This window comes from Macrotis lagotis, chromosome 2, assembly GCF_037893015.1.
Source record: "Macrotis lagotis isolate mMagLag1 chromosome 2, bilby.v1.9.chrom.fasta, whole genome shotgun sequence".
NCBI lineage: Eukaryota > Metazoa > Chordata > Mammalia > Peramelemorphia > Peramelidae > Macrotis > Macrotis lagotis.
The window spans coordinates 10071207-10215385 of NC_133659.1; the positions used below are offsets into that span (position 1 = coordinate 10071207).

Consider the following 144179-nt stretch of genomic DNA (forward strand, 5'->3'; position numbering starts at 1 on the left):
ACAGTATTGTTTATAACTAGTGACAATCCCCAAGTATTTTTGTCAATTTTAAAACACCCATTGTGTGTGGTTGGAAAAAGTTTGAAAGTTAGTTATATTCACTGCTATTTTGAAATGTCATATTAACAGCTTCAAAGTCCTGTAGCAATTAGAGGTCTGCCCAGTGTATCCTATTAGATTCTTTAAAATTAGTTAATTTCATACATTTCTATATAATAGTATAGTCTCTTTGCATTTTTAGTGATGTTCCCTGCATTTTTTTCTTATACAGTCCTTGAATACTTTTTTCTTTTAAAGATTTTATTTATTTTGAGTTTTACAATTTTCCCCCTAATCTCACTTCCCTCCGCCCACCCCACCCCCCACAGAAGGTAGTCTGTCAGTCTTTCCTTGTTTCCATGGTATACAATGATCCAAATTGAATGTGATGAGAGAGAAATAATATCCTTAAGGAAGAAACATAAAGTATAAGAGATGGCAAGATTAAACAATAAGATATCAGGGTGGTTTTTTTTCTAAATTAAATGTAATTAGTCTTTGGTCTTTATTCAAACTACAATTCTTTCTCTGGCTACAGATGGTATTCTCCATCGCAGACAGCCCCAAATTGTCCCTGATTGTTGCACTGATGGGATGAGCAAGTCCCATCAGGGCTGATCATCACCCCCACATTGCTGTTAGGGTGGACAGTGTTTTTCTGGTTCTGTTCATCTTGCTCAGTATCAGTTCATTCAAATCCCTTCTCTGAATTCCCCTCCCTCCTGATTTTGAATAAGACAATAGTGTTCCATGACATACATACACCACAGTTTGCTAAGCCATTCCCCAATTGAAGGACATTCATTTAATTTCCAATTCTTTGCTACCACACACAGGGCTGCTATGAATATTTTTGTCCCTTTTTCATCATCTCTTCAGGGTACAGACCCAGTAGTGGTATTGCTGGATCAAAGGGTATGCACATCTTTGTTGCCCTTTGGGCATAATTCCAAATTGTTCTCCAGAAAGGTTGGATGAGTTCACAGCTCCACCAACAATATAATAGTGTCCCAGATTTCCCACAACCCTTCCAACAATGATCATCCTTGAATACTTTTGAAAAATTAGAAGACTGCCATATCTTCTAGGTCTTTTGGTTTAGGATCCTGTAATTTTGATAAAACCAGAGCAATAAAATGAAGAGGAAAGGGATAACAGAATTCTTGTCCAATCTAACCCACCCCCAGACCCTCTTAAAACAGCTGATCCCCAATGATTATCCAGCCTTTAGTAAAGGTGAATATCTATTTTGGTAGAGCTCACATTCCTTGTTCTGAACAGACCAAATCTTGTCAATCTTCCACATTAAGGCCTCTGGAATATTTGAAGAGAAGCATCCTACATCCTGCATCCTATGGTCCTTCTTCACCTATTAGGGTTTCCAATTCTCTCATTGCTCTGTTCACCCTCCACTGTGTCTCATTGTTTTTAAAGCATCTAGAACTAAATTAAGCTTTATACATTCATAACAACATACAAGAGAAATAACCCATATTGTGTACAATCCTCTATATCTTAGAGCTATCCCAAGGGTCTCCAAATAACTTTATTAGTAATTATTCATTTGATTAATGTAGGTAGGGTGTTTTTTTTTAATTTTCTTTAAATTAGAAGATAAGAATTGTCCATCTTGGGGAACATCATTTTTCAATAGGAGTCATTTCTTTGTGTAAGTTTACACCAAATGCAATGTAGAAATAAGCCACAGTGAATTGTGGTTTTGTTGTGAATATGTATTTGCTGTACCATCCCCAGAGTCTCTCCCTACTACAGACCAGGCTGGGAGCGTCCTTTGCTGCTCTCCTGATCAGTTCCCTTCTAGGCCAGCCTTGGTTGGGGAGTACCACTTAAGGTCACTGTTCATGGAAGTTCCTCTGCTACTTCTCTAAGTTCTATGTAGTCATTATCCAGAAGGCTCTAAGGGCAAAAATAGGGGCAACATTCCCTAATTGTGTGTGTGAGGTGGACCAGAGGGAGAATCTCTCTTTGTTGACAGTTCTAGGCTGCCTTACCAAGGGCTGCTCTGGATATTTGCCTCTGTAGCTTTCCCAGCACAGATGGGGAGATCCCAAAGCAGGAACATTTGAGTTCATTCAATCTAGAATGACTGAACCCTTTCTCAGCCCACCAGCTGTGTGTTCATGTATTCATTCACATAGTCCCTCTGACCCCTAGGATCTTTTGAAAGACCATCAGTTTTACAAGGAAGGAGTCCTCATGCATCTTGACACCTGCAGAATCTGACACCAGTATCTACTACCTCACAGTTCTTGGATTTCTGCAGCATTCTCTGCAGGTTCTCCCCATCTGGCTACTCTTCAGTTTGCCATCCCCCAACCATGAGTTCATGTACCTCTTTCCTGGACCCTCTTTCATGCTTTTTTGTGACTCCAACCTCTCTCATCTCTGCAGGTCCTCCCAGGTCTATCCCTGAAGCCCTGGTCCCAACTCAATGTGTTAGTAGCTCAGCACCTTAAATCACCCCCCTTCCTTGCCTCTGGAGAAAGCCACCCCCATTCTGCCAGTCATTCTAGAAATTCATCACCTAGAAATTATCGAGAATTCTTCATCCTTCCTAGTCTGCCACCTTCAGTACTAATGAGAGCATATATGCAGCATCTTCACAACCCTGGGGCTCCCATTTTACAGTTGAGAAAATAGAGGCAGTTGACTTGCCCAAAGTCACAGTGAGTAATTGTCAGGCCAGATTTGAACTCAGTGCTTCCTGACTCTAGGTGCAGACCGTCCACTGCACCACCAACTATTCTATTCCCTCTTCCTTAGGATGGCCTTTCAAATGTTTAAAGATGGTCTTTGTATCTTACTGTTTTCAAGTCAGCAAACATTAAGCATATACATCCCCAGCCCAGATGTGTTTGTGTCCTGACCTTGAGCAGAATACACTTCTAAATGCAGTCTAAGTTCACTTTTTTGACTGCTGCCTCTCACCATTATGGGCTAATCGTGATCTTGGGAGTCCACTAAAATCCCCAGCTCTTTTTCAAATAAACTATCCAAAGTCACATTTTATATCTTCCAAATTGATATTTTTTTGGACCCAGGTAAAAGACTTTACATTTATCCCTATTAAATTTCACCTAATCCATTAGTCCTATTGTTCTATCCTGTCCAGATTCTATTTTTCCTGGATCTGCCACGAAATGTTAACCATCCTTACAGCATTGTGTCATCTACATATTTGGTACAATTTCACAACAGTAAATAGAAAAATCAAATGGACACTAATGAGATCTCCAAAATCCATCCCTTAAATTCTTAACTTTCTGGAAGCCACAAAATGTTAGGCATTGCTTATAGAATGTGAAGGCTCTGGTGTAGATCTGAAGAGTGGACTGTCTCTGGGCCTGCTTTCGCAACTGGCACTCAGAATGCCTTCCTATTCTGCCATGAACAAACAGATAAATGTCCTTTCTAAAAATAATTCATTTCAAACACACCCCCGCATTGATTCTCAGAATTTAAACAACCAGCCTGAAGTGACGGACTCCTTGGGTTCTGTTTCTCCATACCTACTTGCTATCAGGATGATGCGGATTTTTTAAAATAAGCTCCCAGCAGGATGCTCTCTCTGCAGCATCCTGCACTAGAAGAAGAGTGATTCTGAGTCAGGGGAAGGTCTGCAGTGGAGAGGACCCATGAATACCAATTGAGCTGTGGGAGGGTTGAGGCTGAGCTTTGAGATGATGCAGCCTCAAGGATCATGAAAGAGGGTGGGGAGCGAGATTTCATAAATCATGAAGCCGATGAAAAGCCCATCACAAAATGAGCTCTGTTGGATGAGCCCTGTTTGTGCAATGCATTACAAGAGGTGATGTGGCCTATTACTAGAGTATATATACAGTGGGAATGCTTCCTGAATCTGTAAGCAGGCATCTTGTCCTTGGCATCCAAACCTTGCTGCCCTTCTCTGCATGCTTATGACTAGTCCCTCATGCTAACCAGAGAGTTACATGACTGAAGAGCGAGCCATCATTTTCTCTTTAGTATTCGTTATTCAGACATCTGTCACAAATTTCCTGATAGTCCTTTTACAGTGTCATTTATGTTTCCTTGCTTTCAGTTTTATTTCTATTAATGGTAATGATCACAAAGAAATGGGAGCTGATCAGGAAAGTCCATGATCCATTTGAGATGACACGGTGTGTGCTGGAAGAGGTTCCCGCTGGTGGAGCCAGGCGTGTAACCCCTCATTAAGGGGTTTTTCTGCTCCACTTGCCTCCACAAAAATCAGTGGGTCAGTGGTAAAAGTCACTTTGCTGTCCAGATGCCAGGCATCCATGCATTTTTCTCTGATGGTTCATCCTGCTTGGAATTGCCTTTCCCCTTACCACTGCCTCTTGGCTTCCCTGAGCCCCTTCAAGTCCTAGCTAAAATCCCCTCTTCTGCAAACATTCTATCCTGATCCCCCTTAGTCCTGGTGCCTTCATTCTGAATGTCTCCATTTTATTCTGTTTACATCTCTTTTGTACATAGCTGTTTGTACGTCGTAGAATAAGAGTAAGAATAAGTGAGAACAGAATAAAAGTAAGAATAAGGGGAGGGCAGGATCAATTATTTGCCCAAGATAACATTGCAGCATTATTCACCACAGGATACACCAAAACATGGAAGAGTCCAAGTGGCTTCATGACTGCAAAAGGATTGAACAAAGTGAACAAAAGAGTAGACTGCTTGATTTGTTGTTTTTTAGTGACAAAGAGACTGGAGTGGTTTGCCATTGCCTTCTCCATTTTGGTGAGGAAATTGAGGCAAACAAGCTTATCCAGGGTCATGTAGCTAGTAAATGTATAAGACCTGGCACTGCCCACAGTGGCAGCCACCAGCTTCTGAATAATTTAAGAAATGACAAACATGAAGATTTACAAGAGGATGTCACAATGTAGGAGAAAGCAAAGTAAGTATAATGTCTACCATCACTACACATGTGTTTAGGTTTTTCCCAAAGAATCCATGATGTTGGAGCCAGCTGGGTCCATGGTGCCAAGGTCTAGCAGGCTCCACCCAACTGACAAGCCTCCAAGTCCTGTCTCAGTGCCAGGCTACAGCTGCTTTCTTGGAGGCAGTCCACCACCTTCTGGAGAGGTTCAGCCCCCACAGGCCAGCCACTGAGGCTTGAATTCTTTGACCCTAAAGGACAAGAGGAAAGGCTAAAGGCAGCATTTTTACTTCCTGCCCTCAGGAAAAAAAAAACACTTTGCAGTATGTAAAACTCTAGGACAAAGAAAATAGGAGATGGTTTTGATAATCCTTTAAATGCATTTAATTAATGTAAAATTTAAACATTATTAGTAATAATATACCAGTCCTCAAAAAATGCACAAGAAATAAAAAGAATTCAGAAGGGAAGCTGAAAGCGAATGAGATTTTTTTTATTATCTTGTTAAAGGTCACACACTACATCCCCCCCCCCCCATAATAGCCTTCACTCTTGGGTATTCAATCTGAAAGAGCCCTTATTAGAATCATGTTTTTTAAATGCATAAAATAAAATGCAGAGGATTACAAAGAAAACCAATTATCCTGAAGTACAGTTATCAAAATAAAAAAACCCAAAATGTTCATTAAGCCTAAATTAAGAATGTCTGTTTATGCTTTCATGTGCAATCATTTTTCGCTTTTGTATCTTCCATGATTATATGCCTGTTTAAAGCTCCTTCCTTCCCTCCTCCTCATCCTGTCATCTCTTATCCCACCTCCCATCCACACAGAGAGGAAGCAGAGAGGAGGGAAGAGCAGTTTGGGGGAAGGTTTCAGTGACTCAGAAATTGTTAGGAAACAAAGAGAGGGAAGGAAGGAGGGAGGGATGGAAGGAAGGAAGGAAAGTAGGAAGGAAGGAAGGAAGGAAGGAAGGAAGGAAGGAAGGAAGGAAGGAAGGAAGGAAGGAAGGAAGGAGGGAGGGAGGGAGGGAGGGAGGAAGGGAAAAAGGAAGGGAGGGGAAGGGAAGGAAAGAAGGAGGGAGAGAGGGAAGAAGGAAGGAAGAGAGGGAGGAAGAAAAGGAGGGAGTAGGGAGGGAAAAGAAAGGAAGGGAAAGAAAAACAACTTTTGACTTCCTTGGTCATCCTATAGCCAGACCTAAAGTCATCAAATGTTTCCTAGACTCAGATTCCAGAAATGAATGACATTATCTTAGACCCAGATTCCTTATCTTCAAAGCAAGCTTAAGTCACTCAGAACATTTCTGAATAGTAAATCACCAGAACCACAGTAACCAACTTTGGGGCTTTAAGACTTACAGAGTGCTTGGTGTGAATCAGTTCCTGCATCATCATCCTTCTACTGTAAATAAGGAAACTGGTTCCGAGAGGGTGTGTTGCTCAGAAACAAACAGCTAGTGGGTTTTGAATTCAAATCTTCCACGTCCAAGTTCAGTGTTTGATCAACTAATCCGCATTGCTTTGTAGGGAAGGTACACTACCACTGAAGCACAGAATGGAATGTTAAATTGAAACCACAATCTGGATAATTGAGGATGGAGACTCATGCTGTTCCAGTGGCCAGAATCTTCAAGGGGGAGTGAAAATTGTTGAGGATGGTGTAGTTGATGGTCTCCTTTGTCTGCCTTGGACATCCAGGAACTTCTGAGCCAAAATTGACAAGGGATTTAAACATATCCACCAACCAGAAGGAAAGGCAATTTCTGTATTTACAAGGGACTAAGTATCATTTTCATAAGCTGTTTCACAGCTTTAATATAATTTAAAAAATTTTGTTGCAAATGAATCTACTAGTCTAGAAATTCTGGGTATTAGAAACCCCCAATCTGTTTTTTTCCCTCAACTTTTTTTTTAGCACTGCAAGATAAGCAGATTCTGAGATTGCCCAAGTCATTCACTAGCCTGGCTTCAGGTCCCCATGAGGCTTCATTAGCTGCCATTTGCTTTCCCTTAACTTCACCTGGAATATTTCCAAATGTCTTCCTCAGATTTGCATCCCAGAAGCTCACTTCTAAAATCATGACTTACATTGCCACCAGGTAATGCCACCATTGCCACCATCTCTTTGTGGATGTCATTTCCTTCCATGCTTGGGACTTGGTCTTGCTCTTTAGAGGGAAATCTTCTAGGCTACATATTCCTGAAGACTATGGCTTCCATGGCTCTGTGATAATATCATTGGGTACATTCTAAGATTCAGTGAAAAAGCTGAGCGTGGGAGGTTTAACAAATACTGTGAGAATCTCTCAGGATAATCCAGTTGTAGGAAGTGATGGCATCCTCAGAAAAAGATGTGGAGGAAGACATGGGCTTCATGGACTTGGCCATGATGCCAGGAAACATTGTTTTCTGTTCCTTTGGGGATCAGTATTCCCTAGATCGGGGTATCAAACAGATAAAAAACTGATTCCTGAGAGCTCCTAGTGACATAGAAACCCACAAATTAATAGTATATGTGTCCTATTGTATTTTTATTTTGCTAAAAATATTCCTTATGTTTTTATCTGATTCTAGAATCACTGGAATGTGTTGGTCTTCACCTCTATTCAAGATTGCCATGACTGACAAATCAACAAACATTTTTGAAGCTTCTATCATGTGTTAAGAACTGGACATTGAAAGAAAGGCAAAAGGCAGTCTGTGCTCCTGGGCAGCTTCCAGGCTAAAGAGGGAGACACATGCATATAACTGAATACAAGCAATATACATAGACTGAATGGAACCTGTCAAAGGAAGGAAGGAATTGGTTAAGGCTTCTTGTAGAAGGAAACCAGGGAAGGTGGGAGGCAGAGGTGACGTAGGGGAGAGGGTGTTTCAGACAAGGGGACAACCCAAGACCCATCGTGGAGGCAGGGGATGAGTTATATTGTTCTAAGAACATCAAAGGGGCCAGTGTCACTGGATCACAGAGTATATGAAGGGAAGTAAAGTCTAAGAATACTGGAGAGGAGATGGTATTGGGGGGGTAAAGAGAATTGAGTAGAATTTGAATAGTGGATTGGAATTGAAGTTTCTCCAAAATGTTGTACCACACCAAGGAAGCAGACAAGATTCCAGAGCCAGCTAACCCAGAGGTACATTCATGGGACACTTTGTGATTATGAAGCACTTCTTTCTTTACAATAGGTAGGAAACCCATTTTATAAATGAGGAAATGATGGTTCAGAGAGATTAGCAGCTCTACTGCTATATGGCCACCATTTTTATTTAAACTGAGGTCAACAATTGTCCAACCTGTTGGGCTTTCCATGACTCCTATGACCTACACAATGCAGAACTGCAACAGTAAGAGTTTTATTACCACCTTCCTCATGTACCTTTGCCCTCCCCACAAAAAACTTTAGAAAATGTTATTAATGTAGATTATTCTTAAGTATGCTACATGTCCTTTTTTTAACTGAAGTTAGTAGCTAAACATATGTCACCCCACACCCAGCTTTTATTATTATGAACTGAGAAAGCATCAACAAATATTCTATATAAAAAGAGCAAAAAGGAGGCAGCTAGGTGGTGCAGTAGATAGAGCAGTGGCCCTGGAGTCGGGAGGACCTGAGTTCAAATCCAGCCTCAGACACTTAATAATTACCTAGCTGTGTGACCTTGGGTAAGTCACTTAACCCCATTGCCTTAAATAAATTTTTTAAAAATTTTAAAATAAAAAGAGCAAAGAAAAGAGGATTGTATATGAATCTGAATCTCTGTTATTCAAATAGAATTAGTAATCCTCTAGATGATAAAATGGTTGAAGCACTAGACCTGGAATCTGGAAGACCTGTGTTCAAATATGTTTTGCATATTGATTAGCTATATGACCCTAGGCAAGGCATTTAACCTATATGTCTCAGTTTCCTCATCTGTAAAATGGAAATAATACCACCTACCTCTAATTATTATGAGAATGAGATAATTTTTGTAAAATGCTTTACAAATCTTAAACCGCTGTAAAAATGTTAACCATTATTATTTTTAAGTAAGTAAATTCTACATGTTAGTTTCTTGTCTAAGAGACTTTTTTTGAATTTCTTCCCATTTTATTCTGGAAATTTGTGAAATATTACCATGACATTCTTTCTTTTTAGTTTTTTGGGGGGAGGCATCACCAGTCTCCCCTTGCCCTTAGAACTGCACACTGCCCTGCACACAAGAGTTCATTTCTGAAAACATTTATCTCCTTTTATCACTCTGTTATTTTTTTCCTATTTATGTGATGGACTGCCAGTTACCCCTCCTTAAGAAAGTTGGCGCTGTGATTATCATTGTTCTCTTGAAATCTCTACTATTATGGTTGATTATTCCACTGATCAAAGTTTTTTAATTTGTCAAGTTATTTCCTTTGTAATGTTGTTGACATTATACAAATTGTTCTCCTGATGCTGCCCTGTATCAGTTCATCCAAATCTTCCCAGTTTTCTCTGAATGCATCACATTGTTTATCCTACCATAATATTCCATTACTTTTGCGTAGCATAATCTGTTCAGTCATTTCCAAACTGTTTCCCTTTAGTTTCCAGTTTTTCACCACTACAAAAAAGAATAATTAGAAATATTTTTCTTTATATTGCTCTTTTCCCTCTTTTTTTTTGAACTCTGTGGAGTAAAGGCCTACAAGTGGCACTGACTTAAAGATGTGCCCAGTTTAGTAGCTTTCTGATTATCATTACAACTGACTTTCCATAATGGCTGGACTGCTTCACAATCCCACCAGCAGTGCCTTAGTGGACCTGTCCCTAGACAATGCCATTTTCCTTTATAAAGTCATCTTTGCCAGGCAGTTGGTGTGAAGTAAAAAGAAAAAAAAATTGAGCTGCTTTAATCTATATTTCTTTCATTACTAGTGATTGAGTATTTTTCAATCAATTAATGTTCTGCTCAATCAAAAGACTGTTGAGAGCTTGTCTGGGTTCTTATCAGATCTCTTTATTCAGAATCATTGAAAATCTTGGTCCTTTTCGGGCTTCAAATTAAGTAACTTATTCCTGGAATGTTCCTTTTTCCTCATGTTGACCTCTCATTTGACTGACCTAGTTTGAATTCAAAGTATTAATCTACATCATGAGATTAATGAGACCACTTTAGCCTGAAAGAAAATATTATGCAAATGTGATATAAATAGTGTAAGTTGTGCATTCTTTTTTTCTAAAACAGGAAAGTAAAGAGTATTTAAGGAAAAAAATATATAAATAAGAAATAAACTCACTAAATGAATGAATGAATGGAAAATCATTTGTTAAATACTGTGTTCCAAGTCCTTAGGGACAAAACAAATTTCCATGTTGGTCTGCTCCCCAAAATGGCAGCTTTCCCTTAATCTACTCTCCTTCTAGTTCCCCTTTTGCACTTTTACCCTTTCCCTCTTATTTTCCTGCTGAGTGGAATCTATGAAATATATTTCTAAACCAAAGTCTAAATGTATTTTTCCTTCCTTTGACAAATTCTGGTGAGAATGAGGCTCAGTTGTTTCTCCCACTCTTTGATGTTTTTATAGACTTCTACCCCTGTTAGGTGCACTCCTATAATGTGAGATAATTTCTCCAAAATTTCCTCCCTGTCCCCTTTCCTTATCTTGTCTTCCTCTTCCCAGCCCTTGGCATAAGACCTAACACATAGTAGGCTCTTAATAAATGTTGATTGATTGATTGAGACCTGATGTCAGCAAAACTTAAGCTATGAGTTATCTTAAAACTCCCTTTCAGAAGTAATGAGCCCCACCCCCTTCACTGAAGGTTATCAGACTGAGTATGAATAGTCAATATATCAAGTGGGTTATGGAGGGGATTCAGACATTTGGTTGCATATGAAGTTCTTTCTAGTTAAAGAATTGTGAGATTTTTAAAAGCAGAATTCATATAATCTGCACATTGAAAATAAGTATTCCGCCTGAGAATCAATGTAGGAAAAAACATAAAGGCTGAGCACAGTAACTGGGACATGGGAACCATTTAACAAATACTTAAGCATTCATTATGCTTAAATCCCAAAGACCCAATGAAAATATTTTGAAGCCTTTATATAGTTCATTGTCTGTGGTTTCTCCTAAAAAGAATGAACAGGGAGGTCCCTCTTAGAAATAATCTCAATATATGTTTTTGTACTCTTTATCTCTATTCTCTTTATAGCAGAGCAGATTAAGTAAGGGACAACTATTTATTTCCTCCACTCTAAAAGAAATATTTAAAACATAAAGACTTCTCAACAAACTGGAAATCACTCGAAACAATTCCTATTTTACGCCACTGGGAGGTTAGCATGGGCAATATTGAGGCACTAAACATGGCAGACTTGCTGGACCAATTGACTAAGCTCTAGACTGTCTGAGCAGTTCTTTCAAAGTCCTTATAGCCATCCAGACATACATGAGCTCATCATCTCCAAGATGTCACAGAGATCACCTGTGGCTGTATCATCAGCACCTGGACCCAGGAGCTCCTGACCTCTTGAACGAATGAGGTTTTCCTCACCAAGGCTAGAGAACTACATCTCTGTATTGCTATTGTGCTATGGGAAAGGGGAAACGTAACAGGAAAAGAGACAGTTACAATCTAGGGGTCCATTTTCAAGTTAACCTCAACCAGCAGCCCATATTCTTGCTCCCATGTGCTCCCAGTGCCTAACTGCTGAGGAGAGAGAACCCCTTGCTCTCTTTCTGGAAGTCTGAAATGAGACCTTGAAGAGTCCTCCTGGGATAGGGGGAATATTCATTACTATTCAAGTTTGCAAAATGGGTCTCCCTCCCTGGTCACCTCCATTGCCCATGAGGACAACCGAAGGACAATTAGAAGATTCTAATGACACACATGTCCTCTATCAGGAGACTAGAATATAACATGTAGCCACATCACAAAGCCTACTGTCCATGATCAGGGGGCAGATTCAGCTCCACATGTGTCCACAATATGGTAGATTAGAAGAACTGCTCCAATTCGCTCTCAGAGAATATCTCCTCAGTTAAATCTCCGTTGGCCTAAGCAAATTGCATGAAGCTATGTCCACACCCCAATTCTAGAAATGCTTCCAGGCAACTTCACATAGTATCTTTTTAGTTGTACCTCAGCTACAACTTAGAGTCAATTGTTCTAAATTACTAATAGTGAAGTGCATGTTATTCAAGTACCAAATCCCACCTATTGGATGGCAGAAAAGGAAAATGACAAAAACCTGGAAGGATGTAAAATAGAAAATCTGCCATTGGGCGGCTAGATGGCGTAGTGGATAAAGCACCAGCCTTGGAGTCAGAAGTACCTGGGTTCAAATCCGGTCTCAGACATTTAATAATTACCTAGCCGTGTGGCCTTGGGCAAGCCACTTAACCCCATTTGCTTTGCAAAAACCTAAAAAAAAAATCTGCCATTGAAGGAGTTCTGACTGAGAACCATTTGGAACAAAGGGCTCTAAAACGAGCATTAGCTCAGCAATACCACTCCTAAGTCCAGACCCCAAGGAAACCAAAACAAAAGGATCTGGATAATCATGTGTAGCAGCTTTTTTTTTTTTGGATGTCAAAGACTTGGAAATTGATGGGATATTCATTAATCGAGGAACAGCTGAACAAGCTGTGATATATGATTGCTATGGAATATTATCGTGCTATAGGAAATGATGAAGGGGATGGTTTCAGAGAAACCTGGGGTGACATGTTCTCTACCTTCAGAATGTTTAGGGAGAGAAGACTTGGAAAGGACATGAGGGCTGCCTTGAAGTATAAAATGAAATATTAGAGTTCTCCTATAAACTAAAGAGATTTGAATGATTCTGTCAGTCAGTAAAGGTGAAGATGGCTTCTGGGTAGAAAGATGGAGCAGGGTCAGACTTGATCCAGGATCCAGTAGCCCTATTGTGCAGTAAGAATGCCAACTGAGACTCTTCCTTGACCAAATCTTGAGGAGAGCCCAGGAAGTGGGGGTGATAACTGGTGCTGGGGAAATCACTGTTCCTTCAGTGTGAATCTGTATCTTGCCTCACCTCCACCCTCTGATTTCTTTGTCACCCACCTCTCCCTGGAAAGGATTGAGGTCTCTGGAATACAGTCAAAGATCTCTCCCATGGGAACAACAGAATCTAAAATCTTGAGAGCATTAGAAGGACTTGAGGGTTGAATGCAGCCTCTGTTCACCCTCCTCCTATGACTGGTTGAGAGGTTTTCTCAAAAGCTCTAACTCTTCAGAAGGTCTTAACAGTCACATAAATAGCACAGCCTGAAACCTGGCATCTCCACTGTGCCTCTGCTGCCACCCTGTGCCATCCACCCATCTGGAGAACATGTCTAGCCGGTAAGTAGCTGCAGGAGGTTTTGTTTTAGCCTCCGGAGTGGAATCTAGGGACTGGCATTTGGGCAGCAGCAGGGTATTTTGTTCAGGAGTCTTCAGGGAGAGTCTTTTTCCGGTACTATGAAGTGGAACAGACTTTACAGGATTCTGTACTGAAGGCACAAGGGTTTATGTGCATCTTAGGACAAGAACAAGAGAAGGAAACCCCTTCCCTACTGGTCAAGGAATGTACCCTGGGCCCAGGGAGGAGGCTGCCCAGGGCAAGGGAATAGAGGATCATTCCACTCAAAATAAATTCCTGAATTTTAAAGCAAAATTGAACCTTGACTGTGGCTGCTGCTGCTGCTGCTATAGCTTCTAAAATACAGATAGTATTTTAGATGAGGATAGTAGCAGTGGAAAAAAATCAGAGGATTCAAACCTAGAATGCTGTATGATCTTGACCAGACTTCTGAGGCTTCAGAGCTCTGAGGCTCCTTCCTGCTCTAGGGCAAAGAGCCTTATAATAAAAGAGAATATTTCTATAAGGCTGGAGAGTGAAAGTTATTTAATTTGATCTTCAAAGCAACCCAATGAAGTAAATGATGCAGATAGTTAAATAGAAATATATATATAAATGATAAATATAACAATATATTTATATAATGTATTAGTATAATATAACATTTATGTAATATAGTATTATAACATAACATTTATATAAATAAATGATACAGATAGCTAAATAGAAATACATACATTATATATACATATATATATAGATATATAGATACATAGATATACACAAATTGCTGGGCCTAGAATCAAAAAGACTTAGGTTTCTAAGTTCAAATCTGACCTCAGACACTTCCTAGCTATGTGACTCTGGGTAAGTCACTTCATCATGCTTGCCTCAGTTTCCTCATCTGTAAACTGAGCTGGAGAAGGGAATGACAAACCATATCAGTATTTTTGCCAAGAATACCCCTAAGGGGGTCACAAGAGTTGAACATGACTGCAAAATGACTGAACAACTGAACATATTTATAGAATCCATACATATACATGAAAATATGTACAAATGTTTATATTTCTACAGTGTTATACATATAGAAATGAATGTTTATAGACACATATATGTGTCTATGTGTGTATATATATATATATATGTATGTATAAATATAAATAAACATGGATATACAGAGCTAGATGACAAAGCAGATAGAATGTGGGACCAAGAGTCAAGAATTCAAATTTTGCCTTGGATATTTACCAGCTTTGTGACGCTGGGCAAGTTGCTTAATCTCTGTCTGCCTCAGTTTCCTCACTTGTATAATGCTTATTCCAATAGCATCTCTCTCCAGGGTTGTAGTGAGGACCAAAGGAGATCATATTTTTCAGGTGAGGAGGCAGTATCAAAGTAATCCTTGCACCTGCTGAATTCATGCTCCTAGGAGAACACCAGGGACCAGGGGAGCAGTTCATAGGGGAAAGAGCAATGAACCTGGAGGCAAATGACTGGACTTCAAAACCCACTTGTTCCTTTACTAGCTTAGGGACAAGTCACCTGACCTTTCAGATCCTAATGTCATCAACCTTGAGCTGGAAAGGACCTTAGAGGTTGCCTAGATAGGAATGTTGGGGGGGGGGGTCAAATTTGGGGCCTGTACACAGGTCCATAATACTCCTGAGTTAGCAGAACCAGATTTAAATGTAACTAGAAAATAGTAACAAAATAAATTTATAAAAATACAACATAGGTAATGTTAATTTATGGTTTTCCAAGTCAAAATGCAGCTATAGTGTCTGCTTCTGTTTAAATCTGATATCACTGATCTAAACTGATCCTGCCATTTTACAGATAGAGAAACTGAAACCAAGAGCAGGGAAGTGATTTACCCAAGGTCATCCAAGTTGTAACTGGGAGAGAATGTATTTGTATCTAGGTCCTCTGACCAAAAATCCAATCTGCCTTCCTGTAAATGACATCCAACCACAGAAAGAGTTGTTAAGCTGAGGTCCTTAATTCCTTAGGATTACATGGGTAGATTTGGGGTCGAGGGGTCTTTGAGCTTGGATGAGAAAAGGAAAAAAATCTTTATTTTCCACCAGCCTCGAAGGGACACAGAGATTTTCCCTTAATTATTTAAGAACATGATTTGAGGAGGGGATGGCCCAGGAAGGGGCTGTCCTTCCAGGGCATCTAGACCAATCACCTCATTTGACAGAGGAGGAAACTGACTCCCAGAGTTGAATTGTGAGTTATTATGGCCATGGCCATATGGAAGGACTTTGAAGATCTTTTCCACTGGCACCAAAGGAGCCTCTCTATATTTCCAGGCAGTTAATAGCTCAGTGACTTATTCACCTGAATACTGACCATCCTCTTCCCTCCCTTGGAGGCTCCCTAACCTGAGTTGGTGCTGAATACAGAGCTTTGGTAAAATCACAGGATGGGCTCCTGGCCTCCCCAACCCTCCTTTCCATGACTGACTTCTTTCTCTGGGATTTCTTTGGGAGTCAACTTTGACATAGTCCTGACTCTTGACCCATTTCAGAGTTGAACACCCAGCTGGAGGCTACAGAAAACTTTTCGAAACAGTGGAAGAGCTGTCATCACCACTCCCAGCTCACGTCCAAGGTGGGTCCCTCAAATTCTACCTTCCCCTATTGACTGTCATGTCTCCCACATGCAAAGACATGCAAGAAGGAATAAAGGAATCTGGACATTTTTAGGAGGGGCTCATTGCATCTGCCCTGGACTCCTCATCCCTAGTCTAGAAAATGAAGGAAGACCTCTTGGTATTGAAGCAATCACAAAGGGACATCATAATTGGATTAATAGATTCTCTGGAGAAACACTTAAGATTTAGAGGCAGGACCATGGGATTGAAGATTGAGAGGGAACTTAAATGTTATCCAGAACAAACTTATCTTTTTTTTATAAAAAAGTAAACTGAGATCAGGGGAGGTAAGGAACTATCCCCAAAGACAGTGAATTGGATAATTACAAATTTTTATTCTCATCAAGCTCCATGTCCATCTGAAGAAGGTATGTACCAGATGTTAAGTGGAATTTCAAGCATCAGTCAAATTTCAAATGGTAGGCCCTGGGGGTGTAGCCATGGGAGGTGGGAGGTATGGCCATGTAGTGCAGTGGGAAGAGCAGTGGCCTTCAGGAAGTCCAGTCTCATCTACTTAATAGTTGAGTGATCCTGTACCAATCACCTCATGTCTTCAGGCTCAGTTTCCTGTTGGGTAAAGTGAGGTTGATCAATCTGGCATATTTGCCACTGAACTGGTGAGAAAATCACTGTATGAATATTGGCTCTGTTAGTGTCTCAGTTCTCAGTATTTTATCTTCCATGGACTTGTTTTTCTTTTTTTGTTTGTTTGTTTTTTGCAAGGCAATGGGGTTAAGTGGCTTCCCCAAGGCCACACAGCTAAGTAATTATTAAGTGTCTGAGGTCAAATTTGAACTCAGGTACTCCTGACTCCAGGGCCAGTGCTCTATCCACTGTGCCACTAGCTGCCCCTTACGCCACCTAGCCACCCCTGGTTTTCTTAATTATGCATTTATATATGCAGATATGATAAAAATACCCATTTCACAAATCATTCTGGAAAACAGGTTGTTGAATTTTTAGACAAAGGATCTAAATTCAAATCTTGGCTTGTGTGTGACTTTGGTCAAATCTCATAACCTGGTTGGGTCTCTGCATCCTCATCTGGAAAAGAACGTTGGGTAAGCAACAAATGCCTTGTGATTTTGTCCTCAGTGAAAGGAAGGAAGGAAGGAAGGAAAGGAGGAAAGGAAGGGAAGAAAATGAAAATAGTATACCATCTGTTATTTCTCTGGAAGCAGATAATATTTTTAATCATGAGTCCTTTGGAATCACTGTGTCACCAAGAATAGTTAGATCATTCATAGTTCATCATGGAAAATTTTTGTACTCTGTACCACATTCTCCTGGTCCTGCTCAGTTCACTTTGTATCAGTTCATATTAGTCTTTCCAACTTTTTCTGAAGTCATCCCTCTCATTTCTTGCCAATCTGATAGGTGTGAGGTGGTCAAAGCTGCTTTAATTTGAATTTAATTTTCAAATTTAAATTAATTTTAATTTCCATTGTTCTAAACAATAGTGATTTAGAGCTTGTTTTTATATGACCATAGATAGATTTGATTTCTTCATCTGAAAATTGTCTGTTCATATCCTTTGACCATTTATCAATTGGAAAATGAATTGTATTCTCAAAAATTTGACTCTGTTCTCTACATATCTGAGTAATCATGAAAGATTCTTGTTGCCAAGTTTTCCACCAGTTTTCTGTTTTCCTTCTAATTTGTATTGCATTGGTTTCGTTTGTATGAAAACTTTTTTGATTTTATACAGTCAAAATTACTATTTTATATTTCATAATTCTCTCTTCATCTTGTCTGGTTTCAGATTCTTCCCTTATCCGTAGATCTGACAGGTAAACTATTCTATGCTTTTCCAATTTGCTTATGATATCACCATTTATATGGAAATCATGTACCCAGTTTGATTTTAACTTGGTATATGATATTAGATGTTGTTCTTAACCTAGTTTCCATTATGCTGTTTTCCATTTCTCCCAGAAGTTTTAGTCAAACAATGAGTTTTCATCCCTAAAATCTGAATCTGAGTTCATCATAAACTAGATTACTATGGTCAGTTACTATAATGTGATTTGTAGCTAATCTGTTCCACTGAGTCACATTCTTTTCCTTATCCAGTACCAGATTTTTTTTTATAATAACTGTTTGAGATCTGGTTTGTCTAGATTACTTTCATACACATTTTTCCCTTGATTCCTGTCATACCTTTGACCTTTTATTCTTCCAGATGAATTTTGTTATTTTTTTTTAATTCTATAAAATAAATTTTGGTCATCTGATTGGTCAATGAGAGATTAATTTAGGAGGAATCATAATTTTATTCTATATATGACATATGCTTGGCCTATCCATGAACAATTAATATTTTTCTAGTTGTTTAGATCTGACTTTATTTGTGTGCATTGTTTTGTAGTTGTATTCATATAGGTCTTGAACTTGCTTTGGCAACACATTTCATTTGAATATCAATTTTCTCAGTTGCCCAATGGAATCGAGCACCTTCTGAAAGAGTGGTACAACCAGACTTAGTACTGTGTCTCCGCAGGAAACTTTTAACGAGAAAATTAGTGCTACCGATATAGGCCATGAGCACACCTGCTCTGAAGATGAAAACCTTCAAGAGCTGCTGGCTCGCAAAGCCAAATTTTGTGACTGCAGTAAGACCTGAATCCAGATCAGCCTGAGTGTTAGGCCATCACTCTATTTACTTCCCTCTGCCCCTTCAGGAATGAGAACTTCCCCAATAGGGTTGTCTTGAGACTGAAATAAGACAAGGCACATAAAGGGTTTTGCACATATTGTAATATTGAAAAAAAGATCTGGGTTTGAATTTCACATTTGACATTTGCTACAAGTCAAATACAATTCCTAAAGCCTCAGTTTCCTCTTCTATCAAATGAGAGACTTGGACCAGGCAGCCCTCTGAGGTCCTATCCAATTCTATCTCTTCTTTAAAGCAAAGATGGGGTCTACATTCCCCTTTGAAATATCAGAGGCCATATCACATCAACATTGTCCCTGTGGCCCTGTCCTTCATCTGGAGGGTAGATTCATACCCTAACTGAGGGCCACATCTTTGCCCAGACTATGGCAAGAGGTTACTAAAATGTCAGGTCTTATCGATCAGCTCTTATTTTCAGGACCCATAATTCTCACCCTGAGATCCCAAGTGCCCCCAAAAGCAGGCCAAGGGATTGAATCTCAAGAGACAAGGTTATTGGTTTATACTTTCGCCACCTCTCCACCTTCCCTTCCATCCTTTTCTCCATCTCTTTGTTCTGTTTCCCTTTTGTCCTTAAGGAGCTCACACTCATCTTGGACAGACAAGACTGGCAGTGACTTGAGCTGCGACTCACTAGAGCATGTTCTTGTCCCTTTCCTCATAGGCAGAATCCCGCCATGGCTCACCGGCAGCCTCCTTCGATGTGGGCCGGGTCTGTTTGAAGTTGGAAGTGAACCGTTTTACCATCTGTTTGATGGTCAGGCCCTTCTCCATAAGTTTGACTTTAAGGAAGGCCAAGTCACGTATCATAGAAGGTGAGTGAGTGGGAAAGACTGAGACACCAGTCTCAGAGCATCACAGACAGATTGAGGGCTGGGGAGGAGGGATACAGGATGACCCGGGCCTGGAGTCAGGAAGGAAGGCCCAAGTTCAAATTCAGCCTCAGATATTGAGTAGCTGTGTGACTCTGATCAGGTCATTTAGCCTCTGTCTGCCTCCATCTGCCTCCGTTTCCTCAATGAAAATACTCGGGATAATAGTCAGATATCCTTGTTACAACTATAATAAGGATTAAATGAGATAAAATTGTAAGGGCTTTGTACTTAATAGATGCCATATAAATGCATATTCTCTTCCTTTCCCCTCATAAATTTAGAACTTTAAGTAACTTTAGAGACCATAGAACCTGATTCTCTCATTTTACAGATAGGGAAACTGAGTCACATAGAAAGTGACTTATTTGCCCTGGATTACCCAGCTACTGCAGTGTCTGGAATAAGATCTGAACCCATTCCAAATCCAGTACCCCTCCACTCTGTATCATTGATTCTCACATATGGGTGGCAATCACCATTCCATTTTGCTTCTCTTCTCGGCAACTGTGCCCTGGGCAAGAATCTGGAAATCCACCTGACCAGAATACACCTAAGGGTGAAATGGTGACCTTCATAGGATACATATCTACCTAGAAAGCAGAAACTCAAAGCTTTGGTTTTCCCCTTTGAATTCTTTTTTCCATTACTTATATCATTACTTATAAGAACAGGGAACATTTATATGATACATTAAGCATCATTTGATACTCACAATACTGAGGCAGTTAAAGGTCTAGAAACTTGCCTAGGGACACACAACTAGTGTCTGTTTAAGGACAGATTTGAACTCAGATCTTTCTAACTGTAGGCCTAATGCTCTATCTACTGAGCCACCTAAATCATTTTAATTTTAATAGTCACAAAGTGAACATTCAGGAAGCGTTCATTAGTCTCTGGGACCTGTAGAACATGAGGGTGTCATTGTCTCTCTGCTGGTCAGTCTCATGAAAGGCCACCTTTACTAAAAAGTCATATGTTAGCATTGTGTGGGGGATGTTGGTTGTTTATTTATTCTGACCTGGACCTACAATTCATCTCAGCTGCAAGTGATAACCCCAGACAGTTATCTATAGCTTCGAGCAGTTAAGAAACTTGTCCAAGGTCACTCAACTTGTTCATCAGAGACAGGACTAGAATCTCAGACTTCCTAATTCCCAGAACAACCTTCTCTAAGCTACCTCCCCCTTTCAACCCTCTTCACCAAAGAAAATGATTACACAATAATTCAAAACTAAAGCACACGTACAGGAAACAAATGAAGAGCCTGGGATTGTGAGCAGCACAAAAGGCAAGAAGGAACCCACAGGCTCTTTTATATCCCTGGGGAAAGCCCCCCCCAAAAAAATAGTTTTTCTCCAGAGATGAGAGTTAAAAACTAAGGAAGCACTGATGGAAAAGAACAAACCAAAAGACCTTGGATCAAAGAGAAGGAATGAGAGGCCTGAAGGTCCCTGGCACATTGGAGTAGAGCCTGGAGGGGAGGCAGGGACAGAGGTCCAGCTAGGCCAGGAGAGATGCAGGAAGAGCATGAATATGGTGGCAGGGTGGCCTCTTCCTTCCCAGTGTCCCTCAGGATGACCCAGGATAAAATATTCCAAAAGCATTTACAAGTTCCTGCTTTGTGTCAAACATTAGAGATACTAACCAAAGTTCAAAATCACCCCTGCCCTCAAGAAGCTTCCATTCTAGTGATGCAAGTGTTCTGGGGGATATTGGGGGTCCCCACTACAACTGCTGCCCTGGGGCAAAAATGAACCAGTTCCTTTCCTATTGAAAAAGGTAATCCATAAGCAGGTAAGCATAGACACGATCATTGGAGGAGAGGGACCACTACCAACCAGATCAGACAGGACTTCCCACAGGAAATGGCTCATCATCTGAGTTAGGAAGGAAGTCACAGATTATACAAGGTAAGGGAAAGAGAAAGTATGTTCCAGTCATTGGGGTCTGCCTGTGAGAATATTGGATGATGAAAGAGTGAGGATGTTGGGGGTGAGAGGGGAGGAGATAAAAGCCAATAGAAGAATTTGACCAAATCATACCACCATATAAACTAAGCCTAGAAATGGTCCAGAACCAGACTCTTCAAGAATTTCAAAAGGGTTTTATCCTGGAGGGAATAAGAAACAGTGAAGGACCGTGGGCAGGATGTGCTAGGTTCCAGTTTGTGCAGTTAGGTAGATCTGTGAGGAGGATGAAGTGAAAGGGAGGCCAAATAGGAGGCTGAGTCAATGCTCCAGATGCAGGAAGGGGAGGATGTGAGCTAAGAGCAGAAAGGACAGGACAGATGTTGGGAAAGGCAGAACCACCAAGACTCAGTGACTGACTGACTATGGACACTGGGACAGAGGGAAGGCAAGGTGGTGCTATAGTATCCCAAAGGAAAACACTATCCAGAGAAAGGGGCCTTTGGGAGCTTTTGTTTGGAAGTGGTTGAGTTTGAGACTTATGGGGCAAGCCTGCCTGTACATTTATAATAATAGTACCCCATTTGCATAACTCCTAAAAGTTTGCAGAGTACTTCATGTTTGTTATCCCAAGCTTCAACATAACTCTATGAGTGAATATGTAATATCTCCATTCTACTGTTGAGGAAACTGAAGCTAGGAGGGGTGTAGGATTAAGAATAGTTTAATATTTTGCTACCACAAAACAAGATGCCAAACACTTGCTTAGAGAACTGCTTAATAACAAAAAAATCAAATACAGAAACAAGGAATGCTTTCTTAAATGTACAACCAAAACAGAAGAACAATACTAATATAATAAGTAAAATGATTAATGTAACTATCCATATACTAGAAAAAAGATAAAGAAAACATCACCAGTTCGGGGAAGCACCAACTCGATAATCAGTGGTCGGGGAGTCCCGAGTGTCGGCTCTTGGGTCCTGAACAGAAAAGTAGCCCCAAGCAAAGCATCCTTTCCATGGGTGAGATTCCCAAGAGGGGAGTTTAGCTGAGGATTTTTGTAGGGTCTTAGACAAAGAAGGCATTCCACCAGGGAACCGGGATATGGTTCAATTAATTGACATGAATTATTAAGGATGTGTTCTCAGGAATTTAGCATGAGACATCACTATCTGGAGCAAAACATCCTTGTTTTGAAATAGGCTCTGAGCAGATAGCCAGTCCCTCAGAGTCTAACATGGTCCAAGAATGGCTAGTTCCTGGAGTTCAAGAGCTAACACAGATGGTGAGGTTCATGTAAAGGACAAATCAGTTCATACGGTGCATGGGCCTTCATGATATCATCCCTTAAAAGGATATTAATTTATCCTTCAAAGTTAATGTGATTTACCCAAGGACCCATAGATAATAAATGACTAAGGTAAGATTTGAACACAGATCTTTTTGATTCCAAGTCTAGTTCTCTGTCTAGCCTGTCTCAATAACTCTCTAATTCATCCCCTGTAAAAAAAACTGATCCAGTGTGGGCATTACCCTGCCACCAAGTGTCTCTTAAATTCTGAGTGCCTCAGTGTCCTGATTGGTAAAATGACGAGATTGGATGAGAGGACCTTCAGAGTCTTTTCCACTTAGGAATCTAGGATTCTATAATACTACTTGGGTGACCTTGGACAAGATGTAAACCCTCTGGGCCTCAGTTTCTCATCTGACCTTCCAAGTCCTGTTCAGCTCTAAATCTTTGATCCTCTGGCCTCTGCTAACAAGGGGTTCACTCCCTTGAAAAACAGCCCCTTCCATTTTGACTCAGTGACCGTAGGAGGAGGTAGTTATCATTCTACATGAAACTCTTGGACCCATATCTATCTGTTGGATCTAATTCCAACTGCTGGGCCTCATTCATCCTTCTCTTTCCAGCTCATAGGAGATCACAAATGAGGCGTCTCAGGGTCATGCAGGGCCCCCTCATTACTGTCCCTGCATATCAGGTGATGTGTTTCTTGCTCTTCTTTAGGTTCATCCGCACGGATGCCTATGTAAGAGCCATGACAGAGAAAAGGATTGTCCTGACAGAATTTGGCACCTGTGCCTTCCCTGATCCCTGCAAAAACATCTTCTCCAGGTGACTGAGGCAGAGCCTTCTCTTCTTCTGTTCTGGCTTAGCTTGGCTGGTCTTGTTTATGAGAGAGTTTCAAGTCTCAGCCTTCACTTGCTCCTGCAGGTTTTTTTCTTACTTTCGAGGTGTGGAGGTCACTGATAATGCCCTTGTTAACATCTATCCTGTGGGAGAAGATTACTATGCCTGCACAGAGACAAACTTCATAACCAAGATCAACCCCGAGACTCTGGAGACAATTAAGCAGGTAAAAAGTTGTGCTTTCTGTTAAATTCATTTATTTGTTTCTAGACTGTGATATCATCTGCATGGACAACTCTCAATGGGAAAATTCCCTCTACTCATGCAGATTGGCAGTTCTTAAGGAGCTTTCAGTTGTAGAGAGATTTAAAGAGCTGTCCAAGGTACCTCATCAAGTAGGGTTCAGAGGTAGGATTTGAATTCATGTCTTAATGCTTGGGGAAAATTGTTAGTTCAATAACAAAGATTTAAGTTCTACAAAAAAAGGAAAGATTTTATTCTTCACAAAATCCTAAAAAACACAAACTCTTTATATACTCTTCCTTGTAAATAGGATGAAATTAGGGAATCTCTCCTAGACTCAGACGAGGCTGAATTCATTGAAATCAGGCCAGGCAGTGTTCCAGTTCTAAACCAACAGAATCACATAGGATCTAATTACTGACTTAAAAATGGAAATACCCTCAGAGACCATCTAGTTCAAGACCCTCATTTTGGAAATGAAAAAACTTGACAGGGAAAATTGTAAGTGATATGTGTGAGGTCACACAAGTACTAAGTATCAGAGATTAGATTTGAATTCAAGGTTCACATTTCATCATAAAAATTACAATTTAGGATTCAGAATGAATTGGGCAGATCTGAAAGACTTAACAACTCATTTGTGAAGTGGGTCCAGCTACTGTACTGTGCCAGAAAAAACGTTTTAGGAGGATTAAATCAATAAGGCAGAATTACATGGAAAATGATAATAATAGCTGATAGCTACATGTGATCCTTCACAAATACCCCATGGTTTCATCAATGGACAACTATTCTGCTTCCAATTCTTTGCTTTCATACTTTCATGCAGCTGTGACTGCTTTGATATAAATGAGATCCTTCTATCTTTGATTTCTTTGGTCAAAGGATCTCTGGATCAAAGGGTATGGTCATTTTGTCACTATTTTTACTATAATTCCAAACTACTTTTAAAAAATGTTTGAGGGCAGCTAGGTGGCACAGTGGATAGAGCACCAGCCTTGGAGTCAGGAGTACCTGAGTTCAAATCTGGCCTCAGACACTTAACAATTACCTAGCTGTGTGGCCTTGGGCAAGCCACTCAACCCCATTGCCTTGCAAAAACCTAAAAAAAAATGTTTGGGTCAATCCATACCTCCATCAACTTAGTTTTAACATTTCTGCTTTTCCACAGTCCCTCCAACACTGACACTTTATATATTTGGGAACTAGTTTTTCACATTTTTTGACTAGTTCCTTACTGGAGTAGAACTCCTATCTTATATAATTGCTTTTGTTCCTTGTATATCTTGAATATCAGACACTAATCAGAAGTACCTGCTCCTTTTATCTGAGCAATAGTGATATTCTTCACACAAGAATTTCAATTTCATGTAAACAAAAAGGACCTATTTGGGGAGAGGAGTGCATCTTTTATGCCTTCTCCCCCTAGTCAAAGTTAGGAAAGAAATCTGATTTTAATCTCTTCTCATTTTTTCATGGTACAACTTTATATTCAGGTCACACCCATTTTGACCATTGTACTATGTCAGGAAAACAGTCTTAGAAGGATTCCATCAATAATACAGAATTACATGCTGAAGGGTCATAATAGCTAATAGTTACACATGATCCTCACAAAACCCCATGTTATCATCAATGGACAACTAGTCTGCTTCCAATTCTTCGCTGGTGTGTGTGGTGTAATGTGTCAGTCTAAGCCTAATTTCCGCCAAACTCTCTTCCAGTTTTCCAAAAAACTTTTGTGAGTCAGCAAATTCTTTCCTAAGTACTTTGTCTTCTAAGACTTCTCTTAAATCTCTGTTATTGTAGTTCTGGTTCTTGCTTATCTAGGAGCAAAAGAAAATAGGATCACAAATTTAGACAACAGGGGGCACAGAGAGCTCATGGACAATCTACCCATTTTGCAGATAAGGAAACTGAAGCTAAGAGAAATCCAATGATTTTCCCAACACTTCTTGGATAAAATATATCAGAGGAAGAATTTGATATTAGATTCCCCCACCTCTAAATATAAGATTCTGTCCCATAACGTGGGTTGATTTTTGTGTTGACAATTGCTTCTTTATAACATAATATGAAATGAATTCCTTCCCTTTCATTAAACTTTTCTCTTTTAATTATTCCCCTGGAGGTTCTACACCTGCTATTCCTCTAAATTAATTCTGTTATTATCTTGTCAAGCTCTGCAATGCAGGGCTTGATTGGCGTTGGCATAGTAACCTATAGCATTTCCTCTCTTGTAGGTTGACCTTTGCAACTACGTCTCAGTCAATGGTGCCTCAGCTCACCCCCACATTGAAAATGATGGAACTGTTTATAACATTGGCAACTGCTTTGGAAAAAACTTTTCTATTGCTTATAATATTGTCAGGATCCCTCCCCTCCAAGCAGGTATACCCACCAGCTGGACCTTTTCTTAAGCAAACTTCCCCAGGTGTGAGGAAAGGACCATGGCAGGATGGACCTCTTTGGGTCTGTCTTGAGGTTGGAGCTGGGCACTTTTTGGAATCTCAAGGCCCCTTTGATTCCCTGTAGATTCAATAATTTCACTGGAAATTTGTGAACTGCCCAATTCAATTTAATCATGGTTTATTAAGGCTTAACTAAGCGCTGAGACTGTTTAAGAAAAAAGCTCCTCCCCTTAAGGAGTTTACATTCTACTGCATTCCTGAAGACAAAAACAAGGTAATTCAAAGTAATTTCTGGAGAAGAAGCTGGTGGGATCCAGGGCAGGTTCCCATAGAAGGAGGCTCCTGAGCAGGAATCCTATGCAGTAGAGTGGACGCTCATGAATGCTTCTTTTCATGGTGCCTCATCAGCACAGATAGAAGAGTGTTCTGGGAAACAGCTTTGGGATGATATGGCTGGACTGGAGAATGAATAGAGAAAAGTCATGTGAATAAGGCTGGAAAAATCAGGGAAAGTCAACCTTTGGGAGGGAGGGATTTGATGCTACACTTACTAGGGAGCCATTGAAGACTTTTGAGTGGAGTAGAGGGAAGGGAGGAAATCATGTCAGATCTCTATTTTAGGGATGTCAGCTTTCCAGTTATGTGAAAAATGTGCTGGAAAAGGAAGAGACTGAAGACAGGGAAACCAACAAGAGGATGGTTATTATAGTTCCAATGGAGATGAGTCAGGCTTTAAGATGGTCTGAGGAGAGAGAGGAAAACAGATGTGAGGAAGGCTAAGATTAAATTTCCTAATAAACAACCAGTTTGTTGACCCAGAATGAGCTCTGCAAAACACAATATACTTTTCTTGCACACAAGATTGTGTCTTTCACATGAGCTTCTGCAATAGCCCTATGCAAATTGACTTTATTTTAGACAAAGAAGACCCAATAAACAAGACTGAGGTGGTCGTTCAGTTTCCTTGCAGTGATCGATTAAAGCCGTCTTATGTCCACAGGTAAACTCAAAGGTCCTCTTCAGTATCCAAGAGACAAAAAGGAAATAGTCTTATTGTCTCACCCATCTTTGATCAAATCCAAATGTAGTATTTCCCTGCAGTCAATCACATTTAAATGGCTGTGTCCTGGCTAGGCTCTTGGTCTACAAGTCAACCCTATGTCTGTATCTGCCCATGAGCGGCTGCCCTCCTGCCTCATACATCCCACTGTAATTTTCCACAGTTTTGGGCTGACTCCAAATTACATCGTTTTCGTGGAAACTCCTGTCAAAATTAATCTGCTCAAATTTCTTTCCTCCTGGACCCTTTGGGGAGCCAACTACATGGACTGCTTTGAGTCCAACGAAACCATGGGGGTAAGCAGCAACCTCACTAAGCTGAGGACTTGGGGGTTGTTGCAGAGGCACCTTCTAACTCTCTTCCCACTTTCCAAGGTGTGGCTTCATGTAGCTGATAAAAAACAAGGCAAGTATCTCAACATCAAATACAGAACATCCTCTTTTAACCTCTTCCATCACATTAACACATATGAAGAGGGCAACTTCCTGATCGTGGACCTCTGCTGCTGGAAAGGGTATGGATAGAAAAACATCAGGGGCATTATCCCCATGCTTTGGTCCCATGTCAGTCCCAGGGTACCCCTTGTGGGCATCCGTTTCACCAAAACGTGGGATTTTCTCTCTCTAGAGTTGAAATCTACTCAATGGCCACAGGCACTCTCTCCTGAAGCCCCCGAATTTATTTTAAACTTGATTTGGATAATCATATTTTAATACAGTTGGTTCCTTTTATTATCCTATATACTTTATTTTATACATTTGCAAACACAATCTGAGGAAGGCTCTATGGACTTCCCCAGACTTTTACCCAAGAAGTGTAAGACACACTTGATCTTCTTCAGCCCCCTCATTTGACAGATGAGGAAACTGAGGCTCAAGGAGGTTAAGTGTTTTAGGAATTCCATAGGGTCACCAAACTGGACAAAGTCTGAGGAGCCATCTTGTCCAACAGTTTCATTTTACAAATAAGGGAACTGAATTCTAGGAACCACAATTCACCTTCCAGTAACTCAAAGTGAAGGTTAAATCATATGTTCAAGTAGATAGAACTGTTTTCCTAGAGACATCCCCCAAAGAAATGATATGTGTGGCTTGTTCAGTAAGAATCTGAATTAGCTAGGTGGATACTGAGTAGAGGACTGAGCCCCTAATTTCAAGTACTACCTCAGAGACTGATGTGCTACGTGAAACCTGGCAAGTTCCTTAGTTGCTCTCAGCCTCAGTTTCCTCTTCTATTAGATGAAAATAATAATAATTGTACATACTTTATAGGGTTGGTGTGAGGATCAAATGAGATATCCTATGTAAAGAACTTTCAAACCTTCAAATGCTAGGGAATCTTAAGCTGTTATAATTCTTAGAATGGTTTTCTCTCTGGTTTTTTCCCAGTCAGCTCATTTTAGAGCATGGAGGTAAGGGGGGAAGGGAAAAGGGCCATAACAGGCCTAGTTCAGACCTGGCAGGGGGTTGCATACCTTTTATCCAAAAAAGAAACCTGGATAAATTTGGAGCCATTAGCTGGCAGGAGGCTGGTCACAAAAAATTGCTTTGACCACAGCAGCTCATGAAGGATGACTTGGCATTAGATCTTGGAGGAAATGAGAAGTGGGCTCTTCAAGGGGGCATCCTTCTTATGTCCTCAATCAGATCCATGTTGTAGAATATAAATCTCACTCTGCATCTAAAAGTCAGGGACCACCTCAAACACAGCCTATCATTTCTTCCAAGACAATCAGGTGATCAATGATTAAAAGGTTGGATTTGTGGCTAAGAAGACTTGAGCTCCCCTTTGGCCTCTGCCTTAGTTTTGCTTCTGTAAAAGAGCAGCACCTACTTCCCAGAGCTATTGGGAGGTTGGACAAGATTTGAACTTACTGTTATACTGCTCATGGTGGAATTTTTTTCCTTGACAGATTTGAATTCGTTTATAATTACTTGTATCTAGCCAATTTGCGGGAGAACTGGGAGGAGGTCAAAAGAAATGCCACCAAGGCTCCCCAACCTGAAGTTCGGAGATATGTGCTTCCCTTGACTATTAACAAGGTAATTTCACCAAAGAGGTTTGAAAACTGGTTGGTGACCTTCCCTTCCCCAGAGTAGGTCCAAACCCACCCCCTTGATGTTTCTGACCATCAAGGTTCCAGGCAAGGTCACAGTAGAAGAAGTCCCAGGGCCTAGGAATCCAATGCTATCTCAGACACTCATGACCCTGGGAAAGTCACTGGACTTAGTACTTACCTACAAAGTCCTCTGTCTTGGGGGAGGGCCAGATTTGCTTTTCTTTGTTCTTTGTCCCATTTGGGAATGGCCTCCTGTCTATTCACACACAACTCTTTTCATTTTTTTCCTGATGCTTGTCTGGTGCTAGCCAAGCCCAGTTCCTTCCTATTCCACTGGTGGAGAAAGCATCCATGAGGTCTAGAGGTGAACCATCTCTCTCTGTCCTTTCTTCTATTGCCTATTTTCCAGCATATTGGAGTAGGTTGTCTCCACCACCCATTCCCTTGTAGTCACCAAGCATTAAAGTATATTTAGAATTAATTTGGAAATCACACACCTGTGAAATCACAAAACCAGGAAGCTACATTTAATTGGGAATGAGGGAAAGGGTGTTAAAATTACATTTCTTTTTAAGTTCAATTTTCTCAGTGTCTTCTCTCCTTGAACCCAGAGAAAATAAAAATAGACTTTTAGAATGAACTTGAAACTGAATTTCCTCAGCTCCCTTGGCTCTAATGCAACATAATTCCAATTGTGGGATGGAGGGTGATTGTCCAAAGTTTCCAGTGGCCCTTCCTAACAGTCTGGAGGTAGGCCTATGATTAGCCACTCTGGGAAAATCAAACTACGAAAAGGAACCATTGACTGCGAAGTCATATGGATCAAAGACAGTCTTCCAAATCTGCTTTCAAATCAGATTGTAAAATTTCTCTCAAATGAATTCTAGGATTTAGAAACATATCTCTAAGTTACTGTGTAGACAGGTCTTATATCCAGTACATTTATGTTGGTGAATTTTGTTTTTGCAAGACAATGGGGTTAAGCGACTTGACCAAGATCACACAACTAAGTATTAAGTGTCTGATTTCAAGTCCCCCTGACTCCAGGGCTGGTCCTCTGTCCATTGTGCCACCTATCTACCCCTATAACAGTATGTTTATTAGGCATTTAATAGATTACAAAATACTCTACATATGTAATCTCATTTGAGCTTCAAAAATAACCCTCTGAGGCAGGAACATCACAACTTCTCCTTGCCCATTTTTCTCATAAACAAACCAAGGTCCAAGAAAGTAGACTGACAGCTGGTAGCACAGTGAGTTGAGTATTAAACCTGGAGTCAGTGAGAAGTGTTTAGATTCTGCCTGTGTCCCTGGGCAAGTCATTTAATTCTCTGAGACTCAGTTTCTTCATCTGTAAAATGAGGGGATTGGACTTGGTCTCTAAGGCCCTTCTATCCTGTTTTCTTCTATGATCATATGGCATGCCCTTGGTCACATAGTTAAGAAATGTCAGAGATAAGATAAAAACAAGATTTTCTTATTTCCAAATCCAGCACCTTACCCTCTCAGTCTCTTTCTGGCTCTCTCTCCACACACATGGCAGAGTAGAGATACGATACTTATATATGGACAATACAGTACAAATATATATGTATAATTAGGGTTCTCTCAAATAGATTCTGGATCCAGTCCCCAAGAAAATTCTCATGGAAACTACTTTTATAAAACACATTTCTCTAGAATCCAAGACCTTGGGGGCTTAGAGAACTTTTGAGGCAGCAAAGTGACAAAAATTTAATGTCAATCCTGGAATCAGGAAGACCTGAGTTTGAAACCTGCCTCAGACACTTGGTGACTATGTAACTTTGGGCAAGTCACTTTGCCTCTGTGCCCCTCAGTTTCCTCATGTGCAAAATAGGAATAATAACCACATCTTCCTCAGAGGATTGTTGTGAGATCAAATGGGTTAATATTTGTAAGATGCTCTGAAGTACCTAGATAAATGCTGGCTCTTATTCTGAGGTCATTTAATCTAACCTCACCACCTTCCCTTCCCATGCCTCCCACCCCATGCCTTACGTAGCCCCCAATCTGGATCACTATACTTGAGAGTCAGCATCCCTGGTTCCAGTCATGCTTTGGACACATCACAAAACTGTGATCATGAACAGGTCACATAATATCTCAGAGCCTTGACTTCCTCACTAGTAGAAGAGGGATAAATATAACATATACACTCCATTCGGCCTCCCAAAGCTGTGATGAGGACAACATTTAGCAAACCTTAGGAGTGAATATTATCAAAACTTGAGCATATCAGTAAAAGGTAACAATGGCATAAGGAGGCAAAGGAGTCAACCCAAACACACCCCACCATTTTGCTTTTTCTCTCTCAGTGACTTTTGTTGTCTCTCTCTCCTAGGCCGACACAGGTAAGAATTTGGTCAGTCTGCCCAACACCACAGCTGCCGCCATTCTCTGTAGTGATGAGACCATCTGGCTGGAGCCAGAAGTCCTCTTCTCTGGACCCCGCCAAGGTAAGATCAATCATACAGGACATACCCAGGCAATCCATCTCAACCAACATTTAATTCTATAAGCCAGATCTGGGAATGCAAAGACGAAAAGGAAATCTCTTTCCCTTAGATGACTTTCAGTCTGCCGGTCACATCCCCTGATGTGTGCAACTGGTTTGCATCTCATTGAAGTCAAGTCTTGGTCATTTGCTAACTCTTGGACTTTGATTAAGCCTTGTCATCTCTCAGTTTCATCTGCAAAATTAACATAATATTTAACCTCCCTTGGAAAGATGGTGCCTTATTAATATGCATCATGGCTAGACAGTCTTAGAGAGATCAGGCTTGAAGCCATTGGGTCCAAACCCCTCATTTTACAATTGGAAACATTCTGTCAGGTAACAAGTTTCAGGTTCAAGTTTTGAACCTAGTCTTCTGACCCCAATCACAGCTCCTTCTATAAGACCACATGTAGATTTTGCTTTTACTTCTACAAGCAGCATTTTAGATTTACAATCAGATGACCTGAGTTTAGATCTCAGCTCTGCCACTGAGTGACCCTGGACAAGTTATTTCCACTTTTATGAGCTTCATTTCCCCAACTGCAAAATAAAGAGGTTGAAATCATGCTTGTCATTATTGATGTAGGGGAATCATTTTATAATATGCGGCACTCTCTTGGATTTGTTCTCCTCTTTCCAAAGTCTAAGTAATTGGAATTTTCTCAGTGCTCTCTATATAAATGGTTACTATATTTACTGGATGAAACAAGTAAATAGGACCCTCCTGGGAAAAGATGAGCTGATTACAATTCTAAATTTAGTTGAGAATTCTCATTTGGCTTACCCTTTTATTATGAAGCCCAATTTCTACACAGAATTCAACTTTACAGGCACAACTGAAGCCACTTTCAAATCCAGTTGCCTTCCAAGTACCCCTCCCTTTCACTTTCTAGCAAGATCCCGTTGGAACAGCATCTCCTTGAGGGCAGAGGCAGGTTGACCTTCATCTCTTTGTATCCCCACTATCTAGCACAATGCCTGGATAGTAAGTGATTAAGGAATTCCTTTTCATTATTTTCATTCTTTCTTGTGCCTTCTTTTGCAGCTTTTGAGTTTCCCCAAATCAATTACCAGAAGTATGGTGGGAAACCCTACATGTATGCCTATGGACTTGGCTTGAACCATTTTGTTCCCGACCGGGTAAACTGTGGTGCTTATATTGGGGAAGTCACTGGACAGCTCTTTTATTCAAGAAAAACAAAACCTTTTCATCATGTGTTTCTTGTCTTCTCTGATTGTGCAGCTCTGTAAACTGAATGTCAAAACTAAAGAAACTTGGCTATGGCAAGAGCCAGACTCCTACCCATCAGAGCCTATCTTCGTGGCCCACCCAGATGCCCAGGAAGAAGATGATGGTAATGGAGACAAGAAATATCTCCAGCTAGTGGTCCTTGCCTGTGTTCTCATTTTCAGGTCAACAACTAAGGGAACTGGTCACACAACCCTTTGTGGTCAGAATATAGACACAAGGTTGGGTTTCCAGTTGGGAGAAGGGTCCATTGTATGAAGAACATTGAAGAGTGGGCAAGCATCCAGAGGAGGGCATTGAGGACCTGGAAACCCCAGTGCTCAAAGTAGCTGTAGATTTCAACCTCTTCACTTTGAAGATGGGGAAATGAAGCCCATAGAAGTGGAAATGACTTGTCCAGGGTTACTCAGACAGTCAGTGGCAGAGCTGAGATCTAAACTCAAGTCATCTGATTGTAAATCTAAAATGCTGTTTGTAGAAGTAAAGGCAAAATCTACACGTGGTCTTATGGAAGGAGCCCAGACTGGAGTCAGAGGACTAGGTTCAAAACCTGGACCTGAAACTTGTTACCGTTTTCCTAGAGAAGAGATTTAGGGGGAATGCTTCATAGCAGGGGAAGGAGCTGAACCAAAAAGACCCAGGGCCTCCAGCCACTCCCATTTCTACCAATGTGGAAGGACACAGAATCCTTTGCTACCCAGACTCATCAACCTTAGCAGCTAGACTCCATAGAAGTAGTCATGGGCTTTCCTAGGAGTATCACAGAGCATTGGACCTGAAATCAGGAAAACATGAGTTCAAATCCAGCTGTATTCACTTGTCTGCCTCAATTTCCTCACTTGTAAAACAAACATTATCCTAGTCTCCAGTTTCTAGGATCAAAGGAGAGAATTGTAAAAAGCTTAGTCTAACATTATAGTAAAACTTTATAAATGTTTAGTACTAGTCAAGCCTTAGCATAGTTACTCACTGGCTATCTGAGCATGGGCAAGTCATTTTAACTAGTTGAACCTGAATTCCCCCATCTTTAAAATGTTAATTAAAAACACATTTCAGGGCAGCTAGGTGGCATAGTGGATAGAGCACCGGCCCTGGAGTCAGGAGTACCTGAGTTCAAATCCGGCCTCAGACACCTAATAGTTCCCTATCTGTGTGGCCTTGGGCAAGCCACTTAACCCCACTGCCTTGCAAAAAAAAAAACACACACATTTCACCAGCAAATTGTGAGGATCAGATAGGTTCATGTAGGTAAGGAATAACAATGGCTAATGCCCGAGATTCTCAAAGTGCTTTCCAAATAGTACCTCATTGGAACTGTACAGCAATCTTGTGAGATAAGGACTATAATCTCCATTTTACAGTTGAGGAAATTGAGGCAGAGGCAAAGTGATTTGCCCAGGGTGACACAAATAGTATCTGGGCTGGATTTGAACTCAGACTATTGCCCTTGACAGGTAATTAGGGTTGACCTGAGAGTTCCCTGCCCTATGGAAGTGCCTGCCCAGGGTCATATGGTCATTAGATGTCAGAGACAGGACTAATCTGGGTTGTTCCTGTTTCTGCAGCTCCCCTCAATGTAAGCAAAGAGTGATCATGATCTTTAACCTTGACCCTAACTCAGTGTTCCTGCTGTTTGCCTTTGATTTCCAGGAGTGGTTCTAAGCATTGTGGTGAGCCCTGGGATGGGACAGAAGCCTGCTTACCTCCTGGTCCTCAATGCCAAGGACATGACTGAAGTGGCCCGGGCTGAAGTAGAAATCAACATCCCTGTCACCTTCCATGGGTTGTTCAAAAAATCCTGACCCTGGGTCGTTCTTAATCACCATCAACAGTCAACCCAACCTTCTTATCCCCATGGGCCAGGCCCAAGCTTCCTCCTTCCCATAGTCCTGCCCAGCTAAGTCGAGGACACCTGATCTTGTCTTCACCACAAACTCTTAGACTGTTTCAAAATTTTCCAGACTATGTCAGGGCTCTCCTACCAGACCAGGAGCTTTACTGCCCCCAAAAAGACTATCAGTGGGAATTCCCAAGAAGATTCCCTTGTACATTTGACTATATTGGGCATGCTTGGATGGTATGAGTGTGGGCATCATTAAAAGTGTGTGTTCAACAAATCTCTGTGTTATCTCTTCTTTTTGTTGGTCTGAGACCTGCGTTCTGATTTATGTGTAGTTGTAATGAGTCCCAGATCTGTGATGGGGAGGTAGGGATTGAGGGAGTCCCAGGTGAAGAGAACTCAAGATTTGAAGTCTTGGGTGCTGGATTCAAATCCTTCCTTTTCCACTGTCACATATCTGACTTTGGGCAAGTTACTTTCTTCTTTGGGCCTCCATTTCCATATTTGTAAATATTAAGGGATTAAATGAGCTATTATCTCAGGTCACCTCCTTCTCTGATCTATGACCCTCAGATAACTGATCTTTCATGGGTTCACTCTGGCTAAGAGACAGCCTAAGGAAGTGGAAAGAGTCTGGTTTGGGTCTGAACAGTGAAATTAAACAATATTTATCAAATACTTTCTATATGTAAAGTGCTTGGGATGTAATAGAAGTATGAGACAAGCCATTCTCCCAAGGAGCTCCCACTCTAATATAGGAGTCATACCCATGGGAGTGATCAGCTGCAGGGTAGGAGCAAGGGTGGAGGTCCGGGGGTTCAGTAACAAGGAAGGTGGCCAGGCACAGCTATTAAGTTGCATCTAGATGGTCAATGGGAAGACCCAGGAGTCTAAAGAACATTCACAATAAAGGACCAAGGCAAGGTGATGGGGAGGCAAGGAGCTCACTTTTAACCTCAAGTTAAAAAAAAATTTTCCCTGGCATAGCAGCAAGGGTATTAGATGAGGAATCCTCTGCCCCAAAGTACCACCACTGCTGCCATCTTGAAGTCTCAGATCCCACTTGACACCTGAGTGACTGAGGTCAAATTATACCTCTCTCCAGACTTCCTGCTCATCTTTTGTACAGTCAGGGGTTCAACTCAATAGTCTGTAAGCTTCCTTCCAGTTCCAAATCTAAGACCCTGTGATTGTATTACCTTTTTCCTTCTTTTCCTCAGATGGCATCTGACTGCACAGGTTTTCCATGTTTCCAACAAGAAACCTGAGCTCAATCACTCTTATACTTGCTGTCCAGTCCTTAGTCTGTGGTCCTCAGTATCACTTCCATGTTGGTTTATGAGTTAAACACGGAGTTCTAAAGCTCAGTGTCCATTGCACTTGGTTCTCCAAGTTGGGTCCCCAGACCATAGGTCTTACTTCTCCCCTCGGGGTCCTAGGGATGACCTAGAGGGTTGGAAGGATTCTTCTAACACTACTTACTGCTCCTGAGCCCCAATCTGGTATGTGTCCCCCGATATCAATCACCAATAAATACTTTCCCAATTTAATCAGTTAGCTTTTACAAAGGAATATTTACTGAGAAGGTAGAGGAAAAATAATGACAACAAACTCCCAAAACTGAAAAAGATTCCCTCTGCCTCCTTGATTCCCAAAATTGGAAACAGTAGTTACCAATACCCCCCACCACCAAAGTCATCTCTGTGATACAGCTGATAGATTAGTCACTCTGTTTTTATATTTGTATTCTTTGTTTATTTTTTAGTTAACAAAAATTGATTTTTCCCTCCTTCCAACCTCCTCATTTTTTATGAAAAGAGAGATTAAAAACAAAAACTTTGTAAAAAATATGGATAGTAAAGCAAATTCCTGAACTGGCTATGTCAAAGATATAAGTCTCATTCTGGCTGCTCCCATTTAAGAAGGAGACAGCATTCTTCATCACTGGTTCCTCCAAAATCATGGTTGGGCAATGGGGAGTCACTCCCTTGCTTAGAGGACATGGTATTGCAACCTATTGACCCACTGACTGCTAGGTTAGCTTAAGCAGTTTTGAGCCTCAGGGCAGGGCTGACTCCTCATTTTCCTCAGCAGCTGCCATTTCTGGTAGAATCTGGAATAATTGTAGCTTCTGGTCCTCTTGGAACTCTTTCTTTTGAAGATCAAAGATCATCACCTGTTCTCTTCTCTCTCTGATATTCATTCACTTAAGACCAAGAAGAAAGAAATGCATTGACTAGAAATGTGTTCAGTGGGGAGAAGTGGGGGCCAATGATGGGGAGCAGGCTGCTCCTGCTTCTGCCTTGGCTCTCACCCCACTTCCACCTACCCTGTGGAGGGTTTACAGCAGCCCCTAGGGGTCTTGCCTCATCCATGTTCTGTTATATCCTTTGCATACATGCTGAATTCTGACTCAGCACCCAGTGAAATGTGTTTCTGTGACCATCTAACAAGAAGATAAGAAATAGAGGGTGCCTTGAATCATGGAGGGAGATGGCCCTTCTATCACATATTTCTAGAGGTAGTCTCACCAAACCATATTGCACATATTCTAAAGACTAGGACCTCATTGATCAATCAACAGATGATGAAATCCCTAAAAAACTGAAAGATTCAAGAGGGTCACACAGTAAGTGTAGGAGTCAGGCATCAAACCCAGGTCCTTGGGCTCTAAGCTCAACCCTTTCTCCACTAAAATTCTCTTCCCTTTGCTAAGAAACCACAAAGTAAGCCTATGTCTCTTACAGATGTGAGAAAACTGAGGCTCTTGCAGGTTAATGATTTAGCATTCTTAGGAAACTTCTCTTTCTGAGTTTTGTTCAATTTGTTCAGTTTCCGTAAATCAATACCAATCCAATCTCATGGTTGCAAAAATCAAAAAAGTCACTCGAAGCCATTGTTTGCACAGCATTTTATACATGTAACAGTCACTTCTAATTACATTCGGAGAATGGGCTGCTGCTGACAGATGAAAGTTTGGTGGTCCTTCTGTTTGATGATCTCTAAGCATTTTGCAATCACCTAGACATAAAGGAAATGCAAGAAATCCAAATTGGGAATGAATTAAGTACATACATGCAGCATGATGGTCTTCTGTTCTTCTATGCAACATATGAAAGCTATGTTGAAGAGTTAGAACAGAGTTCAATCTACACATATCAGCACAATGTGGTGAAGACAAAGTTGTCCTCTGGGATACCCAGGTTCAAGTTCTGCTTCTGACATATTTTGACTGTTTGATCCTACACTATCCCAAATACTGGGGCTACAAAGAGAGAAATATAGTCCCTACCCTCAGATAGATTACAGTCTATTGTGAGAAGACTATACTCAAAAAGGAAGCTGAAATAGAGGGAGCAGGGGGAAGGGTAGGTATTCATCTCAAGTTCATAATGGCAAATCCCAGAGAAATGAAACCTGGTAGAAAATGAAGAGATGACTGTCCTGGATGCCTCCTTTCAATGGGAGTTCTGAAAAACTCTCCATTCTTCACCTGAAGGAAAGGAGGGACTATAGGATCAGAGGGCTTTCATAAGGTATAAGTTCTAGGTTCCCGAGGCATGATAATGATATCCATCGGAGCATTACTCCAAAGAGGAATTGGCTAATTTGGAGCATAATGGGCTTCCCATCATTGAAAGCCTTCAAAGAAAACTTGGATGGCCATTTGTTTGAATGTGTCATAGGGGTGTAGGTTAGACAAGATGACTTTGGAGATCTCTAACATCACAATTGTGATTTTGTGATTCTAGTATCATAAGGATGTGGAAATGGAGGAAGGTGGCAAGTCTATTTCTTAATAAATACTGCTTGACTCAATGACTTTTCTTCAACCAAGGACAGAATAACAGCATGACAGCTGTTTGTCCTTTTTATAATAATCACCAGAAAGGGAACTTCTTGGCAGTGCATTGCAATGCTACACAATTCATACATCCAAAATAGTCTTAATATTTAAAATGAATCCCTAAAGCAGTCATTTAGCCTCTACCAGGGCAAAAAGACATAACACTGTCTATGTTGGTGTAGTGAAAAAAATTACTGATCATGAAATTGAGAAGAATGTTTGTCTGACTCTGCCTACAACTGACAAAGCAAATGTATTCTAATCTATGATTTCTTCACCTCTGAAAATCAAGGTTGTAGAACAAGATGATTTTTGGGGATCCTTCTGGACCTTAAAGATTCTTTTTTCTTTTCTTTCTTTTTTTTGGGGGGATGGGGTTCAAGGCAATGGGTTTGAGTAACTTGCCCAAGGTCACATAGCTAGGTAATTATTAAGTGTCTGAGGCCATATTTGAACTCAAGTCTTCCTGATTCCAGGGTCCATGTTCTATTCATTATGCCACCTATCTGCCCCCACCCCGGACCTTAAAGAGTCTATGGTTTTAGGAAACTTGCTGAGTTCTCTACAAATTTTTAGCAATGATCTCTCATAAAATCTCTTCCCTAATTTTCATCATCATTTTTCTACCTTTAGAATGTTCCTAGGGGAGGCTAGGTGGTGTAGTAGATAAAGTACCAGCCTTGGAGTTAGGAGTACCTGGGTTCAAATCTGGTCTCAGACACTTAATAATTACCTAGCTGTGTGGCCTTGGGCAAGCCACTCATTTGCCTTGCAAAAAAACTTAAAAAAAAAAAAAAAGAATGTTCCTAAAAGCACCTAATAGCAAAATGGTTCAGAACATGGACCATAAAATAAAGATGATCTGAATTCAAATCCTGATTCAGATACTTCCTAGTTGTATAACCCTGGATAGTCACTTAAACTCTGTCTGCTCTAGCTTCCTCATCTTCATAAATGGAGATAATAATGAACCATCCCCAGAGCTATTGTAAAGATCAAACTAGGGGGGCCGCTAGGTGGCGTAGTGGATAGAGCACTGGCCCTGGAGTCAGGAGTACCTGAGTTCAAATGTGGCCTCAGACACTTAATAATGACCTAGCTGTGTGGCCTTGGGCAAGCTACTTAACCTCACTGCCTAGCAAAAACCTTAAAAAAAAAAAAAAGATCAAACTAGAGAATACATGGAAAGTGCTCTGCCAACCGAAAACCTCCATATAAAGGCTGAATACTTTAATTTAAATTTTCCACCTTTTCTCACTCTGGGATGTGGCATCTTTTTTTAGCTGAAGAATGCTCAACAGAGGTGAGGAAGAGAGAGAATTCACACCAAAAAGGTAAATTTCATTGATTGTTTCATACTTAGATTTTTTTCCTGTCTAGAATTATAGACACTAAGTCTCTCTACAACTAATAAATGCTAAAGACTTTATCTTGAAAACTCCAGGGCAATGATCAAAAGAACATATTCCATTTTTCTTTCATTTCAACAATCATTTGTTTGACTGAATCAAACCCATTTATATACTTTTGACCTCTCAACTCTCTTTAATAAGTCAAGGGAAAGAAAAAAACAAAACTTGGAAGATTCATCTTATTGCACCAAATAAGAAATAATTAGCAACTCACTGGACCAGTTATTATGCCAGACTAACCTGCCAGAATCTCTTGTCCTTAAAGTTGCCATCTAGAACCCAAACCCAAACTGACAGAGCCCAAAAAGCGACCCACCTCTCTGGAATTCTGGGGCAGTATCACTCCATCATCCCACAGTCTGGCTGAGGAATAAAGTGCCGTGCTTTCAGTCTCTAGTCTGATAAAGAGCAGCAAAGTTGATGTTTACAAACAGTTTATTCAGTTTGAGCAAAACATCAAATATATTCTGAACACAATGATAAGAGCTGGGAATAAAAACAAAATTAAAGGATACCCTGCCCTCAGTGATCTTGTGGTCTACAGACATGTATGAAATAAAACACAGCTGCAGATGAAATGGCATATTACAGTAGAACCAGTATGAAGAAGAGTGGGGACTGTGAAGGAAAGAACCCAAAGGCAGCATGTTAGAAAAGATCTGAATTTAAATCCTACTTCTTGTGATGTGGAACTGAAACTCAGAAGAAAAAGGATAGGTGAATATATACAAGCTAGCAGACAGACAGAGATAGATAGATGATAGATAGATAGATAGATAGAGAGAGAGAGAGAGAGAGAGAGAGAGAGAGAGAGAGAGATGGACAGATGAATAGATAGATGGATGGACGGACAGACAGACAGAGACAGACAGGCAGACAGATAGATAGATGATGGACAGATGGATGGATAGATGGATGGATGGATGGGCAGACGGACGGATAGATGAACAGGCAGACAGACAGACAGATAGATGGATAGATGGATAGACAGACAGACAGACAGACAGACAGACAGATAGATAGATAGATCAATAGACTGATAGATAGATAGATGGATAAATAGATGGATGGACGGATGGACAGACAGATAGACAGACAGATAGATAGATAGATGATGGACAGATGGACAGACAGATGGATGGACAGATGGATGGGCGGGTGGACGGATGGACGGATGAACAGGCAGACAGACAGACAGACAGCCAGATAGATAGATCGATAGATAGATAGATAGATAGACAGATGGATAGATACATACATAGATACATAGATAGATAGATAGATAGATAGATAGATAGATAGATAGATAGATAGATAGATAGATAGAAGGATAGAGATAAGACACATATAGACATAGATGGTTAATATATAGGCACAGATAGATTGATAGCATTTATCAAGTGCAAGTTGGGATAGGCATTATAAAGCTGAGCTGAGGCCATCTGAAAGGAGATGATAAGGTGATCTGGAGGAGCTGATGAGGGCACCAGGTTAGAGAAGTGAGAAGAAAAAGGAGGGCTCAGGACAGTACCTTAGGGTACTCTCACAATTAGGGGCACAGGCTATGGATGATAATCCAACAAAGGAGACAAAAGGAGTGATTGGGTAGATAGGACAACCAAGAGAAATGAGGGTCCTAAAAACCCAGAGAAAAGGAAATATCCCAGAGCAAAATTTGGTAATCAGGGAGGTCAAGAAGGTGGAGAATGTAATTGATGTAACATTTGGATTCTGTTCTATTCTATTTTCTAACCCATTCTGGGTCCAAGTTTTAAAGTTTTTCGTTGCCTCCCCATGTGTTGTGGGGCTCAAAGATGTGCAAGAATTTTGCAAACTATAAGATGATAACCAAATCTAAGTCACTACTCTTTGTTAAATGTCCAGTTAATATTAACTAAGAAGCTATTTGGTAGATGAGCATATCTTAATTTAAAAGTATTCAGTTTCACAATCTGCAAACTTTTTTTAAAGCTTACTCTCAGAAAGAGTTCATAGAATTTAGAAAGGGAGAAACCCTGGTGATCATCTGTCCCCAAGAGCCTTCACTTTTTTAGAATTAGGAACTTAACAATAACCAATAAAATGAGCACTTATATTTATTTTACGATTATACAGGAAATTATGAACCTCAAATATATACTCACTTTCCTTTTTTAAGTATATAATAAATTCAAAATTAACTTTGTTTAGGTTTTTTTTTGCAACGCAAATGGGGTTAAGTGGCTTGCCCAAGGACACTCAGCTAGGTCATTAGTAAGTATCTGAGGCCGGAGTTGAACTCAGGTACTCCTGACTCCAGGGCCAGTGCTCTATCTCCTGTGCCACCTAGCTGCCCCCAAAATTGACTTTCAAAGTTGTCCTGCTGGTCTTTGGCTCTTTCCAGTTTTCCTTCCATTACATTCTTTGGAGGGGTGGAGGTTGGGATAGGGTAGGTGAAGAATCTTATTCTTAACCTTCCAATTCCAAACCACCTCCCAAATGGGAAAAATGCAAATAAAACCCTTTTGATAAATAGGTATTTTCAAACAAAAGAAATTCCCAAATTGGTCATGTATGAAAATCTTTAAATTATTACCTACTACTCTTGGTAGGACATGGGTAGGACATTGTATCATGAACCCACTGGAATCCTAGTTGGTCATTTAATTGATCAATTATTAAATCTTTCAAAACAGTTTTTCATTATTATGTTTTTTATTGTCCAATTTGCATCAATTCATACAAGTCTTCTTGGGTTTATCTGGTTGCATCCCTCATGGATAATATGGTATGATGTTATGTTATTACATTCATATGCTAACTGCTTCAGCCATTCTTTAACTGGAAAACTTTACCCTTTGTTCCCATGTCTTTGCTTCAATTAAAACAGCTGCTACAGTTTTGTACAGAACAACCATTTTCTTCCTTTTTTGCTAACTCCTTCATTTTATGGAAAAGATCAATGAAGCCCAAATTGGTGAGATGACCTCCCAAGGACACAGAGCTTAGTAAACAGAACCAAGATTCCAACTAGCCCCCCTAGCCATCAAATATCCATGTCTTCTGAACCTGCATCTAGTGTTCAATTCAACAAGTGATTGGAAAATTCCTGATCTGTCTTCCCAACAGAGCTGGGTATAGAAAGTCTAACAACAAAAATATTCCCTGCACCATGGCTATGAGTTAATGATCTTTAATTGAAGATATTAGGAAAGAAGCTAAGAGGAAAATTAAGAAAGCTACAAATCTGAATTCTCTCTCCTAAGTCTGGCATTATTCCTGTTTTAATGATCTTTGGCTAATTATCAGTAAAAAGTCAGCAAAGTAGGCACCTCAACACTTACTTTTTCTCCAGATGTTTTAATGTGGATTTGTCCATAGAGAGATATTCATCTCCTTCCAGAAAGTCAGCAAATGGAGATCTACAATCAACAAGACCAATTCTTGCATTGGGCCAAAGGAACAAGAAATTAGGGTTGAATGATCTTCCACACTAAAAAAACAAGTGATCCATCAGAGTCATTTATAAAAATAAGAATAAACTGCCATTAGGGTACATCATGCTGATAATGACAAAACCATAGATCTGGAGAGGGAAGAGACCTTTAAAGTTATCACAGTCAAAAGCTTCCTTGTGTTATAGGTATGGAAACTAAGGCACAGAGGGGTTGCCAAGTAAGTTCCTGAATCAGAATTGTGTCTCTAGTGTCCCCTGAACAAAATCCACCACTCTACATTGCATCCTCAAATGTCAGAAGTCACTTACCTGAAAGAAGACATATTGAAACTCAGATTTTCAATCCACAATGGGAGAGACAATATGGTAGAGTGCATAGCATATTGATCTTTTGAATTGAAAAAACTGCGATCTGATTCCTTCCTCTGATTCTTATTACCTTTGGGATCAGTCACTTCCTTTTTCTGAACTTTGTGCCCAATCCTCCCACAGACTCTGTACATATTTGTGGAAGGGGCTGTCTCACATTTGGATAAAGGTAAAGGAAAATGCCCTTGTACCAACAACTGGTTTTTAGACACTTTCTTAGTAAATACCTTTGCTAAAATCTCTTGACACCATGTTAACAGGAGAGTCATGGTGATACAATATGATATGATATAATGTGATACAATATATGATATAAAATAACATGTTGCATTGCATCAAGATAACACCCGATTAATATACATAATATAACAGAATTGCTCCTAGAACTCTGAGGCTTGTAATATGTAAATGACTTCTAATAACCTATGCAAACCAAGGGAGGGGTAATTGGGACAACAGCTTCAGAAAAAGTGCTACATTTGGTTTGGGAAAACTTTAGGAAGGCCACGAATATGAGGGATTATGTAACCCAATAAGCAATATTCCTGTACCATGGCATAGCTGTCATTTCCAAAATAGCCACCAATGACCAGAGTTATCTTGGGGACTTCTGCACAAGCAATGGTGGCCATCATACAGGCCTGGGCCTTGAATTTTCTGCCTAGATCTTCTGCCTGAAATGAAAGTGGAAAGTGGTTATGTCATAAGGACTATTGCAAAAAGTCATTTTTCCTCTAAAAAACAAGATTGGTATAATGGAGAAAGCTGTGGTTTTAGAGTCTAGATGGACCCAACTTGATCTTGGACCTTGACCTTCTCCAGGGTTCAGTTTTCTCCTATCTAAAATGGTGATCTGGATTAAATACTATAATGTCTTTTCTTGCTTTTTGTATCTAGGATTCTGTTTTATCATTTCTTCCTCCCCAGCTGAGAGTGCATAAAAGAGGTCACACTTCAGTGGAAAATTAATAGAGCAATTTAACCTACGTTTACTGTCCAGTATGTTTAAGACATTGAAAAAAAAATGGGCCTTGGTTTTCTTTCCAGTTCTTCCAAGAACCTGCTGTGAGACATTCTGAGACCACCTAAATGCCAGTCTTCTCAGAGGCCCATTATCTAACCTGGGGCATTCTGTAAAACAGTCTATGATTCTATGAAAGCTGAACTCATTTTTTTATTAAACAATTTTGTTTCAGGAAGTTTAGTAGTGTGGAGATATGACAGAACTTGGGTTCAGTAGACATCTTAATTTCAAACCTTAGTTCTGATAATTGCTAGTTGTATGACCATGGGCAAATGCCTTTAATTGTCAGAATTTTAATTTTCTGATCTGTAAAATGAGAGCAACTGTTCTTGTTATATCTACCTCAGAGGGACGGTTTCTAGTGCACCAATGGGGAGGAAGAAGCCAGCAAGGCCAAAAAGAGAAGAGTGGAGGAGGGAAAATGGGAGAAAGGTGAGATGAGTCACACACTAGATGCAAAGAGACAGGAGTGATGTATAGAACACCTGGCAGGAGAAGATACCAGACACTGAGGTCCATTCTTGAGCTAAGCTGCCTAGCATTCCAACATTATACAGAGAGGGCAGCTACAATGGGCTGGACATGACATTAGAATGCCAGATGTCCACTTGCCAAAAGAAAAACCATTTTAGGGGTGGCTAGGTGGTGTAGTGGATACAGCACCGGCCCTGGAGTCAGGCACACCTGGGTTCAAATCCGGTCTCAGACACTTAATAATGACCTAGCTGTGTGACCTTGGGCAAGCCACTTAACCCCATTTGCCTTGCAAACCCCCCCCAAAAAATTATGGAGAACTCCCACAGGACAAGTGCTCACAAGGGATCAGAAGAAGCCATACCAAGACACTCTGAAGGTTTCATTGAAGAACTTTGAAACTGACTGTACAGCATGGGAGACGCTGGCACGGGACCACCCAGTATGGCATGCCCTCCTCAGTGAGGGGGGCTACACTCTATGAGGAAGGCAGAATAGAATAGCTCAAAGGAAATATGACATATATAAGTTTAGAGAACCTATCCCAGGCATTCTCATGGACTTATTTGTGCCCAACCTGTGATAGAGCATTCTGAGCTCATATTGGTCCAATCAGCCATAGTTGGACACACTATCATTTGTCTCAGACGCAGTGATGTCATTTTGGTCTTCTTCGATAATGAAGGACAAGAACCAACCAACCAACATAGATCATGAAGTTTAAGATCAAAAGGACTTAAGATATTTTCCTGGTCTGACAACCCCCCCCTGACCTTACACACACACACACACACACACACACACACAACACACATCCCATTTCACTGACCCAACTTGATCTTGGACCTTGACCTTCTCCAGGGTTTTCTCTTCTGTAAAATGGTGATCTGGATTAAATACTCAAAGGTCTTTTCTTGCTTTTAGCATCCAGTATTCCATTATAGCATTTTTTCCTCCCCAGCTAAGAGTGCATAAGATAGGTTACATTTAAGTGGAAAATTAATAGAGCAATAGATACCTGAAATAAAAATATTGACACTCTTCAATAGAAATCTAAGGAGAAAACTGAGCCCCAGGAAGAGGTCAAGGGCCTTGCCCAGGATCATGCTGCATAGTCCCCTGCTTCCAAATCCTATCAATCTTTCCATCAGACTAAACCATCAATAAAGAGGTCATTTGTGACACCCAAGTTTGGGTAGCTAGGGAACAATGGGTAACAACATTGGGCTCAGAATCAGTAAGAACTGAGTTCGAATCTTGTCTCAACCACACCATTTGATTATGTGACCTTGGGCAAATTCCTTAAACCTCTCTCAGTCTCACTTTCCTCATTTATTAAATGGAGATAAAAATACACTAACCTATCAGGTTTATTGTGAGACTCAAATAGTTAATTCATGCAGAGACTTTACATAGCTTAAAGTATTTTATAAATACTATAGTTATTATGATTATGACTATTATTTAGCCTTATCCCCAAATAGATCTTTCTTGTTCAAATGGCATGAATATAGTTGACTTCTCTCTTCCCTAGTACAGTCTTGCACAAGGTGAACACATTCTAATTGAGTGAAAACAAGTAGAAATAGTCACAGTGCATTAAAAGTCCCCGGCTAGTTTTCATGTGTATCTCTACATTCCTAGAATCCAGCAGATAGTAGGTACAAAGTAAATATTTCTTGTATTATATTGTATTGATATGTTTTAGAAATAAGAATCAAAGAGATGATAGATGATTTTTTAAAAAGAGAGATCATGGAAATAAGGATCTGAATCAGGAAGTAGCTCTGAAGAGAAGGAAACAAGCCCCAGAAAGAAGGGCTATAACCTATAAGCACCTTGATTTTCCCATGGGAGTTCATCTCATACTATTTTATCCTCAAGATCATTACCAATAACTAACATTTATCTAGCTTTAAGGTTCACAAAGTATATGACAAATAGTATCTTATTTCATCCTCATAATAACTCTGAGAAGTAGGTGTTATTGTGATTGCCATTTTACAACTGAGAAAACAGAGATTAACTCACAACAGTGTAGTTGTCTGTGGCAGAATTTGAATTCAGCTCTTACTGACTATAATGACTTCACTGCCTGGATACATGAGATTACTAACTTGTTCAAGTCCCTGACCCAAGGATAATATCCCTTTTCCCTATAATTCCAAGAGGTCCAACAGTAAGGAAAATATTCATATGTTTGAAAATATTTATAGCACCTCCCATTATGGTGGCAAAGAACTGAACACTAAGGAAGCATCTATCCATTGAGGAAGGATTGAACAAATTGAAGAAATGATGAAGAGGATGATTTCACAGATACCTGAGATGATTTCTTTGAACTGATGCATAGAGAAGGAAGTAGACACAGGAGAATAGTTTCTTTTATATAAACAACATTGTGAAAACAGGCAATTTTGAAAGACTTAAGCACTCTTATCAATGCCATGACCAACCATGAATCCAAAGGGCCAGTGAGGAAGAATTTTGACTACTACCTGATGGAGAGAGGATGTACTCAGAAAGCTTATGACAAATATAGTTGGACAGGACCTAGGAGTAAATCTTTGTTATAGTGTTTTTATTTTACTTTTCTTTTTTGCCTTCTTGGGTATGGGAAAAGGGAAAGAAATAAATACATCGATTTTTAAATTTTTTTTAAAATAGTGGATAGAAGACCCAGGACCAAAACTCAAGTTTGATTCTTAAGTCCAATGATCCTTTGAACAAAAATGAAACAACAAGAGCAGGTTGTTTTGAGTTAAAGGATTTTGCTCTGAATCCCAGCTCTGCCAATCATTAGTTATGAGTCCTTGGGCAAATCACAGAGTTGGATATGGCTGAAAAACAAAGAAACAACCAAAAGAGGTGGTTGCCTTACATAAATTCTAAGGTCCCTTCTAGCTTTGCTGTGATGGCATAATCTGTTAATTCCAAAGAAAGAAAGAAAAAATGGGTCTGATGTGGGGAAGGAGCAGAGAGAGCAGTGATTATAACTGATCGAAAAGAATCAGTTGAGAACAGAATAGTGCGAGATGAACTCTGATGTAAAAATCAAGGTGCTTAGAGGTTATAGCCCTTCTTTCTGGGAACTTTCTACCTGTCTCAAAGGAGACTATTATAATGTTAAAACTTCATACAGTGACTGGAATGGAAAAAATTTACGTGGAAAAACTACTGAATTGTAAAGTAAAAGGAAAACAAATCCATCCCTATAGGAATGTGGAGGGTCATGAATACTGTGACTAGAGTCACAGAAACTAAGGTCAAACTCAAACTTGACCACCTATAGATGGCATGACCTTAGGACAGTCATTTAACTTCTCTTTGCTTCTTCTTTCTCCTCTGCAAAATGAAGATAATAATAAACCTACTTCCTCAGATTGCTGTGAGGAGCAATAAGATGATATTTGTAAAGATCTTCGCAAGCCTTAAAGCCCTATTATAAAGATAAACTATTGTTTGCCCGAGATCATACAGCTAGTAAGTGTTACAGGCTATTTATTAAAATTATTATTATTATTATTTATTATCCTCTCAGGGTCTCAGTCCCCTGACCTGGAAAATGAAGGAACTGGACTACATGAACTCTAAATGTGTAATATTATGACCCTTTCATAAAAGGTAGAGAGAGCTTTGGACTAGGAATCAAATAGTCTGAGATGCTCTTTCACTTTTCCTTGTAAAAGGTGAGTAACCTTGGACAATTCATTTCCCTTTTCTGGCCTTGGAGTCCTCACCTATAAAAGGGTATCAAGGACAATTTGCACTAACTCTCCATATGGTTGTAAGATTTCAGGGGGATAATGGATGTTGCCATGAAGTCTTATCTAGAGGCAAACTCTCACCTCTCCTCCCTGTTGGAGGATCGCATACATACCTGCGCAAGGCTCATGCACCGAGATGTTTGTGGGACAGTGTTCAGGAGAAATAGAATGGGGATGTTCCGGTGGCTGCACAGGTTTATGAAGTGGCTACCCTTGAGGGAGGCCTGGTGGGTTAGCTCTCCATTGTTCGCCACCAGGCCTATGAGATGGCTAGCAAAACAAAGACAAAAAGAAAGACTTGTTTTTTTTCTTTCCACATAGATCACCATCACAGGAGAGGAAAATCCCATGGGTATATTAACTTTTGAAGTTGAAGCAGTTAGGATCAAGTCATTTTGATTTCAAGACTCTGCCTCTATGAGAGGCAAATAAAGCACAAGGGCAGTTGGTGACCCTGGAGTTAGGAGGATCTGACACTTAAAAATTAGCTAGCTGTGTGACCTTGGGCAAGTCATTTAATCCAACTGCCTTGAAAAAATTAAAACAAAAAATAACAAATAAAACATTAGTGTAACAATTTGAACCTTTAGTCAGGCAGACCTGAGTTCAAATCCAGCCTCAGATACTTGATGACTCTGGTCACTTAAACTTGTAATCTCAGTTTCCTGTTTGTAAAATGAAGAAAATGAAGCACTTACCTCCCAGGGTTGCTGTGACAATCAAAAGTAATGATAATAGTAAAGTGCTTGGCAAATTGTTAATTGTTTTTATGACTGACCAAGCAGCAAGCATTTACAAAAGATCTAAGGCGAGGCATAGAAAGTCAGAAAGGAGGCCCTTTTGGCCCTCAGGAAGTTTGCACTCTACTGAGTCCAAAAAGTGCATCATGCTACAATAGTATGCTTCTGGAGCTGGAAAACACCTCACAGAAAACCAAACTCACCCCCTTCATTTTTGATAGAAGAAATAGCCCTAAGAAGGCTAAATGACTTGTCCACAGTCAAATCAGGAGCAGCTCTGACCCAAAGATTTAGTTCATTTGAACCAATCTAGCCTTGCCAGATCATCATTCTGAATGACTGACATGGTGGGGTCTCCATCGGTCACTGTAGCCCAGAGCTTCCTCCACAAGTCAAAGGCAGAAGAGGTTTATGGGTAGACAAAGTCCATGGCACCATGTCAGGAGGTTCCCACATGTTCTCTGCCCCCACATTGGATATGACTCTAACTCTTGACCCAATCCATTTTGACAGCTCTCATAGGTAGGAAGTTTCTCCTTAAATCCTTGTGAGGCATCCATCGCTCCTGGATCTGCCTTCTGGGGTCAAGCCTAATCTGCCATAGAATAATCCCTCAAATACCTGAAGTCAGAAAACAAGCCCTCCCTTCAAATTTCTTTGTCTCGAGCTACCTAAGTCTAACTGAGATTTTCAATAGGTCCTCACATAACATGAATACAGTACCTTCCAGTTCCCTGGTCATTCTCCCCTGGACAAAACCCAGCTTATTATTAATAATAATAATAATAATAATAAAATCCCAACATATCAATGACTTCTTTCACAGCTAAAATGTCTTCATTGACAGGAAAGCCTGGCTAGTCCCCTTTGCCTCTGTAGATTATCTCCAATAGATGTCATTTGTACAGAGCCCCTTGCATATTCTCTCTTTCATTTTTCCAGTTCCTTGAAAGTAGACATCTTTCCCCTTCCTTGGTTTTCCCAGTACTTAGTACTGTGCCTCCCATATAATAGGCTCTTAAAAAATGTTGATTTCCTTGATGACCTAAAAGAGGCTTCAGAGCTAAAACTTTCACTTCAAATATGGTCTGACTAGGAAATGTTAGTCCCTCACCCTCCAAGAAAACTATGCCATCAGGGCAGTGATGCCATGGCAAGCACATGAATTGGATTGGAGTGAGGGGGACTGTGCTAAGTCACCAGTTTCACTTTCTCCTCCAGAGCCATCTGGGTCCAGTGGCCAGATGGGAATCAGGATAAATGGAGATAGCCCTGGATGCAAGGTAAGCAAGGCCAAATGACTTGCCCAATGTCACACACATCTAGGTAACTATTAAGTATCTAAGGCCAGATTCAAACGCTTATCCTCCTGACTCCAAGGCCAGTGCTCTGTCCATTGTGCCACTTAGTTGTCCTTACTAAGAAAGATAACAAGAGGAACTCCTAGACCTAAAGCCCTGATGGCAGGTTTCAGATCCTTCCCAAGTCATCCCTCCTCTTGTCAGTAGCCCAGTTATGCTATCTGGGGTGCAGCGTGGCATCGTGGGGCATTGCTCTTGGAGTAGAAAACCTAAGTTCAAATCCCAGATTTCACATTTAGCATATGTGAATCCTGGACCATTGGCAGAACTTCATTGAGCTTCAGGTAAACTACCAGATAAAGATGAGCTATTCTTCTTTACTCCACTATTACAATGGCTCCCTGTAAGCACCAGCTGCAACACAAGCTCCATTCCCAATCAGGCACAAGCATTTATTAGGTGCCTACTGTGTTCTATTTCACTGGGAATTCAAGGACAAAAATGAATCAGTCCTTACTATCTAGGGACTGGGATTCTGTCTTCAGCTAAGTAGTCATTCAGGCAGACAATGAGGTTTTTTAAAGTGTTTACTAGGAAGGAAAGGAAGGAAGGAAGGAAGGAAGGAAGGAAGGAAGGAAGGAAGGAAGGAAGGAAGGAAGGAAGGAAGGAAGGAAGGGAGGGAGGGAGGGAGGGAGGGAGGGAGGGAGGGAGGGAGGAAGGGAGGGAGGGAAAGAGGAAAGGAAGGGAGGGAGGTGGGAAGGAAGAGAAAGAGGGAAGAAGCATCTATTAAGGGTTGATCATGTACCACACTCTGGGCTTACAAATGTGAACAAAATCAAGAGTTTCCCTGTTTCAGGAGCTTGATGTCTGTCACGTTCCCCTTTTACACTAAGCTTCGTTGTTTGCTTTTTCATTCCAGGGGAGTCATGAAGTGGAGGCAGGAGAGCAGAGGAGCATTAGTGCCTGGGCTTGCAGGTCAGTCTGAGAGCCACCCTAGATTGGCATCTCCTCTCTGGTCATATGTGCCCCCCTAAATACCACCCTTTCATTTCCTCTGACTTTAAATGAGCCCAGGACAAGAACTGAGAAGTAGGAAGTCAGAACCTCCCATGCCAAAGCAGGGCCACAGTCCTCACTGCCCCTGAAACAAACTGGAAACCATTGCTGGTGGATAAAAATCCTTTAACTTCCAACTTTTCTTCTCCCACAGGTATTGTTCCCCTACCGCAGGCCCGCTTCAATGACTGTTCTCAGTTGGAACCTGGAAAGGATCCCCAGGTCCCAGAATGGCAAGGGAGCAGTCATCGGGAATGTTTTTACAGGAACTGTAAATGCCACACTTCCTGCAAACCTCCCCTTACCTCCATTCTCCTCCATCACAGGGAAGTTTATTGTTAGACAGTTGCCCCTACTGAAAATAAAAAAGTACCAGGTTTACCCTCTAAGACATCTTTTTTTTTTCTAAAAACATCTTTCCTAGTATTTTAATGAGAAAAAAATTTTAAATGAGAAAAAAGAATCATTTCGAGAGCTCCAAAATATTTTTATGTTTTTTTAAAATTTTGTTTTAATGACTTTGGGGAAGCACATTATTTCTCAGTTTATGAAGGCTGAGTCAGATATACGATTGAATTAAAGTTCAAACATTAAAATGCAACTTACTAAGTAATCACTGAGATTCACACCTTTTGACTATTAAAGTCAAAAAAAATTAGGGGAAAGAAGAAATACAAGAGAAACATATGAGGACAAAACAAATGGAGGCAGGAAGCTGTTGAGGAGATGCCCTCCTCCTGCTTTCATTCTTAATTCATCTCTGAAGATCGAGGCTCTCAATGAACTAAATTTGGGCTGATATATACTAGGAATCAACCTGACAGTTTAGGGATTTGGAGCAGCAGATCTACGATGTCAATGGTGCAAGTCATAGATCTAGAAGACCATCTAGTCCAACCCTTGTGTTTTCAGATGAGGAAAATGAGGCAGAAGAGTTGTAGTAACTTAAAATCCCCCAGGTTATAAACATCAGAGGCAAGGTTTGAACCCAGGTACTACATCTCCAAAGTTGGTATCCTTTCCTCAACACCACGTGAAAAACATCCTTCAACCAAGGCAGATATCAATTTGTTCTCCAACTTAGTCTTCCAGAACTTCCTGGGTTAGTACAATGAATAGAGCTCCAGACCTGGAGTCAGGAAGGCCTGAATCTAAAACTGGCCTGAGTAGCTGTGTGACCCTGGGCAAGTCACTTCACCCTGCCATTTCCTCATCTGTAAAATGAGCTGGAGAAGGAAAAGGCAAACCATTCCAGTGTCTTTGCTAAGAAAGCCCCAAATTAATCATGAAGAGTCAGACACAACTGAAATGACTGACCGACAACAAGAACTTCCTGAGACTTTGAGAAATTAAAAGATTTGTCCAAGGTCACTTGGTCAATGTGACTCAGGGGTGGGATATCTATCAGCTGGGCAAAAACAATCCCTAGTCTCAAGGAACTGAAGAACTAATAGAGGAGACAGTTTTCAGCTAGTGATGTAAATACAAGATACATATAATGTATGTAAGTGCTCATCTCCTTGACCTTGGCCTTGAGTGTAAAGAACCATAAAATAAGAGGAAGGGAATGCTGATTCTGAAAGTGCATATGACCCAAGGATCCAGATAACATGACCTACAAAATTTAATTGACTGAGTGTGGCTAGGTGGTGCAGTAGATAGAGCACTGCCTTAGGGTCAGGAGGACCTGAGTTCAAATCTGACCTCAGACACTTAATAATTACCTAGCTGCTTGACCTTGGGCAAGTCACTTAACCCCATTGCCTTGCAAAACCTAAAAAAAAAAAAAGATAATTGACCTAGGATGTCCTTGGAGGTCACCCCATTCAATCCCCTTCTTTGGGCAGAACTCATTGCTTTGAGAAACACCTGCTCTGGAGGAAGTGAGTCAAGCCCCTTAGTATCTGGGTCACAAGGTATAATCTTCCTCAAATTCCAAGAGCATTTGACATAAAGGATAATTTTATAGGCTATCGCTTGAACAAATTCTTCAGCATCTTTCTCTGGGCATAGTTTTGTCACCTTTCAATCTCTAAGCCTATGGACCCAGCATTTTACAAAACAGAAGACTCCTTGATGGCAGATTTTACTTTGATCTGGTCTTGTATTCCATGGGATCTGCAACAGTATTTGTCACATAATATACCAGGTAGCTAATGGCTCCATAATGTAGATAGAGCACCTGGGCTTGGAATCAGGAAGACTCATCCTCATGAGTTCAAATCTGGCCACAGACACTTATTGGGTGACCCTGGGCAAGTCACTTCACTCTGTTTGCCTCAGTTTCCTCATCTGTAAAATGACCTGGAGAAGGAAATGGAAGATCAACAAAACTCCAAAGGAACAACCATACCTCACAAAGTTATTGGGAAGAACAAATGAGAGCATTTTCAAACACTTTAGCCAAGTTAGTATTGTGTGATGGTGCTGTTCCATTCGATTCACCTCCACTTCTCCTAAAGATAAGATGCTCAGCCTTAGCAAAGTAAGAGCATTTCATTCATCCAGCGAAGGGTTAGTCAGACAAAATGAAATAAATTCTTGAAAGTCATTGGCTGAAGCAGAGTTAAACAGACCAGAAGCCTTTTCTGATTGGACGAGGAACTTGGACATGCTCTAGGGAGAGGAAGAGCTGTTATCAGACCAAGAGCTGGGTCAAAATCCTCAAAGCTTCCAGGAATGAGGGGGGTATGTACCCCTAGATCTCTGGCCTGGTCAGATCCAAATGGGAGTACAGTGTGCATGTCTGGTCACCAGTGGAGAGTGCATAGATTTGGGCATCCTGGATGATGAAGGTTAGTTGAAGAAGCTAGGAGATTTAGGGAAGGAGATCAGAGCTCAAAAGCTGCAGTTGAATGTTTGAGAGGGGATTTGAGTTCCTTGTTTGAACCCAGTGGTAAGAACCAGGGGCATGGGGTTAAGTTTCAAAACAACACATTGAGACAATGTCAGGAAGCAGCAATTTCCTAACAACAAAGGTTGTTTTCAAAAGAAATGGCCTGTCTCTAGAGAGTTTCCTGCCTTAGAGGATTTCAAATAAAGACCAAATGGCCACCTGACTTCTGATAGAATGGAGATGAGGTTGACTGAGAGGGTCACTTCCAGTCCTGGGACTCTGTGGCATTTTTGGAGATAGGACTGTGCTTTCTCCACCCACCCTTAATCCTGAATATACCCTTCTGCCGAGATACACCATGGCAGAATTGATACAGCATCATGGGTTCACAGGTTTATAGGTAGAGGGAGCTTACAAGTCACCCCCAGGATGGCAGAACTTGAACCAGGAAGACCTGTGTTCAGATGTGACCAGTTACATTTACTAGGTTGTGACCATGGACAAATGACTTAACCTCTCCGAGGGCCCTCAAAGTGCCCTAGGACTGTGAAGCATTGAAAAACTTACCCTTTCACATAAGCAAAACCTGTTACCAGAGTGGTTCCATATTCAGCTTTGAATTCCTGGAATTGACTCCCATCAATCAAACGACTCAGAATCTATAAATGGCATGAATGTAAACAGCCTATAAATGATTGGCAACACAACTGGTCAGTAGCCCTGGATTCAGCTAAGCTGACTAGCAGCAAAGTGTGTTTTTTCCCCAATGATTTCCATTATGAAATCATATACAAATATATTTTAAAAGACATGCAGTTTTGACTGGAGATTCTTGGTGGGAAGAATTCCCTCTACCAAAATTAGCATTTATTTATGACTATTATTTTCAAAGGGCAGAGGCATGTAGTGAACAGAGACTTGGAGTCCAGAACTGAGAGGAAGTCTTGTTTCTGTCCCATCCTTAATGTGTAAACCTGGGCAAGTGACAGAATCTGTCACTTTTCTAGACTGGTAGTATCAATCAGAGAAAAACCAATTCAATAATAGCATATGGACTCAGAAAAACACAAAAATAATATTATCGGTTTGCCTGGATTTTTATTTGTTTTGCTAGATATTTAACAATTACAATTGTATCTGATTCTGGCAGCATTCCTATAGGCTGTGAGTTTATCACCTCTGCTCAACCCTATTAAGACTGAAAGTTATTGTGGCAGCTAGGTGGCACAGTGGATAGAGCATCAGCCCTGGAGTCAGAAGGATCTGAGTTCAAATCCTACCTCAGACACTTATTAATTACTTATCTGTGTGACCTTGGGCAAGTCATCTAACCCCATTGCCTTGCAAAAAGAAACTGAAAGTTATTAGAAAAGGGCTGTTTTCATTAGGAGAGAGAGTTTTCTCACCTGGGAGATCCCAATAAATTCAGAGATTCAGTCTCTGTGCCAGCCCAACCTTTCAGGCATCTTGAAGACCTCTATGGAACTGTTTCTAGCTAAAATGAGTATTTTGTTCAGTAATTCAGATCATCAACCATTCATGCCTTCTCTTCATGTCTTTTAATCCACCACTGGAGATCCACCAAACACGCTCCTGATATTGGTTAGATAACAATTGAGCACATTTTATCTGAGGCTAGGACTTTAGACCTAGAGTTCAGAGGGACCTCGAAGATCATTTTGTCTTATTTTCTCTTACTATTCATATGAACTTTGATTTTCACAACCTTCCTGCCCCGCCCGGAAGGTTATGAAAATCAAAGTTCATATAAATGGTAATCATCAGAGGTGGCATTTGAACCCAGGTCTTTTTCCAGTCTGAGATTTTGCCAGTGTATGCCAGTTATTCCTTATTTTCAAATCATCATCATCATCATCAGCAGCAGCAGCAGCAGCAGCAGCAGCAGCAGCAGCAGCAGCAGCAGCAGCCCTAGTTTGGTTTGCAAAATGCTTTACAAATATTGTCTAATGTCTGAGAGGGAGATTCTATTATTAACCCCACTTTAGAGATAAGGAAATAGAAACAGGTCAAATGAATTGTCCATTATCAAAATTGAATTTGAGGGAGGCTAGGTGGCATAGTGGATAAAGCACCGGCCCTGGAGTCAGGAGTACCTGGGTTCAAATCCGGCCTTAGACACTTAATAATTGCCTAGCTGTGTGGCCTTAGGCAACCCACTTAACCCTGCTTGCCTTGCAAAAACCCAAAATTGAATTTGAACTCAGGTCATCTTGACTCTAGGTTCAGAGCTCTAGTCCATCCTTTATTCTGGTCATGATTCTTTTTAATGATGACATACTTTATTTCTCCAGTATAATCCCTTGGTTATAAAGCTTCTTGGCATGCTTATACCTGCCATGGACCTCCTCATTGTCCTTTGGGTGAAGGGGAATTTGAGTTCTTCAGAGGTTATGGAGTCCCATGATTCTCAGTCAAATAGCATCAATAGCAAATTGTTGTCAGGAAGGAAGAAGATCCTCATTTCAAGGAGGAACTTGCTTCAAAGTAATATTTAAAATGAGCTCAAAGGCCTGGAGTGCTACACCAACCTCTGCCAGCGGGTGTCACCATCCACCACAAGATTGACATGAATCTAAAAAAACTTCCTCAACTTTAAACGTATATATGTGTGTCTGTATGCATGCATGTATGTTTACGTGTAGCCATTTTGTCAGTTCCGTAAATGTAAAAATCATATTTAAATATTAAAGAAACCCATGAAATAGAAATTTAAAAATGTCACTCAGACCTATAGCTGGTCTTCCTTCTCCTGCAGTGGCAGTGGCAGAAGGCTGGGAAATGGGGATGAAAGATTCTAAGTGGTGGAGTTATGAGTTGGTCCAGTCATTCTGGAAAGCAATTTGGAGCTATGCCTCCCCCAAATCACAATGAACCTCAAACTGAATCCTGAAACTCTGAAAGTGAGATCCATGTCCAACAACTAATAAGTGGACATATAATTGGAAAAGATGACTCATAGCAATTTTGACTTTGTGATTATAAACAAAATCAGAAGAAAGAAGAAAGCCCCTACTCAATGGAAGGATGGATCGCCGATATTCCCCAGAGAGACAAAGGAGGAAGGGGACAGAGTGGGTCTCATCATATATGCAAAGGTGACAAGAAACATTATTTCATGGGAAGTTGGGCCATCATATATCACCATATTGTGAGTATTTACAAAAAGGCCACCTGGAAAATCATTGCAATTTGTGCTACTTAGGATGGAGTAATAGAGAAAAATCCATGAAAACCCTAATAAGACCATTCAAATAAAAAGAACATACTTTGTGATTTCAAAACAAAGATGGGGAAAAGTGAGGGTGGGAGAAATACATAGGAAAGGAGGGTTCAGGAAGAAAGAATGAAAGAGGTCATTGGCTTGCCAATTACAAAAGAGATTCATTCTTCTGTCATAAAAACTTACATTCAGATTCATAGGAATGAATGTTTTAATCCTTCATTTTCAAAGAAGACCACAATATCAGGGAGGTGATGCCATGACAAACATGTGAATTGGATTTGAGTGAGGTGATGCTGTGCTAAGTCCCCAGCCTCACTTTCTCCCCAGAGCCATCTAGGTCCAGTTGCCAGATAGGAATCAGGACAAAGGAAGATGGCCTTGGATGTGAAGCAATCAGCATACTTCATGGACTTGCCCAAGGCCACACAACTATTAAGAGTGGGTGTCTGACACTGGATTCAAACTCCTGTCCTCCTGACTCCAAAGTCAGTGCTCTATTCACTGTGCCACCTAGCTGCCCCTAGGAATGAATGAATGAATGCATGGATGAATGAATGAATGAAAATACACCAAATACATAGAAAAGCAAGAAGGCTCATGGACAAGAGGGCAGGTTGTAACATTAGAAGGTTGTGACCTGACTCATAGAGGGAATTCCCAAAATAATGAGATCTCAAATCATTTGCATAATCTGAATATTCAAATATCATTGGATGCAGTATGTATCAGCAAAGTGCCTTCTCACATGGATAAGATCCCAGAATCTGGAAATGTCAAAATGTCCAGAAGTTTCTTATTAAAATGTGAAATCTGCTTGCAGGAAAAAGCAACTCTATGCTGTCTAAGATTGCAAAGCAGTGTCTCTCGCACAGCAGATTTTACAAACAGTTCATTGAATGACTAGATGCTCAGTTGGTTGTCATCACCAATTTTCTTTTCTTTTCCATGTTTCATAGGTCTACAGTTGTAAGAGAAGTTAAGAATCTTTTAGGCAAGTCCTCACATTTTACAAGTGAAGAAATTAAGAAGTAATATTTCAAAGAAAAAGAGAAATGAGAATATTTATGAAATAGCTAATATACAGCAGACACTGTGCTTTACAAATGTTATGTTTGATCCTCATAACAATACTGAGAGGTAGGTGCTATTATCCCCATTTTACAATTAAGGAAACTGAGGCAAAGTTGTTTTTTTCACTTGGCCAAGATCACACAATAAAAATCTTTGGCAGAGTTGACCTTAGATCTTTCTGCCCTCAGATCTCTCCATTGCATCACCTAATTGCTGCAGAGGTAGTACAAAGTATAGATGGGATTCTGACCCAGGTTCAGTATTCCTTCCACTATCTTTTTCCATCTCAATAACTGGAACATTTGGCACATACATTAGACCAATAAGGTAATTGCCTAAACTCCCTTTTAAAATGGAGACCTTCCTAATTAAAGGGATCAATCCCAATTGCTTGTAAAATGAAGTCCTTCCTTAACTTACCAGTTTCACATCTAGGCTATATTCATAATTCTGTGGGGCCAATGCTTTCAATTCTTCTGGACTGTATAAGGGATCAGCATACTTCATGGACTCTTTGGGGCTCTGTCCACGATTGAAGGTCATCACAACACTCCTCACCCGTTCATAGGCTTCTTCTTCTGTAGATGAAATATAATCAACACTGCCACTGCCCCTAAGAGGAAAAGGAAGTAGGGACTGGTAGAAAATCACATTTCAACAGATCCAAAAAAAAAAGCAACTAACAAAACCCAAGGCCAAAAATATACATCAGTATTTTCATGGTTCTGCGATCTCAGTCATATAAGTTCTCATTCAAATATCTCAGGCTATAATTATGGGCCACAAGGGCCTCGGTCCAGAGCCGGAAGACACCTCCCTCACCATGTATCCATCTCATTTTACTCTCTTGAGGTCCAAGAAGATGAAATGACTTGTCTAAGGTCCTATAGACAATAGGGCATGAACTCCCATGAATTATTCACAAGGGTCTTTCTACTCAACATTCCAGGACCTTTACTCTAAATCTTAATATTATATAATTAATCATCTAGCAATTTGGCATGTCTACTATGTGTAAGTCACTTCACTTGTCACTTGGGTATGGGTTACAAAGAAAATACTGAAACATTCCCTGCCCTTGAGGAGCTTTCATTCATCTGGGAGAATCAGCCAAGACAATTATGCCCAAAATAATCTTAAGATTAAGATTAAAATAATCTTAAGATTAAGATTAAAATGAATATTAAGATAAATTACAGTCAAATTGGTTAGGAAAGACCTTATGAAAGAGCATCAGACCAAAACTTTAGAGCTACTAGTGACATCAGAAGTCATCTAGTCCAATCTCCTCTTTCTGCAGGTGAGGAGACTGAGGCAGGGCTCAAGTGAGTCACCTGATACAAAATTTGAATATGAGTCTTTTTGCCTCTGAGTCCAATGGGCTAGCCACTGTACTTTTTAGGCATCTGAGTAGAAGAAAAGGAGATACTAGCAAATAAGAGAGGAAAATTAGGTGAGAGCCATTGTCTACGGAGGACTGAGGACAATCTTTTATCCCTACCGAGCATGCAGCCTGGCTCCTCCTAGTTCTTCAACAGAAATGTCTTCTCCTGTAGCAGCTTTTACCAGAGGAGGCCCAGCAAGAAACAAGGAGCCAATATTGTCTACAATTATAGTTTCCTCTGCCATAGTAGAAGCATAGGCAGCTCCTGCAGGGCAAGAACCACATACCACTGCCACCTAGGGAGAACAGGAGACTTAAATAAATATGAGCAGGAATTTCCAACTATTAAGACCCCTATTAAGCCTTCTCCCAAGGAACTATCTTAACAGTCTTTATTATCCAGTTTCCTCATCTAATAATCAAATTAGAGATATCATTGGATTCTAAGGTATTCCAGACAGAGGAAGTCTTTCTAAAGCCTATATTGTCTACAATTATAGTTTCATCCACCATAGTAGAAATATAGGCCGCTCCTGCAGGGCAAGAATCACATATCACTGCCCCCTAGGGAGAACAGGAGACTTAAATATGAACAGAAATTTCCAACTATTAAGATCTTTATTAAACCTTCTCCCAGGGAACCCTCTTAACAGTCTTTATTATTCAGTTTTCTAATCTAAGAATCAGGTTAGAGGCATCATTGGATCTGAAGGCATTCTAGACAAAGGAAGTCTTTATAAACCTATGTTGTCTACAATTATAGTTTCATCTGCCATAGTAGGAACGTAGGTCACTCTGGAAGGGGAAGAACCACATATCCCTGCCACCTAGGAAGAACAGGAGACTCAAATATGAACAGGAATGTCCAAGTATTAAGACCACTATTAAACCCCCTCCCAAGGAACCATCTCCATAACCTTTATTAACCAGTTGTCTGATCCAAGGTAGAGACATGATTGGATTTTAAGGCAATCTAGACAAAGGATGTCTTTATAACAGCTAAATATTATCAACAGGTTCTCTGGTGCTTTTGAAGAGTCAACTTGAAAATGCATATATCTCACTATATAAAAGTCGGATAGATAAGAGCATATATTAAATGCCTACTGTTTGCTAAACACTGTACTAAGTTCTGAGGATACAAACCAGACACTGCCTGTCCACAAGGAGCTTACATTCTAAGAGAAAAGACAAAACATCAAAGATAGCTAAAAATAGGGAGGTATGGGAAGAGAGACCTGCCCCATTTTCATTGCATGAGTAAGTTACCTGAGGAATCTTCATAGAGGACATTAGTGCTATGTTATAGAAAATTCTTCCTCCATGGTACTGATCTGGGAAAATCTCTGCCTAGAAAAATAAAAAAATAGATTCTAAGAAAGATCTCATTAGAGAGAAACATGACAAATTTTCAAATATGACCCCTTGGAGAGATTAATGAATTACCAGTGAATTAAAAGAAATTAAAATTGTATTAAAACACCATCAGGCAAATCTTTGTAATCACCAATATAATAAGGAGATAGCCACAGGGAAAGTAGAGATATTGTTCCCATCTGAATAAAAACTCCTAGGGTATAGCTAAAATTTTAAGCATGAGAGATAGCATATCAAAGTAGATAGTGGGCTAGCCTTGGACCAGGAAGACTTGAGTTATAGTCCAGGTTCTAAAGTATATTGGCAGGGGCACCTAGATAGCCCAGTCAATAGAGCACTGACCCTGGAGTCAGGAGGACCTGAGTTCAAATCTGACCCCAGATACTTAATATTTAACTTAATTGTGTAACCTTGGGCAAGTCACTTAACTCCACTGGCTTTCAAAAAATAAAATAAAATATATTGGCTATTATTTGACTGGTCAAACCATTAAACCTCTCTGTATCCCAGGCTAATCTCTGAAATTACAAATTGCTGGATTGGTGGAAGGAATTTCTATATTTAGGAATCCTCAATATGAATTGAATTACAAATCCAGGCCTTAACTCTCTTTAGAACAAAGAAGATGCTTAAATTTTGGGTTAGATTATCTTTAAAATGGTCCTTTTGTAACAAAAAAAAAGTTTTTAAAAATAGGACCTATTTTAATGAACAGTCCTCCAAAAGAGTCTAGTTAAATAAATTAGGAGAGGATTCTGAGAAGATGGTGAAATAGGTCAGAAAACTTCTGACTCTCCAAATTTCCTCCACAAAAAAAAAGACAGAACCTCACCTCAGGGAAGCAGAAATAAAGAGTTGTTCTCCTAAAAGAATTTAAGACCCCAGGAAAGACTGTGGCCCCTTGTAGCAGAGGTTCAGTCTGAGTGAAAAATAGACCAATTCTACAGAATTACCAAAGAACAAACGCTGGGCAGCTGAAGTTGGGAGGTCACCTCAGGCTTAGAAACTTCCATCTCCCAGATAGTGTGGGGACCTGAAAGCTGAGCAGGCGATCACAGACCCTGCCACTTTGGAGGGGCACCAAACCCAGTTGTGTTGGCCAGATGACCCCAACTGCTGCTGCAGGGGAGAAGGAGCTAGAGTAGCAGAGCAGAAAAGTACCTACAAGTACCAGAGGGACCAGGACCCATCTGACTGAGGGCACTTGCAGAGTTCCTGGGCTTAGCCCCAAAGCAGAGAGCAAAAGCTGTAGTTCTCAGCCACAGTCAGGAGAGGAGAAGAGAGGCTGGGGTTGAGCTGAAGGACACACCTCCGAAAATAGCAATAAGAAGAAGCTGCAACCTGGGGCGTTACTCTGCCTCAGGAATGACACTGATCACACCAACAGAGAATAATGATAAGCTAACAATAATATATGAGAAAGCAAAGGGGAAAGAACCCATCCATAGTTACTGTGGGGACAGAGAAGATCTGGGTTCACGGTCAGAGGAGGAAGATGATGGAGTGCAAAAAGACACTCCTTTTTTAATGAGACATTGCCATGGTCCTAAGTACAAAAACGATTTCCTGGAAGATATTTAGAAGGCCTTTAAAAATCAAATAAGAGAAATTGAGGAAAATTAAAGAAAAAGAAAGCTACCTTGAAGTAGAGAATCAAAAACCTAAGGAAGAAAATAATTCCCTGAGAACTAGCATTGGGCAAAGGGAAACAAAGCATTCTTAAACATCAAGATATAAGGAAACAAAATCAAAATAATGAAAAATAGAAGAGAATGTGAAACATGTCATCAGAACAGCAACTGAGAGAACGGATCAAGGAGAAATAATATAAAAATAGTTGAATTTCCTGAAAATAAAGATGAAAAAAAAAGAATCTTGATACAGTATTACAAGAAATTCTTATGTAAAATTGCTCTGAAGTTCTAGAATAAGATGGCAAAGGAGAAATAGACAAAAAAGTCTACTGATCACCACCTAAAAGAGATTCCAGGATGAAAACTGACAGGGATGTTATAACCAAGTTTAAGAGCTCCCAGGTTAAGGGGGAAATATTGGAAACAAGAAAAAAATCAATTTAGATTTGTGGAACTACAATAAGGAGGCTTTTTAAAAAAAATTTATTTATTTAGGGCAATAGGGTTAAGTGACTTGTACAAGGTCACATAGCTAAGCAGTTATTAATTGACTGAGGTCACATTTGAACTCAGGTCCCCCTGACTCCAGGGCCGAACCCTATCCACTAAGCCACCTAGCTGCCTCCACTACACCACCTAGCTGCCTACAATAAGGATTACACAAGACCTAGCAGCTACTAAATTGATAGACCTTGGATTTTGGAATATAATCTTTCATAACATAAAAGAGATGGATTTATGATCAAAGGTAACTTACCAAACAATATTAAAAGTATAATCCTGAATGGAAAAAGATGGTTATTTAACAACCTAAAAGGTTTTTCAGGCATTTGTTACAAAAGCAGCAGAACTTAAGGGAAATTCAACATATAATATCCAGGAGAAATATAAATAAACATTAAGGACCCATTACAAGGACCACAATAAGGTCAAATAGTTGACTTTTTATTTATGAAAATATGATCAGTTCTTTTATGACTGTCATTTTTAGTGGTTGTTGAAGGAAAGGTTTAGGCTAAGCTGTGTGTGATGGGGTGAGTCTAAAAAGATGGAAAGATAAAACAGTAACAATTATCATACAAATGAAACAAAAAAGGAAAACATATGGAAGGAAACTAGTAGAGTGCTTAGGGACCCTGACTCTCATCAGAATAGGATAAAGAGGGAACACCTCAAATATCTAAAAAGGTATAAAAAGCTTTCTAAATCCAGAAAGAAGTGGGTAAGGGCATAGGTGGGGGAGAGGATAAGGGAGGAATTCTTGGTGGGGAGGGAATAGATTAAGGAATATGAGGGCAAGGTATGGCGTAAAAAGAAAGGAAAGGAAGGACTAGGAATAGGAACAGGGTGAGAAGGGCAGTGAGGAGCTATAGAAAGGAGAAAAATATATCACTTGTAATTATAATTTTAAATGTAGATGGAGGGGTGGCTAGGTTGCTCAGTGGATAGAGCACCAACCCTGGAGTCAGGCGTACCTGAGTTCAGATCCAGCCTCAGACACTTAATAATTACCTAGCTGTATGGCCTTGGGCGAGCCACTTAACCCCATTTGTCTTGCAAAAACCTAAAAAAATGTAGATGGAATGATTTTACCAACAGGGTGAAAACTGAGAGCAGATTAAAAATCTGAAATCAACAGTATGCTGTTTTCAGGAAATGCTATAAAAATGAGAAATACACACAAATATAAAAAGGTCAGGAGTAAAATTTATTTCATAAAAAAGTAGGGGATAGTAAACATGATCTCAGAAAATAAAGAAACTATACTGTATACCAATCATCCTAAACAATATTTTAGATCACTTAAAATGACTAGACAGTATAAAATACCAGAGAGTATACCTTCCAAAATGGGCACAGGAACAAAGGAACATAAAACACTCTTTATGCAAATGATTTCAAAATAATTTTTATACAAATAATTTCTAAATAATTGAAGTAGTATTTTCTGCTCATGAGCAGGAAAAGTCAATATAATAAAAAATGATAATTTTGCCTATTTATGTGATGCAAGCCCAATTAAATTACTAAAAAAAATTATCTTACTGAGGTAGAATAAAATAATAACAAAATTCATTTGGAAGAACAAAGAGTCAGAAATTTCAAAGAGACCAGGAAAAGAAAGATATAAAGGAAATAGCTTCAGAAGTATCAGACCCTAAACCATATTAGAAGATGATAGCTTTGTCAGAGTGCAAAATGAGTAACATTGATTATTTTAAATTGTTTTTCTTATATAAATAAATCATATGCATCAAAGAATAGAAGGAATGCAGAAATTGGAAAAAGACTTCCATGGATAATCCCTCAGATAGAATGTGATTGGGGTGGGGTATTGCTATGGTATAGGAAATGTTGGGCTGGTTGATTTAGAAAGGCATGGAAAGGGGTAACTAGGTGGTGCAGTGGATAGAGCACTGGCCCTGGAGTTAGGAGGACCTGAGTTCAAATCTGACCCCAGACACTTAATAATTACCTAGCTGTGTGGCCTTGGGCAAGCCACTTAACCCCATTGCTTTGCAAAAACAAAAAAAAAGGCATGAAAAGACTCGGACTTTTGGAGGAGGAGACTATCCACCTTTAGAGAAACAAGTGACAGGTGGATATAATCATTGTACAGATTTACATATATGTGTATAAGTTTATAAATGCATATATGTATGATTATAAATACTTATCCATGTGTATATATCTTGGTATATGTATGCCCATGTATAAGTATGTGTGTGAATCTGGCCATATTTGTATATATTGTTTGCATATATATATATATATATATATATATATATATATATATATATATCCATGCTTTAATTGTAGCCTTCTTTAGCTATAATAAAGTTAAAAAGTGGAGAGCAGAGAACAGAAGAAAGTCTTCAAGGAAGCAAAGAAAAATCGGACAGCTTTCTCTATAGGCCTTGTCACTAGTGGGGGTAGGGAATCACACTGTGATCCAGTGGGGAAGAAAGCTTTTCATCTAGTTTTTCATCTAATTCCTTCTTTTCTAGGGAACTTCCAGTGTTTAGAAACTCCCTCCATCAATTCAAATTAGTGACTCATCTATTACCTATAGTCTTATCTGAACTCTAAGCTCAGCCAGCCTATTACTCACTATGGAATTCTATTTCTCAGTTGGTTCCTATTTTATTTTATTTCTAATTTTTGCTCAGATGATAGAAAGATCAGTATTTTCCTTGCTTTTGGCATGCTTCGGAAAAACTCTGCTCACCTCATCCTAGCTATGGTTTAGTTGGCTTGTGTCTACAAAGGCAGATGGGCAAGAGAATAATGAGGTAGAAATGAAGTCTATTTCAATGGTCTGTGGGGACAAAGATATTAAAGGAATGGACTGGCAAAAGGAAGAAAATGTGTGAAGTCTGAATAACAACAAAGAGAAAGAGAAATTGTCAAATTTATGGTTAGTAGTTGGATTTCTACATAAAAACAAGGAGAGTAGTTGAGGGAAGCTTCAAAAATTCATCTCTCCATCTATCAACTATCATGAACCATCTTTTTATCTATCTATCTATTTACACACACATTTCATATATCTATAGATAGATAGATAGATAGATAGATAGATAGATAGATAGATAGATAGATAGATAGATAGATAGATATCTGCTTCTTATAGCTTTTTGTTTTCTCTTGGTTATCTCTTGTGGAAACCTGCCATAGCAAACAGATTGCTGCAAATATTCAGTCACTGGGGGCTCCTGAGTGGGATTTTCTTTATATTAAGGCTTTCTTTTCTTGTGATGCTAGAGTAGATTGTTCCATAGCCTTTGATTCATAATGACTTCATTTTGGATGATTTTTAATACAAACAGAAAGTTCCCTCTATTGATGTCCTTGATTTCTCAGATAGAAAAAAAGAAAACTATAAAGACTCTGAAATTTGCCCAATTATACCAAATATCCATGTGCTTTGTTTTAGGAAAGACCTCCAAGCTCATCTCCATTTCATGGGCTTCCTTACTCCTTTCAATATCCAGCTAAAACACCACCTTTTTCATGAGACCTTTGCTACTTGTACCTCTCTCCACCTTTACCTCCTATTCATTTTATGTCATTATGTCTATGTCATTTATATGTGTAGATATTGTTTCCTCCATTGGAAAGTACAGTCTTTGGAGACGGAGAACTTTCATTTTGGACATTGTGGTTTTAACACTTATGGGGCATCTAATAGGTGTTCATTGATTTATTGCTTTAGGAAACTGTTTTGGGTAGTACCTGTAAGGGCAGAAATGCTCCTCCACTGTCCACCAAATACACTGTTGGCAAATGGTTCAACATTGCGATATCTTGAGCTCGGAGTTGTTTCTTCACTGTGATAGGATATAGAGATCCTCCTTTGACTGTCGCATCATTGGCAATTAACATGCACCAAACACCACATATTTTCCCAATTCCTGTAGGATAATGTACATTTGGCTACTTAAACAAGGAGAATCTCTTAGCTTAGAAATTAATGCCTAAACCCACATGCAGTTCGATTTAAAAGGTGCTGTTATCTAAGGCTTTTGGGAGTTAGTCATTTGCCACACAATAGAATATATATATATATATATATATATATATATATATATATATATATATATATTTATCCTCCAAGAAAATATAAACACCTTGAGGGCAACAAATCCTTCATGTTTGTATTTGTTTTCCTAAGTTCTTAACATCTCTGCAAATTTTTGAGTCTCTACTCTCTTGGTTTGAGAAACCCTGCTCTCCCCTATTTCTTCTTTTTGTGAAGATCACTCTTCACTAGTCTTGGCTATCTTCATCCAGGTCAATCCTGTCCCCTACCCCCACCCCAGCCTCTGGTCCTTGATCCTCATCTCCTTCCCAGATATTATTTTATTTAGTAATTTTATTAGTTCCCATGGATTCACCATCTTTGCAGTGTCAATCTCTGCATAGTATTTAGATTACAGTAGGCATTTAATAAATGTTGATTGTATTGATGATTCTCATGCTTCCTTATTCTGCCCTACTCTTTAATAGACAACCTAAATTCAAATTAAAACTCATCTTTCCCCCAAAATTCCCGCATCAGTTTTCTATTAGGTCAAAAACAGCACTAACCTCTCAGTCCCATACTACCTAAGGATCAATCTCAGGTCTTCACTCTCTCATCATCCATATCCAATCAGTTGTCAGGTTCCAAAACTTCTTTGTCATTTCTACTTTCCTAAAATCTCTCATCCAATTCCATCTTCTCTCCTTTGATACCACTACCACCCTGGGGCAGGGCCTCATCAATTCCCTCTTAAGAGTATTGCAATAGCCTGATGATGGCTCACCTTGCCACAAATCTCTCCCCACTTCTTTTTAACCTCCACTCTATTGCCAAATTTTTTTTCCTAAAGCTTATCACTGCCTCTTGATTCCATAAACTTTAGTGATTTCCTAGTAACTCCAAGACCAAATATACAATTCTCTTACTTCTGCATTTCCAGTCTTCTTAGATCTTACTCTCTTCCATGTACCAAGCAACCTAGTGACATTGACCTTCTTGTTCTTCCCACACCTACTCCATCTCTCAACTTCAGTTTTATGAATTTCCCTGTTTGTCCCCCATTTCTAAATTGTCTCTCTCTCTTTATCTTGGCTTTTTTACTCCCTTCAAATCACAGCTCAAGTCTCCCCTTCTGCCAAGACCTTTCTCAAATGTCCAGAAGCTTAGTGCCTTCCCACTGAGAAACTGCTACTGAATCTCATCTATATCTAGTTTGTACACAGTTGTTTGTATGCTGTCTCCTCCATTAGAGTGGGAGCTCATTGAGGACAAAGACAATCTATAGTTTTGCCTTTCTTTAAATCCTAGAGCTTTGCACAATGCCTAATTCACAGGAGGTGTTTAATAAATATGTGTTGACTGATGAAGTGTGGGACACGACAAGTGGCCACATGGTTCGGCCACTTGATGATGGTTTCTTTAGTCCTTAGAACCCATGGAACAAAGAAAAATGTTAGAAAATATGCCTCAGTGTTAAGGACATGGTTATCAGAGTCTTGTTGATTTTTATTTTAAAACCATTGTTCAAAAATCCAGTGTACTTTCCTGAAGAAGACAATCAAAAGCACTAGATGTGATGAGCATAAACTACAATCACCCTCGTACAAAGACAGAATGATTGTTATCAGTGTGGGAATCATTTCTAAATCAACTCTCTGCATAAACTCAGAATCTGCATAAAATTTCATTTCTTAAAGCAAAGATAAAAATCAATATGAAATGAGAGGAAATGATACAAAAACAAAAGATGCAGTATCTAATTCCCAACTATTTCAACAAGCTATTGATAGCAAAAGAAAAACATTATCATAGACTATCATCATTTTCTAAGGAAGCTTCTCCAATTTAAAATCATAAAAAAAACTGAATAGGCCAAAATAACCTAGAAAGTATCTTTGTCAGCAAATACTTTTTGTCCTTGCCAAACTGAGAGATGTAGAGCCCAAAGACAATTCTAGTTTAAACCTAAACTGATTTGTGAGATCTTCCAAAAGATGAATGGTATAAGCATCATTTCAAACCCCTTCTGTGAGACAAATAGGATCCTTATACCAGAATCACAGTGAGATAAAGCAGAGAAATATAGATTAATTTTATTAAAGAATATTATAGCAAAATATTAAGTAAAATATTAACCAAAAAGACAGCTATATATATATTTTACATTATTCACTCTCACCTGGCTGAAACAATACCACTACTCAGAGGGCAATTTAACATTAGGGAAGTTAGATACTAGATTGTGTAAGCTAATACTTGATCATATTACTAATGCCTTTAGAACATATATACAGGGGAGGCTTGGTGGCGCAGTGGATAGAGCACCAGCCCTGGAGTCAGGAGGACCTGGGTTCAAATCCGGTCTCAGACACTTGATAATGACCTAGCTGTGTGGCCTTGGGCAAGCCACTTAACCCTGTTGCCTTGCAAAAACCTAAAAAAAAAAGAACATATACACAAAACCAGGAAGAAAATGAAAACTAAGAAAAAATGAAGGTGTCTGTCAATCTTAATATAATAAATTATTCTCTCTATTAATGACAATGAAGTCATGATGTTTGAACTAGACTATCTTATTGTGCAATATTAGGATATATGATAAGCAAGAGAGAAAACAAAGATGAAAAGATCACTCACATTAGTCCATGGATCCATAGAGGAGATTTGTGCTGGAAGAGAGATATACTGCTGTAGCTAAATATCTTTATCTGTATATCTGTGTGCCCCTGTATATACACGTAGACACAAACACATAGCCTGTCTTCTTTTAGATATTTGGAAACTTGTTCCTGCAACATTTTATATAGAGATAGAGATAGAGATGGAGATAGAGATAGAGATAGAGATAGAGATAGAGACAGAGACAGAGACAGAGACAGAGACAGAGACAGAGACAGAGACAGAGAGAGAGACACGGACAGAGACGGAGACAGAGATGGAGACGGAAACGGAGCTGGAGACAGAGCTAGAGATAGAGATAGAGATGATAGAGAGAGAGAGAGAGAGAGAGAGAGAGAGAGAGAGAGAGAGAGATACAGATAGAGATAGAGAGAGATAGAGATAGAGACAGAGAGATAGAGATAGAGACAGAGACAGAGACAGAGAAAGAGACAGAGACAGATAGAGATAGAGATAGAGATAGAGACAGAGACAGAGACAGAGATAGAGATAGAGATAGAGACAGAGACAGAGACAGAGACAGAGACAGAGAGAGAGAGAGAGAGAGAGATAGAGAGAGAGAGAGAGAGAGAGAGAGAGAGAGAGACAGAGACCGAGACGGAGACGGAGACAGAGATAGAGATAGAGATAGAGATAGAGATAGAGATAGAGACAGAGACAGAGACAGAGACAGAGACAGAGACAGAGAGAGAGACACGGACAGAGACGGAGACAGAGATGGAGACGGAGACGGAGCTGGAGACAGAGCTAGAGATAGAGATAGAGATGATAGAGAGAGAGAGAGAGAGAGAGAGAGAGAGAGATACAGATAGAGATAGAGAGAGATAGAGATAGAGACAGAGAGATAGAGATAGAGACAGAGACAGAGACAGAGAAAGAGACAGAGACAGATAGAGATAGAGATAGAGATAGAGATAGAGATAGAGACAGAGACAGAGATAGAGATAGAGACAGAGACAGAGACAGACAGAGATAGAGATAGAGATAGAGATAGAGATAGAGATAGAGATAGAGACAGAGACAGAGATAGAGAGAGATAGAGACAGAGACAGAGATAGAGATAGAGATAGAGAAAGATGATAGAATATGGATATATAGGTATCTATATATGTATATATGTGTTTCTATATATATCCATGTACATGTTTTATATGTATATATAGGTCAAATATGTGCATTTATTATCTATAATTGTTGTTCATCCTTCATTTTTTAAAATTTATTTATTTATTTTGAATTTTACAATTTTCCCCCTAATCTTGCTTCCCTCTCCCCACCCCACCCCCACAGAAGGCAGTCTGTTAGTCTTTACATTATTTCCATGGTATACATTGATCTAAGTTGAATGTGATGAGAGAGAAATCATATCCTTAAGAAAAATAAAGTATAAGAGGTAGCAGAATTATATAATAAGGTAACAGTTTTTTTTTAATTAAAGGTAATAGTCTTTGGTCTTTATTTAAACTCCACAATTCTTTCTCTGGATACAGATGGTATTCTCCATCGCCCCAAATTGTCCCTGGTTCATGCACTGATGAAATAAGCAAGTCCATCAAGGTTGATCATCTACCCTATGTTGCTGTTTTTCTGGTTCTGCTCATCTCACTCAGCATCAGTTCATTAAAATCCTTTCAGGCTTCCCTGAATTCCCATCCCTCCTGGTTTCTAATAGAACATCATCCTTCATTTTTGAAGAGGACCAATGGCATCATGAGGTATCCTAACTTGTGTATTAATTGGATTTAAATGAGGCAGAGTTCCACAAAGTCATCCCCCTCCCTCTTTCTTCTTAAATCACCAAAGTCTAGTGGCAAAAGTCAGGACAACTGGGAGTAACCTAGGACCTTCATGAGTGACCTTCTGAAGGCATCTTCAATGTCTGACCCAGCTCCAAGTGCTCCACAGCACCTACTTCAACCACCTTCATAGCTATTGGAATAAACTGATCTCATCTGCCCATTCCACTATGGAGGCCTTCCTATGCTTGGAGTAGCCATTCCTCTAACTCAGCAATGGGTCTGAGGCTTATTAGTTGCCCTCTACCTAGCTTGACTTGTCTGCTGAGATGTTTTAACCATGGTGTGGCCATTGCACATGCTATAGCTTCTTGGAGCCACAGATGAGAGTTAGGTGGCAGGCAAATACTAAAGCTAGATGTGCAACCCTCACACCAGAGGTGCTAGTCCTTTGACCACCCCATACATCTCCTATATTCTATGGAATCTCTTCCTTTTGACACCATGCTGGACTTCTTTCCTAGCACTGACAAAGTCTTTCTGCCTTCTTTCATGTTGCACCTGAGGTTTTTATTTAGAGGTTTATGAAAAATTTTTTTTCTCTGGTCAAATTCTCCAGAAATCCCTTAAGATTTTAAAGAATATGTGCAAGACATAGCCTTGGAGGAAAGTCTTCGGGACAACATATAGGTTGATCAAGTCAAGTGCCCTTTTTTTGGTCAACAGCTGAGAAGCCTCTTCTAGGTCATTGTAGAATTGGGTTGAAAAAGTCTTCCTTAGGAGAGCATTAGGGATTGCCCAGAATCTCTTTTCATATTTTTATCAGGGATAGCCTAGATACATGTATAGATTATTCTAAATATTTTGCAGAGATGGTAAAGTAGACATATAGGTCTGTGAGTCTATATTGATAATTTCCCAATTATCTTTTTTTTAGTAGTGATCTTTTCCAAATCTTTAATTTCCAACTCTCTTTTAGATACATTGAAAACTGATCCTTTCAGGTCTCAAATTATAAGTTTCTTGGCTGATTTGGATGGTATATGTGTATGAATGCTTCATGAGGATCCTCTAATATACTCAAAATTACATACGCATAATACATCTATATAATATATATCACGATACACCTGTGATGGAGAATCCCATCTGTACCCAGAGAAAGAACTGTGGAGTTTAACAAAGACCAAAGTCTATTACTTTCAATTATTTTATAAAAAAAAATTATCTTACGTACTATATCATTTTGCTATCTCTAATATTTTATTTTTTCCTCAAGGATATGATTTCTCTCCCAACACATTCAATTTTGATCAGTGTATAGCATGTAAACAATAACGTAAAGATTGTCAGAGGGAGCGGCTAGGTGACACAATGGATAGAGCACTGGCCATGGAGTCAGGAGTACCTGGGTTCAAATCCAGCCTCAGACACTTAATAATGACCTAGCTGTGTGGCCTTGGGCAAGCCACTTAACCCCATTGCCTTGCAAAAAAGATGACTGGGATGACAAGAAAGAAAGCAACTTTTCTAGGAAGATTGATCTGGTCATGGGGGGAGGGGGAGAAATTGTAAAATTCAAAGTCTTACAAAAAATGATAGGTAGAAACTCCTATTGTATATAATTGGAAAACAAATAAAATATTAATTTAAAAAATATTTATTCACCCTTCCCACCTTTCACCTTGGAAGACAAAAAAAAAGCCCCAAGTTCTCTGATAAAAAGTAAGCTGTCTGCTTGAAAATAACATTGATTCATAAGGATTTGGTTCAAGGGCAAAACTGTAATTCTACAGAGTTCTCTTTCTCTACAAAGCAAGAAAAATGTAAACATACAGATTATAAATAATATTCATGAGATACTCTGAACTCTCAGGACTTCTGCTGATGAACAAGCTGAAAAGGGATTCTTTCCATCATTTGAATTTAGTGCAGCAAATTACCTACATTTCCCCCTCTCCCATCACTTTCTATAGCAAAAGCGTCTAGTGAGGATACACTTGAAATGATCTTTCTTTTAATCTAGTAAGGCCTTGTCAAAAATGCAAATCACCCAGTAACCAACATTTTAAATGACTGAGAAACTCTTAATACTGAATCATCCCATCAATTGTATGTGGTGATAAAACAGAAAGGAGAATCAGAGAGTATACTGTTTCTCCAAGTAGCCTAAATTCAGACACTCTGTGGCAAATTCCCTTAATAAGATAAGTAGTGGGCTGGGGAAAGGCAGACTTCAGTCACTTCAAGACATAGCATGTGTCACCTGAGTAGAGTACTCTATCTGTGGCTACTGCTTCCACTGCAGATCTTGCTCTCTCACTATCTCTCTCTCTCTCTCTCTCTCTCTCTCTCTCTCTCTCTCTCTCTCTCTCTCTCTCTGTCTCTCTGTGTCTCCTCTCTCTTTCTCTGTGTGTGTGTCTGTCTCTTCTCTGTCTCTTTTCTCTCTGTCTTCTCTCTCCCTCTCTCTCTCTGTCTCCTCTCTCTCTCTCTCTCTCTCTCTCTCTCTCTCTCTCTCTCTCTCTCTCTATCTATCTATCTATCTATCTGTCTTCTCTCCCTGTCTTCTCCCTCTGTCTTCTCTCTCTCTGTCTTCTTTCTCTCTCTGTCTTCTTTCTCTCTCTGTCTCTTCTCTCTCTGTCTTCTCTCTGTCTTCTCTCTCTGTCTTCTCTGTGTCTTCTTTCTCTCTGTCTGTCTCTTCTCTCTCTGTCCTCTCTCTCTCTCTCTCTCTCTCTCTCTCTCTCTCTCTCTCTCTCACTTCCTCTTTTGCATTCTCTGCTCTTCATCTTCACTTCTGAATAGCTTCTTCTCTTCCCAAGTTGGTTAGCAATGCAAATCTCATGGTCTTTAGAGGTTTATAGACCTTGTCACAAGGTAGACAATCCAAACATTAATTTAATGAGTTCCCCAATCAATGGGATGAGATTACACAATGTGGAATTTAGTTGTGGAAAAATCTTAATGTTGGAAGCCCATGGAGTGTGAGCAAAACTATGATGCTATTCTATGAAGGCTTCAGAGAAAGGGGTTAGCTGCTTCCCGATGACTTTTTGACTGAGAATCAATAGCTTCTTTGCTGTTCTAGAAGAGGAAAACAGAGATCACAAAAATATGACCCTACATGGGGACCCTGGGGAGAAGGAAAGCAACTTTTCTAGGAAGATTGGTCTGGGCATAGTGGGGTATGTTAGATGCTAACAACCTAACTCATTCCATATTGCTGGTCAACCACTGCATGGTAAACAAAAAAAAATAGATATTTCCCAATCTGAATTCCACTAAGAAAAGTGAAAAAATATACAGCAACTTCCCTATCTTTAACCTAGGGTTGAATGTAATCCATGTTGTGTTGCAACTTGAATCCTGACTCAGGTAAATTGGCAGAGCAAGAGGACAGATTTCCCAACAGAGTTAAGAGGAAGTTAGGTTCTTCAACTCACCAGTGAGACAACCAGCATTTGAGACTGTGCCATAGGGTAAATCATAGCCAGCCAATGGGGAAAGCTCAAAGAAGTCATCATCATCCAAAACCAGCCTGAGACGGTCACGGACCAGCAGCTTATGGTTCTCTTGTGTATGTCTTAGAATATCCCCCTTTTCCCTTTGGCAGACCTTTCCAAGCAGCTCTGAATATCTGTCCAAAAAGAAGACAAAAGATGCAGGAAAATGCACTTCAAAAATTTCAATTTATTTGCTGCTGCTACTACTACTACTACTACTACTACTATGCCATCCCACTCCCAGTCTTCCTCCTCCTCCTCCTCTTCCTCCTCCTCCTCCTGTTACTAATACTACTACTACTACCACTACTACTACTACTACTACTACTACTACTACTACTACTACTACTACTACTACTACTACTACTCTATTCCTACTGGCATTTACATAGTGATTAGAACTTTACAAAGCACTTTAGCTGCATTTTTCCCACTAATTGTCACACCACCACTATAAGGTCAGTACTGGGGATATGATGATCACTATGAGGAAAGATTTGGGTGAGTCATCCAGAAAGCAGACCGTAGTTTTTAAAGTTCTCAAGAATCACAAAATCACAGAATCAAAGTTTGAAGGGATCTTAGAGAACATCTAGCCTGACCTCCTCTTTTTACACATGAGTAAAACAAGACTCATAACAATCAAATGACTTCATCAGAGCCACACAGGGAGTAAGCATCAAAAGCTGAATTCATACCCAGGGAATTTGCCTCCATCTATTTTCCTTTCCCAATTCCCAATAGTGCTACATAAAGATAAGGGTGTTTTGGTGAAATAGAGGATAAAGAGGAGATTATTTGGATATGTTAGGTGAGCAAAGAAACCAAATTGTAGTTGAAAAGTATAGACTGGACAAACACTTTCTAATGAAAAACAGGAATGTTAAAGGGGATTCTTTAAGAATTCTAATATCTCTGGGTGGCTAGGTGGCACAGTGGATAGAGCACCGGCCCTGGAGTCAGGAGTACCTGGGTTCAAATCCGGTCACAGACACCTAATAATGATCTAGCTGTGTGGCCTTGGGCAAGCCACTTAACCCCATTTGCCTTGCAAAAACCTAAAAAAGAAAAGAATTCTAATATCTCAAGGGATCAGAGAGGTAGTCAATTGAGGTAGAGGACACATACTTAGTTTGCTATGTATTGAAGATAAAAGGAAAAAATGTTTAATGTGGGGGAGAGGATGTAGTGAGGGAATATGAGAAAAAAGTGTTAAAACACATAATTGAATTGAGTAAGTAGAATCGTATGCCAAGGAGTGGGAAGAGCAGGTGTCACTTTTAATTAACTTTCATCTAACTGGTAAAAGGAGAACAAAGCATACAAACACATACACACACACACACACACACACACACACACAGACACACAGAGTTTGATATAAAAATGCTTTTAGCTTAGCAGAGAAATAGAAAAAGAAATTAGGGAAAGGTAAATAAGAAAGAAGTAAGAGTCATTGAGGGTTTAGTAATAAGCAAAACTAACAAACTTGGAGAGGGAATAGAGAAGAGAAGGCTAAAATAAATAGGAAAAAGTATAGAAAGAGAAAGTGTAAGAGAATAGAATGAACAGATTTAACAATTATAACAGTGAATGTGAATGAGATGAAAACTATAAAATGCAAGGTGTTAGCAGAATAGATAAAAAACAAAATGCAACAATACATTAATTACCAAAAAAAAAACTCCATTGAAACATGAAGACCAAGAGTTTGGACTTGATTATATTATTCCTCAGATGAACTCAGAAAGGGAATAACAGTTGTGATTTCAGACAAGAAACAGCAAAAAATAAACTGATGGATTGGATTGCTTGATGCAAGAATTCTGAACTACAGTAGGACTGAAGCATTAAGTCTAGAACTAAAATGGGAAGCCTCTAGGAGTCAAAGACATCTAGATTGCTTAAGGAGGCATTAATTGACCCAAGTGAAAAAAAAACAGGGTGAGTTAAATTTCCTGCTGATCAGGTTTGGTTTTGAGCCTCAGAGTGACCATTGCATTTCCAGTCTGGGCAAATATGGAGACACAGATTCAAAAACAAAATAAATCAAAATAAAACAATTGGCAACCACCAATGTTTAAAATATACTGAACATTCATCTTTTTTGTTAATAGTTAAGCACAGTTTCACAAGGTAAGTCACCTTGGGTTTTTATCTTGAACTCTTTTACTTTTTCAAAACACTTGTTTAACAATTGTATTTGTAGAACCTATATAGGATTACTCAGTGTCAAGAGGAAAGGGAAGGGAAGGGAGGGAGGTAGAAAAATGTGAAACTCAAACTCTTACCAAAAAAATGGATGTTGAAAACTATCTTTACATGTAATTGGAAAAAATAAAATAAAAATACAAATTTAAAAAATTCCATTTCATTTTGTGATTTCTGATGAGTGAAAAATAATCATTTTTCTGTTAAGCCAATAAGAATAATGTAATATGAACTAAACATTGACTCTAAAAATTCTGTAATACTATTTATAAAAAAATAGAGGAAATGCAATTTTAATTAACCTGTGGTCTAGACAAAGCAGCTAGGTGATACAATGATTAAAGTTGCCTGGAGTCAGAAAAACTCATCTTCCTAAGGTCAAATCTGACCTGAATCAGTTAACCCTGCTTGCCTCAGTCTCCTCATGTATCAAATTAGCTGGAAAAGGAAATGACAAAACACTCCAGGACCTCTGCCAAGAGAACCCCAAATGGGGTCACGACGAGTTGGACATGACTGAAATGGCTAACTAACAATAACATGGTTGAGATCACCAAGAAAGTAAATAGATAACAGTTCTATCATTTAGTAGCAAAGAAAGATCATTCGTAGCTTCCAGTGTGCTCCCTCCAAACTCATTCACTTCTCACTATGTTAGGGCACAAGAGTTATAGTAGTTCACCCAGAGGCTTGCAGTGCAGTACACGTCTCTCTCTACCCACCCCTCCACCCCAAGTGCTGTGGAATAGCAAGAGGCAAAAACTTGTAAGCTTGGATCACCAGAGCAGCCTCTAGAGAACTGAAGAGCAAAGAGAAACAGCGAATGACAGAAAAATGTGGGAGTGCAATATCCAGAAGTAAAAGATAATCTGGAAGAAGAAATGCAAAAAAAAGTGAAAAATACTGAAATAAAACATGATCATATTGCCAAGATATGACTACTGAATATATGTAGAGTTGGACACAACTCAACAACATTTCATTTTGGTCTTAGTATCCTTAATACCTCACACAATTCCCTGCATACTTTGTAAACTTAGTAAATGTTTGTTGAATTGTCTTGACATGGTTGGAGAAATTTGGATGGAGTGGAATGTATTAGAAGGGTGGTAAGCCATCAGGAAAAAAAGAGAATGGATGGGATTTTTGGTCCTTTGTGCCGAACCATCATTATCGAAATTATTAGTATTTTAGAAGGCAATAAACATTGTTCTAACTCAGTTATGTGGTCCTCTGCGCTAATAATAATTATAGTCATTTCTACTTAGGATGCCAACCCATTGGTCACCAAGCAATCATTGGTGAATAACTCATTACCTCTGAGTACAGACTTCATTATTTCTCCAGTTTGCTTCAATCATTTCATTCTGTTCCGGAGGAATACTTCCATCCAACACAGGAAAAGACCAGTTGAGCTTGGAGTTTCTGCTTGTAGAGCCAGAAGAAGCCCTGTCTTGTATGAGCCCAACCATTCCCCTAAGCTGTGTGTTGCACAGCATCTGGGAATTCTTCCAGACTGAGCTCTTATTTTGCCTCGGAGTCATCAGGTTACAGGTGAGAGCTCTTGCTAATCTTGGAAACAAGTAGATATTAGCATCTAAGAAGGGCTTTTTCAGAATATACATCCACATGATATCTGTAGGAAGTCACAAGAAATAAGGCAGAACTTACAGTTTTAGAGGGAGCAGGACATACTCAGTCCAGGTCCTGACCCACAAAGCTACCAATCAACCCTTGACCCAACTACTAATAGGTCCAAAATTCCAGCAATCTGTTCAGTCATCTGTCTATGGGGCTAGTCAACCAGGGTGTTCCAGACAATCAGGTCCTATCTATGTTCCCAGTTGTGCTACTGGCACAAGTTCAAAGACTGGGATTTTTCCATTTTTCTCCTGGCACATGTTGTATTTCACTTAGTCTTCTTTATCATCATAGGAACAGGGGAAGATGTTGAGATATAAGATTTGAAAGGAAGGGAGACAAACTCAATAGGAAGAAGGGGAGGGAGGAAGGAAGGAAGGAAGGGAGGGAGGGAAGGAAGGAAGGATGGAAGGAAGGAAGGGAGGGAGGGAAGGAAAAAGAGAGGGAAGGAAAGAATAATGAAAGGAAGGAAAAAGGGAGGGGAAAATGTAGATAAATTTCATGGTTTCCTCTACAAATCCCTTCTATAGTGCTGATGAATATAGATTTGCTACCCAAGTACCATCATTCTGCTTCTCAATTCCTTTATGTATAAAATGAGGATGTTGGATTCAGTGACCTCTGGCATCCCTTCCAGATCAGTGTTTCTAGAATCTTAGGATATGAGTCCTATCAGTCCCTCCCCCACTTTCAAGGACTAATTTATCCTAGGTCACTGTATCATATTCATCAATCTCATGGTCAATTTACTATTTCTTATTATTGGTTTATAATTTTGCTATTTCACAATGTCCCTAAATATTTTAGTTATTTGTCTTTAAAACATTATTTTGGGGTGGCTAAGTGGTGTAGTGGATAGAGCACCGGCCTTGGAGTCAGGAGTACCTGGGTTCAAATACGGTCTCAGACACTTAATAATGACCTAGCTGTGTGGCCTTGGGCAAGCCACTTAACCCCATTGCCTTGCAAAAAAAACTAAAAAAAAACCCATTATTTATATAACTGGGGCAGCTAGGTGGTGTAGGGGATAGAGCACCATCCCTGGAGTAAGGAGGACTTGAGTTCAAATCCAGCCTGAGACATTTGACATTTGCAACCTGTGTGAACTTGGAAAGTCACTTAACTCTGATTCCCTTACATTCATGGCTATCTTCAAGTGTCCTGATTCATATCTGGCCACAAATGGATCCAGAGGAGAAAGTGAGGTTGGTGACTTAGCACAGCCCCCTCACTCAAATCCAATTTGCATGTTTGTCATGGTGTCACCTCCCTCATGTCGTGGTCTTTTTTGAGAATGAAGGATGAACATCATCATCATTTGTACAACTTGTTCCCCTGGTTCTTCTCATTTCACTCTGTATCAATAACCATTTTCTGCATCCCTTAGACCATCCCCTTCATCATTTCTTTAAAAAAAATAGTCCATCATATTCATTTATTTTGCCATTTGCAAATTTATGGGAACTCCAAGAGTTCCCAGTTCTTTGTGGGGTCTGGATTCAAAAAGGTTCATTTTTGATTCATTGTTTCTGGGACCTTTTGGCAAAATGCCATTTCCCTGTTTATCTCTGTTAATTAAGTCTATTTTGAAGGCAAACAACTGAAAGATCCAGGAAAATAGATCAGAAAAATCATCAACCATTATGCCAAAAAAATTCATGATGTTGTGTCCTACTCTCCTCTTGAGAGAGAGAGTTGATAGTCTCAATAATACAGATTCAGATTTTTTAAAACATGGTCAATACAGGAAGCTGTTTTGTTTGACTTTCCAAGCTTGTATTAGGAAATTCATTTTTCTTGCTTTCCCACTGGGGAAGGAGAGAAAAGATTGATTTTCATTTGAAAAGAAACTTTAAGAAATACTGGTAAAATCTATTCTTGTCAAGAGGAAACTCTTCCTCCTCCCCTGAACCAACCTCCTTCCCACCTTTCAATTTTATATTGTAATGTCTGTCTGGGTCCAAACAGTTCCATAACCCTTGGAGCTAAGTGAGATTATTAGCTTCATAATACAGTTAAGGGACCTGGAGCAGCTAGATATTCAATGATTTAACCAGAGTGTGAGGGCAGATTTGAAGCCAGGTCTTCCTGACTTTAGGCTATCTGCTGCATCACCCAATTGACGGGGAAAATAAGCACATTGATGGTGGTCACGAATAAGTCCAATCCTTCTGGAAAGCAATTTAGAATTGGACACAAAAACGTTATTGAACAATGCATGCCCTTTGATACACATTTCTACTAACACTGCATTTCAAAAGATCTAAGAAAGGAAAAGTTCCTTTATATACAAAAATATTGATAGCAACTCTTTTTGTGTCGGCAAAAACTATAAACTAAGAGGGTATCCATCGATTGGAGACTCATTGTGCTACATGAATGGAATGCTGTGCTATTACACTTCTGTAAGAAAGGCAAGAAAGAATGATTCCAAAGAAGTATGAAAAAGACTTGAAAGAACTAATGTAGAGAAAATTCAGAAGAATGACTTAGAGTAGAACATCAAAAAAATTAATCAATATGTAAAAAATGAACAATTTGGAAACACTTAAAAACTCTAAGCAATGAAATGATCGACCGTGATTCCAGAGGACTCATTCATAATTTGACCAACTTTGCCTACCTGTCACAGTCACTGGTGATACAATGGATAAAGCACCTAGTCTGGAGACGGGAAAACTTGGCCTCAAATCTGTCTTCAGACTCTATGGAAGTCATTTAAACTCAAATTTCCTCAGACAGAGAAGAATGCTCTCCAACTTCTAAAGAGATGTGGAATGAGAAATGCAGTTTTGGATATGATCGATGTGGGAATTTATTGTGTTTATGTATTTCAGAGATTCCTTCCTTCCTTCCCTCCTTTCTTCCTTCCTTCCTTCTTCCCTCTTTTCCCTCTTCCTTCCCATTTCCTTTTCTCCTTTATTTCTTTCTTGCTTCCTTCTTTCCTTTTTTCCCCCTTCTTTCTTTTCAGTAGTTGGGGGAAGGTGGGAAGGGAAAAATAATTATTGAAAAAATAACAAAATAAATTCTAAGGGAAAATTAAAAGAATTAATACAAATAAAATAATGTAGACTAAATACAAGATTAAAAGGGAGGATATTGGCACTTATAAGAGTGGGGAATTAGAAAGTTTGAACTGTTTCTTGAAAAGAGGGATTCTGGGTAGTAGAGGTAAAGAGGGAGTACATTCCTTGCACAGGCATGAGGAGGGAAAGTGGAGTGTTCAGTGTAAGAGAGAGAGAAGGCCAGTTTGGTTAGAACCCGGAGGGGAAGTCATGTCCAATAAACCAAGAAAGAGAGAGTAAGGCCAAATTATGGCGGGCTTTAAAGCATGAAGAGAGAAGTTTACATTTTAAGGAAAATCATTTTGGAAACAGAGTTTAACTTGGATCAAAAATGGAAAAGAAATAGGGCAAAAAGGCCAATTATAAGACTGCTCTAGTGAGCTGGGTGAAATGTGATGAAAGGCTAAATAAAGGTCACTTTCAACTGATTAAACCAAATAAGAGTGAACAGAGGGTTGTCCTGGATATCTGGAACATCATGTACTGAATGTTATTGAAGGGAGGAGAGCTGAGCATGTCCTTCTTTGGCAGAATTTTGGCCCCTCAGAGCATTGGTAGAGGGCAGTGGATAGAATCCTGCCTCGATTTAGGAATCAGGAGGGTCTGGATTCACCTCCTGGACTTTCAAATAGATAAGAAGGGGTTGGGGTAGGGCATACAATTTTACTTTAATATGTTAATTGTATCTTTAACCAAAGGGAAATATGAAAATCCTTTATGCCCTTTCGATGACACAATCTTTGGGGCACGTGGCCAGTACCTGATTTGACTTTTTGTGTTTTTGTTGTTTTTTTCTTGATTAACCATGTGTGTTTTGGGGAGGAATTTTAGTTGGTTTGTTTTGTTGGTTTGTTTGGGTTTTGTCCCAATGGTGGGGAAGATGAAAGACAAAATGAATTTTTTATTGATTTAAAAAAATTACATATAACTTTTTTAAAAACCAAAAATACCTAGTTTATAAACTATTAAACTATTCCTTATAGTTAAACCAACTATAAGATGGTTACAAAAATCTACCTTTTTTAAGGTTTTTTGCAAGGCAATGGGGTTAAGTAACTTGCCCAAGGCCACACAGCTAGGTAATTATTAGGTGTCTGAGGTCACATTTAAACTCAGGTCCTCCTGAATCCAGGGCTGGTGCTCTATCCGTTGCGCCACCTAGCCAACACCCAAAAGCATATCTTTGAAAAGGGAAAAAAAATGGGGATATTTCCACAAGTCCAACCCTGTCACTTACTACTACTCCTAATTGCTAGCATCTACATAGTATTTTGATGTTTGCAAAGTACTTTGCATATGGTACCTCACAAAACCATTAAAAGTATTTTATAGACAGCAGAAACTGAGGCTGAGAAAGATCAAATTACTTATTCAGATTGACAGAGCTAAGTATTTGATAGGATTTGATTGCAGGTTTTAGTGAATTCAACCCCAGTCCTTTATTCATAGCATCACCCAGTTGACCTAGAGAACATCATCTTGTGCTTCATCTGTAAAGTTAAGATGGTGGATTACATGGCCTCTATTTGAATGATCTTCCAGCTCCCTATCTATGGCCCCATGATCTACAAAATGGAGGCATCAGAAAAGCTTGTCTGGCCTAGGTTCCCTAAGCTTCTGCCTAGCCCTAAGGAGAATATAAAAGTTTCCTTGAAGCTTGACATTACCAAAGAAGAAAATAAAATCTAAGATCCTGGCAACTGATCCATCACTTCCTGGCAAATAGAAGGAAAAGAAATGGAAGCAGCGTCAGATGATATTCTTGGCCTCAAAGAATCCTGCAGATGATGACCACAGTCGTAAAAGGAAAAGACACTTGCTCTTTGAAAAGAAAACTCTGCTACATCTGGCCAGCATACTACAAAGAAATAACATAGGGGTGGCTAGGTGGCACAGTAGATAGAGCACCGGCCTAGGAGTCAGGAGTACCTGGGTTCAAATCCGGTCTCAGACACTTAATAATTACCTAGCTGTGTGGCCTTGGGCAAGCCACTTAACCCTGTTTGCCTTGCAAGAAACTAAAAAAAAAATAACATAGACAAGCTGCATAACCTTGCCAACCAAGTTTATATAATCAAAGCTAGAGTTTTTCGAGTGTGAGAGTCTGGCTATAAAGAAAGCTGAAACAGGTAGAATTGATGCTATCACGTTGTGGTGCTAAAGAAGACTTTTGAGAGTCCCTTGGACAGCAACAAGTTCTAATCAGAAAATATTTAAAGAAATTAAGTCAGGATATTAAATCAGAAAGGTCAAATATGAAGCTGAAACTTAAATATTTTGACCACATAATGAGAAGATGGAATTCATGGGAAAAGACCCTAAGGTTGGGAATGATTGAAGGCAAAAGCTAAAGGGAATGGGAGATGATGAGATGGAGAGATAGTAACATGGAAACACCCAACATGAACTTGGACAGACTTCGAGAGGCAGTAGAGGATAGAAAGATCTGGGGTGCTATGGCCCATGAGATCATGATGGATACAGCTGAACAGCATCATCTCTCTCTTTTTGTACAGCATGGTTTTGGAAAAGGGAGAGAAAACTGAGTTAACTTTTGTCTCTATTAATTTCTGACTGTGTCTCTCCCTCCATTATTTAACCACCTTGATCAGCTCCCTTGAACTTAATCTGAGAGGATACACTGTAGTAGGAGAAGTGTTGGTGATCTTGGAGACAGGAGACTTGGGTTCAAAATGGCTTTGACACTCACTATCTATATGGTCAAAGCGCTTCACTCTCTGGGCCCGAACTTACTCATATGGACTACATAATCTCAAAGTTCCATCTAAGTTCTAAATCTGTGCTTCTCTAGTCCTGCAATCTCCTTCTGGAGATGAAAATGAGAAGGTTGAATTCTATGACCTCTGAGATAAGTTCTGCCAAAAATCTGTGACCTTAGCATTCTATGTTCCCCCATGTCATAGACAGGCTGCAGTCTGGATTGGTAGGAGGAGAAAGTTCTCTCTGCTGATGAAATTTCAGCTCTTTCCCATATTTGTATACAAGATTGACATCATGCTTTTCCTGCCTTGTAGTCATAATCTTTGATCTGCTCCTGCCTCTAAAAAATCCTAGCTCATGACAGGTCATCCGTGCACACAGCCATGATGGATGTGGAGACATACCCTTGGAGTCAGAAGGAGTCTCTGAGATAATCTATTCTCTGGGTGACAAATGTGACACCATCACCACACTAAATGTGAGACCATTCATCACACTAGGAGGAATGAACAGAATTGGGATAGAATCCTCCAAATTCAGTCTCAAATGTTGAATCTAATTGTGTGACCGAGCTAGGAGATGGAAGAGATAGAGAAAACACTGCACCTGGGGGCAGGAAGACCGGAATTCCAATATAGCCTCAGACACTTACCAGCTGTATAACCCTAGGCAAATCATTGACTCTCTAGCTGTCTCAGTTTCTTCAACTATAAAATGGAGATAATAGCATTTACCTCCCAGGGTAGGTAAGGACCAAACGAGGTACTCTTTGTGAAGGGTGCCTGGTACGTAATAGGAACTATGTAAATGCTAATTTTATTACTATTATTATTATTACCCTCTCTGGGTCTATATTGCCTAATCTGGAAAACTGCTATGAAAAATAGCACTGACTTCACAGGGTAGTTGTAAAGAGCAAACGGGAAAATATCAGATTAATATATTTGTACGGATGTGTGGAGGTGTCTATATATTTATATGTGTAGGTCGATATCTCTATATGTGTAGTTAGTATGTAAATATAGTGTAAATGTGTAAAATATTAAATGTTAATGATTCTTATTATCTATTAATAATATCAGTTCTTATGTCTTAGGATGTAAAGTTGGTGAGAAATCTTAGACATCATTTGGTTCAGGAGTTTCTAAACCAGGTCCTTTGACTCTGGTGTGGGCTGTGTGCAACCCTGCTCGTGTTTCTTCTCTTCTCCACCTATTATGATACTAAATGACCCAGAGAAAGAGTCTGTGTACATAATGATGAATTTTCTCTTGCAGAGATGGTGCCTCTGGTCCCCAAGCAGATGAGATCATCTGAGCACAGCCAACATCATAGAGAAAGAAGATAAGCCAGGGGAGGCAGCAAGAATGTCCAGCCGACCTTCCCCTGAGTTTCTCAGCCAGAAGATCAGAGCCAAGAGTGGACTCCAAGTCCTCAATGCTGGGACCCAGACTTCTTGCATTCTCCCTGGAGAATGGAGTAAGCATCGCATCATAGAGTGAGGGACTTGGAAACCATCCAGACTCATTGAATAGACTAGACTCTACTATATAGAACAGTTTGGAACTCCCAGAGAGCAGGAGGCTTTCCTTTTGTCTCTGAACCCAGTGCTTGACCTATGATAAATGCTTAGTAAGAGCTGGTTGATTGACGGATACCCTCATTTTCCAGAATTATATATATAGAATCACAAGAGGGACTCTAGAAGTCCCATCAACCCTCTCATTTTAGAGATGAGGAAAGTGACATCCAGAGACATGAAATGACATAGCCACAGGTCTCCAGAGTAGAGTCCATAAAGACTGAGGTTGGAACCCCATGTCTTCCATTCTAAAATCAGGATCCTTTCTTGGGACCATGTCACCTACCTGGATGCTTCACTTGAGAAATGATCAGGGCTTCTTATCCTGAGTTCTGTTGAATTTTAATAACAGGTTTTCTATAGACTTGGTTTCCTTTTTCACTCTCCAGAAAAAAGAAATAGAATTAAAGGGATCTGATTGCTATTTGTTTGAAAATTTTACAAAGTTTCTACTTTTAATAATCCTAGGGAACTGCACTCTAAATACTAGTCAGAATATCTCAGCATGTATAAAAATATTCAAACCAAATTCCCATTATAATTTAAAAAGGCACTAAACAGATTATGCTTCAGTCACAAATTAGCCTCTAATTTGTTTTCAATGCCATAAATTTCTGCAAATGGAAAAGTGGCTCTTTCCCTACTTTCTCTTTCCTCTATGTGTCTGTATCTATATCTTTCTCTCCTCTCTTTTTCTCTCTTCTCTCTGTCTTTCTGTCTCTTTCTCTGCATGCCTCTGTCTCTGTCCACTTTCTGTTTCTCTCTGCCTCTGTGTATCTGTCTCTCTCTGTCTCTGTCTCTTTCTGTCTTTATGTTTCTCTCTCTCTCTCTCTCTCTCTCTCTCTCTCTCTCTCTCTCTCTCTCTCTCTCTCTCTCTCTCTCTCTCTCTCTCTGCTTCTTCCTTCACCCAGCTTCAGCCAAAATGAAGAGCTCAAGCTATATCCTTTGAAAATTGTGACACTACTGGCAGAAATTCCTCCCTCTTTTCCTTCCTTCCCTCTAACTGATCAGAGCAGAGGAGAGGGCCATTGGAGGGTAGGGGGAGACAGAACAAAAACTATAGACCAAGATCATTAATGAACTTTGACTCAATTTTTTTTAAATCCTCTCAAGAAAAAAAGGGTAAAAGAGGAATTGGGTTTCCCAGGAGACAGAACCCAGACAATGGTGATAATGTGTTCTTGATATTATATAAAAGAAATAACACACCAACAAAACAAGATGCCCTCTCCCAAAATCTCAGGACAAGTGATGCTTTTTTTGTCATCTTGTGTCTGCAGACTACTTGGCAAAGGCCCCCTACACACACACACACACACACACACACACACACACACACACACACACACACACCATATGTTTCTTGGTTTTGCTCTCCAGCCTATTTTTTCCTCTTCATGGATAGAGAGATACTCATTTCTATTTTCCCCTTCTAACTTCTTAAGTAGAAAATTCTCAGTGTTTTTGAGGGGGGGGATTTTTAAAATTCTGTTGCAGTGATTTTTACTATGTAAAAGTCCTACCTCCTCTGGCCATGGTCTAGTATAGATATCTGGTGCCTCCATATTTGCATCACTGCAAAGCTTACTATTTTCTTGCCTTGTTATCTATTTCTATAGGGAAAGATAGCCTTTCCACTCCAGATGCAAGTCTATTCATTTCCTTAATTTCTGAAGCAAGACTTTTCCTGTAGCCTGTAAGAAGTCTTTTTAAAACCAATTTATTCTCATTGCCAGGCAATACATGGGCAAAACAAATTGACCATTGCTTATGCTAACTAATGCACTAGAATATATAATTAGACAAACATGTCTCAATGCTAGCAATCAAACCTTATTAATCAAATGCGTGGGAACATGCATTTATGTTATCTATTAGACAATGCAAACATTTACCAAGAGTCTCCCCCAGCCCAAGAAGAGGTCATATGTCTCCCTTGGAGATGGTTGCCTGGCAAGTCAACTAATTTCTGTCATTCAGTGTTGCCTGAAAGAGAATCTGAGGAATGTTCAAGTCTCCAGAATGAAAATAAGAACCAGCCTCAGACATGATCGAGATCAGCTGAAGACTAGGGATCACTGGTGGGCTTCCCATAGTAACTTAGCGCATTCACTGTTACACCCAACCGCTGATAGGTGGGGTTTTTTTCCTTTAGCTTATGATGAAATAAAACTATGAAAATGAAAGTAATCATTTATCGGATTTGAAGGATACGGACATCATTAATATTTGTTGATAAAATTTAGGGAATATATGTACATCATTACAAATGATAGTACTCAAACCCTTATCTTGTTAAGTAGAAAACCAACCTAGGCCAGCTAAGTCACAGATTGGAAGTTTAACACAAAATGCCATTAGTTATGTCAAAGCCACAAACATTCTTACCACATAGGGAAATCTCTCTTTTTTCCTCTTCAAAAGTGAGGGATAGCTCGTCACTATCAGGTGCTCTGTCTGAGCATAAGAATTTCAATATCTTTCTTCTAATTAAGAATTTAATTAAAATCTTAAAATTGGATTTTATTCCCCCTTTTCCCCAATGAACTTGCTTTTGCTTAGCCCTGATGAAATCTTTAGCTAGAAATTGTATTTTATCACTTTCCAGAATCTTCATTAAAATGTATTTCTGCAGGAATAGAACTGTATGCATATGAATGAAGAAATTCCAGAATAATTAATGGAGGAGCTAAGGCATTACTGAACATAGATTGTTTCTGAATAGGGAAGAATGCAAGTCAAAACCCAAGGATTTCTCATGGCAGGCAAAAATAATGGGCAGTGACTCTTATTTGAGGAATCATTCGTTTAAATTAGGAGAGCCTATAATAATCAGCACTATTTTTATTCAAAAGGAGATTTACATCAGGGAATAGATGGTGCCCCGGGGATTATTTTTCTTCATTTTTATTAGCATGTAGAAGACTGAATCCTTAGAAATGGAGAAGAGATCATTTTTTTTAAAGGTGTCTTTTTAATTAACAGAAAGCAGTCTGAGTTTAAACACTCCTATTTTTAATTGACCAGAGTTCTCATTTCATATAATCATATATAAAAAGAGCCTTTTCCAGGAAGGAAGGAATCTGTCTCATTTGTTGAATACACAAAACCCTGGTACCTTAAATTCATAGAAATGTTGCCAGCCACAGTTTTAAGTCAGCTTAATGTTTAACTCATTGCAACATTAAGTCTTTAACCCCTCATCTGCAGTGTTTTAGTCATAGAGACAGAAATAGGGGGGAAATGACAGGAAAAGGACATAGAAAAGGAAGCCTAGAGACCTGGACTAGAGCTTCAGCTCTTACCAAGATCCTTGGGGCTATGAGCAAGCCAACAGCTTTCACCTAACCCAATGCCTATTGACTTGATTCATAGAATAAAAGACCAGAACTGGAAGGTACTTTAAACTCCCTCTAATTTGATTCCCTCATTGTACAGATGAGAAAACTGAGGCCCAGAGAAATTATTGACTTGTTCAAGGTCTTACAAGAATAGCAAATGGCCCAGTGGGATTTGGACTGAGGTTTTCTTATTCTAACATTATTTCTTCCTCACTGTATCATCTCTATAATCTCCTCACTTGTAAAAAGAGACTGGTTGACCACTCAAGGTCATTTCCAGTTCTAACATTCAATGCTTCTGAGAAAGAGACAAACTAGAAAAGATGGAGACAGTCATTGTTCAGTTAGATACTAGAGACGTGGGCAACTACGTTCAAAGAGCAGTTGAGATGGATCTGCCCTTGATGTTCTGTACTCTAGCATTCCATCCGAACCATGATGAGGGCTCCAAGAGTTGCATTTCACCAGAGCTATGCAGTCAGCATTCTCTAGCCTGTCAACCAGAGCTAATTAGGCAGCATGACTTCAGACCTCATGTGGCTTGAGTCTCATCTGATGTTGCTCTCTCTTCCTCCCTCCCTTTGATATGTTGGGAAGGAACAAAGATTAATAGGAGAGTTAACAATCACTGTAGGAAACTGATAGGCATTGGTGTGAGCTGGAAGACCTCCAGTGATGTCTGTCAACCAGTAGCATGAATAAAGTGCCCATTACCAAGTACTGTGGTAAAAGAAAGGCATAAGCCAGTCCTGGCTCTCTAGGAACTCATAGTCCAATGGAGGAGACAACAGGTGAGCAGCTATGAGCAAACAGTCTATCTACAGGATCAATTGGAGATAGTCAACACAGAAAGCGTTAGAATTAAGGAGAAATGGCAGAAGTTTCCTATAGAAGGTAGAATTTTAGTTGTGACTTAGAGGAAGCCAAGAGACAGGGAGAAGAAAGGAAAGACCCATTATTTCCCCAAAATTTCCATTTTGTTTTTCTTTTTATTATCTTTTAATATTTCCCTTATGTTGGTGTCTTTTTTGCTTTTATATGACATTAATTTTCAAATATATATTTTCCCTTCAAAGTAAAGCTTCCCTTGAAAATTAAAAACAAGCAAAATGAAGAGTTTATCAACCCCAACTAACACAAACTATGTCTGACAGCATACTCAACATCCCCCATCTATAGTCCCCCATTTCTCTAATGAAGAGAGGAAGGTGCATTTATTCAGCATTTCTCTGGGATCAGACCTGATCATTATAAGCATACAGCATATAATTATGATTCATTTTATTGTTCTTTCATCTTACATTATTATAGTCAAATTTTCTGGTTCTTCTTGCTTCAGTCTTTCAGGCCGTATAAGTTTTCCAAGGTTTCTCAGAATACTTTACATGTGTCATTTCTTATGACTCAGATAGATTCCTTTAGAGCATGAACCATGATTGATATAATTATTCCCTTGTTGAGGTAGCTAGATGATATAGTGGATAGAGCACTGGCCCTGGAATCAAGAGGACCTGAGTTCAAATCTAACCTCAGACAGCTCAGACACTAGCTGTGTGAACTTGGGCAAGTCCCTCAACCCTATTGTCTTGCAAAACCCCAAAATAATAATAATAACTTCCCAGAATCTGAACCCCTTTTCTCTGAGCTTTTGCTAATACAAAGTGCTCTACATCAAAGCTCAATAATAAAAGAAAACATTCTGTCCGCCATTGACCTCTTTGGGGCATATTTACCAAGCACTAGAATGCCACTGTCAAAGAAAATAGGCCTTTTAATCACATTCATTGAATTTCTTATCTCCACCAACACTCTATTAGTATTCCTTTCCTTGTTGTTAAGTCATTTCAGTTGTGTTCGACTCCTTGTGATCTATTTGGGATTTTCTTGGCAAATATAATGAAGTGATTTGCCATTTCCGTCTCCACTCATTTCATACGTGAGGAAACTGAGGCAAACAGGGTTAAGGGACTTTCCCAAGGTCACCCAAATAGTAAGTGTCTGAGGTCAGATTTGAATTCAGGGAGTTGAAAAACTTTTATAAGCACTTATTCTATTCAATACAATGTCCTCTGTGAGACCTGGGGATCTTTAAAAAAAAAAAGGCAAAATTAGGGTCTCTGCCCTTATGGAGATCACAGACTAATGGAAGAGATGACATGTTAATAAGTCTGCGCCAGTCACTCTGACAGAACTGGAGATAAAAAGATCAAAGGGAAAAGAGTCCCTATCCTCAGAGGACTGCTTCAAGGGACTAGGGTAGTGGAGAATCTGTGTCTAGGTAAAGAAATAATGAAGAGCTCTGGAAGTTTTACCCAAAAATAAGAATTAAATGTGTTCTAACCTTCAGAGTTAGTCCTAAGAAGAGTCAAAGGTTAATTTCCAGAGGTTGGCCTCAGGAAAGAACAAAACAAAAGGAGGTGAACACATACATTTAGTAACATTTCTCTAAGTTCACTAATTACTCAGCTAAAAAGAGATCTCAGCTAGAGAACAAGACCTCCAAAATGGAGTCTTGCAACTGGGTCCTTATACATTCCAGTATCTGAAAGCTAGATCTGAAAAGCTCCTTCTCCTTGAAGGAAGGTCCTTCAGTTGAGGATGGGGCTGGATATTAGACACACCTGTCCAGGAGGACATGCCAGAAGACACGGCTCCTTTCATACAACACATCTTTGTGCTTTATCAGTTTTGTCAAGGCCTCCGCATGTGAATCTTTCCCCTCCAGGATGTCAATGCCTCCAGTGACTGTCATTTTGATTAGGTGGGAACAGTAACAACTAAGAAATAAGAAAGGCTTCTCAAAGAAGGTAGCAGAGAGAGTGAGTCTAGAGGTTTCAGTTTATGGATCTTGGAGAGTATAATTCCTCCAGCTTCTCTAGGAAAATAAAGTTACCCCTTTTTTAAAAAAATGTGGTTTGAATTTTGAAGTTTACCTCAAGTTGTTTCTGGAGGAATCTGATGCTTTAAATGAATGCTTTACTTTCAGTGAAGGGTAGAATTGGAAACCCAAACACATGACTCAGAAGGATACCAGTCAAATTAGTGTCTAAAGCTTGGCCAACACCCCCAGCCCCAGCAGGAAGGACCTTAGTTATTACAAGGATTCAGACTAATAAAACTATATTTATGTATCCGTCTGAGCTTGCCTCCACTTTTTTTAACTTCAAAGGTGGATTCACTAATGAGAAACTCTAAGAAGACCAAATAATTGGTTTCCCCGATGCTCTCCCCAACCTCTCCACTTTTTTATAAATCAACAAACTGACTGAACTGAAGGGTTTGTCTAACAGAGTGGCATGGCTAGAGTACCACCACCAAGACTCTGTTCCAACCAGATCAAAGAAAGTGGGAAAAGCCCAAGACATACACATAATATTCATAGATCTTTTAGTAGTTTTAAAGAATAAGAATTTAAGAGAACTCAATGATAAATGTAATGGGAAAGAAATTTAATGCTATGAAATTATAATGCTCAAGTAGGACCCTCGATTAAGGAAGAGTTGACCACATTACATTACATGAATTGGATGCAGAACTATGGTACTATTAGAAATTATGGTTTCAGAGAAACCTGAGAAGACCTGAGTGAACCAGAGAGACATGAAGTGAGTAGGAACCAGAAGATATTTTCTATTGTGACAATAATGATGTAAAAATGAACAAGAACTGAATGATCTGTGGTGCCTAGATTCTCCCTCACTTGTCACTGCATAGAAGGCATTGGTTCTTCATCCTTGCCTCATAGAATCTTTGACTTCCTGGAAGGTTCATCTTTGGGGTCATCACCTTCCTAATACCCTCTACTCCACTGTACCCCCCTGTCACTGGCCTCTCTTTCTTCAGATGGCCCTGGATTATATTTATTTTATATTTGTGCTCTCTTCCTAGGGAATGTTAAGTCCCTGAGGGCAGGAACTTTTCAAAAATTTTAATTTTTCTAATTCCACTATACTGTTTGTTTGGTGTTTTTTTTTTTTTGACTGAAATCTATGATTTAACTTTCAATGAGGAAATTCTCTTTACCAGCATAGATCAGGACTTCTTTTGCAACTAATAGTCTTAGAACAATTTTCTGGAATATTGAAGGATGAAGTGACTTCTCCAGACTCCAAGACTTTCTGGCTCTAAGCTCGCTTTCTTCTTACAATACCAAGATTGAATTTTTCTCTTTAGATATAGCTATCACTTAATAATATTGAATTGAATTATAGTGAATTGGTAGTTGTGAAATAAAGGAGGGAAAGAACAAATTTGGTTAGAACTTGGAAGGGATAAGGTTGACATGGAGAGGTGTAAGGAAGGTGGCATGGAAGTGATTTTGGAACTGAGGTGTTACTACTCAGGATCATACTTAGATGGAGCTACAAGGGAGGAAATGGTCAGGACAATCACATGCCCTCAGTGGTAGTAGAAATGGGAAATAATAAATATGCTTAAAAAGACATTGTGAAGGATTGAGGGAAGTCTCCCATGATTACTGTATCTATTCCATCAGAGAATTCCATCAGGTAAATTTAACTTCAAAAGTTACCCCCCCCCCCCCCGGCAGTGTTCTGGAGATCAGAAAAGGCCTGGGTTAATCAGAGCACATTCTAGCACTGAAAGAAACAGTTTCCAAGCCAAATATAGATGAAAAAAGAAAATCTTGCCTACTTTCTTTCCCATCTGGTTACATAAAAAAAATCAATGTAATATTAATGCAATCCCAATTAGTGGAGAATGAAATGCAATGATCCTGAGGGAATGGATTCCTAGGAAGATATTTGTAATGGGGTTCCAGTCAGCAGGGGGCGTATGATCCCTTTGGGCACCCAGCTCTACAGTCCCAGGGAATTAGTATTTGATGAGAGGAAGTATAGGTAGAATGGAAAGGTTTCCTATGAATTCTGTAGACCTGAGTTCAAGTCCTTTCTCTGACACTTATTAGATACATAGGCATAAAAGGAGGATAATAATAGCTTCTTCCTAATTCTGGAGGTTATTATGAGAATCAGATGATATAATTGTTTAGGAAATGTGAATGTGAACTATTGTTATCATAAAAGTGGGGAGGTGGGATGATTCCTCAAACTTTGTCCAACAATATTTTCTTGGAGAAAGGATGTCTCACTGATAGGTCACAAACCACCCTCAAATGACCACTGGTCATTCTAGCAGGATGGAGTTAACAATAATGATATTCCCCTATCTCCTCAGTAGCTGGTAGAGTAGAAAGAGTGATGGATTGAAAGCCAAAGTTCCCTATCTGTGTAGTCTTGTATACATTATTTCTCCCATCTGGGACTCAGTTTTCTCATCTGTAAAATGAGGGAATTGTCCTTTGAGGTCACTTCTGGTTTTCAATCTATGATCTTAAGCATTCTGCAAATATCTCCAAGGGAAAGAGGGCATTATTCTGGTAAACTTCAGACCTAACTTAATGGACCCCCCCCCCCGTACTTCTAATCAAGATAATCTCTAATAGCTACTAGGTAGCTAAGTAGCTAAGGTGCCAGGTTTGAAGTCAGGGAGACACAAGCCTCTCTTCAGATATTGTTTGTATGGCCCTGGATAAGTCAACTATAACCTCTCTGATCCTCAGTTTCATCATCTGTAAACAAAGAAATTGAATTTGGTGGCTTTGGATTTTCTTTGAAGCACTAAATGAATGCTTCTGTGACTCTATACCTCCCTCTTCACCCAAGAGCATAGACTTTCCTGCAGAAAATGGAGATCACTTCTTCTCTGCTAATAACTTCCTGTGTGATCATGGGCACCATGGACTAGGGAAAAGATCAAAGAATGCAAAAGTCCAAAGACATCATCAATCATCTTCACACCTAACATTTATATGGTACCTACTATTCTAGAATTACTAAACTAAACTTTACAAATGATATCCCATTCTGTCCTCTCAACCCTGGCAGTTGAGTAAACTGAGGCAGACAGAAGTAAAGTGACTTTTTTCAAGGTCATACAGCTGATAGGTATTTAAAATTGAATTTGAACTTAGGTCTTCTTGACTCTAGGCTCAGAATTTGATGCATTGTGTCACCGAACTGGGTTTAATCCTGACTTGACCACTATCTGTATGACTTTGGACAGGTTACTTCCCTCTTTTGGGCCTCCAGTTGCCTCATCTGTAAAATATGAGAAGTGGGTGTCCTTAGGGCCTCCTTCAACCCTAAATGCCATGATTCCCAACAGATCCAGAAGGGAATTGAAAGACTTATCAGTACCAAAATTATCCAGAGAAAATCTTGGATATGAAAGCTTAGCAAAGTTTTGAATGGGATAATAGGTAGCTGTGTCAATGAAGACCAATGAGGAACCCTTGGGAATGAGCTGTAGGGACACAAAGGGAAAATGGGATGGATTTGCTGGGTACTGCTATGATTGACTGACCGTAGCCTCCTTTAAGAAAGATGCCTCCCTGATGCTGAGTGAGATAAGTAGAACCAGAAAAACACTGTACATCCTAACAGCAACATGGGGGCGATGATCAACCCTGGTAGATTTGCCCATTCCCTCAGTGCAACAACCAGGGACAACTTGGGGCTGTCTGCAGTGGAGAATACCATCTGTATTCAGAGAAAGAACTGTGGAGTTTGAACAAAGACCAAGGACTATTCACTTTAATTTAGGAAAAAAACTGCTATCTTATTGTCTGATCCTGCTATCTCTTATACTTCATGTTTCTTCCTGAAGGATAGGATTTCTCTCTCATCACATTCAAGGATCAATGTACAACATGGAAACAATGTAAAGACTGGCAAATTCTGTGGGTGATGGGGGGGGAAGGAAGCAAGATTAGGGGAAAAATTGTAAAACTCAAAATAAATAAAATCTTGTAAACAAAGAAAGAAAGAAAGATGCCTCCACTATGGGTAATCATGGCACAGTCTTGCTCAAAAATCATCATATGGTTTCCCATTTCTTCCTAGCCTCTTTAGCTGAGCATTCAAGTCTCTACAATCCCCCCCCTCCCACCTACCTGTCCAAGTTGCTCTCGCTCTGCTTGTTTTTACTTACTTTTGAACCATCTGGTCAAACGGACACACTCACCCTTTGCTGAGCTCACCCTCCTCCCATATTTGCCCAACTCTGTTATTCCTTCCTACTAAAATCCTTCCCACCTCCCTTGCAGGTCTGGCTAAGCTGCCCCCTCTACTAGGCCATAAAGTCCTTCCTACCCCATTAGGCTAAGCAAATTCTCACAAGAATCATACCTCTTCGGTGCTCTAAGTTTTGTTTTATTATTGTCATTGTTTGGGGGTTATGCTCTAGACCTGTGATCTCTATATAGGAACACTTTGGAAGGAGACAGAGACAGAGACAGAGACAGAGACAGAGACAGAGAGAGAGAGAGAGAGAGAGAGAGAGAGAGAGAGAGAGAGAGAGAGAGAGATTATTTTGGAAAGAAGATAGACATGTAGAGAAAAGCCAACACTGCATCATGCCCTTGATTTTCTGAGCATGGTGGCACATGTCTGTAATGCCTACTAGTGAGAGATAGGCTGGTAGATCATTTGAGATAGGAAGTTCTAAGCTGCAGTAGAGAAGAGAGTCAGCTATCCACACTAAGTATAGCACCAAATAGTGAATCTCCAGGGACAAAGAGGAAACCAGACTATCTAAAAAGGGGCAAATTGACTCAAATCAGAAATAGAGCAGATTTCCCTATTAAACAGTAGTGACTTATATCCTTCTAGCCTGGACTAAAGAGGGAGGCCCAGTTTCAAACATTCGAATAAAAACAAACATAAAAAACTGTTCTGGCTTCCAGTTAACCTCCCTAGAGAATTTAGGCTATTTCTATTGATTGAGTTCAGTGACTCTGTCTCTCTCTGGTGAAGCTAAGATAATTTGTTTCCAGGAGGAAAGTTCATTCACTTTGCATATGATCTGGTCTATTATAAGTTATATATCTTCTCTAAATTCTGTTTGCAATCTTCTTGGTTCAGTGGACCTCATTAGCATCCATTATTGGTGATGATCTTTTGTGTAACTTATTTGCTAGAAAGGGATAAAACATGCTAATAAAAGCTTGAGATATATTTTCATCTTTAAGAGATATTGACTAAAACCTGGTTTGAACCTAAGTAGGGAAAACCATTCCCCTAGGCTAACAATGTTCAGCATGGCAGAGAAATGTCATTCTAGTTTAGTACCCCATCTCTGAGGACACCACAGTGACCAGGTTCCTGACCTCTTCTCTTCCACTCTAAGCAAGAATCCAAATCACCCCTGAAGAGACTGGGCAAGATTTCCAAAATATCTGTTGAAGCCTCTACATAACCACATTTAGACAAACTCATGTGAACATACATACCATAGGCATAAGTCACAAACATACATTTAACATACCTATTGTATGTAGAATCATTGAGAACTGGATGGAACCTTAAAAACCACCAAATTCCATTCTCATTTTCCAGATAAGGAAACTGAGGCCTAAAAAACAAAATGATCTATTCAATGTCATAACTAAATGTCAAAACTAAAATTTGAACCCACACCTTTCTGATACTAGTGCCATTATGATTTCTTTTTAAAATTGTTTTTTCAACTGATAAGCATTTGATCTATCTCTCCCTCTTTTTCCCTCTCTATCTCTCTCCTTTTCTCTCTTTCCTTCCTTCCCTTCCCCCCTTTCTCCCCACTCACCACAAAAAAGAAGAAAAACAAACTCCTTGTAATAAACAAGTGTATGAGTCAAATTTTTTGAAAAAAAAAAACCAAGCCATTCCCCAGTTGACAAATGATCAAAGGATATATAAAGACAATTTACAGCTGAGGAAATCAAAGCAATCCATTAGTCAGATGAAAAATTGCTCTAACTCATTACTGATTAGAGAAATGCAAATTAAAGTACCTCTGTGAGGTACCACCTCACACCTCTCAGACTGGCCAATATGACCAGAAAAGACAATGATCCATGTTGGAAGGGTTGTGGGAAATCTGGGACACTAATACATTGTTGGTGGAGCTGTGAACTCATCCAACCTTTCTGGAGAACAATCTGGAATTATGCCCAAAAGGCAATAAAAAATGCATACCTTTTCATCTAGCAATACCACTTCTGGGTCTATACTCTGAAGAGATGATGAAAAAGGGTAAAAACATCACTTGTACAAAAATATTCATTGAGATAGACTAGGAGCATTTCCAATAAGATCAGAGGTGAAGCAACTATACCCATTATCACCACTATTATTCAATATTGCGTTAGAAATGTTCACTTTAGCAATAAAAGAAGAGAAAGAAATTGAGGGAATTAGAATAGGAATTAGAATAGCCCTATATGTGGTGGCAAAGAATTGGAAATTGAGTGAATGTCCATCAGTTGGGGAATGGCTTAGCAAACTGTGGTATATGTATGTCATGGAACACTATTGTTCTATTAGAAACCAGGAAGGGTGGGAATTCAGGGAAGCCTGAAGGGATTTGCATGAACTGATGCTGAGTGAGATGAGCAGAACCAGAAGAACACTGTACACCCTAACAGCAACATGGGGCCGATGATCCGCCTTGATGGACTCGCTCATTCCATCAGTGCAACAATCAGGGAAAATTTGGGGCTCTCTGAAATGGAGAACACCATCTGTATCTAGAGAAAGAACTGTGAAGTTTGCACAAAGACCAAGGACTATTACCTTCAATTTAGGGAAAAAACTGCTATCTTATTGCCTGATCTTGCTATTTCTTATACTTTATGTTTCTTCCTTAATGATATTATTTCCCTCTCATCACATTCAGCTGAGATCAGTGCATACCATGGAACCAATGTAAAGACTAACAAACTGTCTTCTGTAGAGGGTGGAGGGAGGGAAGCAAGAATGGGGAAAAATTGTAAAACTCAAAATAAATAAAATTTGGGGCAGCTAGGTGGTGTAGTGGATAAAGCACTGGCCTTGGAGTCAGGAGTACCTGGGTTCAAATCCAGTCTCAGACACTTAATAATTACCTAGTTGTGTGGCCTTGGGCAAGCCACTTAACCCTGTTTGCCTTGCAAAAAAAAAACCTAAAAATAAATAAATAAAGTTTTTCTTAGGATAAATAAATAAATAAGTGTAGTCAAACAAAACACACCCTACAACCTGATTTCTTCCACTTTGTGAAAGGGCTCTGAATACAGTAAGCATTTAATAAATAATTACAGAATAGAATATAATTGATGTTGGGTTTAAGATTGAATTTGGATGATATTGCTAGAGGAGAGTGATACAGAAAGAATACAATTGTAAATAAATATATATATTCATTCACACATGTCTATGTATTTATATGTGTATCTTTATATGTATTTACATAATTATCTGAAGAATTTTGGAATCGATTGCTTGGCATGGGAGACACTACCAGAGGACCACCTAGCATGGTGTGTCTTTATCAGAGAGGGTATTGTACTCAATGAGCAAAGCCAAATTGAAGTGTGCCAAGTTCCTTCTACAACACATAACTAATACCTAAATGAGGAACAGTCAAAAGAGAAAAAGAAAATCATAGACCCATTTCCCTAATAAATATTGATGCAAAAATTTTAAACAAAATATTAGCAAAGAGATAACAACTTTCCACTTTGATAGAACATTGTAATCAGTAGGATTTATGAGAGGAATGCAGGCTTGGCTCAATAGTAGGAAACCCATCAGCATAACTGGCCAGATCAACAACAAACCTAATATAAATCATATGATTATCTCAATAGATGCTGAAAAAGCTTTGACAAAATACAGTACTCATTCCTAATAAAAACACTAGGAGGCATCGGAACAAATGGAGCTATCCTTAAAACGCTAAGCAATTTTCTATCTCAAACCATCAGCAATCATTATATATTATGGAGATAGACTAGGAGCATTTCCAATAAGATCAGAGGTGAAGCAACTATATCCATTATCACCACTATTATTCAATATTGTGTTAGAAATGTTCACTTTAGCAATAAGAGAAGAGAAAGAAATTGAGGGCATTAGAATAGGCAATGAGGAACTCTCGTTCTTTAGAGATGGTATGATGCAGACTTAAAGAATCCTAGAGAAACAACTAATTTCTTGAAATAATAAGCAATTTTAGCAAATTTTTAGAATATAAAATAAACCTACATAAATCATCAGCATTTCTATATATTACCAACAAAATGCAGCAGCAAGAGATGGAAAGAGAAATTCCATTTAAAATAACTGTAAACAATATAATTTGCAAAATACTTTACATGTATTATCTAGTTTGATACATGACTGTAGAGTTCAGAGTTGAAAGGAATGTTGAAGGTCATATAATCAAAATCTCTCATTTTATGGATGAGGAAATGAAATACAGACAACAGGTGAAATGACTTGTCCAAAGACTCACAAAAGCCAGCAACCAAAGAAGGAATGGAGCCTTGATCTTCTAATTCCAAAACAAGACACTTTCTATTATCCTTTTCCTGTGATCATAATGCAAAATCTCTGCTTTTTGAAATAAACACATGGGCTTATTTTTCTTTTTTAATTAATTAATTTATTTATCATCCTAGACTTAACCAACAGCAAGTAAAATGGTCATTTTCATCTATGGAGCATGAAAAAGAAAGAGGACTGTTTTAAATCAAATTGGATCTCAATTATTTGTAATCTATATAAATAGATATTGAATATGATAAATACAAATACAATACTAATTTTTTGTGATTTTTTCAAACCTTTCTTCTGTTCTCTTCTGCGTGTTTTTAAATGCTTTGATGAATTTCTTTTCTTTCTTTTTTATCTTTTTTCTGCCCTATCCTTTCTATTAGCCCACCCTAAATAAAAAAAAAAAGGAAAATGGGCTTATTTTCAATGTTTCCAGAAATTCTCCAAATGTTCATTTTATGGACCCTTATCACATGCCTACAAACCCCAGAGATCTCTTTTAAATATAATCTTTTCAAATCATAGTATAGAATGCAAGCAAAGAAAACCGATTATGGGGAAGACAGTTCTTGAGATAGTTTGCAAGACAAGTGCAGACCCCAGGTTAAGGACCACTTCTTTCACCAGCTTCAAGGGCAGTTTCAGCTATATATCGCCGACTTCTCTGGGGCTCACTTCCCTGGCCTGTAAAATGAAGGCACTGAACTGGGTGACCTCTGACATCTTAGTCTGGGTGATCTACCTCCATCCTACTCTGAGAAGAGCCTCACTAAAATAAGAAACGAAACTGTTCAAGGCCGTCCGCCAGAGGGTGCCACAATCCATAAAAGAAATGAGAACCAGAGAACTTGACCCTTTCCCCACAGTCATCACTATTCCTTTAATGACTGGTACCCAGAGGATGGGGGAAGAGCCAGAGAAATCAAAGGACTGGAGGAGCCAGAAGAGACGGTTATTTGTCTCCTGATGCTACACATTCATTATCACTGCCCAATTTAAACAAAGCCCCAGTTTTCTAATACACTACTTAAAACTGTAATCCATTCCTCAGAAAAGGGCTTTGTTATTTATTACAAAAGATGCCTGGCTAATCTTTGTACTAATGAACCTCCAAATATAAATGACTGATGAGAGAAGGATTAGACAGAATGATGCTTGTTGCCTGGGTGCATTTTGTTCTGGGTTTTTGTTTTATTTTGGGTTTTTTTTTTTTTTTGCTTTTTCAGTAATGAGAAATAATTGTTATCCCAAGTGATCCTTTATTTCAACCACTACAGTTTTCTTGGGACATTAAGCACAGATGGATTGGAATAAAAAAACTGTGACTTGGGGGAAGGGACTCAATTCAACTTGATAGTCATTTCTTAAGTGGATTCTAAGTGGCAGGCCCTGTGCTTCATGTTAGAGATACAAAGACAAAAGCAAAAGACAGACTTTTCCCTCCAGAATCTTGGGTTTAGAAATTCAGAGCTAAGATGGGACCTTAGAGGATATTGAGTTCAGCCAAGGTCATTATTCAAATGATGAAACTGAGACTTAGAGGTTAAGAGATTTGCCTAGGGTCTCACAGCTGAGGCAGAAAGCACATTTAGTCCCTCCTAGGTTCTAGGAAATTCAATAGATATACAGATGAAGAAATACAAAATGATCCCAAGAGAAAGTACTGGGGACACCAGAGCTATAGATTAGGTTAACATATTCTCGAGCTTTATGGAGTGAGAAAATGCAATGACTATTTCAAACTATTAGACTGATTTTTTTAAAAAAAAAAAGCTAATTTATTTTTAGGCAGTATTCAGTTTTCATATCTCAGTCACCTTTGCCATTTGGTACAATGTCAAGATCAGTGGGCCTCTCCCCCTGTTAATTATAAACTCTGAGAGAAAAATATCAGGAAGCTGGAAACTTGTCCTGCCCTCATGATGCTTTAAGTCCAGAAAGAGATAACAATTGTCAGAGAGTATTACATAAGAATGGCAATCTTTCAATTTTAAAAGGCTTGTGATAGAAAACACCATCCATATCCAGAGAAGGAATTGTGAAGTTTAAAGGGCTTATTATCTTTAATTTTGAAAAGTTGTTATATTATGTCCTTTTCTTCACTCTAATGCTCTCTTCCATTTGGATCTGATTCTCCTCTTATATCATATTCAATAACAATCTATGTTCAGTATGGTTATAAGTAAAGAGCTCATATCAGATTGCTTTCTGTCAGGGGAGGGGGAAGGGAAGGGAGGGAGGGAGGGAAAACATTGTAAAACTCAAAACTGCAAAAAATGAATGATTGATAAACACTACTGATGCATGTAGTCAGAAAAAAATAAACAAAATGGTCAAAATTAAAAATAAATGATAGTCTTCAGGAGTCCAAGGAGGTTGATGATTTCTCCCATCCTTTGTTTTAAGATATTCCCTCTCTCCCTCTGTGTGGTCAATACCATAATGGCCTCCATCTATAGGTTTCATAATACATCCTAGAGAATGAAACTTCATTCTCTAACTTATATTCTGTCATTTTATTTTAACCCTATATTTTTAAAGTTAAAGTGCAGAGGTAAAGTATAAAGGTAAAAGGACAGAGGGAGAAGTAAAAGTGCAGAGGGTGAGCATCCAAGATATAAAAAACACCTGTGTATGGATCAGGACGCAGAGAGGAATGAGCAAGTTTGTTCAACTAGAAAGGAGAATGCATGGAAGTGAATAATATAAAACCAAGATGTAAATGTTAGTGAGAGTCGCATTTTGGAAGGTTCTGCATGGTTGTTTCATATTATATACTGTGGGCAATAAGGAACCATTGGAATGTTTTGAGTAGAAGGATAATATAGTCAGAGTTGTTTTAAGAACATTGGTTGTGAGGATAATGGCTTATAGAGGAGAGAGGTTAGAACATCAATTAGATAATCTATGTCAAATTGCTTTTTTTTCTAGTTTTTGCTAGGCAATGGGGTTAAGTGGCTTACCCAAGGCCACACAGCTAGGCAATTATTAAGTGTCTGAGGCCGCATTTGAACTCAGGTACTCCTGACTCCAGGGTCAGTGCTCTATCCACGATGCCACCTAGCTGCCCCTCAAATTGATTTTTTTCAAAGAGAAAGGAGAGAAGGGAGATAATTTCAAACTCAAAATTTCTTTAACAAAACAAATGTTTAAAACTTTTGATAACATGTCATTGAGAGAAGTAAAAATTAAATAAAAATGGAAATCCATTAGAAAGCTTTGACAATAGTGTGATAGGGGAGTGAATTAGGATGGGGTGGGAGCTGAAGACAGCTCCTATCTGTTGGAAGAGTGGATTGTCAAATCTTGGATGAAGCAGCTATACTTCAGCAATCAGCAAACACTCCAAATCAAAGCTTGTTATGTTGATTGTCTAGACTTAAGAAAGTGGTGAAGAGTAATGTTAATCATGAAGCTTAATCTTTGAAATGTGTGTGTGTGTGTGTGTGTGTCTGTTTCCTTTCAAGAGGTAATGGTTAACTTCTTACTGGTACACATCTGGTTTTCTGACCAGAGAATATGGATAGCTGTGAGATATATTTGAGGGATTAAACTTGGACAAGACTTGGAAATTGAATGTAGAGAGAGTGAGGGTGAGAGTCAAGGATGACTCAAAAGGTTCAAGACCTGAGTGAGAGAAAGAATGGAAATGTCCTCAAAAGAAACAGGGAAGTTTGGAGGAAGAGAACGTAGGTCCTCTTCTGGTTGCACTGATTTTGAGATACCTAAGAGACATCTAGGGACCAGAGTTTCACTAGGTGATTTGTAATATCAGACCGGAGTTCAGAAAAAGTGACAGGAACCAGGCATCCCAGCAGCATTTGGGGGTGGGTGGGACTTGCAACGCAGAAAGAGAAGGAATCCTCTCTACAATGCATAACTGGGCAAGGTGTAGGATTGTAGCTTTGACTTGCATGTCTCAGGGGGGGAGGGACCTACTACCCTCTCAGTCAGTCCATCTCATGCTGGCATCTCTACTAGGTGGAAATGTTTCCCTTACATTAACACAAATGTGGGAATTTTTTCCTTACATTAAAAAAATTAAATTTGGGTGAGATTTGGATGGCAGATGGACTCTAAAGTGGATGCGTTGCCTAGAAAAGGTCTGTGCAGCATTCACACATCTGGGGCTAATCCTTCTTAAAGATCTACACATCCATTATTTATATGCAAATATAACATCTACGAACCATTTTAAAGAAAATCACAGATTTGGAGTGTTAATATTGAATAAAGCAATATCTCTAATATCATAAGTATCATTAGTTCTATCCCATCTAAATAAAAACTCTTTGGGATCCTCAATATTTTTTCAGGTAATAAAGGGGTCCTGAGACCACAAAGTTAGAGAACCAGTGCTGTATATAATGAAGTGCAAGTTGTCAATTTAATTCTCTTTTTCTCATCTACTTCATATATATGTAAATGTTTGTTTTGTTACTAATAAGTTCTGATTTTTAAAAATAAAATTTAACTTTTAAAATACTTCATATAGGGAAATTTTCTTCTGTCTTTCCTATGCAGCTAGACTGACGATTGAATGAGCATTGCCTTACTCCCCTTGAGAGATGGAATGAAGTGGAGTTACTGTGGAATCCCAGGTTCAAATCCTCTTTATCTTATTCCCTGGATAACCTTGGGTAGGTCAACTGGTCTTCGGCCTTCTCCACTGTACCCTGATTATTCCAAACAACTGACTGCCTATGGAGCACTGCCCATGTGCTTACAGGTCTAACCCACAGAGAAGGGACAAATCCATCTTGCAGAATGAGATATACATTTGGGGTTGTGCCAATGTGGGTATTTAACTTCACTATATATGTTTGTTGAAGGGGCTTGGTTTGTCCCTTTTTCCAATGGAAAGGTGGTAAGAGGAAAAGAAAATAAGTTCTGAATAATTTTAAAAAAATAAAATGCTTGCTAATGGGGGGGGGGATGATTGCCCGAAGCAGCCTTTGAGATGCTTTTCAACTCCAGTTCTGAGGCTGTAGGTCAAATGAGATCAAGGACTCTGTCTTTGCCCAGCACTCTGCTTTGTATTCAGTTGGTACTAAATGTATCCATTATCATTATTATTATTCAATACATGCATGACATTTCAATGTGAACTGCGTCCAGGGTGGGCACAATATCACCCCCAAAAGCTAGACTGCTCTTGTAAGTGGGCACTAGATGGCAGGAACACAGCATAGCTGTATCAGTCAACTTTTGTTTTTTTGCATGTTTTTAATGATACTTCTAGGGACCTTCAAGTTTTCAATTCTTCCTAGGTTTTATGCTCTAAGGAGAGGTTTTTCCCTCTCCTGTGGTCTGTGGATGACCAAAACACTCCTTTCTGCTCTGGAATTATGAGAAGGGTCCCCATTCCCCTGCAGCAGCAAGCTCTGGTGTGTTGCTGCCCCCCTCTCCCTGGGACTATGACCCAGATCTGAGTCTGGGCAAAGAACCCGATTCCTGCCACAGTAATAGCAAAGAGACCCCTGTACTCTTCTTCCACCCACCCACCCCCCCCCTTACCGTCTATGGGTCGAGAGCTCCAGAAGCTGCTCCTACCCCTGATTCTGTAGTCCCCCGTGGACCTCCTGGTCCAACGGAGCCAGATCTGCACTGGTGAGGCCCCCACTGGACCATGCTCTGGAGAGACAGACTTTTTCTGCTGAGCTTGCAACTTGTCCATGGCAATCTCTGGGTTCAAAGATCAGGAAACCATTCCTGCCCTTATGCTGTTGACTCGGTCAATGATGTCTAGTCCCGGATTGCTCTGCCCTGCCCTCCTCTCTCACCTGGTGCACCAGACCCTTCCCACCAATCTCCCAAGTTGACTTGGGTTAGAGAACTGTTTCACTCCATCTTTTTTGGTAGGTTCTGCCAGACTAGAATTAGTTAAGAATCATTTTTAAAGGTATTTGGAGTGCTTTGGGAGAGAGTTTGGGCCAGTCCCCACCTTTATTCTGACATCTTGGCTCCACCCCCTAAATTTATTCTCACTACACAGGAAAATCTCTCATTTTTTCCTCTACAAAAGTGAGGGAGAGACAATTCTTTAGTATCAAGTGCTTTGCCTGAACATAGAGGATTTCTATATTTTTCTTCTTATTAAGAAATTAATTAAAATATTAAGATTGAATTTTATTCCCCTTTTCGCCCAAAGAGCTTGTCTTTGCTTAGTCCTGACAGAATCCTTGGCTACAATTATAGCTTGTCACTTTCCAGAATCTTCAATAGAATGTATTTCTGCAGGGATAGAATGCAAATTCTATTCTGCATATGAATGAAGAAATTCCAGAATAATTAATGGAGGGTCTAAGGCATTGCTAAACCAGGATAGCTTCTGAATGGGGATGCATACAAGTCAGAAACTCAAGGATTTCTCATGGCAAGCAAAAATAATGGGCTGTGACTCTTATTTGAGCAATCGTTCATTTAAATTAGGAGAGCCCTATAATAATCAATACTATTTTTGATCAAAAGACAATTTACATCAAGAAATAGATGGGGCTTCAAGGATCTTTTGTTTTGTTTTTTTTTTCATTTTGTTAGCAGGTAGAAGTCTGAGTCTTAGGAAATGATGAATGGGTAATTTTATCAACCACATACAGCTTGAGCATAAACACTTCTGTTTTAATAAGTCAGAGATCACCTTTCACATAGTAATATATAAAAAGACTTTTCCAGAAAAGGAGGTTTGAATCAACAAAACCTTAGTACCATTAATTCAGAAAAATGTTACCAACCATAGTTTTAAGTCAGCTTAATGTTTAACTCATTGCAACATTAAGGCTTTAAAACCTCATGTGCAGATTTTTAGTCATATAGACAGAAAAAGGTGAAAAAATGACAGATAAAGAATATAGGAAAGGAAACCAAAGACTGGACCATAGTTTCAAATCTGACCAAGAGTCATGGAACTATGAGCAAGCCAATAACTTTCACCTAACACAATGCCTATTGACTTGATTCATAGAATAAGAGACTAGAACTGGAAAGAACTTTGGTCTTCCCCTAATTTGATCCCCTCATTTTATAGATGAGGAAAAAGAGGCCCAGAAAAGTTATTGACTTGTCCAAGATGTTTCAAGAAAAGCAAATGGTCCATTTCTTATTCTAACTCGAATATAATTTCTACCCCACTGCATCACCTCTATCATTTCCTCACTTGTAAAAATGAGATTAGTTGACCCCTCAGGTCCTTTCCAGTTCTAACATTCAGTGGTTCTAAAAAAAGGCACAAAAAGGGGGAAAGAAAATGCAGCTGTTGCTCAGTTATCCTCTAGGAATGTGGGCAACAATGGGAAAAGTAACTGAGCCGAACCTGTCTTTGGTGTCCTGAACCACAGTATTCCATCTGAACCATGATGAGGACTGCAAGAGTGGGATTTAGCCAGACCTATGAAGTCAGCAGTCTCTAACCTGTCAGCCAGAGCTAATCAGGCAACAAGACTTCAGACCTGATGCCTCAATTCCATGGCTTGAGTTGGATCTGATTTTGCTCTCCCCTCTCTTTGCCTTTGTAAGGTTGGGAGTGAAGAAGGATTAATTGAGGAGTTAATAATCACTTCCTGTTCACTTTGGGAAATGATGGCCATTGGTGTGAGATTGGAGATCTCCAGTGATGTCTGTCAATCACTAAGCATGGATTAAGTGCCCACTGTCAGGTACTGTGGTAAAAGAAAGGCAAAAGCCAGTCCTGGCTCTCTAGGAATTCACAGTCTAATGGAGGAGACAACAGGTGAGCAGTCATATTTATCTGCAGGATCAGCTGGAAAAAATCAATAGAGAAGGTGGTAGAATTAGGAGAAATGGTAAGGTTTCCTAGAGAAGGTAGAATTTTAATTGTGACTTGGAAGAAACAAGTCTTGGCAGAGAGGTAGGAAAAAACCCATTATTATCTGAGACTACTCATTCCATTTTCTTTTTTTCTTTGTATTATTTATTTTCTTTATATTTCCCTTGTATTGATCTTCTGTTTTTATATGACATTTTCCAAATGTTAATTTTCCCCTTTAAAGTGAAACTTCTCTTGAAAAAAAAAAGAAAGCAAAAACAGACTTCAAACTTAGCTGACCCAGAATATGCATATGCAACATTGCATGGAACATCCCATACCTATATCCTTCTGAAATAAGGAGAGGAAAATGTCTCACCTCTTCTCTAGGGGCAGATCTGGTCATTATAAATATATAATATATAATTAAATACAGTTAGTTTTGTTGTTCTTTCATGTTATATTGTTTTAGTCATTTTTTTTCTTGTTCTGCTTGCTTCAGGCTATCAGACCATAAAAGGTTTCCAAGGTTTCTCAGAATTCTTCACATGTGTCATTTCTTATGATATATATATATGTATATATATATATATATATATTCCATTAGAGTATGACCCACCATTTATTTAACCACTCCTCTGAAACTGAACATTTATTCTCTAGATTTTTTGCTAGTACAAAACACTCTGCATCATGTCTCAGTATATAAGAAAATATTCTGTCTGTCCTTAATCTCCTTAGGGCATATACACCTAGTTTAAGGATGTCTCTGTCAAAGAAAATAGGCAATCGCTTTTTTTAGATAATACCTAAATATGAGCAGAACCAGAAAAATACCATATACCCTAACAGCAACATGGGGGCAACGATCAACCCTGATGGACTCCCCCATCCCATCAGTGCAACAATCAGGGACAATTTGGGGCTGTCTGTGATGGAGAATACCATCTGTATCCTGAGAAACAACTGAACAAAGACCAAGGACTATTACCTTAAATTTAGAAAAAAAATGATATCTTATTATCTGATCCTGCTATCTCTTATACTTTATGTTTCTTCCTTAAGGATATGATTTCTCTCTCATCACACTCAATTTGGATCAATGTACAACATGGAAACAAAGTAAAGGCTGACAAATTGCCTTCTGTGGGGGGGGGTGGGGGGGAGGGAAGTAAGATGGGGGGAAAATTGTAAAACACAAAATAAATAAAATCTTTAAAAGAAAGATAATATCTAATGGTTTTCCATGTTCATTGAGTTTCTTATCTCCAGCAACAATATTTAGTATTGCTTTGTTGTCATTTCAGTTGTGTTCAACTCTTTGTGACACCTTTTGGGGTTTTCTTGGCCAAGATACTGGAGTAGTTTGCCATTTCCTTCTCCATTTCACTTCATAAGTGAGGCAAATAGGATTAAGTGACTTGCCCGGGATCATCCCACTAATAAGTATTTGAGACCAAATTTGATCTCAGGAAGATGAGTCCAGGTCAGATATAATTATATTATATTATATTATATTATATTATATTATATTATATTATATTATATTATATTATATTATATTATATTATATTATATTATATTATATTATATTATATTATAATTAGTATTCCTATCTCTGTGCAACCACTTCAGCATTGACTATTTCCGATTTTTGCCATCTTTATGAAGATGGGAGTTTTAGACAATGAACCATGGACTCCTAACCTCCCTATCCTATACTCTTATATGGAGTAATATGATCTATTGAGATGAATATTTTCTGAATTACCTTATGAGAAATGAGGGGCAGAAGCTCACAAAACAATTCTATTTCATGCAAGCACAGAGCCTAGAGTTGGTGGGAGGAGGGAGTAAGGCTACTTCTCTGGTTTTATTAGCTTTAACATACATATATCATTCTGGGAGGTTTGGATTCCACCAATCAGTTTTAAGTGGTGCTCACTTGGCCAATTTTCTGTAAATGGAAAGAAGAACCATTAGGAAAAATCAAAAATGAATGTTGCAAAATGTCAAGGAATAAGCTTGGCTTCAAAGAGAAGTGAAAAGACATGTTTCCTTCCTGTGCCTTTGCAGAGGTGGGGGGTGGGGATGAGAAGTTCATAGGTGGAAGATTATATGTATTGTCAGATTTGGGAGATATATTGAGAGATTTTGCTGATTTTTCCTTCTTTTTTCTATTAAAATTATATATTATAAGGAATAACATGGGGAACAAAGGACAGTAACTCAGGGAAACAATTAGGTAATATAAAAAATACATCAAATAAATTATTATTTATGTGGGGGGAAAAAGAACCAAACAGTGCGGGTAGGTTAGACAAGTTGCTTTGGCAACTGGCATATTGTTTTTCTCTGGGAAGATCAGCCTAAGTCACAGCGCTTTTAAGTGAAAAGAATGATAGTCACATTCCTTGGCTGTAATTAGGAATCATGGGTTCAGTCACTCAGACAGTCGTTTTTAAGAACAATGGAAACTTTCCATTTGGTAAAATTAAGAACTATCCCTTTTCTGTTCTGACTAGGGAACTTTGGGTCCCTGTTCTTTGAGGTCAAAGACTTACTTTTGCCTTTTTTCTATTTGTCACACTTAGGACAAAGCCCAGATGCAGAAAGGGCTTGGTAAATGTTTATTGATTGAACCATTGAATAGAGTGTCATGCTAATACCCTGGAAGAGAACTTCAGTGAATACGTCATTATTCAATATCACAATATTGAATATCGATACTCTCCGTTTGCATTATAGTGGATGTCCCTACCAAAAGACAATGAACCATGGACTCCTAGCCTCCCTATCCTGTACTCCTATATGGAGTAAATATGATCTATTGATTGTGGGTTTGGAAGCAGTCATCATACCTGGTAGATCCTTCTGGACCTACCTCCTAGCAGGGGTGTCTGATATCCAGCCCCATCTTAATTTATGGGCCACTCCCTTCCTTATTGAAGTAATGAAGTAACTTTTCAGATAGTTCGAATACTGGATGAGTATTGAAGAAGTAACTTTTCAGAACCTGCCTTCTGGGATTCCTCCCAGCACTTCCCCCTTTAAGCAAAATGCCCAAAAAGGAATACTGTCTTCTTCCTCTTTTGACTCTACAATTGATTCTCCCATCTTTCTCCATCATAGCCACCCTCTCCTTTTTAGTTGACTTTTCCGATTCTTTTCTCTTTTGAGAATGCAAACACCCTGCACATAGGGAGTGTCTTTGGTTTTGCTTTAATTTACATTCACCATGCTTAGACTAGTCCTTGGCTTGGAGGAAGTGATGAAGGATATTGTTGACTTGGTGACTTCAACTCTTCCACTGAGGTTTCCTAAGTGTTACCAAATGAAAGTCAATCAACCTAACATGCTATGCACTTGGTGAGTAGTCATTTCAGGCAGTTGCCAAGTTCTTAGCGAGTCCTTGCCATATACAATACAATGTTCTCTGTAAGATCTGGAGATATGAGGAAAGACAGAATCAGGGTCTCTGCCCTTAAGGAGCTCACAGACTAATGGAGGAGATGGCATGTTAGTAAGTCTGTGCCAGTCACTCTCCTAGTACTGGAGAAGATCAAAGTGGAAACAGTCCCTGCCCTCAGAGAAGACTCTCAAGAGGCTAAGGGAGTAGAAAAAAAATGTGGACAGCTAAGGAAATACTGAGGAGTTCCATTAGTTTGGGCTTCAAAAATACTAATAAATTAAATGTGTTAAACATCAGAATTTTTTCTAATAGGGGACAAAGTTTAACTTTCAGGGGTTGGCCTCAAGAAAGAACAAAACAGAATGAGGTTAACATACACATTACTTAATATTTCTCTAAGTTCACTAATGACAGAGGTTTAGTGGTTGGTTCTTGTTCTTTATTATCAAAGAAAACCAAAGTGACATCACTGTGAGACAAATTACAGTGGATTTGATTGTGGCTGATCAGACCAATATGATCTTGGAATTCTCCACCCCAGGTTGGGTACCAGTAGTCCATGTGAACACCTGGGGTAGGCACTCTCAACTTACGAATGGCATGTTTCCTTTGAGCTATTTCAATTCTGCCTTCCTCATAGAGTGCAGCCCCCTCACTGAGGAGGGCACCCTATTCTGGATGGTCCTGTGGCAGGGTCTCCCATACTGTATAGTCAGTTCTAAAGTTCTTCCATGAGACCTTCAGGGTGTCTCATTATCACTTCCGCTGACCCTCTTGTGAGTGATTTCCCTGTGGGAGTTCTCCATAAAATCATTTTGGCATTCTCACAATATGTGCATCCCATCATAGTTGCACTCTGTGTAATAATGTTGGAATATTCCGCAGTTTGACTAGAGAAAGAACCTCAGTTTCTGGGATCTTCTCCTGCCAGGTGAGCTTCAAAGGCTTCCTAAGATAGGAAGACCCTCAATGGAGTCTTGTAACTGGGTCCTTATAAAATTCTTCTATCAAAAGGCAGGTTCTGAAAAGTTACTACTTCAATACTCATCCAGTATTTGGACTATCTGAAAAGTTACTTTATTACTTCAATAAGGAAGAGAGTGGCCCACAAATTAAGATGGGGCTGGATATCAGACACACCTGCTAGGAGGTAGGTCCAGAAGGATATACCAGGTATGACTCCTTCCAAACACACAATCTTTATGCCTTACCAATTATGCCAAGACCTCCACAAATGTGAATCTTTGTCCTTCAGCACACCCAATGACCATTAATGAGGATTAGAGATCCTCAAATGCAAAATCATTTAGACTAGGTAAGAAGAGGGGATGCTCACAACTAGGAAATAAGGAAGACTTTCTGAAGAAGATAGCATATTAATGTTGGGCATGGAGAGTGCGTCTAGAAGCCACTCTATTCCTAAATCCCACCACTCCCATCTTAAGCTAACAAAGTTCCTGTAAATGGTTCTTAGAAAAGATAAATTCTCCAGCTTCTCTAGGAAAATGATGTCACACTTTTAAAAAAAAATGTGGTTTGAATTCTGAGGTTTGACTCAAATTGTTGCTGAAGGAATCTGATATTTTAAATGAATGCTGCACTTTCGATAAAATGTGGAATTGGAAACCCAAATACATAATGCTAGAGAGGACAGGCCGAATAACGACTAAAACTTGACCAGGACCCTGTCCAATAAGGAAGGAGCCTAGCTCCCACAAAGAGTCAGACTAATTAAGAGTTACATTTGTGTATCTGTTTGAACCCTCATCCACTTTTTCTTTTTACTTCAAATGTGGGTTCACCAATGAGGAACTCTAAGGGTTTTTTTTCTGTTCATCTCCCCAACCTCTAGCCCAAATTTTTTATAAAGCAGCAAAGTGAATGAACTGATGAGTTTGTGCTGCAGAATGGTCTGGCCAAGGTACCACCACCAAACCTCTACTCCAAAGAGCTCAAAGAAAGAGGGAAAAGACCCCCAAAGTACAAACAATAGTCATAGCAGCTTTTCTTGTAGTTTCAAAGAACAGGAATTTGAGGGGACCAAATGAAGCCAAAAATGTAATGGGGGAAAAAACTTAATGGTATGTAATTGCAATGATCAAGGAGGACCCTAGAACAAGAAATCATTGATCAAATTACATTACATAAAATGAATGGAAAACTATTCTACTGTTACAAATTATGGTTTCAGACAAACTTCAGAAGACCTGTGTGAACCAGTGTGGCATAAAGTACGATAATTTCTATGATAATAATATTTTTTTAGGTTTTTGCAAGGCAAATGGGGTTAAGTGGCTTGCCCAAGGCCACACAGCTAGGCAATTATGAAGTGTCTGAGGCCAGATTTGAACTCAGGTATTCCTGACTCCAGGGCTAGTGCCCTATCCACTGCGCCACCTAGCCATCCCAATAATAATATTTTTACAAAGAACAAGAACTAAACTATTTGTAGACTCTAGGATGGGCATCCTCCCTCACTAGTCTCTATGATTAGAATGTACTGGATCCTCATCCCTACCTCTTACAATCTTTGTCTTTATAATTGTGGTCTCCACCTAGAGAATGTAAGTTCCTTGGGGACAGAACTTTTCAAAATTTTTAATTTTTGTAATTCCAGTATTCACACTATCTTTTTTTTTACTGAATTTATGATTCAACTTTCAAGGAGGAAATCATCTTTAGCCACGTCAGTAATTCACCTGCAACTAATAGTCTTAGAAAAGTTTTCTGGGATACTGAGGGGGGTGGAGTGACTTCTCTAGACTCAAAGACTTTCTGGTTCTGAGCAGACTTTCTTTCTACTATTCTAGGACTGAATTTTTCTCTTTGGCTATAGCAATCACTTAATAACTGTTTATTGAATTAATACTTGTGGCATAATGGAAGGAAAGAACAAATGTGGTTAGGATCTGGAAGGGATAAGGTTGGCATGGCTGAGGGTAAGGAAGCTGGCACAGAAGTGAGCTTTGAGCTGAGGAGTTACTACTCAGAATCACACAGATTTTAGGGGGAGCCACAGGGCAGGAGATGGTCAGGATAATCACATGCCCTCAGTGGTAGTAGGAATGGAAAGTAAGAAATAAGCTCACAGAGACATTGTGAAGGAAAGGGAAAAGGGAGAGTCAGAAACACCATCCTCCAGGTACTAAGGGAGGTCTCCCATGAAGAGTTGTATCTTTTTCAACAGAAAATTCGGGTAGACTTGCTTCAAAGGCTGCCCCCACCTGCAGTGTGATGTTCTGGAGATCAAAAAGGCCTGGATTAAGCAGAGCACATTCTAGCTTTGAGAAAAAAGATTCCAAGCCAAATATAGATGAAAAAAGAAAATCTTGCCCAACTTTCTTTCCTGCTTTGGTTACATAAATAATCAATGTAATATTAATGTAAACTCAATTAGTGGAGAAAGAATTGCAGTGATCCTGAGGGAATGGATTCCAAGGAAGGTATTTGAAATGGGGTTCCAGTCAGGAAGGGGTGTAGGTCCTTTGGGTCCCCAGCTCTAACAGTCCCAAGCAATTTGTATAAGATCATCTCAGTGCTTGATGGAAGAATGTTTCCCTCAGATTCAGTAACTTGGGTTCCAGTCCTTTTTCTTATACTTATTAGATGTATGGATATAAAAAGAGGTCTCTAATAACTATGTTTCCTATCTCTCCAGGTTATTGTGAGAATCACATGAAATAATTGGTTAGGAAATGTGAATGTGAGCTATGGTTATTATAAAAATGGGGAAGGAGGATGATTCCTCAAACCGCTCCAGCAATATTTTCTTGGAGAAGGGATATCTCACTGATGGATATCAGACTTCCTCACACATTGGTCATTCTAGGAGGAAAGACAATAAGGATATTCCCTGTCCCTTCAGTAGCTGGTAAAGTGGAAAGAGTGATGGATTGGGTCTCATTTTCCTCATCTTTGGTATGAGGGATTTGTCCTCTGAAGTCCCTTCTAGTTCTCCATCTATGACCTTAAGCTTTCTGAAAATATCTCCAGGGGAGAGAGAGAACAAGAGAGAGCTATTCTGGGTATGATCTTCAGACCCTAAGCTTTTGGAACCCTAATTAGTCCCTAATACTTCTAATCAGGATAATCTCTTACTAGCTGCTAGGTGGCTAAGTGGTTAGAGTGCTAGGTTTGAAGTAAGGAAGACCCCAACCCTCAATCCTTCTTCAGATACTGACTGTTTGCCCAGGGCAAGTCATCTTTAACCTCTCTAAGCCTCAGCTTCATCATCTGTAAAATAAGGGGATTGGATTTGATGACTCTGATTTTCCTTCAGCTCTAAATCAATGCTCCTATGATCCTAAATCTTTCCCTCCAACCAAGACCACAGACTTTCCTATGAAAAGTAAAAATCACTTCCTTCTCTGCTACTAACTGCCTGTGTGACCTTGGGTAGCATGGTGGAAGGAAACAGGGCACTCAAAAGGCAGAAGACATAACCATCATTATCTTTGTCATCATCACCATCATCTTCTACATACCTGGAATTGATATGGGACCTACTCTTCTCGAATCACTGTATAAAACATGCTACAAATGTCTCATTTTATCCTCTCAACAACTCTACAAGATAGATGTTATTATTATCTTTATTTTACAGTTGAGGAAACTGAGGTAGACAGAAGTGAAGTCCTTTGTCAAGATCACACAGTCAATAGGTATTTGCAGCTGGATTTGGACTCAACTCTTTTTCACTCCAAGTCCAGAACGGTACCCACTGTGCCACCTGACCAGGTCTAAATCTTGGATTAATCGATATCTGTGGGATTTTGAACAAGTGATTTCTCCTCTAGGGCTTCAGTTTCTGCATCCCTAAATCCAATAATTCTCAACAAGATAAAGAATGGAAATAGAGGAACCTGTCAGTATCCACAGTATCCAGAGAGACTCTTGGACAAGAAAGTTTGGCAAAAACTTTGAAGAGGACAATAGCTAGTCATGTGGGTAGCAATGAAAATCAGGGAATGGCCCTTGTGAGTGAATTGTAGGGAGACAAAAGGGACAATGGGATGGATTTCCTGGTCACTGCTAGATATCAAGAGGACATGAATGACTGGGTGATTATGACACAGCCTTGCTCAAAAATCACCAAATAGCTTCCCGTTTCCTTCTAGCCTCTTTAACTGAACAATCAAGTCTCTACAATTGTCCCCCTCTCCCACCTACCTGAGCCAGTTTCTCTCCCCCTACCTCCTTTTACTTACTTATCCATATCAGTGGCACACCAACCCTTTTCTGAATTCATCCTTCTCCCATGTTTGCTCAACTCCTTTACTTTTTCCCATCTCCCATCCAATTCTAGCACAACTGCCCTCTCTACCAGGCCATGAAGTCCTTCCCACCCCATTAGGCAAAGAAATTTTTCACTACAGTTTGTACCTTTGATCCAAGTGTTGTTTTATTATTATCATTATTATGGAGTTGTGCTCCAGACCTGTGCCCTGGGTACAGGAACTCTTTGGAAAGAAACTGGCGGGGGGGGGGGGAGGATGGATTTTTAGAAGGTAGATGTATAGAGAAAAATTAACTCCTCATCATGCCCTTGATTTTCTAGGCATGGTGGCATATGTCTGTAATTCATGCTAGTTGGGAAACAGGCTGGAGAATCACTTCTGAGCTGCAAAGGGGGGGATCACCTGGCCACCCTAAGTATAGAAACAAAATGCTGAATCCCCAGGATCAAGGACACATCAGACTGTCTAAAAGGGGGCAAACTAACCCAAAGCAGCAGGTTTCCCTGTGAAATGGTTAGCCTGGGCTAGAGGGAGACTCAGATTCAAAAACCAAACAAGAAGAAACAAATAAAAGCATGTCTTTCTTTCCGGCTAACTTCCCTAGAGAATTTAAGCTACAACCCCTTTATTGAATTCAGTGACTGTATCTCTCATGGTTGATCTAAGATAACTGGTTTCTATGGAAAAATCCTGAGTATTCACTCTGGTTATTATCTAGTTAAATAATAATCTATATAACGTCTCTGAATTCTGTTCACTATCTATTTGATTCAATGGATTTCATTATCTTTCATTATTGGTAATAATCTTCTGTGTAATTAGTTTTTGCTGGGAAGTAAAGAATTCTAATATAAGCTTGGCATATCTCTTCACCTTTAAGGGACAGTGATTAAAAAATGATCTAATTCTAAACAGAGAAAATCATTTCGCTAGACTAAACACAGCTCAGGATTGCAAAGAAATCTCATTCTAGCCCAATACCCCATCTCTGAGGACTAGGTAGGTCCCTGACCTCTTCTTCTCCACTCCAAGCAAGAATCGAAATCATTCTGAAAAATTTGTTAAAGCCTCTGCATAAACTACATTTAGACTAATTCACATGGACATACATGTCATGTCCATGAGTCATGCATACAACTGACATGCCTATTCTTTCAGATCATAGTTGAACCCAACCTTAAAGATCATAAAATCTCATTTGCCATTTTACAGATAAGGAAATTGAGATCTAAAAAGCAAAATGATCTATTCAATGTCATAGTTAGTATCTAAGATTTGAACCCACACCTTTCTGATTTAGAGCCACTGTTGTCTTTTAAAATTGTTTTTCAACTAACAAGTATCTGCTCTCTCTCTCTCTCTTCCCCTCCCCTCCCCTCCCCTCTCCTCTCTTCTCCTCTCTTCTCCTCTCCTCTCCTCTCCCTTCTCTCCCCTTCCATCACAGAAAAGGAGAAGAAAAACAGTTTATTTATTAAAAATAAATAAGTGCAGTCCAACAAAACCCACTCTGCATACTGGCACCTTCCTCTTTGTGTAAGAGAAGACTTAGAATGCAGTAGTTTCTTTTATAAACACTTACAGAATGGACTATAATTGATTGTTGAATGGAGATGGCATTGCTAGAGGAGATTAATGTGCAGAAAGCCTACAACTGCAAGTCCATGTCTCTAAACATGCACAATTACTAGTCTGTGCAAACATACAATGCCATAGATTTACCCGGTTCTCTGAAGAATGTTGGAATGGATAGCTTGAGATGAGAGACCCTGGCACAGGCCCTCCCAGCATGGAATGTCCTCATCAGATAAGGTGCTGTCCTCCACAAACAAAGCATAATTGAAGCAATTGAAAAGAAACATGAGATATACACATTTAGAGAGGATTGTGCCTGATCTGTGGTATCTGTGGTAGAGTGTTCCAAGTTTGCATTGGTCAATTCAGCCACAGGCACACTCTAACATCTCTCTAATATAGGCATTGTACACCTATTTAAGGACAAAAGACTACAACCTATGTAAATATATTTGGTATGTAAATGTGCATATGTAGACACACAACATCCACAGTCACATTGAGTAATTTTAGTGGCCAATCTTGGTTCAGGAGAACAGAAGATGAAACCCACTTCCCTCTCTTAGAGAGGATGAGACTTAAAAGATAAGAATTCTGAATTTGTTGTCATATTGAATTGTTAAGTTTCTGTTAGACTAGCTGCTCAGGATGCATTAGGTTCCCGCTGGCTAGCCTATCTTTACCCAGGTGAACGTTGAAGGGGAGGGAGACAAGGATGACAAGTTCTCCTTAAAGTTCTCCTAGTCCTCCAAGTACTCCATTTATTAAACCAAATACAAGTGCTTAAATATCCTCCTCCGTCCCTGGTCCATTCCTACTCCTGTGGCACTCTACAATCAACCAGTAAATAATGTTCTGGTGCTAGAGGACACCAGGTGATGAAGCTTTACAGGACTCCCACAACAGTCCCTTACATATCCCCATTTGTTTTTTTTTTTTTTGAAGCAAAATTCCTTAATTCAATTACATAATGAATGCCACATAATGCCACATTCATAAATGGTATGCACAAAGGTCAATTAAACAATAGTAAACACAGCTAAGCATCCAAGTCAATTAACATACCTTTCAAAGCAATCAAATTCAAAACCCAAACTAAAAGAGTAATATTTAACATAAGTAACTGTTTGACAATTGTATCAATTTAAAATCAGAACAAATCAGGTAGCACAAATATCTCTTTCCCAAAAGAAATCAGTAAATTATATATGATTCAATATTCCCAAATTCCTTGAAATACAATTTATCCCAATTATATTTTCCTTCTTAACACACACAAATTCTCATGACTTGTTACAAAACTTAGGTGACTAAATTACTCAACTTACAAACTTTCAAATGGTATGAGCAGATAGGCTCAGATCCCAAGCACATTAATTACTTAAATTAGACCTTTTTAAGCAATTAAATTGAAAACTCAAACTAAAAGGAGTAACATCAAACTTTACCTATTTTAGATCTGAATTACACACACACAGTAGTTTTGACACTAACACAAACACAGAAACAATTCTCTTGTATCACATTTATCAAGCTGAGATTGATACTCTGGCCAGTACCAGACCTCAGAATATAAAAATATTTTCCCACCTCTCCAGGCCAGTAGAGATATGTGAAATCATCCTATTGATGATTAAATACACATTAAATGTACATATTCACACATATATTTATATTTTAGAATGTGTCAAGTAAGACCACTCAAAAAAAAGCTTTCAGAACCAATCAGAATTTCTTGAGGAACCTCATATATATTCATGAAAAGTTTGAAATAGCCAATCAAAAAAATTGAATGCATTCTTAAACAACCTGATAAAACTCAAAGTTAGCTATTCTATTACAGAGATAGTAGCCAAAGGCACTGGCTTCATTCAAAAGATGAAATCTGAATTTCTCAGTCCTAGAAAAAGTCTTCTTCCCCTTTTTTCTTAACTAATTGACCACAAAGCTTCCCAATGAATAGACTAAGAAAAACATAGTCATTGCCCAAACCCCCCACCCCCAAACCAGGAAGAAGGCATGGGGGTTCCTTGATTTCTAAAACAAGTGGGGGGTCCTACCCTTCCTGCAGCAAAGCATGCACTCCACCTGAGACACAGGTCTGAGCTTCAAAGTTCCAAAAAGAAAGATTTCCCTTCTCCCTCCCCCCTCCCTCTGTGGGGGGGGGGGCATCAGAGAATGAGAGAGAGTGTTTGAAAGAGTAAGGGAGAAAAACAGTTCCACCTAAAGATTTTCCATCTGTCCAGACTCCCTTCTTCATGTAACCAAAGGGATACTTTTTGGATTGATGTCATCCTTCCAGTTGAAATTTTAATAGTCTCTGGTTGAGTTTCTTCCTAAGCAAAATGAGTGTCATTTGTGTTCCTTATCAAAGGCACTTTATCTGGGACCAGGGAAAGGAAGCCACAAAGATGCTTCCATTCAAGTCTTTCCTTCTCCCTTTACCAGCTCCACGTTCTTCAACACACCAGTATCTCAGTCACCATTTGACTTTTGTTCTCCAGACTCATATTTACAGTGTTCAGATTTGGAAAGTTTCCAGTCCACAGTTTTGTCACTAGTTCAGGATGAGGACTCATGCTGCCTAGAGTCCTCTCACTGAGTTTCTGGGAAGTTGTTGAGGAAAAATCAATGGCAGGTTTAGAATGGACTTGCCTTACTGGATCTGTGAAGACAAAATATTTACCTTTCAAAGATGGGATGTGTCTCACTGAGAGAAACACTATATACACAGCCAGGGCTTGAATGGCAAAAATCAAAGTTGCTTGCCTTCTTTTTTTTTTTAAGTTTTTTTTCAAGTCAATGGGGTTAAGTGGCTTGGCCAAAGCCACACAGCTAGGTAATTATTAAATGTCTGAGGCCAGATTTGAGCTCAGGTCCTCCTGACTCCAGGGCCAATGCTCTATCCACTGTGCCACCTAGCTGCCCCAGTCCTTTGCCTTCTACATGCAGAGTAGGTTTTCCTTTCCACACTTGATAAGACCCCTTGAAAAATGGTCTTGTCTGCTACTTTCAAAAATTCTCTAACCTTTTTAAGGGTTACTGATCACCCTTGTCCTTTTATCCCTAATTTCTGCCTGTTACCTCTCTGAAGTCTTCTGCTCCAGGATGTCACCTGGAAGCCCTTTTTTCCCCTTGTTTGTATCTGCTGGTCCTTATCCTGGACTCCAATTAGATGGCTCTGAAATCAGTCTTTTTTCTTGCCTTTGCGTCCCTGTTTGGGCACCTTTGTTACATTCATGCTGGCTAGCTTATCCTTACCCAGACGAACATTGAAGAGGCGAGAGACAAAGATGGAAAGTTCTCCAAGTTCTCCATTTATTAAACCAAATACAAGTGCTTAAGTATCCTCCCCAGTCCCTGGTCCACTCCCACTCCCGTGGCACTCTACAATCAACCAGCAAATAGCACTCTGGTGCTAGAGGATACCAGGTGATGAAGCTCTACAGTACTCCCATATGCAACAGTCCCATACATATATATATATATATATATATATATATATATATATATATATATATATATATATATATAACAGCCACTTTTATTTTCCGTGGGAGGGTTCAATAAGTGGGGGTGGTGAGAAGCAGTGGTTTTCAGGAAATGATTGGTTTTTGTCCTTCCTTATCCAAGAAGACAAAAATGACATCACTATGTCAGAAAAATTACAGTGTGTCCGACTGTAACTAATCAGACCAATACCAGCTCAGAATGTTCTACCACAGGTTGGGCACAACTACTCCATGTGCACACCTGAGGTGGGTACTCTCAACTTATATATGTTATGTTTCCTTTGAGCTACTTCCATTCTACCTCACTGATGAGGGCATGCTGGGTGGTCCTTTGCCAGAGTCTCCCATGCTGTACAATCAATTATAAAGTTCTTCAATGTGATTTTCTGGATGTCTGGGTATGGCTTCTTCTGATCCCCTTGCCCTGGGTGAGTTCTCCAAAAAATACTTTTGTGGGCAAGCAAACATCTGGCATTCTACCAATGTGCCCAGCCCATCATAGTTGCCCTCTCTGGAGTAATGTTGGACTGCTCAGCAGTTTAGCTCTAGAAAGAACCTCAGGGTCTGGATCTTCTCCTGCCAGGTGATCTTCAGAATCTTCCTAAGACAATTTAAATGGAAGCGATTCAATTTCCTGACATGGTGTTTATAAGATGTCTAGGTTTTGTAGGCATATAGCAATGAGGTCAGCAAAATAACTCTGTAAGACCTTCAGTTTGGTAATTATTCTAAAACCCCTTCTCTCCCATACTTTCTTTCTTTCTTTCTTTCTTTCTTTCTTTCTTTCTTTCTTTCTTTCTTTCTTTCTTTCTTTCTTTCTTTCTTTCTCCTAAATACTGAGCTAGTTCTGGCAATACAAGTGTCAGCCTCACTGTTTATATGTACTTCCCTTGAAAGGACACTACCAAGGTAAGTGAACCTGTCCACAGCACTCAAAACTTCTCTATTTGCTGTAATCCATGGTTTCTCACATATAGATGATGTGGTCTGGTTGGTGGAGCACCTGGGTTTTCTTGCTGCTCACTGTTAGACCAAAATGAGCTGAAAGCAGAGATTCAATCCATGGAGGTTGCATTGAGGGTACAGTCATCTGCACCAACACTCCCTCCTCTTTGGTCTTGGTTTGTAACCCTTTCAAGTTAAAGAATTTGCCATCAGTGCAGTAGCTGACCTTGAGGCCACGTTCATCCTCATTGAATGTGTTTGATAACATGGCTGAAAACATCATGTCAAAAACTATGGGAGCAAGGACACATCCTTGTTTTACTCCATTGGTGACTGGGAAACTTGAGAGCATTGTCCACTATCCAGAACCCGGGCATACAGGCGGCCATCATGAAATTGACCTACAATACTGATGAACTTCTCTGGGAAACCAGATTTTGACACAATTTTCCATACAACCTTGTGATTCAAAGTATCAAAGACCTTGGTCAGATCTACAAAAACTGTATACAGACCTCGGTTCTGTTCCTGGTATTTTTCCTGTAGTTGTCGGACTGCAAACACCACACTGACTATTCCCCAACCCTTTCTGAAGTCACACTGGCTCTCAGGGAGACGATCATCTTCCAGTTGAAGGACCAGACTATTGAGAAAGACTGTCAAGAATCTTACCATCAATGACTAAAAGAGAAATACCCCTGTGATTGTCACAGGGCAATCTAGTCCCTTTCCCTTTATAGAGATGGACAATAGAGGCATCCTTGAATTCTTGGGGGATAACCTCTTCACGCCATATAACCTGGAAATTTCAGTCAGTTTTTGGATGAGCAATGGACCACCAGCTTGTAGATCTCAGCTGGAATAGAAAGGAACAAAATGACATTCAAAACCTCTTCTTCTGTTGCAACTTCAGTTAGGGACTGGTTGACTTCAACTTGAGGTAAACTGTCAATGCCTTCTGCACTGATTGATGATGGTCTCTCTCTGCCCTAGATTTTGATTCTAGAAAGTATGGTGATGTTGTTCTATGATGAGTAGAGACTCAAGAAGACCTGAATTCAAATCCTACCTTTGATCTATTCTGTATGACCAGGATCCAGGGATCATAGAATTAAAGCTGAAGCAGACCTCCAAGGTCATCTAATCCAACTCCATTATTTTCCAGTTGAGGAAACTGTTTCCCAGAGATTTGTCCAAAGTTAGTCATCGTCTTTTAGAAATTGTCCACCTACACATTTTGGGGCAGCTAAGGTGCATCATAGTGCATAGAGCTCTGGACCAAGAGACAGAAATTTAAAACTGGGCTCAAACACTTACTAGTTGTCTGATCCTGGTCAAGCCACTTTCCTTCTGTCTGCCTCAATGGATGATAATAATATCACCCACCTCCCAGGGTTGTTGGAAGGATCAAATGAGATAATATTTGTAAAGTGAAGTGCTATGAAAATGCTATTGCTTCCATATTTAGTATTTCCTGACATCTTTGAACTCCTAGGTCAAGACAGACAGACAGAAAGAGACAGAGAGACAGAGGAAGAGAGACAGACAGACAGACAGGCAGAGACAGAGACAGAAAGAGACAGAGAGAGAGAGACAGAGACAGAGACAGACAGACAGAGAGACACAGAGAGACAGAGGAAGAGAGACAGACTGACCGACAGGCAGAGACAGATAGAGACAGAAAGAGACAGAGAGAGAGAGATAGACAGAGACAGAGAGACAGGGAAATAGAGACAGAGACAGAGAGACACAGAGAGAGACAGAGACAGAGAGACATAGAGAGAGAGACAGAGACAGAGACAGAGAGAGTATGAGATCATTTATATTTAACATTTTTTAAACCAAGACTAATTTCACTACTTTTATCAGTTATTTATAATCTGTAAAATACTTTATTATTTCATTTGATAATGACTGTGGCCTTTAGAGTTAGAAGGAATGTTGAAGACCAATAAGCCATAATCTATCATTTTATAGATGAGGAAAATGAAATGCAGACAACATGGGAAATGACTTGGCCAAAGTCTCACAAATGTCAACCACTAAGGAGGGAATGGATTCTTGCTCCTTTAATTCCAAAGCAAGGTTCTTTGGATGGTTTCTTTTTTTGTGGTCACAATACAAAAGCTCTGGTTTTTTAAAATAAACAAATGGGTTATTTTTCTTTTGTAATGAATTGATTTATCATTCTGAAATTAACCAACAAGTAAAATAGTCATTTTCCTATATGAAGCATAGAAAAAAGGAAAAGAAAGGAACATTTTAAATATAACTGGATCTCAATTATTTAACTATATATGTATACGAATAAATAGATATTGAATAGGATAAATTCAACGCGTGCCACCCAAGTTGCTCTATTTGTCTGTGATTTTTCAAATCTTTCTGTTCTCTTCTATAAATGTTTCAATGAACCTCCTTTTTTTTCTTTTTCTTCTGCCCTATCCATCCCACTTACCTTCCCCCAACTAGAAACAGAAAAAGGGCTCATTTTAATGCTTCCAGAAGGTCTTGAATTGTTCATTTTATACAGACCCTTGTGGCACGCCCTTATGGTCACAACCGAGTGACCTCTTTTTTTTAAAGCATAGATTAAAACACATACAAAGAAAAGAAGACTGCTCCCAAGATAGCTGGATGGGTAGGCTCCAGGTTAAAGAACCACCTCTTTAAACTAACTTCAAAGTACTCAGAAAGCCACTTCAGCTACATGATCTTAACTTCTCTGGGGCTCGCTTTCCTGGCCTGTAAAATGAAGGAGTTGAACTAGGTGCCCTCTGACATTCTACTCTGAAAAGAGCCTTACTAAAATAAGAATTGAACATGTTTAAGACTGTCCACCAGAGGGTGCCACAATCCACAAAAAGAAGAGTCAGACTACGACCCTTTCCCCCGACTAGTACCCAGAGGATGGGGGAAGAGCCAGAGAAGACTCAGGAATGATGGCTGTTTGTCTCCTGATGCTGCACATTCATTAGCACTGTACAATTTAAACAAAGCGCCAGTTTTCTATTTTATTAAAGATATTATTTATTTCGAGTTTTACAATCCCCCCCCATCTTACTTCCCTTCCCCCCCACCCCACCCCCCATGGAAAGCAATCTGTCAGTCTTTACTTTGTTTCCATGTTGTACATTGATCCAGACTGAATGTGATGAGAGAGAAATCCTAGCCTTAAGGAAGAAACATAAAATATAAGAGATAGCAGGATCAGACGATAAGATATCAGGATTTTTTCCCTAAATTAAGGGTACTAGTCCTTGGTCTTTGTTCCAACCCCACAATTCTCCCTGTGGATACAGATGGGATTCTCCATCACAGATACCCTAAAAATTGTCCCTGATTGTTGTACTGATGGAATGAGCAAGTCCATCCATCAAGGTTGATCATCTCCCCCATGTGAGCACCAGGTTTCTAATGCGTTACTTCAGAGAAAAGTAGAACCTATTCCTCAGAAATGGGCTCGGTTATTTATTTACTAAAGATGCCTGGCTAATCTTTGTACTATAGAGCCTCCAAATATAAATGACTGATGAGAGAAGGACCAGGCAGAATGATGCTTGTTGCCTGGGTGCATTTTGTTCTGGGTTTTTGTTTTTTTTTTGCTGTTGTTTTTTTAGTACTGAGGAATATTTAATTGTTATCCCAATAATCCTTTATTTTAACTGCTACAGCTTTTTTGGATACTTTAAATGCAGATGGATTGGTACAGAAAACTGTGGCTTGCAGGAGGGGCTCCATTCAATTCTAGAGATGATTTTAAGTGACTTCTATGTGGCAGGCTCTGTGTTTCATTCTGGAGATACAAAGACAAAAGCAAAAAAACAAAAAACAGGCCCTTCCCTCCAGAATCAGGTTCAGACATCCAGAGCCAGTGGTATTGAGTTCAGCTGAGTTCATTATACAAATGATGAAACGGAGTCTTAGAGGTTAAATAACTTGCCCAGGGTCTCACAATTGAGGCAGGAAGCAAAATTAGTCTTTCCCAGATTCTAGGAGATCTAATAGTTATAAAAATGAAAAAACACAAAGTGATCCCAAGAGAAACAATTTGGGACACTAGAAGTGTGGATTAGGTTAAGCTTTGCTAGGGGTTCATGGAGGCAAAGATGCACAGGGAGATATATAAACAAGAAAAATTAAAACCACCTGTGTATGGATCAGGACTCAGAGAACAATGTACTAGTATGTTTGACCAGAAAGGAGAATGTGTAAGAGTGAATAATAAAAAACAAAACTGTAAATGTTGATGGGAGTCATATTTTGGTTATTTCATAGTCTATGCTGGAACTTAACTGTGTGGCCTTGGGCAAGCCACTTTACCCCATTGCCTTGCCAAAAAAAAAATCCAAAAAAAAAACCATAGTCTATGCTGGGGGGGGGGGGGGGTAGCAATAGGGAACCATTGAAATGATTTCAGTAGGGGTATGCCATAGTCAGAGTTATGTTTTATAAATGTTGGTTATGTGAAGGATGGTTTATAGAAAAGAGATCAGAAAGTCAATTAGATAATCTATATCAAATTGCTTGGTTTTTTTTTTTCAAAAAGAAGGGAGATAATTTGGAACTCAAAATTTAAAAAAAAAACAATTGTTAAATTACTTTCCATGTAATTGAGAAAATGAAAAATGATTAGGAGAATATGACAATAGTATGGACAAGAGGTGATGATAGTCTTGATTATAATAGAAGCTACAGCAATGGATGCTGGAAACAATTCTAATCAGCTGGGAGGACTGGTTGTTAAATCTTCAGTGTGAGCCCCTCTTCTACTTCAGTAATCAGCAAACACTCCAAAGCAAGGCTTGTTTTGGTGATTTTCTGGATATAAGTAAGTGATGAAGAATCATGGTCATCTCGAAGCTTCAACTTAAAAACATGGCCTGCTTGTGTGTGTGTGTATGTTTTCTTTCAAAGAGGTGACAGTTAAACCCTTCCTGGTAGAACCCTGCTAATATGATTTTCAGAATAGGGATAATTGTGAGTGATTTAACTTAGACAACATTTGGAAATTGAATGTGGAGAGAGTGAGAGTCAAGAATAACTCAAAAGGTTAAAGACCTCAGTGAGGGAAAGAAAGGTAGTAGCCTCAAAAGAAATGGGGAAGTTTGGAGGAAAAGAAAGTGGGTCCTGCTCTGGATGCACTGATATTGAGGTACCTAAGAGACTTCTGGGGACTAGTGTTCCACTAGGTGATTTGTAATATGGGACTGGAGTTCTGAAGAGATGGAAGAATCCAGGCATCCCAGCACTTTGGAGAAAGAAGGAATTCTCTCTACCATACATAATTTGGGGGGAGAGAGTTGAAGCCCCCACTTTCACATATCAGGTAAGGAGAAACCTACCACCTTCTCAGTCAGTCCATCTCATTTTGGCTGCTCTGCTAGGTGGAAATGTGTTCCCTACACTAACAAAAGTGTGAGGAAATTTTTCTTACATTAAAAAAAGTTAAATTTGCCTCTTTAAGGTATCCACTTAGAGTTGAAGTCTAGAGGAGAGAAGAAAGTGTTTGGCATAGGTCCTGCCCTGTTCTACAGCCTACAATTGCATCCCCAGGTCAGGAGCTCAGAAAGGGGCGAGCCAGGAACACTTGAATCTAATGCTGTGCAGCCTCTCTAGGGAGTCTCAGAGCCTCCCATGAGGAGGGCAAAGATGAGGGAGGTACCCCAGATCAGATGGTGACAATGCTAGCCAGAGCTACTCTTGAAGTCCTTAGACACAGAATAATATCCTAGGGCAGTGGAAGACCCATTCCCCACCAAAATAAAGATCAGAAACAAATCAAGTTTCAATAATTCTTCTAAGGTACAGAAAATCTGAGTCTGACATAGTCTGAATTCAGGAAATAAGATTCAAAAAATGTGCAGCAAAAGAAAACACTAGACAGACAGACAGATGATACAGATAGACAGATGATAGATGATAGACAGCTAGCTACCTAGATAGATACATAGATGGATACGTAGATGGATACGTAGCTGGATACATGGACATAGATGGCTACATAGATAGAAAGACTGGGTGTAGGGTGTGTGTAAGGAAACCCTCTGGTGTGAGGGCTGCCAAGTCCTTTGCAGGGCTACTTTCCACCTTTGATGTCCACCTGAGTTGCCTAACTCTCAATTGTGGTTCCAAGAAACTGTTGAATGCACAGTGACCACAGGCTGGTAAACCATTTCAGCAAACAGACTAAATCAGGTTGATAGTAAACAAGAAAGTCTCAAACCCATCAGTGAGTCAGAGGGGGAGAGCTGTCTACTCCAAATATGTGAAGTTTTTCACTGATAAAATGGCAGATGAGAACAATTCATTCCAGTGTCCATCAAGGCAACTGAAGCAAGCTCTATGGAGCCCTTAGAACTTGATTAGACATCGAAGTTGCCAAGGTCATCGACTATATCTAGAACCCTCATCAGTTGTCTTGACTCTGTCTTGCCACACTGGATCGTGATGACTTTGGAAGAGAGAGTGAGGCCGATAACTTCGTGCAGCCCCACCTCCCTAAATTGAAAGTCATTGCCCATACCATTTTGCCATTTTTCTCAAAGTTCTGTGGTGACAGAAAATGGGTGATGTAGCAGGTGGGAAGATACTAGAACCTGTTGTCCCAACCCTGAACAAAGGAGGCCAAGCCATACTGGGAAAATAAAGTGAAAAAAATGAATCAGAGGATTGGTCTAGGCAGCCTCTGGGGTCATTTCCAGACTTTCTGTGACTATAGGCTAAGTAAGATCAAGGACTCTGTCCTTGCCTAGCATCTTGTTCTGTATTCAGTAGGTGCTATATGGTTATTTTATTCAATACACGTATATATGAGCTTTCTCTAAGGTGGAAACCATGCCACCCAAATCAATCTAGACTGTTCTCCTATGCAACCACTAGATGGCAAGAATTCAGTTTAGTTTAGATGAACTGCCAACCTCAGTCAAGGGAGTACTCTTCCAAAGCCCAAGAAAACAGAAGGCCCAGTAGCCACAAGCCTAAAAACTGATCATTTTAAAGCTGTTAGGGAACTTAGAGAGCATCTGGGCTTTGGGAATAATAATAGGTTATATATGTGTGTGTGTATATATATATATATATATCTATCACCAGATACTTGCAAAGCACTTTCCACAAATTATTTTGTCTTCACAACCCCTGTGGAATGGGGATGCCATTATTATCCTCATTCCCAGATGGTGAAGTGGAGGCTGGGAGAGGTTCAGTGACTTGGGACTTGAGCCCAGACGATCCCTGATTATAAGTCTGCCCTGTTCAGGTTTTCCTGCCCTTGTTTTATAGTTGGAGAAATTGAATTCTCAGAGAGGCAACATGATTGGCCTAGCCAAAGTCACAGAAAATATATAACCTAGGGTTGATTGGAGGAAGACAGATAAGGAAGAAAAACTTGGATCTAGAGGCATTTACAAATCTCTCTCTCTCTTTGTGTGTGTGTGTGTGTGTGTGTGTGTGTGTGTTTCTGTCTTTCCATCTTGTCTCTGTGTCTGTCTGATTCTTTCTGACTCTATGGCTTTCTGTCTCTCTCTGCCTCTCTTCACATTTCTGTTTCTCTGTCTCTACCTCTCTCTGTCTCTGTATCTCTGTCTCTCTCTGTCTCTCTTATCTATCTATCTGTCATCATCTATCTCTCTATCACTATCTGTCTCCACTCATCAATGCAAGGATCGTGTGCACACTCATAGACAACACAACATCCAATAGATCTGAAAGATGAACAGTCCTTGGAGAGAACTCAACAGGTATCATAACCAATTAGCAGCCCTGAGTGAAACAAGGCTGGCAAATGAAGGCCAGCTTATAGAATTTAGAGCTGGATACACGTTTTTCTGGAGTGGCCACAGTGAAGGGGAATACCATGAAACTGGGGTAGGCTTTACATTCAAAATTCACCTATTCAACATCCTTGAATACCTACCAAAAGAGGTGAATAACAGGTTCATGACAAAGAGATTGCCACTTTCAGGAAAATGCCATGCCACCATCATCAGTGCCTATGTTCCCATCATGACAAGCACTGATGAAGTTAAAGAAAAAAAATGTATAAAGACCTGGAGCCCCTTGTCATCAATGTACCAAAAGACAAGTTTATAATTCTGGGTGACTTTAATGCTAGAGTAGGCTCAGATGACCAGACATGGCAGGGAGTCCTTGGGAGAAATGGAGTTGGAAACAGCAACAGCAATGATCACCTACTACTGAAGACTCAGGCATCTCATGACCTTCTCATCACAAACACTGTCTCCCATTTACCTAAACACAATAAAATAGGCTACGCTAGTTCTTGTCATTCTTTATCAAAGAAGACCAAAATGAGATCACCAGGTTTGAGACAAGTTACCGTGTGTCCCATTGTGACGGAGCTGACCAATATCAGCTCCGAATACTCTACCACAAATTTGGCACCAATAGTCCATGTGGACACCTGGGGTGGGTACTCTAAGCTTACAGATGTCGCTTTCCCTTTGAACTGCTTCCATTCTACTATACTTATAGAGTGCAGCCCCCTCACTGATGAGGGCACACCATGCTGAATGGTCCTGTACCAGTGTCTCCCAAGCTGTACAGTCAATACTAAAGTTCTTCAGTGAGTCCCTATGTCACTTCTTCTGACCCCCTCGTGATCACTTGCCCTGGATCTTTTTGGCGAGCTTACTTCTGGCATTCTAATGTGTCCCCATCATAGTTGCACTCTCTGTGGTAATGTTGGAATGCTAGGCGGTTTAGCTCAGGAAAGGATTTCAAGGTCTGGAGTCTTCACCTGCCAGGTGATCTACAGAATCCTCCTAAGAAAATTTAAATGGAAATGATTCAGTTTCTTGACATGGGGTTGGTTGATTGTCCAGATTTCACAGGTGGGTAGTAATGAAGTCAGCACAAGGACTGTAGATCCTCAGTTTGGTAGTCAGTCTAATACCTCTTCTGTCCGTACTTTCTTTGAGAACCTCCCAAAGACTGAGCTAGCTCTGACAATGTGAGTGTCAACTTCATTGTCAATGTGGAAAGGACACTGCCAAGGTAAGTGAACTTATCCACAGCACTCAAAACTTCTCCATTTGCTGTAATCCATGGCTCTACATATGGATGGTGTGGTGCTGGCTGATGGAGCACCTGGGTTTTCTTGGGGTTAATTGTTGGATCAAAATGAGCACAAGCAGCAGAGAACTGATCCATATTTTGTTGCATCTCAGCTTCAGAGACTGCATTGAGGATAGAGTCATCTGCAAACAGAAGACCCTGCACCAACAGTCTTGACTTACAATGTTTCCAGGTTGAAGAATTTGCCTTCAGTGCAGTAGCTGACCTTGAGGCCATGTTCATCCTCAGTGAAGGCTTTTAATAAAGTGACTACCATCATTATGCTAAAAAGTGAGGGAGCAAAGAAACATCCTTGTTTCACTCCATTAGTGACTGGGAAATCTAGAGAACATTGTTCACTATCCAGAACCCAGGCAAGCATGCCATCATAAAACTGGCATACAATACCGATTAACTTCTCCAGGCAACCAAATTTTGATATAATTTTTCATAAGCCCTCATGACTAACAGTATTGAATGCCTTGGTCAGGTCTACAAATGTTGAATACAGACTTCTGTTCTTTTTCTGACCTTTTTCCTGGAGTTGTCAGGCAGCAAACACCATACCGACTATTCCTCTACCCATTCTGAAGCCACACTGGCTCTCAGGGAGGAGACCATCTTCCAGGTGAAGGATCACTATATTGAGAAGGACTCTGGAAAGAATCTTATCAGCAATGACTAAAAGAGAAATGCCTCTGTGATTATCACAAATCTAATCCCTTTACCTTTATTGAAACAGACAATGGAGGCATCTATGAATTCTTTCAGGATAACCTCTTCATGCCATGCAACTTGGAAAATTTCAGTCAGTTTTTGAATGAGTAATGGACTCCCCACATTGTAGATCTCAGCTGGAATAGAATCGGCACCAGGTGCTTTGCCGCTTGAAAGGAGTCTTAATGACATTCAGTTGGAGCTTCAGCTAGGAACTGATTGACTTCAATTTGAGGTAAACTGTCAATGGCTTCTGATTGATGATGGTCTTTTAAGAACATTATGGAAGTGTTCAGCCCATCTCTCTAGGATCATGTCCCTATTGTTGATCCATGTGGATGCATCAACCCTGAGTAGTTCAGATGCACCATAGGTTTTTGGCCCATGAAAAACCTTCAAGGCATCATAAAAGCATTTTGCTTTGTTACATTCTGCATAAAATTGAATTTCCTCTGCCTTCTTACTGAGCCATCAGTAAGCCACAGTACTTTTTACTGTATCTCTCAAAGCTTTGCTTGTACTTTACTTTTGATGGGATTAAATGCTGCCTTCTTAGAAATGGATGAACTATCCTGCTGGAAAACCCTGTGGAGTTCTCATTTTTTTTTTTCACTTAGCAGTTTCTGTATATCCCCATCATTTTCATCAAACCAGTCTTGGCCCAGATGAGCAAATTCAGTGCTATATGCCAGATCTCTGAAAGCTGCCCACTCCTTTTCTGCTCCACTGTTACCAACTGGGTGTTGGCTCAGTTTTCCCTCCAAGTTAGCAACAAACTATTCTCACTCATTGAGACATTCTATTCTCTTGACATTAATTCTCCTAGTGTTCATTTTGCCTTGAGGCCACCCCTTTGGCTGATTGTGAATATTTAGCTTAGAGATCTGTGATCAGTCTGTGATCAGTCCAGCATTCTGAACTATATATTGCTTTTGTCACTCTCACACCTGTCTGTTTCTTCTCCTTATGATTACATAGTGTAAAAGATATCAATGGTTGCTAGGAGGGTGAATCTAGGAAGTTTTATTACATTTAAATAAATGGAAGACAGTGTTTGTGATGAGGTCATGAGTTTCATAAGTCTTCAGTAATAGGTGACCATTGCTGTTGCTGTTTCCAACTCCATTTCTCCCAAGGACTCCCTGCCATGTCTGGTCATCTGAGCCCACTCTAGCATTAAAGTCACCCAGAATTGTAAACTTGTCTTTTGGTACATTGATAATAGGGTCTCCAGGTCTTCATAAAATTCTTCTTTAACTTCATCAGGGTTCATGGGAACATAAGCACTGATGTTGGTGGTATGACATTTTCCTGGAAGCAGCAATCTCATTGTCATGAGCCTGTCATTCATTCCTTTTAGTGGGCATTCAAGAATGTTGACTAGCTTAATTTTGATTGTAAAACTCACCCCAGCTTCATGGTATCCCTTTCACTGCAGCTACTCCAGAAAAATGTGTATCCAGCTCCAATTTCAGTAAGCTGGCCTTCATTTGCCAGCCTTGCTCAGGGCTGCTATTTGGATATGATACCTGTTGAGTTCTCTCACAGTGAGAACTGTTCATCTTCCAGGTCTATTGGTTCTTGTGTTGACTATAAGTGTGTGCATGATCCATGTACCAATAGTGAGTGGAATCTTCTTTGAAGAAGTTTTTGTAGAGTTTTTTTTTTTTTGTGTGTCTTAACCACACTGTGGGATTCTCTGCCTGCTGTGATAATCAGGTCAGCAGAAAATTTGGGTAAGCAGAAAATTTTTAGGGCACCTATTCTAGCCCCGTCCTCACACCAGCAGGTAAGCAGTATGATCCTTAAAAGGGCTACTCAGTCAGGCTGGGGGCCACCAAATCTCACTTCTGCTTTTAGTGGAGAAATAAAGCTATGACCTGGGCTGCCTGTGCATAGGGTCATGCCTATTGCTCCCAGTGTATCTGTACCTGCTGCTTCATCACTTGCCTGTAGCCACAGGACTTTGAGGAATGGTTATGAGTGATGTCTTTTATTGCATACTTAAATTTGATTTAAGTGAGGAGCAGTTGCACAAAGTCAATGGCCTCACTCTCTCTTCCTAAGTCATCATGATCCAGCATAGCAAGGCAGAGTCAAGACAAGGAACTGGGATGGCTCTAGATACAGTGGGATGACCTTGGTGCCTTCAAGGTCTAACCAGGCTCTAAGCACTCCAAGGCTGGCTTCATGGCTGTTGGAACAGATTGTTCTCCTCCATTCATTCCATCAGTGGAAGACTTCATATGCGTGGGGTAGACATCCCCCACTATTTGCCAATGACTTTTGAAATTCTCTTGGTTACCTTCAGCCTAGTTTAGTGGGCCTGCCAAAACTGTTTACTGTGGCTGCTATGCATGCTACAACTTCTTGGAGTCACAGGAGAGAATTAGGTATCTCAGGTGGACATCTAAGGTGAGAAGTAGGCCTGAAGGGGGCTGGGCAGCGCTCATATCAGAGGTGTTCCTTGAACACACCTTACACCCCAACTACGAGATTAAGAGAAGAGACCAAGAGGATGTGAGAGTGACAAAGGCAAGGTGTGGTGCAGAGTGCTGGATTGATAACAGACTGATCCTCTCTTAAGCATTCACAGTGAAACAAAGCAGTGGCCCCAAGGCAAAATGAATACTAGAAGAATTGTCAAAAGATGAGAATGTCTCTGTGAGGAGGAACAGTTTGTTTCTATCCTGCAGGGAAAAAGAAGCAATTTTCAGAGATCTGGTGTGCAGCATTGCATTTGCTTGTCTATGTCAGAACACTCATAAACAATTTTTAAAATATATATATATATATGTGTGTGTGTGTGTGTGTGTGTGTGTGTGTGTGTGTGTGCATTTCTAAAATATATAGAGAATTGCATCAAAATAATGTCACAAGGATATTATAAATGGTCAAAGGATATGAACAGACAGTTTTCAAATGAGGAAATTAAAGTTATATATTATCTTATGAAAAAATGCTCCAAATCATTATTGATTAGAGAAATGAAATTAAAGCAACAATGAGGTATCACCTCACACCTATCAGATTGGCCAAAATGAGGAAAAGGGAAAATGATTGATGTTGGAGAGGTTGTGGGAGGATTGGGACATAGTTGCTTTGCTGGTGGAGTTGTGAACAGATCCAACCTTTCTGGAGAGCAATATGGAACTATGCCCAAAAAGCAATAAAACTGTTCATACCCTTTGACCAAGCAATTCCAATTCTAGGTTTATATCCAGAATATGTCATTTAAAAAAAGAAGGAAAAGTCCTACATGTTTCAAAATATTCATAGCAACTCATTTTATAGTGGCAAAGAATTGGAAACTGAGGGGATGTCCATCAATTTGGGAATGGCTGAACAAATTATGGTACATGAATACTATGGAATACTATTGTTCTATAGGAAACCATAAGTGTTTGGACTCTAGAGAAGCAAGAAATGAATTTGCCCAGGCAAATTCTTCAACTTGTAAATATTACAAATCAAGACCAAAGTGGAAGGAGTGTTGGTGCAGGATCTTCTGTTTGCAGATGATTTTGCTCTCAATGAAGCCTCTGAAGTGGAGAGGTAACAAGGTATGGATTGATTCTCTGCTGATTGTATTCATTTTGGTCTAATAATTAACACCAAGAAAACACAGGTGCTCCATCAGCACCACACCCTCCAGATGTGGAACCATTGATTACATCAAATGGAGAAGTTTTGAGTACTGTCAACAAGTTCCCTTCCCTTGGCAGTGTCCTTTCCAAGGAAGTTCACAATGACAATGAGGTTGACATTCACATTGCCAGAGCTAGCTCAGCATTTAGGAGGCTCTTAAAGAAAGTGTAGAGAGGAGAGGTATTAGACTGACTACCCAACTGAAGGTCTACAGAACCCTTGCTCTGTCCTCATTGCTATAGGCCTGTGAACCCTGGATAGTATACCAGCGCCATGTCAGGAAACTGAATCACTTCCATTCAGATTGTCTTAGGGGGATTCTGAAGATCACCTGGCAGAAGATACCAGACTGTGAGGTCCTTTCTTGAGCTAAATTGCCTGGCATTCCAACATTACCACAGACAGTGCAACTATGATGGAGACACATTGTTAGTGCCAGAAGTAAGCTTACCAAAAAGATTATTTTATGGAGAACTCATCAAGGGCAACTCATCCATGATCACAAGGGGGTCAGAAGAAGTGACACAGGGACTCATTGAAGAACTTTAGTATTCACTGTACAGCTTGAGAGACACTGGCACAGGACCACCCAGGATGGTGCCCTCATCAGTGAGGGTGCTGCACTCTATGAGTATGGCAGAATGGAAGCAGTTCAAAAGAAATAAGGTACCCACTGCTGGTGTTCACATGGACTATTTGTGCCCAACCTGTGGCAGAGCATTCTGAGCTGGTATTGGTCTGATCAGCCACACTAGGATTCACTGTAATTTGTCTCAAACATAGTGATGTCATTTTGGTCTTCTTCAATAATGAAGCACAAGAAGCAACCAATCTCTCTGTCTCTCTTTCAATCTCTGTCTAGCTGACCAGCTGTCTAGGTGGCTCTCTCTCTCTCTCTCTCTCTCTCTCTCTCTCTCTTTCTCTCTGGCTCTGTGTCTTTCTGTCTATCTTTCCTCTCTTCCCATCTGTTTCTCTGTCTCTCTCATTCATCTGCCTCTCCGAATCTATCTGTCTCTGTCTCTGCCTCTCTCTGTCTCTCTCTGTCTCTCTCTCTCTCTCTCTCTCTCAAACACACACACACACACACACACACACACACACACACACACACACACACACACACACACACACACACACAGAGCATCATTCAATCAATCTGGCATCAATCATGTCTGGCCAGACAGATTCAGAGACCTGACCTGGACAATGTTAGTATTCTGTGCTTGGCACCACAGGCTAGTTCCTTCACTTCTGAGATGACTTCCCAGTTACTCTGTAAGTATCTGGCTTTACCTAGTTAGTTATGTAAACCTAGTCCCTCAGCTTTTAGTCCAGGACTTTCTCCTCTTTGGTGGAGATCATTGTTTTGAACCTACAAGATAAGCAGGGTGGAGTTGGACCATGGGAAAGAGGAGAGCTGTCCCTCCTTTAGCATTTCTGAACTCTCAGGCTCTGGAGTATCCAGGTGGCTCTGGCTTCCAGCTTCTAGAAAGAAAATAATCCACGAAGCCACTTCTGATCACTGAAGGGAAGTTTCAACTCTAGGAAAAAGCCAACATAAAAAGTGTGGGCAGTCTCCATCATGCCCCTATTTCCACAACCTGCTTCAACAGAGACTTTAGACGAACTTCATCTTGGGTGAGGTTTGAGACTCTCTGGTTAAGTTACATCCCTCCTTGGGAGAGCGTCTTCACTTGAATGTAGTTTTCTCTGATTCTCTTCTCTGATTTCACTTCTGTTATTGACTTGGCTAAATAGATTTCTCTGCTACTTGCTGTGTATGTCCATTGTAGAACTGGCATTTGGTGGAATGGGCAATAAGCCTTGGATACAAGATTTGGGTCCTCCTTTTCCCATTAAGAAATGGTGATCATGGGGTGGCTAGGTGGCACAGTGGATAGAGCACTGGCCCTGGAGTCAGGAGGACCTGAGTTCAAATCTGACCTCAGACACTTCATAATTACCTAGCTGTGTGGCCTTGGGCAAGCCACTTAACCCCATTGCCTAGCAAAAAAAAAAAAAACCCCTAAAAACCTAAAAAAAAAGAAAGAAAGAAAGAAATGGTGACCAGCAGCAGCTAGGTGATGCAATGGATAGAGCATCAGCCCAGAGTTAGGAAGACCTGAGTACAAACCCATCCACAAAAACTTAAAACTTACTTAGCTGTGTGATCTTGGGCAAGTCACTTAGCCCCATCCATTGCCTTATCAAAAAAATGGGGACCAGAAATTCAGCCTGAACTTGAAAACTACTTCCCCTAAATGAATAATATTGAAAGGAGCATATAGACAGAATTCTAGTCCAGTCTTTGAGGAAAGCAGAGGAAGCAAGTCCATGGCAGTAATTAGACTCTCCCTTAAACAGAGGTGGGGGTGGGGATTGGGAAGGCTAAAGATGTCTTGAATTAAAATTACAACACCTCCCCACCCTTAGCCCAAGGGAATGGGCTGCCCCGGGCAAGAGGGAAGCCTCTTTTTCCAGGGAAGCCTCCAAACTGAGGCTTCTTTGAGCTTGTGTAATGGGAATATTTCATCACAAATAGATTGGTCTGTCTGGCCTTCAAGATATTGTCCAACTCTTTGTTTCTTTGTTAAAGGGATGGAAATGTCACCCCCAACTTTCAACTGGGTTAGAGCCAAGTCCACCCTCCTCTGAGGGGGCAGCAATTCATCGTCCAGTGGCCTGGCATCAGGTGGCCTAGCTTCTGGTCTCAACTAGTCTAAAGTGTCAGAAGGACTAAGAAATGCAATGGTCTACTTCAAGGCTACACAGTTAGTAACAGACCAGCACTGGAATACAGGGTTCCTGACGTCTATTTAAGTATATTTTCTCTTATACCACACTGACTTCACTCTCAACACAACAGACGGCCGTTTCTTGATTCTCATTTGTCTCTTGGGAATTTGATTCTCATGTCTTTCTCTTCGAATTTGGAGCCATGCCTTGGCCCCAGAAATACCATTTGTTTTTAGGTCATGTCTGTCTCTTTGGGACCCTATTTGGGGTTTTCTTGGCAAAGATAATAGAGTAGTTTGATATTTCCTTCTCTAGCTCACTTTTTGAGATGAGGAACTGAAGCAATTAGGGTCAAGTGACTTGGCCAGTGGCACAGCCAGGGTCTGAGGCAGGATTTGAACTGAGGAAGTCTTCAAGAGCTCAGGTCCAATACTTCATCCACTGTGCCACCTAGCTGTCTTGCAATACAACCATGAGGTCTGTGTCCTGAAGAGACCAAAGGGGGTGGAGAGGAGGAAAGGGACTTATTTGAACACAAATATTTATGGCAGCTCTTTTTGTGCTGGCAAAGAACTGAAAATGGGGGGGGGGATGCCCATCAGTTGGGAAAGGACTGAACAAGTTGAAGTATATGGTTGTAATGGAATATTATTGTGCTCTAAGAAATGATGTTAGGTAAACTGACACAAAGTGAAGTGAATAGAACATGTAGTACATGCAGTCATAGCGATTGTGACAAAGATTAGTTGTGAATGACCTGACAAGTTTCTGCAATACAGAGATCCAAGACAATTACAGAGGATTTAGCATTAAAAAACCCAATATCTACCTACTGGGGAGGGGAGAGAACTGATGGAGTCTGAGCACATATTAAAGCATGCTTTTTTAAACTATTTTTCCTATTTTGTTTTAGTCTGTTTTCTTTCACAGCATGATTAATATGGAAATATGGTTTGCATGACTGCACATGTGTAATCAATATTAAATTACTTTCCTTCTCAAGGAGAGGGGAGGGAAAGGAGGGAGGGAGAAAGAATTTGCAACTCAAAAAATTTTAAAAAACAAATGTTAAGAAATATTTTTAAATGTAATTGGGGAAAAAATAAAATATAACCATTTCCCCCCAAATCTCCTCTCTTGCCTACACTGTCCTGGGTTTTCTATGACTTTTCTGGCTGCCCTTTGTCAGACTCCTCATTTTCCCTCTACTCCTAAAGAATGAAGAACATTTCCCATAGGAAAATGGAGAGAACACTGGCCTGGGGAGCAAAGGAATCTCTGACAGAGGGTGGCCAAGAGATCTTTGAAGTTAAGCCCTAATTGAATGGAGATTCCCCTAGCCTCTACTTGGAGATCTCCATGGGTTGAGGTGCTTCATTCCACTGAAGAAATACTAGAATTAGTAGAGACTCTCTTCTACCGCTAGCCAAGAGTCTTCTCTACAAATTCCACTGGGATTCTGTCCTCTCGGGTCAAGCTCCTCAGATGTATGAAGTGATGACACCTCTTTCTGCCCTTCACCCCAACCTTGCCCCTGGTCTCCTCACCTTCTGCTTAAAGTTCTTTGAATGGTCCTCAAGTGGACCCATCGCCAGGTTTGTCCCTTTCTTTGGATGTTCAACTTATCCACTGGAGACTGAATGCGAGGTCATCTAGAGAACAGACTAACTTAACTAGAAAGAAAGAAAAGGAGAGAAGATGGAAGGAGGAAAGTAGGAAGGAAGGGGGAAGGAAACAGGGAGGGAAGGAAGAGCAGAGGAAGAAAGAGAAAGGAACAGAAGAAAGAAGGAAGGGGTGAAAGAAAGGAGGGAGGAAGGGAGGGAGGGAGGGAGGAAGGAAGGAAGGAAGGAAGGAAGGAAGGAAGGAAGGAAGGAAGGAAGGAAGGAAGGAAGGAAGGAAGGGAGGGAGGGAGGGAGGGAGGGAGGGAGGGAGAAATTTGACATGTTGACACAAGAAGCAAAAATAATTACTTCTACAAAGCCACACACACACACACACACACACACACACATGCTTGGGTGTGTATAAAATATCATTTAATAATTCTAACAAGGAGAGTAGACAGTAAGATTATTTCCATTTTTCAAATGATGAATTTTAATTTTAGGAAGATTAGGAGTCAACCATGACCAAATAATGGGATAAATTCTGAGCCAGGGTTTAAACTCAAATCTATTACACCTTGCTGTCTCCATGTTCATTGAAAGAATGGGATAGGGAGCAGTGAAGCATGACTGGCCAATGACTATCACGGTTCTTTTTTGTTATTGTTCCTGGAAGAATATTTACTATACTTCAGTCAGTATGTAGAAAGAAAATACAAGGCAGTCCTTGCTCAGGGAATGGTGGCTGGGAAAGGAGGCCAGGAAGCAAGCAAGAAATAATGTTTTAAACATTTTTATTTAAAGTTTTGAGATACAAATTCTATCTCTTCCTCCTTCCCTCACTGAGATGGTAACCAATCAGATAAAGGTTGTACATGTATAATTTTGTAAAACATTTCTATTTTACTCATTTTATTCAAGAAGACTCAAAGAAGAGAAAAGAGAGTGGAAATAGCATGCTTCATCCTGTATCATTTCTTTCTCTGGAGGCAGATAACAAACTTCCATTATCAGTCCATTGGAATTGTCTTGACCATTGTGCTGAGAGTAGCAAAGTCATTCTTACTTCTTCAGTTTTGGTTTGTTTTTTTAAGATTTTTCAAGGCAATGGGGTTAAGTGACTTGCCCAAGGCCACACGGCTAGGCAATTATTAAGTGTCTGAGGTCGGATTTGAACTCAGGTACTCCTGACTCCAGGGCCAGTGCTCTATCCACTGTGCCACCTAGTTGCCCCCAGTTCTTCAGTTCTCCATTGAACAACATTGCTGCTATTACTGCTACTATGCATAATGTTCTCCTGGTTCTATTCTCTTCACTTTGCATCTGTTTATGTAAGTCTTTCCAGGTTTTTCTGAAATTATCCTCCTGTCTGTCATTTCTTATAGCACAATAATATTTTGTTACAATTATATTCTACAGCTTCCCGATGGATGGACATCCTTCTGATTTCTAATTCCACAAAAAAAGCTGCTACTTTATTTTTTACAAATTCCAACGAAGAAATTATGCAGGAAAAGCAGTATGAAGGCAGCCATCAAAGAAATGTGTGCTCAGAACACTATTGAGAGTGAGAGACAATTGAATAAGTGATGTTTTACCTGAGAGAGAGAATGTCACAGTGGATAGAGTGTCAGCCTCAGAGTCTGAAAAACTGGGTTCAAATACCATCTCTGATAACATAACACCCTTTTCTCTCTGT

General features: G+C 39.7%; 2 protein-coding genes across 6 annotated transcripts; one reads left to right on the plus strand and one right to left on the minus strand.

The window, feature by feature from the left end:
• The first annotated feature begins 13250 nt into the window (after window positions 1–13250).
• RPE65 (retinoid isomerohydrolase RPE65) lies at window positions 13251–34865 on the plus strand. 2 transcript variants are annotated; one of them, XM_074220305.1, is made up of 14 exons: window positions 13251–13261; window positions 15796–15878; window positions 19266–19416; window positions 23398–23505; window positions 23605–23746; window positions 26007–26154; window positions 27093–27174; window positions 27398–27530; window positions 27609–27748; window positions 29147–29276; window positions 31659–31773; window positions 32860–32954; window positions 33058–33169; window positions 34714–34865. In XM_074220305.1, the coding sequence occupies exons 1-14, from the start codon at window positions 13251–13253 to the stop codon at window positions 34863–34865; spliced, it is 1602 nt and encodes a 533-aa protein (XP_074076406.1). The 2 variants fall into 2 exon arrangements, with proteins under 2 accessions (XP_074076406.1, XP_074076407.1); XM_074220306.1 differs by having other exon boundaries at window positions 33058–33227; window positions 34714–34798.
• Window positions 34866–36563: 1698 nt separating this feature from the next.
• LOC141512347 (biotin-dependent 3-methylcrotonyl-coenzyme A carboxylase beta1 subunit-like) lies at window positions 36564–107876 on the minus strand. 4 transcript variants are annotated; one of them, XM_074221210.1, is made up of 13 exons: window positions 99223–99291; window positions 79844–80162; window positions 76256–76449; window positions 68112–68206; window positions 62134–62214; window positions 60982–61160; window positions 59901–60093; window positions 55733–55824; window positions 49346–49502; window positions 44519–44641; window positions 43486–43634; window positions 40479–40560; window positions 36565–37924 (listed from the first exon to the last, which is right to left on the minus strand). In XM_074221210.1, the coding sequence occupies exons 1-13, from the start codon at window positions 99239–99241 to the stop codon at window positions 37841–37843; spliced, it is 1767 nt and encodes a 588-aa protein (XP_074077311.1). In that variant the 5' UTR covers window positions 99242–99291; the 3' UTR covers window positions 36565–37840. The 4 variants fall into 4 exon arrangements, with proteins under 4 accessions (XP_074077312.1, XP_074077311.1, XP_074077310.1 ...); XM_074221209.1 differs by lacking the exon at window positions 99223–99291 and adding an exon at window positions 107772–107876 and having other exon boundaries at window positions 36566–37924; window positions 68112–68290; XM_074221208.1 differs by having other exon boundaries at window positions 36566–37924; window positions 68112–68290; window positions 99223–99289.
• Between the last annotated feature and the right edge of the window lie 36303 nt (window positions 107877–144179).

Bases quoted from the DNA above. Each gene is read 5' to 3' on its own strand.
- RPE65 (XM_074220305.1), top strand. The intron at 27,749-29,146 runs GTATGGATAGAA...TTTCCTTGACAG, and splicing joins GACCTCTGCTGCTGGAAAGG to ATTTGAATTCGTTTATAATT. The intron at 32,955-33,057 runs GTAAACTGTGGT...CTGATTGTGCAG, and splicing joins ACCATTTTGTTCCCGACCGG to CTCTGTAAACTGAATGTCAA.
- LOC141512347 (XM_074221208.1), bottom strand. The intron at 68,291-76,255 runs GTGAGTTGAAGA...ATTATCCTACAG, and splicing joins AAATGCTGGTTGTCTCACTG to GAATTGGGAAAATATGTGGT. The intron at 62,215-68,111 runs GTACTACCCAAA...TTATTTTTCTAG, and splicing joins GAGCATTTCTGCCCTTACAG to GCAGAGATTTTCCCAGATCA.